The sequence below is a fragment of the Marmota flaviventris genome, chromosome 8 (assembly GCF_047511675.1).
Source record: "Marmota flaviventris isolate mMarFla1 chromosome 8, mMarFla1.hap1, whole genome shotgun sequence".
NCBI lineage: Eukaryota > Metazoa > Chordata > Mammalia > Rodentia > Sciuridae > Marmota > Marmota flaviventris.
This window is the reverse complement of record NC_092505.1, coordinates 121,706,844-121,850,350: the sequence shown is the minus strand read 5'-3', so window position 1 is coordinate 121,850,350 and position 143,507 is coordinate 121,706,844. Positions and strand designations below refer to the sequence as shown.

Genomic DNA, 143,507 nt, shown 5'->3' with positions numbered 1-143,507 from the left:
AGCTGGGGTATGGCTCAGTGGGAGAGTGCTCACCTGATATGCGTGAGGCCCTGAGTTTCATCCCCAGCACTGTAAAAATTAAAAAAAAAAAATTAGTTAAAATATACACATATGGAAATATATATTTTAAAATATTCTTTAAGTGATACTGGGGTTTTTTGTTTAAGATTGATAGGAAGGAAAAGATTGATAGGGAATAAGTCATCATTCTGAGAAAAAGGTAGACCAAAGAATGAAGTAAAGGTATCTTACCAGGGCTGGGGATGTGGCTCAAGCGGTAGCGCACTCGCCTGGCATGCGTGCGGCCCGGGTTCGATCCTCAGCACCACATACAAACAGAGATGTTGTGTCCGCCGGAAACTAAAAAATAAATATTAAAAAATTCTCTCTAAAAAAAAAAAGGTATCTTACCTTTACTGGATGGACTGTATTTCAAAGTATCAATTAGTTGATGGGCAAAAATTTTATCTTTAAAAAAGAATCATTAAAAAAAAAATAAAAGCAAGAAACATAATTGAATTAGAAAACCACCATTTTGCAGCCCCTATTGAAATAATAGATCTGAAAAGCAACAATCAATGCTGCTTCAAATGGTTTTAACCACCTGGTTAAAGACCAGGGCACCTGAGGGGTAATCCGGGAGGATCCACCTGGACCCTGTGGCCAATTTCAACACTGCCCCAAGTGAAGCACCCAGATGCCCTGTGATGGACCCTGTGCGTCCAGCTGCAATGCTGTGGAAAATACCTACCACCACCATCAAGTTCTGTGTAAGTCCCTGAACCTGGCTCTAACTAGGTCCCTACACCTGATGTTAGCCAAAGGCCAAAGAGCGATCTGTCCCAGCCTCTAGCGCATCCACCACTTGACAGGAAATACAAGGGGCAGAGAAAAGACCCTGAGGACACAGTCTGCCAAGTCCAGAAGACTGGAAGTTCTGCAGGATTAGTGGCTCCAGGTCTTCAGCAAACACATGATGTGGGACAAAAAGTGGGAGAGGATATGGTCAGAGATTATAATTAATGTAAAGGACATTAAAGACCCTTAAGCCATATGCAATGGAAGGAACATCATTAGACACCAATTTGTGGAAAGAAAAAAAAACTACAAAAAGACATTTTAAGACAATGGGAGAAACATGAACATGTTTGGGGTATGTAAGAAATTAGCATAATTGGAGGATATGATAATAGTATTTTGCAAATGTTTTTTGAAAGTATCTATTTACTTATTTATTGGTACAGGGGATTGAATCCAGGGATGCTTAACCACTGAGCCACATCTCCAGCCCTTTTTTATTGTTTATTTTGAGACAGGTTCTCACTGAGTTGTTCAGGGATTCACTAAGTTGCTGAGGCTGGCTTTGAACTTGTGACCCTCCTGCCTCTGCCTCCCGAGCCACTGGGATTACACGCCCTGCTGAAAGTCTTTATTTGAGGGTGAAATATTTGTCTAAGATTTACTTTAAAATGCTCCAGGAAAAAAGAAAGAAAAAGAAAAAAGTGGGGATAGAGAGACTGGTTGGGACAGGGAGCTGGGAGCAGTTTGCTGTGGGCTGTCCTCTGCCCCTGAGGCCTGCCTGGAGCAGCCAGGCATCAGGACTGGGGAACGCAAGTAGCCCACCATCTTTATTTGAGGTTTAAAAGAAGAGGAGTCGGGGATGTGAAGGTGAAACAGGGGAAGGAGAACCAGGGGCCTAATCCCAGCTGCCTGTTGTTTGCTCACCTCCCTGAAAAGCTTCAAGCAAGTCGCATCAGAGGCCCCGGGCCTGGGCCTCATTCACCTCCTGGCCCTGCTCCGTGATGGCTCAATGGGATGTCTGGGCCCCTGGAAGTTGGTTGGCCATCATCTCTGCCATTCTGCTCTCAAGGGGCCAGCATAGCCTCTCCTTGGCTGGCTCGGGTCACCTCCACATCCCTGTGACCCAGGGACTGAATATGGTGAGAGTCCGGCTCAGTGGGCTGTCCTTCCCAGAGCCAGGCAGCGCCACCTGAATCCCAGCAGGCCATGAGCCAAGCAGGGAAACCAGGCTGCTGTCACCAACAGAGGAGGGGCTGGATCCTCCAGAGAAGACACAAAGATGTCTCCCTCTCCCTTCGCCCTCGCGGGCCTCCAACCCCACAGGGAGACGGGGCTGCCCATCCAAGGACTCAGTGGGACCCACAGAATTCCTGGCACTCAGCAACACAAGTGTGGCTGTTCCTCCTCCACCCTCGCGGATGGAGACAGTGGGTACCACAGGCTCCCCTGGAGACGGCAGGTGTGTGCCTCCTGACAGCCACCATGTCACCACAGTCCTCCTTGGTGGCATCAGAAAGGCCGAGATTTAGCAAGACACTGAGGTGGGGTTTAGGCCACCTTAAGGAGTTTGCAAAATGTGTTCAGCGGAGCCACCAGTCACTTGGACCAAGTATACGGTCAAAAATTGTTTCTTTTTTTTTTTTTTTTAATGGTCAAAAATTCTTTTTTTTTGTTGTTTTTTTTGAACTAGGGTCTGTGTTTGCCCAAGCTGGCCTTGAACTCCTAGGCTCCAGCCGTCTCCTACCTCAGCCTCCAGATCAGCTACAAGCAAAAGCCACTGAAATCAGTTTAAGCTCTTTTTTAAAGAAAAACTGATTTAAAACATCTGAAAATATTTCTATTGCGATAGGACTCTGTCCCCCAAGCTCTTGGACAGATCCCTTCTCTGGTTTCCAGTGAGAATTCTAATGTTTCCTGGCTGCTGAAACCACAGGTTGAGGAATTTTTAGTGTTTTGTCTTTCTGACCTTGGAGAGAGTCGTGTGCAAGAGGCCAGGAGCTCAGCCTTCATGGTACAGAGAGATCTGGTGGCGTGGATGGAGAACACAGGCTTGGGGTCCTTGGACAAGCGTTTCTGAGACCAGTGTCCTCATTTGCAAAATGGGGGTTAGAAGTTGGCTGAGAAATTTAAAGGAAGAAACTGGTTCTTCCCCGGCTCAGGACTTCCGCAAATGACAGCGCCCTTCCCCTCCCATCCATGCTTGTCTGAGGTCCAGGTCCTTGGTAGGGACCGGGCTGTGGCTGGCCTCCTTTGTGTGTCCCCTTTGTTCGCCATCTGTCAGGCCAAGGCGCCTGCCATCTGAGCCCAGCCTGCTCCGCCCTCCAGCCTAAGCCTGCAGGGCTTCCCTCAGAACAATGCCCAGGCTGCCTCTGGACCTCAGGGACCTCAGGGACCGGTCAGGCCTGGCCTTTGTGTGGCCTGTCAGCTTCAGAGCCAAGCCCAGATGGGCCCTTAAGGAAGGAGAAGGGGGGCAGGAGGATAGCGAGGCCCTGGGGAAACACAGTGATCTGGACACCTGGCTCCCTCGATGTGCACACCAGGCCTTGCCCGGCACTGTCTCCCCGCAGGGATGGGTCAGACTATGTGTGGGACCGACCAGGCCCAGGCACAATAGTGTCTGGATTTATGAGAACTTTACCCACAGCCCATCTGTCTCCTTCGAGCCATTTCCTTCCTCATTTTTGGACGTCAGCTCACACGCTCTCTTTTATTAGGGCAGTTCCATCTCTCGTAGAATTTTCTCCTACTGACTGGGTATTTTCTGAGTGAGGCTCTGTCCAGGAGAACGTGTGGGCAGGGGTGTGTGATTATGTACAGCAGCCCAGGGGAGAGGCAGAGGAAGTAGGAAAAAATGAAGAATCGTTTCAAATAATTAGGGGAAATCATTCCGTTTTTACATGCATGCATAACACGAGACTTGGGACATTTAGGTCTTAATGTTTCAGAACAAAATGAGTAAAGAAAAGTCTTGCAAAATAATGATCATCATCAAAAATAAGCACATTTGCCTTCACAGAGAAAGAAAATCAAATGAGGGCCTCACAAAAGAATTTACATTGTGCATTTGATCATCCTTCATAAGCCTGTGAGGCGGGCAGTGTCATCGCCTGAGCAGAACAGAGGAAAGCCGAGAGAAGGTGAGTTGGCTAAAGTCACACAGCTGGCAAAGGCTGTGCTCGTCTCAGCAGGCACCTGTGAGACACAGAGCACAGCGGCTGTAGGGCGTTGTCACTACTTGCTCATGGGTGGGCTGTATCACACAGTGGGCCTCAGTCGTCTTCTCCGTAAAGTGGGGGTATTACTCACCTGCTGTCCAAGGTGGTCCTGAGCCTTAGGTGAGATAACAGATAGGGAGGAACTTACAGTGTATACAGTAGGATGTCTCTGTGTGAATGCTGCTTTTTATCCTGGGCCCATGAGCCCTTTTAATTGGCTGCGTTCAGAGTTGGGGGTGTGGACCATCATGGCTCCCGTGTCTCCCGGAGGGAGAGGGGGGTGAAAGGAGGCAGTTCTGGCCAGCAGAGTGACCATGGGGGTCTAAAGAGGAAGAAGGCCATGGTGAGGAAGAGGAGGAGAGGAAGATGAGGAGGTGGAGGTGGGCACAACAGGCTAGAGCAGAGGGATGACTCAGAACCTGGGGACAGAGCCACGTGCATAAATGGAAGAGAGCAGACCACAGTGACCTTGGGTGCCCTGCAGCTCACACATATACCCACTGGTTCTCCAGAACTTTCCCCAGCCATCCCCAGAACAGCCAAGGTCTCCAGCAGGGCTTGTCCTCTTCCGGTCACTGTGGAATCTTTCAGAGAACAGCTGCTCACTTGGATGAAGTCCAGTTTTACCTATTTTTCTTTTTGTGTCTTCTCTAAGGAATATTTGCCGAAATCTAAATTCAAGAAGATGTTACATGAACCCTCTGGTCCATTGTGAATCAACGTTCATATTTAAGATTAAATTTCTTTTTTGTGCATGTGGATATCTAAACGTTCTAACATTCTTTGTTAAAAAGATCATGTTTTCTTCATTGGCTGATCTTGACACCTTTGTTGGAAATCAATGGACTATCTATGGGGTCTATTTATGCTTCCTATTTTGTTCCATCAATCTGTGTCTATTCATAGGCCGATACCACACTGGCTTGATTATTATGACTTTATAGTAAGTTATAAAACTAAGTAGTGCGAGTCCTCTGGGTTGTTCTTCCTTTTCAGAATGTTCTTGGTTATTCTGAGTTTTTTTTTAAATTTTTTTCATTTTTTAGAATCAACTTGTCAATTATGAAAAGCCTTTTGGAATAATTGTTGTTTTGGTTTTTTTTCATCTCGGTGACCAGAAGACCTGATAGGAACAACATAGAGGAGGTAAAGATTATTTGGGCTCAGGGTTTCAGAGGTCTCTCAGTCCATAGATAATCAACTCCATTGCTGTGTACCTGAGGGGAGGCAAGACAACATGGCGGAAGACTGGGGTGGAAGGAAGCAGCTCAGGACACGGAAACCAGGAAGCAGAGAGAGAGTGCATCACTCATAGGAACAGACTATAAACCTCAAAGGCACCCCCCACCTACTTCCTCCAGCCACACCCTTCCTGCCTACAGTTATCACCCAGTTAATCCATATCAGTGGATTAATCCATGGATTAGGATACAGCTCTCATAATCGTTTCACTTCTGAACATTCTTGCATTGTCTCACACATGAGCTTTTGGGGAACAACTAATATCTAAACCATGACAATTGTCTTACTCCATTTTCTGTGACTATAACAAAATGCAACAATCTGGATAATTTATAAAGAAAAGTCCTTTTGGAGTTTCTAGTTCTAGAGGCTAGGAAGTCCAAGATTGGGTGGCCATGTCTGGTGAGGGCTTTCTGCTGCTTCAAAACATGGTAAAGAGTAGAGGGCAGAAGAGGACAAGAAGGCCTGGCCTGGCTTTATAACAACACCACAATCACAATCAAATTTCAACATGAGTTTCAGAGGTGATAAACTATAGCAAATATTTATTGATATTGTGCTGAATTCATACATCAATTCTGTGGAATTTGCATTTCAATATTGAATCTTCCGATTTATGAATATGGTATATCTGTCCATTTATTTGCATTTTCATTGTCTTCATATAAATTTTACATATACTTATTAGAACTTAATCTTTTATGTTTTATGTTTTTCATGCTGGTACTAATGGTACTGTTTTATACATTTTAATTTCCAATTATTCACTGGAAGTATATAAAATATGATAAGTTTTGCATATTAATTTTGTATTCTCTGTTGCTTTTTCTATATAAGTACTTTGAGCTTTTTTACCTACATGACCATGTCAAAATTTTATTTTTTCCTTTCCAATCTGAATGCTTTTCATTTTTTTTTTTCCTGATTACAAGTACAGGGATCAAGGATCTCTTGCATGGTATTGAATAGGACTTCTGAGAGTGAAAATTATGTTTTCCATTGTTGGAGGAGGGCTTCAGACTTTCATCAGTAATAGGAGTATAAATGCAGTTTCTCAACTCTTTATTAGGCTGAGAAATTTCTTTTCTTCACTTTTATTTTTAGTTTGCTGAGAGTTTTTTGTTTTTTAAATAACAAACAGGAATTGTATTTTTTGCATTTATTGAGATAATAACAGAGTATTCTCTTTTAGCATTTTGACATTGTGGATTTAATTGGTCGATTTTTTCATGTTGAACAAATCTTGCATTTCTGGTAGAAGCTCTACTAGGTCATGATGAATTATCTTTTAAAATTAAATTTGGTAAATTTTAAAGAGGTATTTACATCCATGTTTATGATCCATAGGTGTCAGTATATTGTGTTTATAATATTATTCAATTTTCTTATCATCTTTAGCTTTAGTATCAAGGTCAGTTGGCCTCACAGACCTGGTTGATGTTTCCTCCTTTTCTGTTTTCTGGGAGAGTTTGTAAAGCTGGTATTGTTTCCTCTTTAAATATTTGTAGAAATCACAAATAACACCATCTGGGATTGGAATTTTCTTTGTGGAGAGTTTCTAACTCTTAACTCAGTTGTTGTTGTTTTTTACATAGAGTTGTTCAAGTTATATGTTTCCTATTGAGTGAGTATTGGTAATTTGAATCTTTCTGGGAATTAGTCTATCTCTTCTAAGTTATCTTTTTTTTTTTTTTTGTACCAGGGATTGAAACCAGGGAGCCTTGACCACGGAGTCACATCCCCAGCCCTCTATTTATTTATTTATTTTTATTCGGAGACAGGGTCTCGCTAAGTTGCTTAGGGGCTTGATAAGTTGCTGAGGCTGGCTTTGAACTTGTGATCCTCCTGCATCAGCCTCCCAAGCTGCTGGGATTACTGGCCTAGGTTATCAGATTTACTGGTACCTGGCCTCCTTTGTGTGTCCCCTTGGTTCACCATCTGTCAGGCCAAACTCTGGACGTAACATTTTTCCAGTAGGAAAAATGATAGGATCTGTAATGATATTTCCTCTTTCATTAACGACAGTGATCATTTGTGCCTTTTCCCCTTTTTCTTTATTAGTTTGGTTAGAGATTTTGTCTTTTCCAAAAAACGGTGTTTTGCTAACTTACAGATTCTCTTTGTTTTCAAATCTCACTGATTTCAGCTACTCTACTTATTATTTCTCCTGCTTACTTTGGATTTACTTTATTATTTTCCTGATATCTTCTCATAGAAGAAGAGATTATTGCTTTGAGTCCCTTTCTGTTTTGTAATATAAACATTCAATGATATAAATTGTTTTATAAACATTATTTTAATTTTAAAAATCCATAGATGTCAGTATATTGTTTTTATGATGTTATTCAATTTTGAAATTTAAAAATTTTTAACTATGAATTGTGACTTTTTCTTTAACCATGAATTATTAAGAAATATGTTGCTTGATTTCCAATTTTTCATGAATGTTACAGATATTCTCTGTTACTGATTTTTGGTTTAATTTTGTCTCATTCAAATGATTTTACTTTGCATGATGTCTAGTCTTTTAAACATTTTGAGGTTTGTTTCACAGCTGGGAATATGGTCTCTGTGCATGTTTGTTCCATGTGCCTTGAAAAGAGAATGTGTTCTCCTCTTTGGGGTAGAATGTGCTATAAATGTCAACGAGATCATGTGGGTTGATCTCTGTGGTTTCAATGTATCCAAGCCTGTTCTATGGCCCCTGGTATGTTCTACCTTGGTGAACATACTGTTGTGATGTAGACAGGAGGGATCCCCCAACAGCTCATGTGTGGCACAATGCAATAAGTTTAGAGGTGAAATGACTGGGTTATGGGAGCCTTAACCTGATCAGTGCATTGATCCACTTGCATTGATTAACTGTGGTGGTAACTATGGGCAGGTAGGGTGTGGCTGGAGGAGGTGGGTCCCTGGGGGTGTGCCTTTGAGAGTTCTATTTCTATGCTTCCTGAGGTCATGTCCTGGGCAGTACCCCCCCCCCCCCGCCCCCCGACACCCTTCTGCCTTGTGTTCTGGTGTTCTGCTCCATCTTAGGCCCAGAGCTAGGGAGTCGACCATCAATGGACTGAGACCTCTGAAAACGTGAGCCCCCAAATAAATTTTTCCTTCTCTAATTGTTCTTGTGAGGTCTTTTGGCCACAGCAGTGAAAAGGCTGACTAAAGTACATACCCTGGAGACTGAATGGTGTATATTCTACAGGCATCAAATACAGTGTTCTATAAATATTAGCCAGGTTAACATAGCTAGCAGTGCTGGTCGGATCATTAACGTCATTCCTCATTCAGGGGGTAGTTATTCTGTCATTTTCTTGGAAAGAGATGTTAAAATCATCATCTGTGACTTTGGAATTGCCTTTTTTCCCCCCTTTAATTCATACTTTTGCTTCATGAATTTTGAAGCTATATTATTAAGCCTGTACATATTTATGACTGATATGTCTACATGATTGATGACCCCTTTATAATTATTAATGGACCTTTTATCTCTGCAATACTCTTTATCTCTGCAATACTCTTTGTCTTTGTTTTTGCTTTGAATAGGCTTGATACTATTAATATGGTCACTGTAGCCTTCTAGTACTTGGTGTTTGCTTGTTACAGTTTTAAAAATCTACTTTCTTTCAGTTTCTCTGGAATTTTATTTTAAAGCCTGTCTTATAGGCAGCATTTATTTGAGTGTATTTTTAAAAATATACTCTGACAATTTTTATCATTTAATTAAAGAGATAGTCAAAACATCTGATAGGACTGTTTATCTAGTTGGTGCGTTGGTCAGCTTTCCATTACTGTGATGAAATGCCTGAGAAAAATAACTTAAAGAAGGAAAGGTTGATTTTGGCTCATGGTTTTAGAGATTTCAGACCATGCTCACTTGGCTCTGTTGATCCTGGGGGCTGTGGTGAAGCAGACCATCATAGAGGGGAGGATGTGAGAGAGCAAAGCAGCTACCTCATGGCAGCTAGGAAGCAGAGGGAGAATGCAGCTGGGCACAAGGACATGCCCCCAGTGACCTACACCTCCAACAAGGCCCCCCACTACAGTTCCCAGTAGCACCACCAGCTGGGGACCAACCCTACAGCACATGAGCTCTTGGGGGCCATTCTAGGTTCAAACCATCATAGTTGGATTTAGGTCAATAACTTTATTATTTCTTTTATGTTTTTTCTATTTTTAAACTTTAAGAGAATTTTTCCATCCCTCTTTTCCTATCTTCTTTCAAATTGAGTCTATTTACCTCCTAAAGAGGGAAGAAGAGGACTTTGGGGTTTTGTTTTCCGTGCTGGGAATAGAACCCAAGGCCCTGGACATGCCAGGCAAGTGCTTTATCACTGAGCTATATTCCCAGCCATTTTAAAAAGAAAAATTATTTTGAAACAAGGTCTAAGTTTCCCAGGCTGGCCTTGAACAAACTTGCAATCCTCCTGCGTTGCCCTCCCGAGTGGCTGGGGTTACATGCATGTACAACTCTGAACTTAAGAGTTCAGAGTTTTTTAACTTTTACTTTTTGAACATTCCATTTTGATTTATCAATTGACTTTTATCTAAGTGTCTTGTTTGTTTGTGTGTTTGTTTGTTTGTGTTTGCAGTGATGGTGGTAGAACCCAGAACCCATGGCCTGGTGCATGTAAGGCAGGTGCTCTACCACTGAGCTACATTTCCAGCTTTGCAGTTCTTTTTGTAGTTTCAGTAGGAACTATAATATTCATTCTTCACTCTTCATAGTCTCCTCTCTCCCTCTCTTTCTTTCCCACTCTCCCTCTCTTTTTCTCTCTCCCTCTCATAGTCTACTTAGGGTTACTCTCATACCTCCTAACTCATCCTTTATGCCTTAGTTGTTACATATATTGCTTCTACACATATCATAAACCTTATAAGGTAATATAGTTTTTGTTTAGACAGTGAATAAGTTTTAAAGCCATAATAATAGCTTTCTGTATTTACCCATATATTTACGGGGATGATACTTTTCATCTCTTTCAGAATGTCCAAATTTCCATGTAGTCTCATTTCCTTTCACCTTGAAGAATTTCCTAGAGTTTTGTCTTTGTTTTTGATTTATCAAGTATGTCTGCCAGTGACCTGTTCTCTTATACCTAAAACAAATCTCTCTTTTCACTTCATTACTTGAAGAATACTTTCACTGGATATAGGGTTCTAACTAGACACTCACTGATACTTGAATCATTTTCCCCTCTCTATATTACTTTTTTTTTTTATTTTTTGGTACTGGAGATTGACCCCAGAGGCTCTCTTTCACTGAGCTCCATTGCCAGCCCTTTTTATTTTCCATTTTGAGACAGGGTCTTGCTAAGTTGCTGAGGCTGGCCTTGAACTTGGGATCCTCCTGCCTCAGCCTCCTGAGTTGATGGGAGTATAGGCATGCACCACCACACCCAGCTAGTATGTCAATTTTTTTCAATCTTCTTTCAGAAAATTTTCCTTTATCTTTGGTTTTATCAAGTTGACTGTGGTATGCCTAGATATCATTTTTTTAAGAGAGAGAGAGAGAATTTTTTTAATATTTATTTTTTAGTTTTCAGTGGAACAACATCTTTATTTTTATGTGGTGCTGAGGATCGAACCCAGCCAGGCGAGCATGCTACCGCTTGAGCCACATCCCCAGCCCTAGATATCATTTTTAAAACTATTTATGCTATTGTTGGTTCGCTGAGCTACTTGAATCTTCAAATATATATATTTCACCAAATTGGAGTCATTTCCAGCAACCAATTATTTGCTAGAAATAAATATATTTATTTATAGTATATTTTCTGCCCTATTTTCTCTCTTCCCCTCCTCTGCAACTACTAGGACACCTTTTGTATAGTCTCCTAGGGCCATGCATCTTTGTTCACTTCTTTTTTTTCCCCTCTTCCTCTTATACAGATTTGTATTAGTCTATTTTCTGCTGCTATAACAAAATACCACACATCAGATAAATAAATCATAGAATTTCACTTGTCTCGTGGTTCTGGAGGCTGAGAAGCCCAAGACTGCATCTGGTGAGGACTTCTGGCTGCATGACAACATGGTGGAAGAAGAAAGGAGCAATCCGTGTGGCCTAAATTCATTCTATGATAAGGAGCCCACTCCTGTAATAGCTAACCCATCCCCATGACAGTAACCTAAGCCATTCATCAGGACAACTAAATCTCCAGGACAAACCATAGCAAGACTGAGTGCTTTCTCTTGAGCTATTGTCAAGGTCATGGATTCTTCTTTCATTTGAATTCTTTTTTAAAGCCCAACTGGTCCTTTTTTTCTAACTTCACATATTATACCTCTCCTTTCTAGATTTTCCACTTGGTCCATGTTTACAAATGCTTCTTGACTTATGAGAGGGTTCTATCTTGATAAATACATCATAAATTTAAAATATTCTGATTTGCAAATACCTTCAATACCCCGATAAACACATTCTGCACCATTTCCTTTTTCCTGCTCCTTTGGGACTCTAAAAAATCATAACTTCTAGTGTCCCTCTATTTACAAGTGTTGTGTCCCGACAAGCTCATTGTGAAGTCAGTCCCTTGTAAGTTGAGGACTATCTATGTGTTCCTATATATATCCTGATAGTTCATATATTTTTCATTCATTGTGAGTATATTTTCCTTTACATCCTTGAGTGTAGTTAAATAAAATCTTATATGATTATTTGAACATCTAGGTTATCTGAACGTTGGCCTCTTGGGGGTATTTTGTTTATCCGTTTTCCTTGTTGGTTGATGGGATTTTCCTTATTTTCATATGTCAGTTAATTTCAGTCTGTACTCCCAAGCTTGTTGAGACCGTTAGATTCTGGTTTCTATGTTTGTTTGATTCTCAGTGGGCAAGTATCTTTGTTGGATTCAAATTACAAATTCTATTGCTTGACTGGAAGCTCAAATCCCAGTTCACTTCCATTTTTCTTAAGTAGGCTGCTCACAATCTATCCAGGATGCATGGGTTAGGGATTGTACTGAGATTTGAGTAGAAATTTTGCACAGAATGTGGGACTTTACCTCTCTAGATGTCTTCTTTATGGGGTCCTTCCTCATTTTTCAATGGCTACCATTGCCCTGAACTCTGTCATAGTTTTTTAGGACAGAAAGTCTACAGATTCCTTCACAGAGGTTTTGCTTCCTTGTCTTTTAATTGTGTTGTTGCTCTTGTTAAGTTATTTTAGGAATAAAAATTAGCAAAGTGTTTGTGCGAGTGGGGTCATTCCTGGCAAAGGACCAGCATGTGCCAAGACCCAGGGTAAGAGGGGAGATTGACAATTTGAAGACCTGGGAACAGATTAGAGCATGACAAACACAGAGGGCTCTCAGAGGACAGGGCGCCACTCAGCAAACTGTGTGGTCCAGTTTAGGAATTTGTTTTTCTTTCTTCTCCCCTTCCTCTCACCCATGTCCACGCAGGTGACAGAATTGGGGGTCCTGTTCGTGGAGTGGGCTGGCTGTGAAATAAAGGCTGAGAAAGAGAGGGCAGTGGAGAAAACCACAGGACACAGAAAGTCATTTTTAAACAGCGGGGGAAGGACGGGTAGCCAATCCTAAGGATCCAGCTTCCACACTAGAGAGGGAGATGGAGCCCGCACTTACTTTATTTATATAGGGGAATATAAAAGGTTTCGATGGAATGTTCTTTGCCAAATAAGGCAGGAGGTAGGCTGTCCACTTCCCAACGGGTTTTGCCCAATCCCAGAGCTCAGAGAGCTGTCCCACTATAGAGCAAAGACAGAGATCTCGGGCCTTGGGCAATCTGATGCACACAGGAGAGCCGGGGTAGTTCCTAAGGAAAATACCTAAGTCTCCATGGCTCAGTACGGAGTGAAGACCCCTCAAGTAGCTCATGGGAGACTCCCCACACCTTCCTCATCTTCCTTCTCCTCTTAGCCCCTTACTAAATTATTATGGAACTTCCTCATGGGTATAACTCCTTGGCCCCTCCTCCCCACACCAGGCTTGTTCCACTGCACAGACATGCCACCATAAAGGTCTCTCACATACCCTTCCAGAACTGTTCCACAAACACAAACTCACGGGTACAAATAGAGTTTCTTCTTAAGAAACAAAACTGGTGTGTGTGTGTGGCAAATGGGGTTGGGATCTTATGCACAGTGTCTTCCTTCATCTAGTTCATTATAAAAAAACAGCTACACCAGCACAGTCAGATGTACAAGTCTCTCTTAGGATGCCCAGTACTCTAATGCATGGATGCACTATGATGATTCACGCAATCTCTGATTGATGGAATTAAAAAAATGTTTCTTTCATTTTTTGTTATCAAAAAAAATAATGTGGCAATGAATCCTTATAAAGACATTTGGGTACACATGTAAACATACATGTAGGATAAATTCATTTCAGTGGAATTTCCTGGTGAAAATGTATGCCCATTTATAATTTTGATAGCTATTCCTTAATTGTCTTTCAGAGATATAATCCAGGGTTGTTTTTTTTTTTTTTTTTTTTTTTTAACCATTAAAATGTTCTCCAGGCATAGCTTGTCAGCAGAGATCTAGGAAAATGTTGGGGCAACACAAGTAGAAATGGCAAACTTCAGATCAATAAATATTTAATTAACATCTCTATAACATATTACATGTAATATCATTATTCATAAGAAGTTCATTTAATTGAAAATAACTTGTAGGTTGCATTTTGTTCACTTTGTAAGCATTTATAGATATGTATGATGACTGCTTGGAAATAGCCTCTCATAAATTAAGAAGCACATCATAAATCAAACAGCCTACCATAAATTAAATAGCCTGTCATAGAATTACTTATAGACAAGTCATTTCAAAAGTGAAATTATAAAAACTCTTTCAATATTTCAATATCAGTAAGAATCATACTCATTTTGGATATGTGTATTTTTTTAAAAAATTTATTTTTTAGTTGGACACAATATTTTTATTTATTTATTTTTATGTGGTGCTGAGGATGGAACCCAGGGCCTCACATGTGCTAGGTAAGTGCTCTACCGCTGAGCCACAACCCCAGCCCCAGATGTGTATATTTTAATGTATTTTGTATGATGCAGGGCACGGCTTCCAAAAGTAAGAGTGCCTGAGACCTAAGGTCTTTAAGGCTTTGATTGTACCAACCACTTTGGAAATAGCCAGCATCCTCATACCTTTATCAACATTGTATGTTTTCCAACTTTTTAATCTTTGCCAATATGATAGGCAATTCTTATGCTTCTTTTCTTACTTTCATATTTAATTATGAGGACAGTTGAGCATCTTTTTGTGTATTTATACGCAATTTTTCTCTTTTATTCTGCACTAAAGTTTTGTAGTCTAGGTCCATTTTGCTACTGGATATTGTTAATTTTCTTGTTGATTTGTGAGGTTTTCATGTAATGAAGAGCATGGATCTCAGTCCTGTGATGTTACAAACATTTGATGAGGATTGCATTGAATCTATAGATCACTTTTGGTAGAATGGCCATTTAATTTTTTTTTTTTTTTGGTACTAGGGATTGAACCCAGGGGTTCTTTACCCCTGAGCTACATTCCTGGCCATTTTTCTTTCTTTCTTTTCTTTTCTTTTTTGAGGCAGGGTCTCATTAAGTTGCTTAGGACCTCACAAAGTGATCGTCCTGCTTCAGCCTGGGCCACCATGCCCAGCTCAGAATGTCCATTGTAACAGTATTAATTCTGTGTATCTATGAACATACAGGGTCTTTCCATCTTCTGGTGTCATTTTCAAGTTTTTAATTTAGTGTTCTGTAATTTTTTATGTAGAGGTCTTTTTCCTCTGGTTAGATTTATTCATTAGTATTTTTAAAATATCTATTGTAAATGGAATTATTTTCCTAATTCCTTTCCCACTGGATCCATTCTTTTTGCATAGAAAAGCTGTTGATTTTTGTATATTGATTTTGTATCATACTACTTTGCTGATTTTTTTTTTTTTTTTTTTTTTTGTCATCTCTAGAATTCTACTAGTGGAGCTTTTAGGGACTTCTAAGTATAGAAGACAGGAACAGTTTACTACACACAACTGCACACAGGAACAGTTGACTTCTTCCTTTCCTATAAGTATGCTTTTTATTTCCTTTTCTTGTCTAATTGCTCTGGCAAAACTCTCAAGGACTATATTGAATAGGAATGATTAAAGTAGACCTCCTTGTCTTGTTTCTGATTTTAGAGAAAATACTTTCAGCTCTCCCATTCAGTATAATATTGGCTTTGAGTTTGTCATATATAACCTTTATGATGTTTAGGTAAGTTACTTCTATACCTAATTTCTTCAGGGAATTCATCATTATTGGTTGTTGGATTTTGAAAGAATTTTTTTTCTGCATCTAATGAGATTATCATGTGATTTTTGTTCTTCATTCTGTTTATAGGGTAGATTATATTAATTGGTTTGAGTAAGTTGAAATTTGCATCCTTTGAATTAAACCAATTTGATCATGATGTACAATCTTCTTAATATGTTGTTGAATTCAATTTGCTGATACTTCATTAAAGATTTTCACATCTATATTCATCAAAGATATTGATCTGTAATTTTCTTTCCTTTAGGTGCCTGGTCTGGTTTTGGTTTTAGTGTTATTCTGGCTTTGTAGAGTGAGTTTGGAAGTATTCCTTTCCTTTCTATTTCATGGAATAATTTGAGTTCTTCCTTAAATGTTTAGTAGAATTCAACTATGATTCTATCGTGTGCTGTTTTTTTTTTCTTTGTTGGAAGGCTCTTTATTACTGTTTCAATCACATTACTTATTATTGATTTTATTATTAGGTTTTCTATATCTTCTTGGTTCAATTTTGTGAGTCATAAGTCTTTAGATATTCATCTATTTCTTCTGAATTTTCCAATTTATTACAGTATAAGTTTTCTAAATTAGCTCTAAAGATCTTTTGGATTTCAGTAGTTTCTCTTGTTAAATCTCTATTTTTTTCTCTTATTTCATTTGTTCGATTCTTCTCATTCTTTTGGTTAGTTTGGCTAAGTGTTTATTAATCTTACTTATCTTCTCAAAAAAAAAAACAACTCTTGTTTCATTGTTCTTTTTTATTGATCTTTTATTCTCTATTTCCTGATTTCAGGTCTGATCTTAATTCTTTCTTTCTATTGGTTTGGGGAATGGGTTATTCTTATTTTTCTAAGAACTTGAGATGCATCATTAGGTTATTTATTTGTTATCTTTCTGGTTTTTTTTTATGTAGGCACTCATAGCTATATATTTTCCTCTTTGAAGTGCCTTCACTATATCCCAATGATTTTGAAATGTTGTATTTCTATACTTGTTTGAGCCTAAAAATATTTGAATTTCTTCTCTGATTCCTACTGATTATTTAAAAGTGTATCATTCAATTCCCATGTGTTTCTATAGCTTCTGTAGTTTTTCTTGCTATTGATTTCTAATTTTATTTCATTATACATGATGATATGCATGGAAATATTTCAATTTTTTTTTATTTTCTGAGACTTGCTTTGTGGATTAAAGTATGTTCTATTTTGGAGATATTTCCATAAGCAACTGAAAAGAAAATGTATTCATCTATTGCAGATTATCTATTAAGTTCATTTGATTTATAGTATGATTTCTCTCCTCTGTACTATTTTTATTGATTCTTGTCTGAATGAATTCTCTATCAGTGAGAGAGATATATTGAATCAGGACATATGTGAGCCTTAATGTTAAGTAGTGTTTGTTTTATGTAATTTGATGCACGGACATTTGGGATGTAAATATTTACTATAGTCTTATTATCTTGTTGGATTTACCTTTACCAATATATCATGTCTTCTTTATCTTTTTAAAGTAATTTTGGTTTGAAGCCTGCTTTGTTGAATATGAAAATGGCTTCCCCTGTTTGCTTTGGGGTTCCATTTGCATGAAATATCATTTGTCATCCTTTTAATTTCAGCTTATGGATATCTTTGCCTGTGAGGTATGTTTCTTGCAGGCAATGTATAGTTGGGTCTTATTTATTTTTTAAATATAATCTTTCAGTTTATGTATTTTAATTGGATAATTAAGATCATTTACATACAGTATTCCTCCCTGTAATTTGATTGATTTCTAATGTTTGCTTTGATCCTAATTTTCATCTGTTTATCTATTTTTCTAATGACCTTTATTTTTATTTGAGTTCTCTTGGTTGTTTTTAATCTTCTCTGTGTAGGATTCCTTTAAATATCTTCTGCAATGCTGGCTTACTTGTTATGAATTCCATGAGTTTATGCTTATCATGGGAAGTTTTTATTTCTCTTTGATTCTGAAAGATATCTTAGCTGAATGTAACAATTTTCATTGACAATTTTTTTTTCAGTGCTTAAAATGCATTGTTTGAAACCCTCCTGGACTTTAAGACTTCTTCTAAGAAATCTTATGTTATTCTGATAGGTTTTTCTCTCAATGTGACTTGGCATTTCTTTTTGTTGCTTTCTAAATTTTCTTTGATCTGCATTTTGGTATTTTAATTATGTCATGAAGAAAATCTTTTCTGTTCTTATCTATTTGCAGTTTTATTTTTCTATTTGGGGTTTTAAATGCCTCCAGTATCTGCATATTCATCTTGGTCCCAATGTTTGGAAATTTTTCTGATATTGTTTCAATGCATAGGTTATCAATGCTATTAGTCTGTTATCTTTGTCTATGAGCCTCTATGAGTTTGGTCTCTTTATATTGTCCCAGAATTCTTGTTTTGTTTTTTTCTTCATTACTTTTTGAATATTGAAGGCTGTCCAACTTATTGTCTTCAAGCTCTAAGATTCTGCATTTTACATAATCTAATATATTGGAGAGACTTTCAACTGGATTTTTCATTTGATTTGTTGTGCCTTTCATTTCTGAGGTTTCTATTTGTTTTTTAAATATCTCTATCTTTTTATTGAATTTCTCATCATATTCTGTACTGACTTCTTTAATTAGTTGTTTTTCTGTGTTGTCTTGGAATTCATTAATCTTTTTTATAACAATTCTTTTGAATGCTTTATCTGGTATTTCCATCCACTTTGATGTCTTTGGCATTACTGGATGGCAATTTATTAACCTTGGAGTTATGATGTCAACCTTGTTTTTTTCTTATTACTCATATTCCATGGTTGAAATATGCACATCTGTTGAGATGGATTTATCTTTCACATATATGTGAGGGTCTTTAAAAGGCACAACTTTCTTTTGGTGAAATGTCCTAGACTATCAGATTGTTTTAAATTGTTGAATATATTCCCAAATTGATTCCATATAGTTTCACTGTTAGTCCTTCGGTGATGATTAGTGTACTTTGACACTGTGTGTCTCATGTCAAACCTTGAGGATCCCTTTTTCTGTGTAGGTCTTACAAAAATGGAGTTTTTTTAGTAGGTCAGACAGTTGTCTGTATATAGCACAGTAAATGGAGTACACCCTCTGTGATTGCTCTTACGGACTTTATGACTCTGCATGTTCTAAAAGGATTTGGGAGCAATCTATATTGAGGTCTCTCATACATGTGGTGCTCACAGTCTTTGTACTATTTCTCTGTACTGTTGCTATAAGTACACAAGTGGTTCCTGATCCTGTCTCCAGTCATTCCTACTTGGGTTTGGCTGTTGGTTTGGGATTTTTCTTTTCCCTATTCTTTGTCTTGAGGTATTGTTGAAGTTTGAATGAGGTTAGGTTATGTGTAGTGTATGGTACACTCTCTCTTAGCTGTGTTGGGATGTATCTCAGAGCAGAGTATCCGCCTTATGAACTTGAAGTGTCTCTCTAGATCCTTAGTACCTCACAGAAGTTGGGGAGATGAACATCAGCAACAATAGCAGTGAACAATATACAGCAGTAAAGTAAATACTAGGTACTGACTATGACATCTACAACGCTAATAACCAGAAAAACAGGATAGATGGGTTCAGAAACGAACAAGAACAACAACAATAAATCTGAAGTAGATACAGCATTGAAGTAAACACCAGGTGTCAACTATGATGTCCACAAAACTAATAACTGTGACAACATGGATGGTGGGGGCAAAATGACACAAACTTGTTAGTTTTAAAATATGGTGAAAATAGAGTTCATTAAGAGAAAAGAAATTTGGAAAGAAAATAAAGGTTAAAATATGCAAAGTGTCAAAGGAGAAGAGGCAAAAGAGAGGTAGAACGTGAAGGTCATAAAGAAGGAGAAAAAATAATAATGATGAATGAAACAAAATATAGAAAGAAAGAGAACAAGAGACTACTGGAGAAGAAAGGAGAAAAAGAATAACAATAATGAGGGTAACAACAAAACAGGATAATGTAAGGATAATAAAGAGATAAAGATGACAATAAAGAAAAAAGTATTTTTTTCTTTATTTTTATTTTATTTTATTTTTTTTGTATTTTTTTCTTTAAAAAATAAAAAATAAATAATTTTTCTTTAAAAAAATTAAAAGTACAGTATGTCTATATATATGTATATACATGAGCCAATCAGTAAATACAAGAACAACAAGATAATTCTTAATGAAAAATGAAAGAATTGTCTCCAACTGTGGACAAGGATAGACACTCACTGCCTATGCCTGACTTTTGTTTCTTCTTGGGCTATTCACCCCTCAGAGAAAGCAAGGGATGGAAGTTATTAAACCCCTCCTCCCCTCTTTTGTGTTCCTTGCCAGGCTGCCAGCTGGAGTGGCCTGGGACCCAGGCGGGTTGAAATGGTTCTGAGCTACGCTGCTCACCAGTACAAGGTAGGATGGAATGGGAAGTACCATTATTGGGATTTTGTCTGAACCGTCTAGATCGCTGCTCTCCTAGGCTGGGGCTGATGAAGAGTGCTAAATGGAAGCTCCAATGGCTGGGTTCTAGGTCTGATCAGAACCTTTTCAGGTACAGTCTCCTCCTGAATGATTAGATAAACATACCCCTAGATCCAGGAAAGATGCCAGTCTCTGCTGGGTGTCTGGAACTCGACTCCTGAAAATTCCTCTTGTAAGATGGAGTAACCAACCACCCTGGGTGGAGGGAGCACCGCAGCTCTTGTATACTCTACAGCCCATGCATGTGACCTTCTAAGCCTCAGTTCCCACGTGTAATTGCACCTGCCTGTTCATTTTCCAAACTCTCTTCCAGACCCAAAGGAAAATAAGATGCACTCCCCTCCACATCTGTGACCGGAATCTCCTAGACACAACCTTCTCTGTGCCTATTTCAATAACATTCTGCAGGGTGCACCCTAGACCACACAGTAAGTGCTTGCTGGGACAGTGTGGCAATATTCACTAAGATCTCCCAGGTTCCTGCAGCAGCAAACTCCAGGGTGACCTCCCCAAGATGGCTCCCACCTGGGCTCTCCATTGACAAATTGAGAAACATCAAGCCCTTTGACAACACCAGTTCTCTGCACCGCTCCAGTATCAGCTGAGTTCACACTGTCTTCCTGTTCCTGGGATAAATTTGTCCATGGTATTTCTCTTTCCCTTTGTGCTACATCACCCCTCTGCAGTGACCCAGCACCACCCTCCACTGGCTTGGCACCCATATATTCTTTCTTGACATCTGTTTGAAACACCAGAATTTTTAGGTCTTTCCGAGTTTCTGTCCAACATTGAATTTCAGTGAATTCCATCAGCTACCTACCTCTCTGAGACCTGGATCTCCCACTGCTTCAACTGCAAGTCACAGAGCAGCTAGAAAGTCCACTTTCCTCTGTTTTACCATATTTGTCCCCCCAATAGAGAATTCCTTTATATATCTACAGTCTAGCTGGAATTTCAATATTGATAACTACCATTAGCTAATCGGAAGTCCATATTGCAAGTTTACCAATCATCCAAATAATATCATTTACAGCAATTTTTTTTCTTTTCTGTTCCAGAATTCCATCTAGGGTCATTGATTGCACTTAATGGTCATGCCCCTTTGGTCTCTTTTAATCCAGAACAATTCCTCATCCTTTCTTTTATAACCTTGAAAGTTTTGAAGAGTATAGTCACGCTGAATGATTTGTAGACTCTTTGGCTGCAATTTGTGCTTGTCTGATGTTTTCTCATTATTAGACTTAGGTTGCATTCTTTTTGCCAAAACGCCATAGAAGTGAGGGAAACATGGTATCCCTGATTCCAAGCCAACTCTGTAAGGTTTTTGCTCACCTCTCCTGGTTCATAGTTTTGTCTTCTTTCTTCCACAGTGAGAACCTGGTTCCCAAGAACATGCATGTATCTATTTATTTGTTCAGACCTAAAATCAGAGCAAATGGTTTCAGAATTGTTATACTATTACAGAAACCCAAATCCAACTCAAAGACAAGGCCGATTGCTTTTTACAGTTCTGTTTTGTTGGTAAACTGAAGGTTTACAATCAAATACTATGTTTAAATATTATTTAAACTAGTTCTTTTTTAACCTTCACTATGTTGTTCTTTGGAAATACAGCTGAATTCATTTATTTGTATTTCATTTTTTGTGTTCCATTTTAATATATATATTATATAATGTATATTAAACTCTCTCTCTCTCTCTCTCTCTCTCTCTCTATATATATATATATATATATATATATATATTCATCAAAAAATGCAAAAGTCTACCAAAGATTGCACTCAGTAAAGTACTTTGCCGCCTTCTTCTCCATCTCTCCTCACTTGTGTAAGTAACCAACTTCAATGGCTTCTGGTTATTATTCCTCTATTGATTAAAAAAAAACAACAGCAGCAAGCAGGTACATATATCTTTGCTTGTTTACCCTTCTTTATATGAAAAGTAGCATATTCTTTTGTAATTTCCTTGCCTGCTGGACAATATATCTGGAATTCACACTTCACGAGTTCATAAATATCTGCATACTTTTTTTTTTAACAGTGGCATAATGTTCAATTGTGTGGATATGTGTGGATACATCACCATTTATTCAACCGATTTCCTAGCATTTTGGTGATATCTCAGAATTTGCAATAAAAAAATACTGCAATAAGTAGCCTTGTGCAGATGTATTTTCATACCGTTTGAGGTGTCTTCGGGGTAAATTCTTAAAGGTAGTATTATCTGGGTCAAATGTTAGACACTTCTGACATTTTATTAGGTGCTGCCAATTTCTCTCTACAGAGTGATTCTGTTTGTATTCCTACCAGCAATGTGTGAGAGTAACAACTAACTTATCACTTCTTGTTATTACTTGAAATAAGTGTGACAAGTTTTCTTTGTAGCCAAATTCTCTTGGTATTTAGGCAGGAGATCTTCTTCGGTTGGGATTCAAGAGAAATGAGAAAAGGAGTAAAGTCAAGGACTGGGAAATTCATTACTTCATGTAGAACCATTATGTCAAGTCAAGAAGTTAATATTGTATTTAAGGAAAAGCCAATGAGGAGGGGTTTTGTTTTGTTTGTTTGTTTTAACAAGGTAGCAACATGGCTAGACAATGTATTAGAAGGATCGAGGTAACACTGCAAATCATTTTGACTGACAACAATAGATTTCTCCAATGTCAATGACTCAGCTAGGAAAAATGTGCAATTATTTCCTTTATTGCAAGAACTCACAGTAACAAAAATACTACTACTGCAATTGCCTCCTAATTTTTATTCCACTCTTACCTCCCTTATTCAAGAGAGAGTATATTCCCAGTGGAGGGACCAGACATGTTGGTCTTTTCTGAACTTGAACCACAATTAGCAGGTTCCTAAGTTTTGACCTCTGCACTTCTATCCTCCTGGAAATTTCTTTCCTCAGTTTCCTGTGTGGCTCACTCACCTCATTAAAAACACTGATGTTTCTTGATAAACCCTTAATGTCAGGAGCCGTGCTTGGCACCTGTTATTGCTCAGTAAGAACTTGTGGAATACATGAACGGAGTCTTGGTTGGCTCAATGGCCAACATTAGGGCACCAAAGTGGCATCTCCGATTCTCCTCACCTTGGTGGAGAGATGCCTGCATCCTATTTTTTTTTTTTTTTTTTTTTTGGTACCAAGATTGAACTCAGTTGTTCCAGTGAGCCACATCCCAGTCCTTTTTATATTTCATGTAGAGACAGGGTCTCACTGAGTTGCTTAGGGCTTTGCTAAGTTGCTGAGGTTGGCTTTAAACTTGCAAACCTCCTGCCTCAGCTTCCTTTGCCTCTGGAAGTACAGGCGTCTGCCACTGCACCCAGAAAGCATTATATTCTTTCATGTTAAAATCTCATACTGGAAGAAAGGGAAAAATAATGTAGATTTCTCTTCCTAAGACTTTCTATAAAGGGAGAAAAATCATCCTCAGAAAGCCCCAGTAGACTTCCCCTTCGGTTTCATTAACCAGAATTGGGTCATTGGCCTACTCCTAAATCAATCACTGGTAAAGGGGAATGTGGTCACCAGCGATGGCTGAGGCCTATCAGGATGTACCTCCCGAGGCTGGATGTATTGCTACAGGACAACATCTAAAACTATCCTTCTATTAATGTAAAAGGGATGAGGAGGCTTTCCAGTGTAACCAGAGGCAATCTCCACATCACTCTGGGTGTGCTTTAGAGAGCACTGGGGGGAGGGAGTAAGAAAAGGGAGAGGAACAGGTATTGCAGAGGTGCAAGGGAAAGATGCTGAGAGCCTGAACCAGGGAAGCCTGATAGAGACATGTTGCTGGTAAAACCACCCGAGTCCTGCTAGATTCTTGCACATTCTAGTTGGTACCATACAACGACTAGATAACATACACTTCAAATGTGCATCTTCCAGTATCAGGGCAATATTTGCTGTGTGACCTTGGACAAGTCATTCACCTCTCTGAGGCTCACATAGCTCATTTTGACCCTAGGAGAAAGGGCATGGGTCCATGATGTTGCACAGAGAATTTTTCCACATTTACTTCTAATCAGTGGTTTTTAGCCAATAGCATGCTTTTCTTTCTTCCAATATATTAGTTACTTTATTTATTTATTTATTTATTTATATAGTTTGAGTATCTATATATATTTTCACATATATATTCCTATACATTCATATATATAGAATACACCCTAATGGCAACCAAATTTCTGCTCATACTTTTCATATATATTCAGTTATATAATCATAAACTATAATTATAAAAATCCATCTCAAAAGAAAAATAACTGTATACAAATTTATATTTATTTAAATATTTTCATGTATATTTTTACATATATATTCATATTTGTATTCCTATGTAGGATAAAAATGTTCAATCCCTAAACTAACCCTGTTTTTCTACATTAGTCCTATACTTACCAATACACCACAGAGAAACCTCTATACATACACACCATAACATTTTACATGAATGTACCTATATATTTGGGGATATAAATTCATAAATTTACATAAAAACCCATAGATATTTTACATATATGTATATATATACTCGTTTCCATAGGCATAACTCAGATTTCACACATAACAATATTGCTTACCTTACCCTTAAAAAATCCATAGATAAAAGTGTATATATATATATATATATATATGAATTTTGATATATAACATTACCTCTATATTCATATTCATATATCCTGATATATATATGTTTCACAGGTAACCCATCCCCTAAACCAAAGCTGTAACTCAGAAGTAAACCTAACCCTACCCATAATCAGGAGCCTTTTAAACAAAAATTATAAATATTACTGAATATCTATATGTATTTTTACATGTGTATTCTGTATGAATATATATTCATATATAAATTTATCTACCCTAATAGTAACCCAAATCCTACCCATAAATTTTCATATATATTCAGTTACATAATCATATCTATAACTTACCAAAACTGTAAACATCCATCTCAAAAGAAAAATAACTATATACAAATCCATATCCATTCAAATATTTTCATGTATATTTTTACATATATATTCACATATATATATATACATATATATATAAACAGTATTAATTATCCTTCTTTGTCCCTTCTGAGTAACTTTGGCTTGAAGTCCACTTTATCTGATATGAGAATAGAAACCCCTGCTTGTTTACGCAGTCCATGTGAGTGATATGTTTTTTCCCATCCTTTCACCTGCAGTCTGTGGGTGTCTTTGCTTATGAGGTGAGTCACTTGGAGACAGTATATTATTTGGTCTTGTTTTTTAATCCAATCTGCCAGTGTGTGTCTTTTGATTGATGAATTTAGGCCATTAATGTTCAAGGTTATTATTGAGATATGATTTGTGTTCCTGGTCATTTTGGTTTATTTCTAGTTTTTAATTTGAATTAGTTTCTCTTTGATTGACTATTCTTTTAATGTAGTTCCTCTCTTTGCTGATTTTCACTTTTTTTCCATTTCATCTTCATGGAATATTTTGTTGAGATTCTGAAGTGCAAGTTTTCTGGTTGCGAATTTTTTTAATTTTTTGTTTATCATGGAAGATTTATTATTTCATCTTCAAATCTGAAGCTTAATTTTGCTGGATATAGAATCCTTGGTTGGCATACATTTTCTTTCAGAGCTTGGTATATGTTAATTCCAGGACCTCCTAGCTGGTTGAGAAATCAGCTGAGATCCATATTGGTTTCCCCCTATATGTTATCTGATGTTTTTCTATTGCAGCCTTTAAAATTCTATCCTTATTCTGTATGCTAGTAAATGTGCCTTGATGTGGGTCTGTTGTAATTTTGCACATTGGGTGTCCTATAAGCCTCTTGTATTTGATTTTTCCATTTCATTATTTAGATTTGGGAAATTTTCTGATATTATTTCATTGAAAAGATTGTGCATTCCTTTGGTTCATATCTTCGTGCTTTCATCTATCCCGATAAATCTTAAGTTTAATCTTTTCATTATATCCCATAATTCTTGAAAGTTCTATTCATGACTTCTTAACATCTTCTCTCCATAGTCAACTCTATTTTCAAGATTATATATTTGTCTTCACTGCCTGAAACTCTGTCTTCCAAGTGGTCTAGTCTGCTTTCTATTGAATTTTTAATTTGGCTTATTGTTTCCTTAATATCAAAGATTTTGGGTTTTTTTTTTCAGAATCTCTATCTCATTATTGAAGTGATATTTTGCTACCTGTTTTTGCTCTCTTACATCATCCTTTACTTTGCAGATCAGTTTAACCCCATACACTCTAAGCTCCTTCTCTGACATTTCTTTGACTGAAGTGTCAATGGATTCTGTTATTGCAGTATCTTGGTTTGTTTGGGGCGATTTGTTCCCTTGATTTTTCATGTTGTTTGTGTGTCTAACCCCCTAATAGTATGGATCTGAGGCAGTAGAGTTTCTACCCTGTAGACTTATAGTGTCCCTGAAGGTTTCCAGTACCTCACTCTCTAAGGGAAAACAAATAACAATGACCAATGCAAACAATTTACAGCATTAAACCAAATAGGTCCTACCATGATATGTACAATGTTAATTATCACAATAAAAAATGATGTGGTCAGTTATTGCCTTTAATAAAAACAGCAAGTTTGCAAAAGGATTCACATTTTCAAATGGTGGACAGGGAGAGAACAGAAGTGATATAGGATGTGATGGTTATGAGGGAGGAGAGATGACAGAGTAAAAGATTAAAGGAAGAGAAAAAAGAGAGAACAACAGAGATTGGCTGTTAGCAGAAGAAAAGAGAGAATCGAGGGAAACATAGGTAGGAGAAAATATATAAAGCAAAATTTTTTTAAAAAAATAAAAAATGAAAGTAAAATAATACAAAACAAAATTTAAATATACTAATCAAACATCCTACTTAAGAAAAAAACCTAATCCATGTACAATTATGGCTTCAAAAATGCTAAAGATAAGAAGAAAAAAATAGGAAACTGTATAAATGTATGTACTATTAAGATCACAATTAAACAGTGAAAAAGAATTTAAAAATATATTGATGAAAAGTTAAAGAATTCTTTCCATTGGAGTTCAAAATATTCTCAGCTTCTCTTCTCAACAGTTTTGGTGGGGTCTTCTGGAGTGTGATGCTCCACCCTCTGGATTGCTGGGGTGAGAGAGGCAATCCAGTAGGTGGAGTTCCTAGAGGCAGAGTTAAGGCTTACGCAGGCTCCAGGCTCTTTGCTGAGTGCCAATTGGTCTGGGGATTTTAAATCAGCGCACCTCCAGCACCCAGTACTTGCTGGTCCACGCTAGAAGACTTTACCCCAGGAATCTCCCCTGGGTTCCACTCGTGTAGTGGGGGAGGCAATTCTTAGTCCTGTATGTTACATGCAGATTCCACCGTTTCCTGGTCTTGAGTTCAGTCTCCAAACAATTTCTCCCACCCCCGCCCTTCTGAGTGTCCAGCAGATTCATCTCTCCCAGCTGGTCCTGCAAGCAGTTGGATTGGAGGAGGAGGGCAGAGCCAGTTGGGTTTCCTCCCAGTTGTCCCCTGTGTAAACCTCTCTCCACATTCGATTTTCTCCTGGTCATTAAGCACACTCTATGTCAGGCAGTGTGTGTTCACTGGGCCTGTATTTCAGGCCAAACTTGGGTTTGCCAAGAATCAGTTCCCTCAGTTGCCAGCCCCTGTGCCCACAGATGCAAAATAGTTCCTTCCTTTGTCCTCTGTGCACCACCTGGAGAGATGGCAGCTTCTTTTCCCCCGCACTTGGATATTGTGTGGTGAGTCCTCCAGGTTTGCTGGGCAATATCCCTGTTCTCTAAATGCTCCATACCCAGACACACCTTGGGCCTCCCCAAAAGGTGGGTTCCTTTAATCCCCTTACTCCTCTACTGTGCTCACAGAGGGATATCTTTGGCTGGAGCTTCTGGCTTGGCTGTGGCAGTGACTCTGCCACTGGGGATGTCTTCTTATTTTATTATATCCAACCTCCTGTGTCCCCGACCTGTTTGAATGTCCAGTTTTAGGCTCCAGTCAAGCCGGACCCCCTGTTTTTGTTCACCCACTTTGCGGAGAAGCTGCCTGTCTCCTTTCTTGGTTCATGCCAGGGAGCGGCCAGGACGGCACCCTCCTCTATCCCGCCATCTTGGATCCCCCGAGTGCTTTTCTTTAATTGGCAATTGCATATTCCTTTTAATGTTACAGGAATCTCAGATCCTTTTAACAGGTGACATCATAATTGCAGTTTTCATCTTAAACCACTTTGTTTTTAGAGAGATGAGCGACTATGTCAAGGACATTTAAGATAATTTCATTAAGATAATGAAAAAGATGAACTGTTTGACAACCACGCAGGTAATAGCTGATAAAAACTGGCTCAGGTGGCAATAGACCAGGTAGAATGGAGTGGGTACCTTTCGGTGTGTGGGTGGAATACATTTCCAGTTACCAAGTGCCTGTGTTCCCTAGGCCAGCTGTCCCCACTGAGGACTTGACCTCTTCCTCTCAACAGGGAGGTCCTAACCACAGTTGTATTGGGATGTCATGGCAGCGGTCTGGGCTTCAGAGTCGGCTGGACCTGAGTTTAAATCCAAGCTCTGATATTTATTGCTGTGTGACACTGGGTAATTAAATGGGGACATGAAATTCTGTTCCCAAAAGATGTTATGTGCCTTTGCCGAGATATTGGATGAGGAAAGCAAAGCTCAGAGGTAGCAATGTGAGCAAACTTCTCCCTCTTCAATGGCCATGGATTTACTTCTGTGTCCTGATGAAGTTTATTAATCTGAGTATCTTCTCAGCCCATAGTGATGGCAGCCTAATGTGTCAAGAGCCAGCTGAGGATTGGGCCACCAGAGAAACAGGAGCCAAGAGGAATAATGTTTCTATACAACCCTCCACCCAGCATGATTTTTTAGGACTTGAGGAACTCTGAGCCGCCTGCTTCTCGCTTTATAAAGAAAAAAACAATACATGTTTTAAAACATCTACCAGTGCCCAATTTCCGTGTTGGATTTTGCGGGTGATATAAAAAGTAGAAGATATGGTCTCCGCTTTCCAGGAACTTAAAATACTCTCGAGGACCCAAAATAAACACAATGCGAAGCCGACAGAACTGGATTTAAATTCCAGCTCTGCCACCTACTATCTCCGTGGTCTGAAATAGTCATTTAACCTCTCTGCACTTCTGGTTCCAAGTCTGTAAAACAGAGACACCTGGACCTGTATCAGCAGGTCGTCGTGAGGTTTAAAATTGCCACTACATGTAAGAGACCTGGCACAGAGTAGGCAATTGGAAAATCCGAGTTCCTGCATCCTCAAGACACATGGTAGTTAAATAACACAGCAGAAGATCTATTACTAGCAGGCTATAATTCACTTACCAAGTGACTCCCCTGCCCCCGCAAAACCAAACAAGACTTAGAGTTTAGGGAAGGGTGAAGCCAGTCAGACTGAAGTGGGTGTGGATTCCCGGATGAAAATGGGAAGTGACCCACCTCCTCCAGGGATGGGCTGATTTTCTCAGATGGACCAGGGAGCCTTGGCCCCAAGCCATGGTTCTGCACCAAGGTAAGGAACAAGGATTCAGGTGTCCAAGATAGAAGAGGCACAATGGGAAGACTGAAGAAAGCAGTCCTGTTATCTCCCATTGCTCAGACCTGATACTAGTTGCAGTCAAACTATATTCTCACCATTCACCTGCATCAGTGGCTTCCAGACTGTTATGAATGGAGTCATAGTTCCCCCTTCAGGGTGAGAAACCAAAGTCCCCTGGACAATAACAGCCTAAGTTGAGGATAGATCCATGCCTGGGATAAAGGAAAGATTAATGGACAGAGATATGTTCATGCCAATATTCTTGACAAAGGATTGCTTTTAACAAGAGCATAGAGGGAAATTTACTTGTGGAAGAAGCTGTTAATTGCTCTGACCAGCTGCGGTAAGTTATATTATAGGTCTCGATGATCAGCTTCCAGTCCTGTAAAAGAATCACATTTCCCTTCCCTTTCAGGACTCTCTGTGGGTGGAGTACAACAGCATCCCATGCATATTCATAACCATGCGACTGGCCTTGACCAATGGCATATGAGAGGATGCAGTAGGCTCCACATCAGAGCAGAAACATTAAATGCATTTTCATGGTTGATTTGACCTCATGCTGTCTTCCACCAGGAGGATAGCATGTCTCAGATGATGCTACTATCAGCTCAGATCCCAGAAAGAGAAAGGCTGGTGCTATGGATGAGCTAAAGCAGAGAGGCATGGCAGACAGAGTCATGGCAGATGGAGTTAAGCAGATCCACTGATTGCCAGATCCAGGAACTAGACATGTTTGTTTTTATAAGTCACTGTGATATGGAAGTTGTTTGTTGCCACAGCAAACGCTGACTTAAATACAACAGCATTAATTGAACATTTGCTCTGTGTGGGGACTGAGCTAGGCCCTTTACATATGTTCTCTCATTCAAACTCCACACTAATCACATAAGCAGTATTTCAGCCAGGATTCTCCTTTGAAAACATCAGAAAATTACTCTGTGTGCAGAAGGAAATACAAAAGGAAGACTTGTCCTTGCAACCAAGATGGAATAACAGAATCTGGATGTGCCTTCCCATCTCATAGAACTGGAAAGCCAGAAAAAAATATATGAAACAATATACTAGACAACAAGCAATGTAGGGCAGTGACTTCTGAGAGCTGGGATCAAGCATGATTTATAAACCCTACCCAGCTAACTACCTAGAGAAAGTTTCTGAGCTGCTGGGCAAACAAGAGGAAGCCAGACCATGCTTGGAAATCTCTTTGACTTGAGAGTATGGAGCTGTGATTAGGGGGCCAAGGTAACTAAGTTTGCAGGGCAGAATACTGAAAAGGAAAGGGCTACACTAAGAGAGGACCATGGATATTTACAAAGGATCTTCACCTGGAGGACTCAGGTGAGTACAGATCATCAGTACCCGAGTACCCTGGAAAATATGACCCAAAAGATTAGAAAGAACAACCTTCATAGGACTCACATAGGACAAGAATGGTGCAATTCTCACCAGCCAGAGCAGACTTTGGGTGGAATACTCAAAGGATCTTCCTTCCTAATGGGAAGAAATTTCCAGGCATGCAAAGAAGCTGGCATGTACAACCCCAAATGAGGAAGAAAACCCACCAATTGAAAGTGATCGAGAAATGACACAGATAGAATTAGTGGACAAGGACATTAAGAAGAGTACTGTTATTGCCTTCCATATGTTCAAGAAGCTAGAGGGAAAATTGGACACGTTAAATAAAGACATAGTAGATGTAATAAAAGCCCAAGGGAATTTTTAGACACAAGACCACAACATATGAGATGGAAAATACATTGGATGTGATTAATATCAGATTACATGTTGCAGAAGGAAGAGGTGAAGATACAAAAATAGGAACTGTTGAGAATGAAGGGCACAGTCAAATATAACATACACAATAACAGCTGTGGGACAGCTTTAGAAAGCCTATGCATGTGGAATTGAAGTGTTTAGGGGAAATAAAGGGGGACAGAAAAGTATCTGAAAAATAATGGCAAAAAAACCCTTAAAGTCATGAAAACTGTAAGCTCACAGATCCAAAAAAGCTCAATGAAGCCTGAGTACAAGAAACATAATAAACTATACCAAAGCACATCATAATTACATTGATTAAAACCAAGTAAGGGTAGGAAATCCCTTGAAAATAAAGGCTAATAGTAGCCACGTCAAAGGGGGAACTTGTTACAGATGGAAGAAAAGTATGACAACAGATTGTTTGTCAGAAACAATGGAAGCTACAAGACAATGAAGCAATGGTTGTAAGGAGATCGTCTTAGTTGATGTTGTGCTGCTACAACAAAATCTCCAAGAGTAGTTGATTTATAAAGAACAGAAATTTATTTTCTCACAGTTCTAGAGGCTGAGCAGCCCAAAATCAAGGCCCTGACAAGTTCAGTTGTCTGGTGACAGGTATGTCCTCCAAAGGGAAGAAAACTATGTCCTCACACAGCAGGAAGCAGAATGCAAGAGAACTGTTTCCCAAAGCTCTTTTATAAGGATCTAATCCCATTCAAGAGGGGAGGAGCCCTTGTGGCCTAATCACTTCTTGTCACATGAGCAACACTGGAATTTTGGAGGGGACATATTCAAACCATAGCAGTGCTAAAAGAAAAAAAAAAGGCCATCAACCTGGAAGTCTTTACCCAGTGAAAATATCATTCAAAAATCAAGGTAGAATTAAAAGACTTTTTTTTTTTTTTAGATATACAAAAGGTGAAAGAAGACATGTTAAAAGGAGATCATTCCAGCAGAAGAGAAATTAATCCAGATGGAAATGTGGATGTGTACAAGGGAAGAAGGCATTTGATATGATAACTATGTGAGTAAATATAAAGGATTTAAGATTATTATTTAAATCTCTTCAAACAATAATTGACAGCTTAGAGCAAAAGATACAATATGTTAAGGGGTTTATGACATATGTAGGAATAAAATTTTGTATGAAAACTATGCATGAAAGTCAAAAAGGAGAAACAAATATACTGTTCAAAAGTTGTTAGACTATACTTGAAATTGTCTAATATTATTTGAAAATAGACTGTGATGAATTAAAGATGTATACTGTAAATTCTAAAGTGACTTTTAAAATAACACAACAATGACTTGTAAGCAAAAAAGCAACAAATGAAATAAAATTTTAAAATCGATTATTATAAGAATAATCAAAAAGTAGCAAGGAAAGAGGAGAAATGTAACAAAGAAAAAATGTAACAAATAAAAAACAAATAGCAAGATGGAACATGTAATCCCAATAATCAATATTCACATTAAGCATAATAGTCTAAATACCCTAATCAAAAGGCAGAAATTAAGGGCTGGGGCTGGGATTCAGTGGTAGCACACTTGGCTGGCATGTGACTCACTGGGTTCAATCCTCAGCACCACATATAAATGAAGGAGAAAAATATTCATTAAAAAAAAACCAAAAAGGCAGACATTAGCCAGGCACAGTGGTGCACGCCTGTAATCTCAGTGGTTTGGGAGGCAAAGGATTGCCAGTTCAAAGCCAGCCTCAGCAACTTAGTGAGGCCCTCAGCAATTCAGTGAAACCCTGTCTCCAAATAAAATATAAAAAAGGGTTGGGGATGTGGCTCAGTGGTTAAGTGCCCCTGAATTCAATCACGGGTACCAAAAAAAAAAAAAAAAAGGTAGAAATTACCTAATAAGACAACATATGCTAGTCACAATCATAAGCTGTCGTCCAATGACCTGTTTTAGATCGTTGTTAAAAAAAATGAGAGGGGCTGGGGATGTGGCTCAAGTGGTAACACACTCATACTCACCTGGCATGCGCGGGGCGCTGGGTTCAATCCTCAGCACCACATAAAATAAAGATGTTGGGTCCACCGAAAACTGAAAAATAAATTTTAAAAAAATGAGAAAAGGTAAACCATGTTAATTCTAATTTTAAAAAGAAATTAGAATAGTTATATAAATGTCCAACAGGGTTTCACAGGCATAAAAAGGGTCCCTTAATAGAGAGCCATAACAAACCAAAAGTGTACACACCTAACACAAAGCTTCAACATACACATTATGAAAAACTGATTGCAAGAGTAGCTGAAACCTTAAGTTTAGTCATAGACCTGAACATCTTTCTCTCAATTGTGTTCAGAACAGTGTACAGAAAATTATTACAGATAAGGGAAACTTAAATAGCACCTCATTGCATTCCCAGAACAAACAGCCGAATAGTCATTCTTTTCCATGGAACTTGAAACATTTACAAAGGTCAAACATATTCTGAGCCAAAAGTAAATTTCAATACATTCAAATTACCCCAGTGATAAAAAAGAATATTTTTGGACTACAATGGAATTAAGTTAGAAACCCCTACCAGGATGAGATATGGAAAAATCTCCAAATATTTGGAAACAAAACTACATAACTCTAAGTAACCTGTGAGTCACAGAAAATTTTTTTTTAAATTACAAAACATTTTGAACTGAAAAAAAAAAAGAAACAGCATAGCTAACTGTGTGTGCTGAAGCTAAAACAGTATTTACAAGGAAACTGTAGCATTAAATGTCCATGATAAGCAAGAAAAAAAAAAAACATGTTCTTAAATCAAGGGTCTCAGCTTCCACTTTAAGAAACTAGGAAGAGTGGATGGACCCTGAAGGAGCAAAATAAAAGAAGTAATAAAGAAAAAAATCAATTAAGTAGAAATCAGGAAAACAGAAATAAATGATACCAGAATGGATTCATTGGAAAGGTCAATAAAATGGGGGAACTGCTAATGAGACTGAAAAGGAAAATAAGGAAAGAAAGAAAGGAAGAAAGAAAGAAAGGAAGGAAGGAAGGAAGGAAGGAGAGAAAAGACGCCCAAATTACCAATATCAGGAATGAGGTGACATTATTACAGATTCCACATGCATTAAAAGGATTTTTTTTTTTGGTACTAATCCAGGGGTGCTTTACCACTAAGCAACATTCCCAACCTCCTTTTAATGTTTTATTTTGAGACAGGCCTCGCTAAGTTGCTTAGGGCCTCACTAAGTTGCTGAGGTTGGCCTCAGACTTGTAATCCTCCTGCCTCAGCCTCCAGAGTCACTGGGTTTATAGGCATGCATCATCACACCCAAATGCATTAAAAGAATATTGAGGGCTGGAGTTGTGGCTCAATGGTAGAGCGCTTGACTAGCATGGGTGACGCACTGGGTTCAATTCTCAGCACTGCATATAAATAAATGAATAAAATAAAAGTTCATCAGCATCTAAATTTTTTTTTTTTAAAAAAAAGGATGTTGAGGACATCATAAGAGTGACTTAATGCTAATATGCTCTACAAAAAGAGGAAATGAACAAATTTCTTAAAAGGCATTAAAAAAAAAAAAAACACGGTTCACTCCAAAACAGCTAAGCAGAACAGCTGTGTATCTATGAAAAATAATAGATTTCTTAAAAATAAAAAATAAGCCTCCCCATGAAGAAAATTCCGGAGCCAGATTACCTCACTATTAAGTTTTAAGAAACATTAAAGGAAGAAATAACATCAATTCTCCACAAACTTATAGAAACTAGAAGAAAAAGGAGCTATTCTTAATTCATTCTTTAAAGTCAGCATTAGCTTTGTGTTAAAAACCAAAGTGTTATAAGAAGAGCCCGGATCACTATCCTTCACTGACATATGTGCAAGTTGAACCCAGCAGTATAGTAAAAAGATACATACATCATGACTAAGTGAGATTTAGACCAAGAATATGAAACTACTTCCATATTCAAAACTCAATCAATGTCATTCACTGTATGAAAAGACTCAAAAATAAAGGAAATTGGGGAATACAGAGTGGATGGGAAGGCTGGAAATCAGATACGGGGGAAAAAATTACACACAACCAGGCGGGAACAACAACACATTAAGGGCAGCAGAACCACATCCGTTGAGGACACGTGCCACTCTCCGCCCTGGTCCCTGGACATGGTGGTGTCACCACTGTGAATGCTGTCCTGAGGACTGCATGTCAGGGCTGCCAACTCCATTCCATTAGAACCATCTCTCCTCCACCTTACTTTTTGGAATGAAGCTTCCAGCTTCAAAGACCTATGAGACTCGTTTTGGTTGGAAAAGCTGTCAGGGAGGTGGGCACAGTGTGGTGACAGTAGTTGCTCTCCACGGCTGACAACAGAATCCCTCCAGGTACTTCATGCAGGTCAGGACTTAGCCAGAAAGATCAAAGAGTTCACAAGATCAGTGAGAGGTGACAACTGGGCTCTGGACCGAGTTTTCAGGAATACACCTGCAGTTGGCTTACTCTGTAGAACTGCCTGGTAAGGGAGCTCCTGCTACCACTGAGACCAGGAAGCTCCTGCCATTGAGCCTCTGCTTCCCCACACCAGCCAGAGTGGATTCCGAGGCCTGGAAGGTTTCCTTAGGCAGTGTATCCGAGTCTGACCACTGAGCCTGTTCAGTAGAATCCAGAGTCCACCTGCAGCCGGGGGCAAGGGAGCCTGGGAAATGAGGGGGATTCCATACAATTTCCCTTCTCTCTCCCTCTCCCTCCCACCACTCGTCTCTGTTTAATGCTAATCTTTTCCTCATGCTCTTCCTCCCTGCTCTGTTCTTAGTTGCTCTCCTTATATCAAAGAAGACATTTGGCATTTGTTTTTTAAGGATTGGCTAGCTTAGGGAAATTGTATGGAAATGGAAGGAGACCCTCATTGTTAAACAAAATTACATATAAGAGGTTGTGAGGGGAAAGGGGGGGAAAACAAGGGAGAGAATTGAACAACAGTAGAAGGGGTAGAGAGGGAAGAGGGGAGGGGAGGGGAGGGGGGGATAGTAGGGGATAGGAAAGGTAGCAGAATACAACTGTCACTAGTATGGCATTATGTAAAAATGTGGATGTGTAACCGATGTGATTCTGCAATTTGTATTTGGGGTAAAAATGGGAGTTCATAACCCACTTGAATCAAATGTATGAAAGATGATATGTCATGAGCTTTGTAATGTTTTGAACAACCAATAAAAAAAAAAAAGAAATGAGGGGGATTCCTTTGTCCGCTTTCACCAAAAACAAATTGTGAAGAGGGTTTTCAAGAGATTTGGGGGAGGCGTGGCTGAGTGCTGGGCTTTAGGTGCATTCACAGGAAGTGACTCTGCTTCCTGCCAGGTTCATGAGTCGTTCAGCTGCTCCACATCCCAAAGTGACAAATGACACAGAGGAAGGTTCCATTCGTTCCATGTTAGGGACTGGAATCTGAACCTCCTAGATGTCTGGCAACTTATGCAAGATCACGGCTTGAAGAAACGTTGGCTAAACCATTGGATACGTCGTCTCCTTTCATCTTTACAACTTTATGCAGTCGTTATATCATCTGGATTTATACAAGAGAAAAATGAAGATGATAGAAATTAAAGAGCTAAAAGTCCTGTGACATGTGCCGCCCTACCATGATCTGCCACACACACCCCACCACCTTGTCCCAGTGTGCCAAGGCATTTTGTAACACAACCTCCAGGCCTTTGTCTATGTGCATGTGAGTGTGTGAGTGTGTGTGTGTGTGTGTGTCCCTAATATCCTGTCCTACACCAAGTGCAATGCTTACTGATGAATTTGGGTGCCTCTGTCACTGAACTCACCTATCTTTTTCTTTCTTTTTAAATTTTTTTTTAATTCGTTATACATGACAATAGAATGCATTTATGCACTTTGATATATCATACATAGATGGGGTGTGACATCATTTTTCTGATGGCACAGGTTGTAGAATCACATTGGTCATGCGGTCGTATATACGCATAAGGTAAAATGTCTGTTTCATTGCAGGCTCTCGGGTGTTTTCCAGATTCTTCCTATGGTGTTGAGACCACCAGGCCTCACTAATTATCTAAAAGGAAAAGGACAATGGAACAGGGGATGAAATGGTTGGGTAATCTGCAGCCCTGACAATATTCCAGTCTCCTTTTTGTATACAAGTGATTCTGAGGGAATACATTGAGTCAGGGATCCCTGGGTTCCCCAGTGAATGATGTGATTACTTTGTATGTAATGATGCAATTACATACAGCTCTTCTTTAGCTGGATTGGAACACTTCATTTTGATGAGTTGACCCAGACTAACTGCGATGAGGAGGACACCCAGACTCACAACTATTCCACTCCAAGCATTAGCATTGATGTACCTGGGTGGGCCAGTGGAGGCGCTGTTTCTCATTACATTTCTAGGTCCTAAGTCCTAGAAGCCCCAAAAGAGAGCTAATTCACAAGGCTATGGAAGAAACTGGGAAAATAAGTTGTGTATCTTCATCCACTGAACTGTTATAGAGCCATGAAGATGAATGAGCTACAGTTACCATCCTTAAAGCATAAGTCCTATTGAGTCCAAATAGTCCTATTGGGTCCCTAGAAACAATATCCAGTTAATGTTTTATTTGTAAATTTCAAAAAACAACTAAAACTAAATAAAATAAATTTTTAGGAGACAAACACACACACATATAGAAAAAAATAACACAAGGAAATAATAAGCCATAACAATTTGAATAGTGATTTGTTTCTTTTTTCTTCTTCTTCTGTTTTTTTACTAATTGAGGCCAGAAAAGGAGCACATGGTGTTGGGAATGTTCCAGTTCTTGGGTTGGATGCACAGGTGTTAATCATGTCATAAATAAGCAAATTAAGGGCCACACATGGGTAATATTGACAGTGTGTCAAGAACTAATGATTTATGTTTGACCCGATTCTGACTACTCAATGTCTTCAATGAAAGAAGGAAGGAAAAAGAGGCCGTGGAGTCTCCATGCTTGCCTACCTGCCTAACCTGTCTTTCCTTTCTTCTACTTTGTCTTTAGTCATTCACCCCACAAACCTGTATTGGCATTGGGATGAATCAGACATGATCTTGTCCTACAGAGGCACCTTTATTGAATTATCATACTGTGCCCCATAAATACATGCAATTAAACTGTTTAAAAAGAGTTACCGTCTAACACAGGAATCTGGTGATTCCCTAAGTATTTGCTCTGACAGAGGTCAGGTGACATGGTGCTCTACAGCTTAGAGAAAGAGCCTCCACACCAGCTCCGGCTAGGGAAGAATGCATATTTTTGTGCTTTGAGCTCTTAGCAAGAGGAAATATATACGTGGTTTACAAAGTCTCTAAAGCTGGAAAAGACAGCTTTGCCCTTGTCTTGGAATGGGGGCAAGAAAAGAGACAACAGCGACCATGAGGTTGGGACCATGAGAAAAAAAGGGCTGAGGATGCACTCTGGAGGGCACCATGTCAAACCTGGCGTGACAGGAAGACTTCCTGGAGGGGGTGACATGTGCACAAGTGGGGAGCTGAAAGGTGCATTGGGGTTTCCTGGGAGTCTATACGGGGGGCAAGGTCAGCAGGTGCAAAGGCTCATGTCGGAGAGAGGCAGTGTGGTCACAGAGGGGCTCTGGGGTCCCAGTGTGGCCTGTCCCAGAGCCCAGATGCAGGGAGTTGAAATGCCAAGAGTGAAGGGAGTGGCAGGGGTGGTTTTTCTTTTATGAAGACAGCCCTGACAATAGGGATGGTGGTGCCCGAGCTGGGGAGAGGAACAGAATCTAAGTACTAAGCACCCTCTGGTCCCTGAATAGCAGGCCGGGCTCCTTGCTATTCAGGGGATGGAAGACTTGGGGGCCTTCAGGAGACTTGAGGGTGCTGTGGAGCCACTCTTTTATGCCCTAGGCATAGTCTCATTTGAAAAGGCCAGCATACTGAACCCATCTGGAGGCCCCAGGGGAGGTAATTTCTCAAATCGTGGCCACTGCCCTTTCCCTGCGTTGTTCTAGAAGCTGCTGTGATGTTCCCCAGCAAGGAGGGGAAATAAAGACCATCCCCCTCCCCATCTGCCAGATTGCAGTAAGATCCAGGCAGAGAAACCATCAGCTCAAAAGTCTTGTTGCTTCTGATCTTTCCTTAAATTTTCTTTTCTTTCTGCCCAGCCATGACCATACCCGACAGTGGCCAGGAGAACAGGTGCCTCAGGAGCTTCCAGGTAGGAGACCCAGGGAAGATATCAATGTGCACTGCTACCTGGATCCTTTCAAATCATTCCCTTAGCAGCTCTTCTGTGAGGGCACAGAGCATCCAGAGACATATCGGATACAGATGCTTGCCCAGCAGGGGGACCACAGTTTCAGGAGGGAGACAGTCATGCAAACCGACAATGATGAAGCAGAATAAGTACGATAACTACTTTATCAACACACCCTGTTTGCCACTCTGCCAGGCTGACTCGGTTCAGGAAGCACCATCCATTCCTCACATTCCTGCAGTAGCTTCCAAGCTGATTTCTGCCATCCACCCATCTCCTCTACTGCTGAGAGATTTTTTTCTGGAAGGCAAGGTCAAAAGTCTTGCCTAACTGATCTTGGGGAAAGAACACACCCTTTGCAAAACCCTAAGCATCCTTCCAGTTCATCTTACCACCTACTCAAGCATCGTCATCTATAGGCTCTGGGCTGTGCTAAGTATCTGTCCAGGCGACTATGCTGTCCCCTTACTTCCAGTGGCTAATTCGTGTAGCCGTCTCCAATAGGAAGCATTCACAGATTGCCCTTCCCAGTTTAGGAAAGGAACACTAGAGCTCCCATGAAAACATTGCCTTCACGGGGTAGGACTGTCTATACTCCTCTTCCAGGTCGCTGATAAAATCAGCCCTCTCCAATCTAGGCCCTCTGCCAGGTGTTTGGCACGGAGAGGGTTGGGGTCAGCAAATGACTGTGGAATGGACCTGACGTCAATTCTGGGATCACAGGCAGGGCTCCAAGGCCAGGAGCTTTCAATTTGCCCAAGGAAGCAAAGATACCAGAATCAGTGTGGGTCCTTTGCTCTGGCCACGCCCTCTGCCTTATCTTTGAGCTCAAGCTCGAAATGAAGCCGCCCACCATCTGCGCTGGTAGCCAGCTGAGCAGAGATCCATCTCCCAGCGCCTCGGATGGGCTCGGAAGGCGCCGTGAAGCAGGTGCGGGATGAAATTGGACTTTAAAAGATGAGTTGGAGCCTGGTCTCGGAAATAAAGTGTGGACATGTGTGTGTCTACGGAAGGGGCTTATTAAATAATTCTCTTTCCCCGGCAGCTGTTTCCCACGTGCATTGAGTAAAGGCACAGAAGCTGTCTAGTGACTGGGTATCTCCTCCCTCTCAGGGCACCCACCCCGGCGCTCCAGGCGCGCTTGAATGAATGGGGGAGGACCGCGCGCATGAATGAGTGCGTGAGTGAGGGAGTGCGCGGGCAAGCGGGCGGATGAGTGAATGGCGACCGCGCCGCTTCGGCACAGGGGAGCGGGCGCGGGTTCCACTTCCTTCTCCCGCCAGCTGGTGGCCTCGAGAAGGTGGCGGCGCCGGCAGCGGCTCTAGCTGGGACGGCCGGGGCGCGGGATGGTGGGGGAAGGGGCGTTCCCGGCGGCCGCGCCTTCCGCGGCTATTGGATTAGTGGCCTTCAGGGATGAGCTCAGCCGGATCGGCTTTCAGCTGCAGCCTCCGGGCCGGCCGGGAAGGCGGGGAGCGGGCGGCGGCGGAGGAGGAGGGGGAGGCGGCGGCGGCGGCTGCAGCATCCAGGGCTGGCCGCGGCGGCCGGCGCGCCCCGCGCACAAAGGCGCCCAGCCCCTGGGGAAGGCGATGAGCGCACCACAGCCCGGGCCCGAGCCACCGCTGCAACCAGCGCTGCGTGCGCCCACGAATCTGGGGAAGACGCTGGGCGCGCCGGTGGCCGGCTGCCGAGGTGCGGCCCGTGCGCCCTGAGCGCGGGACTCGCCGCCCTCCAGGTCAGGCGCCAAGCTTCGGAGCGGCTAGAGCGCGGGCCTCCGCGCGCACCTAGGGTCGGCGCAGTAAAGGCGCCTCCCCACTCTGGGCCGGACCTCCGGTGCCCTCTCGCCGCGTCTGAGCGCCAACTTCGCCAAGAACGCTCCCAACTCCAGGCCACCCTGCCGGGCAGAGAGGGCGCTGCTGCCGGGCACCAGTCGCGAGGACGCGCCGCTGGCTCTGGGGAGGAAGCCACCATCTGCGGGGTCACTCGGGCGCCCCTGAGTGGGCGGCAGCGGCAGCAGCAGACTTCTCTCCCGGGATTCCGGGACCTGCCAGCGCTGGGGATTCCTCCGGGGCAGGCGCTCGCCCTCTCTTTTATGGTGAGTATTTTCCATCCCCTGGTGAGGGGCGCGCGGGGGTCGGGAGCTGAAATCCAGCAGCTCTTCATGTGGGCCGGCACTCATCACAGTCAGCGATCTAGATGTCGGTCTTGCTCCTGTCCCCGGGAATTTCTTTCTGCGGATTGTGGCAGTCCAAGGCGGTTGGTATGCGCGCAGCCCTGGAACGTTGGGGGCCCTCCTAGAGCGGTGGGTTCCAAGTCCGCTGCTTCTCGGTGTACTGGAGACAGCACACACACACACACACACACACACACACACACACACACACACCTCCAGAATTACCCTACATGGGTATGGGTCCGATGTCCGTCATTCACTGGCTGGGTGACCTTGGGCAAGGCGTCAGACCTCGCTTTTCTCATCCATAAGATGGGGATGAGAATTGTGCCAGTTTTCGAAGGGTACTGGAGGATCTGAGGGATGGTTTGGAAACCGGTTCCAACACAGGGGAAGCTCTCAATCATACGTTAGCTTGCATTAGTATTAGTTGTGCGAGTCCATGCATGTCATCCAACTTTCCAGAGCTGCTCTCTAGTCTGTGTAATGGGGACAACACTTCCTGGGCGGGCTGAGAGGAGAAATATGTTAGTCCGGAGGATTCGGAGCAGTGAAAGTAAAGCGCCTGGCACCGAGTAGGCACTGGTGAAGTGGTGGCTGTTGTCACGGTTTATTCCTGACGCTGGGACATGGAGGCTGATCGCCTAGCCGGAGAGCTACTTGGGGCCAGTTCCCGGCCTTGCTTGGATACAAACTTGGCTTTGCTTAGGAAGGGAGGGGATGGGGGCTCCGGGAAGGGGAGAGGAGGCCAGAGCCTCGAGAGCGCGGCAAATGTGTCCGCCCTGGTCGCGCTGGACGTGCCAGGAGAGGACACCCAGCCCCAGACCTCTGACTGGCTGGAGAAGCTGGAGGAGTGGCTGTGTCCGCTGCCCCATGGCCAAGCGCGGGCTACTGCCGACAGGAAGGGAGAAGAGGACACTTTGGTACCTCTGTCTTGAGGAGATGGGAAACTCAGGGTTCTGGAGCTGGGCTTGCGTTCAAATTCTGCCTCCACCACCAGCCTGCAGTGTGACCTTGAACAAGTTATCTAACCTCTCCCAGCTCTTTGGCACTCTGCCCTCTTCTGGGATTTGGGGGTGAAGATAGGCATTCCCCTCTCCTTAGGAATCTGAGCCCCCTATCCACCTACTCACTTTCTGTCCCCCCCCCCCCCCCAATTTGATGAGCCTAAATCTGGAAAATGTGAAATGACTCAGGGGAAGGCTATTAAAATGATTCAGAATTTGCCCACCCCAGCCCCGTGGGAAGAGATCATAGCATTAGAGATAGTTCATCTTCTCTGTTCCACCTTGGCACCTCTATCCTCCAGCTAAACTCTGCAGCTTCCATCCCTCCGGCTGATGGGAGCTCCCCCAAATCCTTCTCTCAAATCTCTCTCCCCCAAACCTTTATTATTTATTTATTTTTTAGATTAAAGACTGAATTCTTTTTTTTTCCTTCATTGTTTTTTGAAAGCTGCAGATAAAATGAGTTTGCAGAAAAACAAAGTGTCAAAAGCATGTCAGGAACATGGTTTACAGAAGGCCACATTCCTCTGAGACAATTACCTTCTGATTCCCTCCTTAAAACTTCCTTAAAATGGTAATAAAATGAATTTAAGCAATCTTGGGGAGGCGGGGGCGGGGGCGAATGGCAAACAAAATCCAACTTACCAGCCATTTCACTCAAATATCTCTCCAGTTTGTACTTCTCTTTTATTTTAAGGATGGATTAAATTCAAAGATGTAGAAATAAAATCTGAAAGGAAAAGAAATCACTATAAAGAGTCCAAAGAATTGCCACTCCTATTGCAACAGGCTCATCTCTTCGAATGTGGAGAAGTCTTCAAGTCAACAAGCACATGACCAAAGGCTTGAAGACCACAGACAATTCACACACAGAGAGAGCGAAACAGAAACCAACTGTAACCTATGACAGGGTGTCCTACCTCACTGAAGAAGAAAAGTGCAGGCTAAAGCTTCATAGCTTTAATGCTTTTATAGTTTTTCCACGTATCAGTTTATCAAATAGTAATAACCATTTTTCAGAAGCATTCTTTTAAATATGTAAACATATCCAATTTCTTCCTCACTTTTTGAACCTCCTCAAAGACTTCTTGAGTAAACTCTAGACATTCCCAGGGTCTTCCAGGTTCCCTTGTGTTCCTTTGTCCCCATTGGCCACCCTCTAACCTCCTGGCCTTCTTAGTTTTACTCCAGCACTTCATGGGCTTATTCACTGCTGGTCTCCCTGATAGCATACTTGTCTCCCTAGCTTTTCATGGGACTGGAACCTTCTTATCATTCATGCAAATTTGTCCTTGTGGGGCTTCATTTCTAGCCCAGGCAGTGGCCAGGTCCCAGGCCAGAGCTCTGAGTTTCTAGCTCTTTTGGGAAAGAACCCAGTACAACTCACCATGTCACAGTTAATTTTTTTTAAGCTCTCTGGCCTGTTGTCACAAATCGAGGCTCTTGGAATGTCCGTCCCTTCTCTGTTAGTACAGGAACAGGGAGTCTCAGGCAGCAGCACCCCAGCTAGAATGAACCATTCGATGTGGGAATTCTTGAGGGCGGAGAGGCCTAGATCAAGGTCATCAGAAGTCTTCCCAGGTAGTCATTTTTTAAAAAAATGCATAATGTGTGCACTTAACTTATGTGAACATGACTAAACATACTTGGCAAAAAAGATCAATAATAAAAAATTAAAAATTCAGCAACACAGTTTAAATAAAACATGTTTTTTAAATAAGCTAACTGGGTTTTCCTGCTGCTGCTCAGAAATATGGATGTGTTCAGAGGCTGCAGGAAACAGCTATCTGGCTCTGACTTGGGGAAAGAGACTGACACATCCCAAATCATTTATCTTGAACTTTCTGGACCTTCAAAAGACCTTCCTAGGGCAGTGTTGATTGCATGTGATTTTTTTGCTTCACACATTGAGTTTAGAACTTAATCCCCACTTAAAATGCATACTTTAATAGTGAAAAAACTTCTTGGTAAAAATGCAAGCCATACAAGAGGTGTGGAGCAGATATTCCTTCTTCAGACTGGCAAGGATTTAACACAGCCAGATGTAGCAGGTGCAGGGTGTGTGCTAGTCTGGGAGACAAATAGACTGGCTGGGCACTGCCCTGGCATCAAGACTTGCAGCACGTGGTCCAGGAGACATCAGCTAGAATGAGGGCACAGTGAGGTGGAGGAGTGGGACCAAGGGCTGCACACAGGGACAGGGAGAGTGAGGCATGGGAGGGTGGGAAGGCCCAGGGTGCCCAGTGTATGAAAAGAATGTGCCCTGAATGCTCTGAGGCGGGCCCTGAAGAGAGACTGAGCATGGGAGAAATAAGCAAGTGCAGGTCTCAGGGACCCTTGAGTGCCAACCTAAGGGGTACAGTTTTAGTTTGGAGAAGCTGCTTGGAGGGCAGAAGAGGCAGGTGGTAGGGTTTACCCTCTCAGCAGCATGGTGGGTTGGGAGGCAAAGACCTTCCTAGGGCAGTGCTGATTGGTTTGGATTAAGGGACAGTTGAAGTCATTGAGTGAGGGAGGCCCAGAAAAGAAGATCCACAGCAAAAGCAGGGGTGTGCAGAGGGGAACTTGGGACATGGGAAAGAGAAAGGGCATGGATCAGCCTAGGACTTGTGATTCTGAGGTTCCAGTGGGTCCCCAGATGTCCCCCAGCATTAAGACAGTGAGCGTATCCATGGTGGGGGTGGGGGGCTTCAGATGGAAAGAGGCCAGATGACTTTAAAAGGTGGCCCGAGGAGCATGCTATCTAGGGTGACCAGAAGCTTCTAGTAGGTGAGCCTGGTGCTGAGGGAAGCCACGGCAGGAGCCCCAGCTTGGGAGTCTCTGCAGAGGCCTAGAGATGTAAGTCCTAGGTGAACCTGCACAGAGAGAAGGGGGGCTGTGTCTGAAGATGTGACCTTGGGGGTGCACCCTTTATGGGCAGGCAGGACAGCTGCTGCTCCAAGCTGTGCACCTCTACGTGTTGGTGTGTATAGAGGGAGAGGCCAGAGCAGGGCCAGCGTCACCAACCAGGCTTGAAATGCTGTGAAATTAGGATAAACCAGAGCTCTGTCTTCTCCAGCTCGGCCCAGCTAGCTCTGCAGACACAACCACCTGTTAGCCACATTCTGGGAGAAATGCAAGTCCCAGAGGCCTGGGGCTGCAGCAGCTGCCTCCCAAATGCAGCTTCCCCACCGTGGGTCTCCCTTTCTCCCTCTTTTTATAGCTGGCATCCCAGTGTCCCCCAGAGACATGCAGGCTTAATGAGGGACCTTCAGAAACACTAGCAGATCTCTATTATGATCCCCTACATAAACCCTGAGGCTGGAAGAGTTGTGCTTTTCTTTCAAGCATTCTGATTTCAGACAGTTGAGTTGAAGGGCAGAGTTCATCTTGGGAGATAAATAAGAGGTTAGAGGTGAGGATGGTCCTGTTCTCCTAATAGAAAATCTCCCCAGAGGGTCCCATGAAGGAGCATCTTCCTCCTGCCCCTCTTTTCATGCTTTGCCCCAGCCTGAGCCATGCTGGGCCTCACCGAGGCCAGCTGTCCTGGGGCAGCCCTCTGGGTACTGGGGTAGCTGCATGGTGACCAGGCTTGCACGTGGGCTTCACTAGCTCAGAGCTATGTCTCTTTCAAATGACCTTGCAGAGCAGGCTGGCCTGGTCCCCGCCCAGCAAGCCTCCCTCATCCATCCCCTTCTCCTCCCAGGCTGACAGCTGAGCTTCCACCTTGGGGGCCCCTGGCTCAGTCACGCGTGGGAGGATTCCCATGGAAACCCCAGGAGGAGGGGAGGCCCCGGGAAGCCTCATTGATTCCGCTCCAGGAAGACGTGGCGTGAGTCAGGTCCACCTGGAACTGGACAGATGGCTGTCTTTGTGGGTGCTGGGGATGAAAGGGCTGCCCAGCCGGTCAGAGTGTGAACTCCCTGTGTGTGTGTGTGTGTGACGGGGAGAGGGAATGGACATCTGTGAATAAAACCTTGGAGGTTCCTAAGTGTGTTCACTGATGGTGGGTTCATTCTGAGTGAGCATCTTTTAATAAAACAAACCCTCTATTTAATATCTGTATCAAGAAAATCTTAAAAACTTTCAGGCGGAACCAGGCCCAGGAAGACATTCTTGGCACCACTGTAAACAGGTGCAAATTGAGGAAGAAAGGCATGACATGAATGGCGTGAGCTCTTGTAGCTCTGCTTTCCAAGTTCTTTGCAGGTGATTTTTCAAGGCAGTGTGTCGCTTTTATTCCTCTGTTCACACCGTGCGTCCCTAGACCGTTTTCTCTAAATCATGTGGATGGTGTCCTGGGGACTCTGATAAGGGAAATCCAGCCTCTGTCTTGAAGTTGTCCCCAGCCTGGCCCCTTGCCATAACTGTTGTGGTGGGAACAATCCCAGCAGCTCAGAGAGCAGGGGGGTGGGGCTCCCCTGAGGTGGCCGTGCCCAGGCCCAATGGAATTGCACAGATGTGTGCCTGGGGGAGGGGAAGGGCCGGTGGCAGTAGCAAGTTAGGGAACCGCAGGGAGCTTAAAGGGATAGAGGACAGAGATTCACTGAGGGAGATGGTTTGGGGAAGCATCATGGGACATTCTGGGAGGGTTAGGGCTAGGAGTCGACCACGGCAAGCCCTCCGAGGGCTGGAGGCAGGGAGCAGGATTAGATGGCCTGTCGCCTTTACAAGTGTGGTGACATGTATTTGAAAGGAATGTGCATCTGCTGAGGGGATTCTGGGCGCTCAGGGCCTCCTTTCTCTTTGCCATTATTCACACCTGTCACCAGGCCTCTCCCCTTTGTGGGCTGTCCCTAGAGGAAAATGATTGGTTCTCCTACTCTCCTGCAGTGGCGGATCCCCAGGGGGGCTATCATGACTGTGGTTAAAGGAAGCTAGGAAGCCTGCCCTTGCCCCTGCCCCATCAAATCCAAAGCCTGAGGCCACACTGAGAGAGGCCATGTCACCCAGCCATCGCCAATGCCTGCAGCAGACATGTCTCCCTGCAGACCCCCTGCCCGATGAGCCCACACAGACACTCCTGGGCCTCTAAAGACAGAGAGTCACGATTTTCAAAGCACCAAGGCTTCTTAAACAGCATGCCATAGTTGCGCCCTGACACCTCACTTCCCTGTGACAGTAACACCGCCAGGGCCCTGGGGAGGGCACTGAGCAATCTGAGTTTTGTTTTCTTGCTCAGCCATGATTACAGCCCCAGAGTGGACCCTTCAGGATAATGTCATTAAGCGTCCCCATCCGAGCATGGCAGAAGACATTAAGTTTGGTCTGGGGGAGTGTGGGGGAGGCCCCCCTCTGGCAATTTGGAGATGGTGTTTTTCCCATAAGGAAGTTACATTCTGTTGTAGGTCCTATGTGCCTGGCCCTGTGCCACGTGCTGTGTCCCCAGCTCTCAGGTGCACAGTTCCTGGTACATAGCAGGTACCCACTAAGTGTTTGTTGAGTGAAAAAATGAAGGTTACAAGCAGGGAAGGTGCACAGAAGTGTCTAGCAATGGGACGGACTGGATCCAGCCCAGAGGCAGCTGCTCAGAGAGGGTGACTATGTGCAGAGCCAGGCTCTGTGTTCCCCACTCCAACTCCAGCCCTGGACCTTTCACTGCTCTGTCTTTGGAAAAGAGCCAAGAGTGAGCCCTTCCTGCGCCTGGCACCTTCTCTCCACCACCCTTATGTGTGTGCTCTGCCTGGTTTTGCACACTTCCTGGGCACAGATGTGCAGGTAAAACCTTCCTCTCCTCAGAAATACCCTCCAGGGAGGTAAAAAGCAAGGCCAGAAAGACATGTCTCCCGACTGGCCTGGGGCACACAGAGGTCTGAGCAGGCTGCTGGATGCCCAGTGGATCAGGGCAGGCTTCTTGGAGGGAGGGGGAACTCACCCTCATGAACTGACCACCTCCCAGGGGCTCTGTCTCCACAAACCCCCTCACACGGAGAGTTCTGGACACTCATTAAGGAAATCAGTCGAAATCAGTCTGCGGCAGATTGCCTGCCGGTGGCGAAATGTCGACAGGGCTCTCACCTTTTGCTGGGTCTCCTGGCTGCCCCGCCCTCTACCAGGTAATGCTGGTGACAGCCTCCATCCTTGCAAAAGCAGGCAAAGCAGCACTTTCCTGATGCGTCTCAGGGGTGAAGTCTTTGCCCAGGACCCCATAAACAGGCAGGGAGCCCAGCCCTGGGAGGTCTCCTGTGCTTCATTATATGGTCTGCTTCTGGTCCTCCTGAATGAATGACTCGCCATCAGAGGACATGCACACTGCTCTGGGCCCTGCATTGGGGGAGCATCAAGGGGACAGTCTTTTATATGCCTCCAAAGCTGTCATGGTGTGCTCATCAACAAAGTGTGTGGTAGGGGGAGCTGGTGACCACTCGGAGCTGGGGACAGTGGGCACCACGCAGGGGGCACTGTTCTAAACAGTGTGGAGGAAGATGTGAGAGTGACAGTATTGTCCATCAAGTCATCCTCCATCCTGCTACTGAGTGGCTGTGTGACCCCAGACAGATCACGCAACCTCTCTGAGGCTGCTTCCTCTTTTGAATGAAGAAGCTGTGATCCCTGGATGCCTGCCTCACAGGACATGTGAACTTGGCAGGCCCCCCCCCCCCGCCCCCCAGAGGAAGAGCTGACATTTGAGGTTGGTGATGGAGAGAGTGGAAAGGAGTGGAAGCAGAGGGGATTGAGTTTGGCTGCCCAGGATGGGATCAGCTCTCCTTTCAGCCACATGACGTTGGTCAGGCTGCTTCTCTTCAGAACCTCAGGTTCTGGGTCTGTTATTATGGGAGTAGAAGGCGTCTTTCAGTGAATTATCAAACAGGGCTCGCAGACGGCAGCCCCCTCACCTCCCTGCTGACATCCTGAACAAACTTACGGTGTTTCTGGGTGCATGCTGGTCCAGCAGGGGCTCCCCACTATGCAGCCTGCACTTCAGGCACGGGATCCTGCTTTGTCCCCAAAACCTGGCTGAGGCTCGAGGGCTGGGCAAAGTCAGGTTGAGGTTCTGTGGGGAGCAGAGGAAAGCCAGTTGTCTTTTTAGACTGTTCTGGGGCTTCCAGTTTTCCTACAGACACACCTGGTCCCCAGTTCCACGTGGCCCTTTGAGTTAAATACCCTGTCCTTTGTCCTGTTCCTTCTGCCACCTCCTTCTCCTTTCTCCTCCAGTAATGGCAGCAGGGGACACACTGTTCTGCATCTTGTTTGTTCAACTTAATCTCTTGAACCTTCTGTATCAGTACATTATTTTCTTCAGCATAACATCTATTATGTGGATTCATCATTTTCTTTTAGTTTATCTCCTGTTTCCCATCCCCCCCAATATTTTGCTATTATAAACAATGTTGTATATGCATGCCGTATGTGAAATGTAATTTTGCACCTTTGAGAACATATACGAGTAAATGAGGGAAGTAGAATTGTAAGTTCGAAAGGTACATGCATATGTGCATTTGCAATTTTAAAGATGGTGCTTATTTGACAGCCACTGAGATGCACCAGTTAACATTCACTTTTTTTTTTTTGGTACTGGTGATTGAACCCAGAGGCACTTAGCCACTGAGCCATAACTCTATAGCCTCTTTTATTTTGAGACAGGGTCTCACTAAGTTGTTTGAGGCCTCGCTAAATTGCTGAGGCTGGCTTTGAACTTGTGATCCTCCTGCCTCAGCCTCCAGAGTTGCTGGGATTATAGGCGTGCACCACCATGTGTGGCAGTATTCACTTTTGCAACATATGAACCTGCCTTCTTTTCCACAGCTCCTCCACTGTGTGATGATACAAAAATGACATTTCATTGTAGTTCAACTTGTTTCTTGCCTATGATGCTTTTCATAGAGCCTCTTTCAAGGGAGCGTTGATCTCTCCTTTTGGGTGCACTGTTTGTTGACATCTTCTCATATTTCATAGTTGGGATGGTCTGTTCCTACTCATTTGTAGGAATTTGTTACATATTTGTTGATAACTTGTCTAACAAATATTCCTCTTGCTAATCGCAAAGCCTAATTTCTTTTGTGAGTGCTTTTTGCTCTGTGAGTTTGTTATTCCCTATTTTTCTTATTTTGCATATTCATGCCTTCTCGGGGCCCCCCTTTTAAAATTATTAGATTAGCTGGGTGCAGTGGCTCACGCCTGTAATCCCAGCTGCTCTGGAGACTGAGGCAGGAGCATGGCAAGTTCAAAGCCAGCCTCAGCAGCTCAGCAAGACCCTGTTTCTAAATAAAAATATAAAAAAGGGCTGGGGATGTGACTCAATGGTTAAGCACCCCTGGTACAAAATAATAATAATAATAAGATTAAGTGGTTTGTAAGCTTTTATTTTTAAATTTAGTCATTGCACTCATGCATTTAAAGTACATTTAGTAATATTTGAACATGTTAATCTTTTGAGATGAATTAATCTGAATAAAGGCCCACAATAACAATTTTTAAAAGAAAATTCACAAATATTTTATAGACAGAAAAATGAAATAAAATTCAACCAAATACTAAATGTGTACATTAGATTAATGACTAATGAGGCAAGAGGTGGGTGAATTTTAGTTTTCAACATCTTTTTGATATGTCTTAAAATTGAGAAATTGATTATTTTTTTAATTAATAGTTTTGGGTTTTTTTTTTTTAGAATAATTTTAGATTTTGGGAAAAGTAAAACAAAGCACTTCACCTAGCATGCACGAGGCCCTGGGTTCAATCCCCAGCACTGCAAAAAGTGAAACCAATAAACAAACCAAAACCAATAGTGCAGACATGTTTTATATACTCTCTGCTTATACCCACAATGTTTTCCCTATAATGAACCTTTTACATTAGTGGTGCACATTATCAGAACTAATGAACCAATACTGCACATTGTTACTAACTAAAGTCCATACTGTATTCAGATTTCCTTCATTTTTTACCCAGAGTTCTGTTGCTGTTCCAGGATCCCATCCAGGATATCACGTTATGTGTGGTTCTTATTGGTCATCTTGGGCTTCTCTGGCTGTAACATTTTCTCAGGCCTTCCATGTTCTTAATGACCTTGATGGTTTGGAGGGGCACTGGTCAGGTACCTTGTTGGACTCCCTCCAGCTGGAATTTGTTCAATGTTATTCTCATGATTGGACTGCAGGGAAGGAAGTGCACACAGGTGAAGTGACGTTTCATTATCTCACACTCAGGGGACGTGTTATTAAACATGACAGATTAACAGTAATAATATAATGGTTAATAAGAGCAGATAATATGGCAGGTTAGGCTGGATGAGATGGTTTGTATGTTTTATTGGTTTGTTTTTGTTATTGTGTGGCATTTCCCCCATTCCCCCCCCCCAAAAAAAAAAAAAAAGAAAACAGCTCTTGGGTTTTTGATTAGTTCCATTACTTCTCCATTTCATTATGTTTAATTCATATATTTTCATTGTTAAAAATTTATTAACATTGGGTATTCCAGCAATGATTTCCTCTGGGTGCTGCTTACAAGCATCCCCTGGGTTCTAAGGGGTGGAATGTTTCCTTATTGCTCTTTTCCAGCTATTCTGCAATTTTACATGGATTTTTTTCCCTGAGTTGTTCAAAGAGATTTTTAAAAAATGTGCAAGTGATAGGGTTTTGTGATTCATAATTTTGTGATTTGTTTCTACATTTTCTGTTATCAGACAGTATTACTTTTGCTTTTGGATAGGGTTTTATTTGTGGCCTAACATGTGGGAAATGTTTTCTATGGTTCCAGGAACACCTGAAAGAACATGCCTCCTTTGTTTTCAAGGTATAGCATTGGATATGCACATCAATTAGATCTGTCTTATTAATTATGCAAGTTTGGCTTTTTTATGTCTTTACTTAATTTGATCTATTGATCTGTCATGAGTAGAAGAGGGGAATTAAAATTACCTACCTCTAATGTGTTTCTGAGTTCCCTCCCCTATGTTTCCTCTAGTTTTTGCTCTGAATTTTGGTGCTATTATTTGGTGTGTTATATCTTCATCAACAAATCATATTCTTCATCTAAAATACAATAAAAGTTGGGTGCAGTGGCCCACACCTGTAATTCCAGCAGCTCAGGAGGCTGAGGCAGGAGGGTTCACAAGTTCAAGTCCAGACACAGCAACTTAGCAAGGCCCTAAGCAACTTAGTGAGACCCTGTCTCAAAATAAAAAATACAAAGGACTGAGTATATGGCTCAGTGGTTAAGTGTCCCTGGATTCAATCCCTGGTACAAAACAAACAAAAGGAAAAATACATTAAAGTATAATATAAAAAAGAATATTAAATATGATACAATAAAATCTAATAAAGAATACTAACGTATTCTTCTTTGTCTCATTTTAAATCTTTTTCCCTGAAATCAGCTTTTCCTGCATAATATAGTTATGTACAGTTCCTTCTTATTTTGAGTTTACACTTTCCTTTTATATATTTCTCTTCCTTTATTTTCACAGTTGTTGAATCTCTTTGCTTTGGGGATGTCTCTTGCATGTAGCATGTGGTTGGGTTTTTTGTCTTATTTCCCAATTTTAGGATCTTTTCTTCTAGTAGTTTCTATGCGCATACACTGACATAATTATTACCTTGGTCTTAGTTTTATTACCACATTTTATGTCTCTATGTCTTTTTGCTTCAGTTGCTTCATAAAACAAAATCTTTGAGTATATGGTCTATTTGGTTTTGTGTTGTGTTCCTTCTGACAGTTTGGAAGGTTTGTATTTTATTTTTACTTCTGGAGGTTATTCTTATAATAACTATATAAAATGGATTTAATGTTTTGTTTAGACTGTTCCAGTTGTCTCCCCCCTAAAATAAGCAACTACAAAATTAGCTTGCAAATTTGGTTACAATTTATATCTGCTTTGTGACAGCATTTTTTATGATGAGTGGTATTGACTGGCCATTTTTTTCCCCTGTTCTTTTTACTCCTTTATTTCTCTAATAGCTTCTTTAACTTTATCCTGTACTGGTTCTTCCTTGAAAGAGGAACAAGCATTTTACAAACAATCTAGGAATTAGCTTAGGAAGGCAGGATTACTCTCTGATTCACAGAAACTTTGTTCCCAGGATTGTTACAGTGACTTCTTTAAGTCTTTGCAGAGGTCTGTGGCTGTGGTTTCTTCCAGTTCAGAACCCTCCTCCAACCACCTCACCAACACACGGATTCCTGCAAAGATGGCAGGTTGGTGGTTTCCTCCACCAGTCCTGCCCCTCATCATCCCCTAAAACGTCAGAGGCAGGGGCCACTGCCAGACTGTTCCTGCTGCTCCTGGAACCCTTGGTTTTCTCCTTCAGGAATATCAGCTGCTGGGTAGCTCTGCCAACTCTCCAGCCACAGGTGTCTTCTCAAGGTGTTGCCTCCCCCCATTTTGGATCTTCACTGCTTTGGACAGCCCTTGACCGCTTTTGACAGCTCTTCCCTTTAAACTGTGGTTGGGATTACAAATGTGTTTTAGTTTTGCTGAAGAGGGAGTTTGCATTTCTGTTTTTCTTTCTTCTTCATTTTGGGTGCTTTCAGATATGAAAATGAGTAACTTTCTTCCGCCGTCTTAAAACTGTCTAGTGCTCCACATTTCCACATGCTCTGCTATTCTTCAGGTCAAACATTAGCCAAAACTCTCTGAATAGGGTCAACATCAGCTGAAGCTGAGGTCTAACAACAGAATGGAAAGAAAATGGGAGTCGAGAATAAAATGAGGGTTAAAAAAAAAAAAAGCCCAGGGGATCCCTGTCCGTGCTGTGTGGTTTCAGGTTTCTTCCCTTCCCCACCTGGACTTTGGCTGAGGTGTGCCACTGTTAGGGTGGGAGGGCATGAAAAACATCCCTATCTCCTTATCTTTCTTAGGGAAATTGTTCCAAGCCCATCAGCTCTCAGATCAGGGAGGGGAGGGCACATGCCTCTGGTCTGCAAGGCTCAGCTCTCCTCTCCCAACACCCAGGGCCTGTCCAAGCAGCCCAAGCAGCCTGGGTTCTAGCTGGTCTTCTAGTGGTCGATTTCTCCTCCTTGTAAACCAGAATCTTGCATCGGGGAATGCAAATAGGGGGTAAAGGCTGTTAACAGGGTTTATAAACGAAAGAAAGTACTGGCACATCCAAGGGAAAAGGGTCCACGCAGGATGCCCAGAGAACAGAGCCAGAGGAGAAACACCACAGAGGTCCAGGGTGGCCCTTTATAATATTGTCTCTCAGATTCCTAGACCACCTGGAGGGAGGTATTTTATCCCCATTTTACAGATGAGGAACCTAGAGTCTGAGAGAGGCTTAGAAACACAAAACTAACATGGAGAGGAAAGATTTGGGTGCAGTCTGTCTGGCTCTAGAGCTCGGACACCAGCTCTTGTACACTACCCACTTTGTCCCCACTGGTCTTCCCATGGAGATGGCACCTGATCCTCAGAGGGGTGCCTCCTGCTCTTGTCCCTGAGTGATCCTGTGGATTCTGGTTCTGTTGTTTTGCTTCTCTCACCTGGCTATATTTTAGGATGCTTTTTTGCGTGTGTTGGGGAGGGTACCCACCAATTGTTCTATCACCAAAGCATGTTCCCAGCCTTTTTTACTTATGAGACAGGGTCTTGCTAAATTACCAAGGGTGACCTCAAACTTGTGATCCTGCCTCAGCCTCTCGAGTAACTTCGATCACCACCGGGGCTTTTAGGATGGTTTTTAAGCTCCCTAGGGCAGCCAGGGCTGGGAACTCATGGACCACACCCTAAATATCTATGGCCCCAGCTTCTCTGGGTTCAGCCCTTATTTCTAAAATGATTACTTATGATTGCTCTAATGCAGAACACAGATTCTGAAATCAGGTGACCTTGGCTTGAATATTGGCTCTTTCACTTATTAGTAGTGGACTTTGGCTAATTATTTATCCTATGTCTGGAATAATAACCCACGTATTATTAATAATAACCTATGTGTCTTACAGTGACGTCTTAAGGATTAAATGAGCTAATATCTAAATCATTTACAACAGTGTCTGGCATATGGCAGGTGCTCGATAAATGCCAGATATGAATATATTAATTATCATTATTACTATGCATGCACAAGGGCTCAGCCAAGGCCATGGGCATAAATGAAATAGTAACTGGCTGTTGATGCTGCTGTTATAACCCGTGCCCTTTGCTTCTTTCTAGGAGCTTGGGCCCCTGCCGCAGCCCAGTGGAGGCTGTGGAGGTCTGCGGTCCGGAAACCGGGTTCCCAGCCCCGTGGTCTGTCCCTGGCTACGGGGAGTGGAGGCTCCCACGAGGTAGCAGTGGCCTGCAGTGGCCCCCCTCCCCACAGTGAGCCATGGGCCAGAAGCTCTCCGGGAGCCTCAAGTCGGTGGAGGTGCGGGAGCCTGCGCTGCGACCCGCCAAGCGCGAGCTGCGAGGTGCAGAGCCTGGGCGACCCGCCCGGCTGGACCAGCTGTTGGACATGCCCGCGGCCGCGCTGGCGGTGCAGCTGCGGCACGCGTGGAACCCCGAGGACCGCTCCCTCAACGTCTTCGTCAAGGAGGACGATAGGCTCACCTTCCACCGGCACCCGGTGGCGCAGAGCACGGACGGCATCCGCGGCAAGGTGGGCCACGCGCGCGGCCTGCACGCCTGGCAGATCCACTGGCCCGCGCGACAGCGGGGCACCCACGCGGTGGTGGGCGTGGCCACGGCGCGAGCCCCGCTGCACTCGGTGGGCTACACGGCGCTGGTGGGCAGTGACGCCGAGTCGTGGGGCTGGGACCTGGGCCGCAGCCGCCTCTACCACGACGGCAAGAACCGGCCGGGTGTCGCCTACCCGGCCTTCCTAGGACCCGACGAGGCCTTCGCGCTGCCCGACTCGCTGCTGGTGGTGCTGGACATGGATGAAGGCACGCTCAGCTTCATCGTGGACGGCCAGTACCTGGGAGTGGCCTTCCGAGGCCTCAAGGGCAAGAAGTTGTACCCGGTGGTGAGTGCCGTATGGGGCCACTGCGAAGTCACCATGCGCTATATCAATGGCCTTGACCGTAAGTGTGCTCGGTGAGGTGCACGGGGTTCAGAGATTGCCTGTCGGTGGTCGGGGAGTTGGGGAAGGAGGCCGGAGGCAGAGCCAGTGCAGCAGCCGCTGGGATGATCCTGCCATGCAGGGGCGGTGGTTAGCCATGGGTTTGAATTCTGACCTTTTTGCAGGCTTGGTGGCTTGGGCTGTGCCTCATTTTCCCATTTGCGGAATGGTGGTGGGAGCAATCTAGCTCAGGGTTGTCGTGAGGATCAAACACGATGCTGTGTGTGCTTATTAGCACAGTGACTTTGCGTGGAGATGTTCATTACCCATCCTTCTGGCTGTACAAGGGGTGCCCAGAACAATCCATGCTAGTTATAGCAGGAGGAAGGTAACAGGAAGACCTTCCCTGGGCTGAAATGCCATGCACCCCAGTTACTGATAAGCCACGGTAGCATCAGTCATGTAGTGACCACTTGCTGTATGCAGGGGCTGAACCCCCAAATTCAGCTCTTGCTGGTGAACTGTTAAAGGAGTAACTGTCTCTCATCCCCCAGTTGACGATTTCCCCAGAGGAATGGAAACTCAATGTTGTCACATCTTTGGATTTTTCCAAAAGAACCCAGAAATCTAGATTGTGTGAACTGTCCCGATTTTTAAAGTTTAGCAGCTACTGGAAACTTTACCAGCTAGCTTGGGGAGGCAGGGTGGCCTCTGGACAGAGGCCCCAGGAGGGCATATGTCCCCAGTTGAATCTAGGCTGAGCTGGGCCAGGAATCAGGCACTGATGGCTGCTTATTCCACACACCAGTCTACCAGCTGGTACTCTCAGCTGTGTGGTATGATTGGTGGTGTTCTTGCTCATATTTTATTTTTGTGGTTGTTGCACTAAGAGTGTCATGGAATGGCAAAGCGTTACTCCATTTTGTTTTACTGGATAAACCTTGGAGTAGAAGAGTACATCTTGAGAAGGGCAGAATTAGTCTTAACGGAAAGTGTCTGGGGTCCTCTTAAGACAGGGTGACCAGGCAAACCCCAGAGGTGAGCAAACCAACAGCAACAACAAACACTGTTTAGTGGAATGGGAAATTTTACTTGCTGGAATTAGTCACTGGACCAGAAGGGTGGCCGGAGTATACCAATGTTCTGGAGTCTGATGTTCTTTATTTCCACCTGTATGTCTCCCCAACACTTAGTGGTTTTGTCTTTGGTGACTCCACCTAACTCCATAAACTTCACTGTACTCATCTGTAAAAATGGGACAGTACCGGGCCACTCCCTTAGCTGTGGTGACATCATATATGTCGGCACCAATAATATGGTAGTCAGGATTAAAGGCCTGATAGGCAGTGGGAGCTACCAAAGCCAAAGGTGAGACCCCTAGATGGGCTTCCTCTGTTAATTCACACCATTCAGACCATGGCTTGGCCTTCAGATATGAAGCTGAGATGTGAGGAGGGCGGCCACCAGTGGCTCCCTCCTGGATGTTAGGGTCAGAGGCAGTCTCCTCCTAGACACACAATCAGGGAGGCCAGGTACGGAGGGACAGTTGTGTTTGGGCATTTTTAAGCTCACGTCCTTGCAATAGTTGGAGAAGCTCAGTGGGACTAAAACTTGGAGCTTTTCAACTTCCTCTCCCCTGGCCTTGATTTTTCAGTTTGGCAGAATCTGGAGGACCCATCCAGGAGGCCAGGGAGGCCAGGGTGTCATCTGTAACAAACCTGGCATTTCCCATTTAGTGAGGAGGGTTGGCATGTCTGGTGTGGCGCTAGCCTGTTCTGCAGGCAGGATACTGTTTTCAACCTTGGGCGAGACATGATGCAGAAAGGGTCAGCTCAGCATGGGCCCAGCCCTGACCACAGAGTGGCCAGAGGACAGGCTGCAATGGAGTCCCAGGAGTGGGGTAGTGATTGGGAAGGTGCTGTGAGTCCCTGTAGTGAATGACTGGGGCCGAAGTCCACCATGGATCTCTAGGGACTGGGAATAGTTTGGCTCTGGGCAGGGAAGGAGACCCAAAGTGGGGACCTGTGGATAGGGAGAATTCTGAGCCAGTGTTAGTTGGGGACATGGTGGCTGGTCCCCAGATAGCCCTGACTAGGAAGTGGGGGATCAGGGTCAGAGACATGCTCTGGAGAAAGAAGACAGGGATGTTCCCTGGGGTTCCTTCCCCCCAGGTTTATAGTGGAAGAGAGAGCTCTGCTGGGGGGGAAGAGGAGCAGCCCCCCGAAGGCCTGGGCTAGACTGCAGCAGCACTCAGCAGGAGGCTCTCAGCAATCCTGACCTCCTCTCTCAAACTTCAATGTTCTCCTTTGCAAAATGGGGATGATAAAAATTCACTAGCAGGGAGACGGAGGCAGGAGGACCACCGAGTTGATGCCAGAGTAACTTAAGAAGACCCTATCTCGAAATAAAATACGAAGAGCTGGGGATGTGGTGTCCAGAGGTAGAGCACTTGTCTAGCATGTGCAAGGCCCTGAGTTCTATCACTAGTACCTCAAAACTGGACCAGAAGGGTGGCCGGAGTATACCAATGTTCTGGAGTCTGATGTTCTTTATTTCCACCTGTATGTCTCCCCAACACTTAGTGGTTTTGTCTTTGGTGACTCCAGAACCTCACCAGCACAGAGCAGACTCTCAGCAATTGGGGCCCACTGCTTCAGTTAACTAGGTGAGCTGGGTAGGTTCTGGGGTTCATCTATGGAATCAAATGGAAGTGGTTTTCAGAGAGGCTTCTCCTCTGATGAGACGGAAGTAAGTTAATGGATATCACTTTTAATTTCTGAATTTTTTTGTGACTGTAAAAGCAAGGCTTAGAAAGGCCTTAACCGCAGTGAACTCGGAAGCACGTGTTTGCTGGGACGGGAGCTCCTGGCGATGCTATTTCCTCTTGCAAACAAGATGCGATTTCATATTGCAAACACATAATGTCTGTTGTCAATTTTGCAAGTGAAATTGTTCTTTTGCTGCAGCGTGGAGTGAAATGGGGCCCCGCATCTGGGAGTTTATTGCAAAGAGCTGCAGGATGCCCAGGGGCTCTGGCATCCCAGTGAGCTGAGAAGCATGGTACCTAGACCAGGCAAATGGGAAGCTGTCCCAGATTGTCAAGGACCCAAATAATAATAATAATAATAATAATAATGGCAATAAGAACACCAGCTAACACTTATGCAGTGCTCAGCCTGTACTGGGCTCTATTCTGAGCACTTCACACATTTTAACTCATTGGATCATTGTGTGTGTGTGTGTTGGGGCGGGGGGTTGTTTTGTTTTTCCAGCACTGGGGATTGAACCCAGGGCCTCCTGCAGGCTAGGCAAGCACTCTACCACTGAGCCACATCCCTGTAACAACTTTCTGAGCCAATGCCTGTCATATCATCTTTACTTCGCCATGAAGAAATTAAGGCACAGAGAGCTTGAGCTGCTCAAGGTTGCCCAGCTAGCACCTGCCGGAGCCTGGATGGCAGTCGTCTGCCAAGGCAGGGAGAGAAGGCTCAGCAGGGTCTGCTCACCTGGCTGGGTGGCCATGCAGCCAGGGCTGACCCCAGTCTTCTGCAGTGAGTTTGGATGAGGCACCGACACATCTTCTCTGCTATTGTTCCTCCTCCTACCCCTTCATCTCCACCTCTCAAAGCCCTGGCTTAGTACAGCACTCTGCAGGGTGTTCTGAAAAGCTAAGTCATATAGAGACAGGCCCAGCGGTGGTTGGAATCAGGCGTGCTTGATCGCTAATGGGGGAATGTCACTGAAAATGTCCCAACCGCTGTGAGGTTGCCCCCCCCTGCCCCCCGGGGGTAGGCCAGTCCTTTGGAATCTGCTCTGAGTTGGTTTTCAGGCTCCTCTTTCTACACGTTGGTGGTTTTCTCAGGTTGTGGAGTTCTTGGTGGCCGGTGATGAGTGACACAGGAAGAGGGGAGGCACCCCAGACAGACACATAGCCCTGGGGCCCCAGAGCAGTTTTATTTTTTGGGTGGGGGAGTACCAGGGGTTGAACTCAGGGGCGCTCGACCACTGAGCCACATCCCAGGCCTATTTTGTATTTTATTTAGAGACACAGTCTCACTGAGTTGCTTAGCACCTTGCTATTGCTGAGGCTGGCTTTGAACTCTCCATCTTCCTACCTCAGCCTCCTACGCTGCTGGGATTATAGGTGTGTGCCACCATGCTCAGTCCCGGAGCAGTTTTGATATCGAGGTATTAATAGTTACACTTTTTGTTGGATTCTACCCATGTTCTGTGTCCTAGGCTGACTATTTATTCATTTTATTTAAAATAATTTAGTCATAATAAGTGAGGCAGTGTCACTCTATTATCCCCATTTCATAAGGGAGGAAACTGAGTCTTGGGTTTCCAAGGCTACAGACCTACAAGGGAGAGCTGTGACCACTCCTCTGCTGGCCTCCTGCTGCCTGGGCCAGCCCTGCCTCCAATATGTCCCCGTTCAGGGCTGCCCTGGGAGGACCGTGGAAACGAGGCATCTTGGGGCTAGCTGGTCTCGGCGCTTGTCCGTCTGCTCCAGGCAGAGGAAGCCGTATTTCCAGACGTCATTCCTAGATGGTTTAATCGATCTGCCAACAAGTATTTATCGGCGCAACAGCGCAGCAGAGGAGGCTGGCGGCCAGCCAAGGCTTCTAGTGTCGATGAAGGCCAGAGAGAGTTTTCTACCAAGATGCCTGCAAGGACACCGCCCCCTTGCCAGAGCTGTCCTCCTGGTCTGCACTGGACACTGTGTGTCTTCCCTGGGGTGGCGGGTCCCCCAGCCTCTTTTATCCGTCCTTGGCTCCTCCGCCACGGTCCTCACCTGCCCTCCCCTTTGGCCCCTCCTCTGTCAATGGATCCTGTCCCCAGCTCACTCCCTGGTCTCGGTCCAGGGCTGTCTCTACACCGTCAGCTCAGCGTTGGGTGCCCCCTGTCGCCATTCAGTATCTTCCCACGATGGGTACCCTCTCAGCCCTCAAGTGCAGGGGAGCCCAGCAGGATGACGCCCAGGGGACATGCCACGCGTGGACAACAGGAAGGGGGGCTTTGTGTGTGCACATGAACCCTTGAAAGGCAAGCTGTGTGTTTGGTAGCAAATGGACACCCTCCAAACCATGGTGTAATGAAGAACCCCACCCATACTCCCCGTCTCCAGCCCTGCTCTCTGCCGGCAGCCACCACGTCCTTCTGGAAGTATTGATGACAGGGAATCTTAGACCGCGCTGTAAACCTTGCTCTGTATCTCACCCCTCCCCCCACAGATATTTAATGGCTTAAATATCAGTTAATGGAGAGCCGCCTCATTGTACTAATAGCTGCGTGCGTTTTTATGGTGTGGTTTTTATCATCATTTAATTATTCAGATCCCTATTTGGGACAATTAGGCAGTTTCCTTTAAGAATAGACCTTTGATCTTAATTTGAATCCCCTTTCTTCCCCCCATCTGTCTATTTAACCTTCCCAAGCCTCAGTTTTCCCATCTGTGCAGTGGGAATAATTATCCGTATCTTGCCAAGTTCTGCACTGGAAATGAAGCGTGGCCCAGCATGTGGTCCCCTGTAGGTGCCAAGTGGAGGGGGTTGTCAATATCGTGCCTGCCCTGTTTCTCCAATCATACCTCTGAACTCATCTTGGGTACCTGTAATGCTTGTGACTGACTTGGTTTCTAGGTTAAAAAAAACAGTGGAATCACTTGAATTTGATACCAAGAAGGGTGGAGACACTGAGGCACTAAAATTATTGGAGGCGCAGAGCCCAGTCAGCCCTCACGTAGGATGTACGTCTGCATGATAAATACCCAGGAGACTTACCTGCACACAGTAGGGCCGCAATGGATGTGATGTGATTTGAGGTTCTGCTGGTGCTGTGCTGGAGGTACTCTTTGAGGTGGACTGCATCTTAGTCTTCTTGGTCTCCCCTCTCATGGCGCTCCACGGAACAGGATGCAGAGTAGGTGGTTAGTAAATTCATCTTCACGTCTTGGCCTCTCACCGCCTGCCATGGCAGGATCTGAGTCACAGTTGGCTGCAACAGAGGGTGCTGCCCGCCACGTCTGACCCCTGTGTGACCCTTCCCACCTCTCATTGTGCGCTCCTCATGGCACATCTGTCCCCACACACACAGGCCCAGGGAGGCTGTGTGATGGGCCAGGCATTTCAATTCACACACTGGCCCTCACCCTTTGTTACCCACAAAAGCAACAGACTTCGGCTGAATAGAAAAGACTTTGAGGAGGATTTTCACACTTAGCACCCTCATTAGTAGGCTCTCGCAAGCCCAGCCTGCAGGAAAGGGATTTCGAAATGCAGGCAACAGCATTTGAAATCAGGCGTGGTCACCCCAGGCCACAGCGTGGTCTCCTGGCAGACCCAGGGCTCAGGGAGCCCAGCACCAATTCTAATTTGCTTCTAATTAGCTGTAATCCAGAGTGAGTTATTTTACCCCTGAGCCTTAGTTTGATTATCTGAAAAATGGACAATTTATTTTGCCAAACGGTGTTGGGATCATGGATTATAGCCAGAAAAGTGACTGGTCTAGTATATAGCACATAGTAGGTGCTGATAAAACGGTAGGTAGAATTCTGTCTGACTATTTTCTGAGTAATTCTGTCTAATTTCTGACTATTTCTGCTTCCACAGACTGGTAAATTACAGTGTTGTTAAATGTGGAAATAATTGTGGTTATTAAACCTCAATCCCAATCAGAGGGATGTCACACAAGGGCATACGCTGGTTCTGGGAGGTTTTTGACTCATCTCTTTAAAATACCTGAGTTCAGAGTCTGTCGCAAATGAGCCAGGAGTATTTAGCTTTCTCCACTAGCAATCTAGAAGTTTCCTTCTAAGTGTCTTGTTTGGGTGTTTCTCTGAAAGCCTGTAGCTCCAGGGGCACTTGCCTGGTGGACTTTACCAGCAAGGACACTCAGCAGCTGTGCACATGTGTACTCCTCAGGGACAAGCTCCCATAGTGGCAGGCCTGAGGTGCAGCATCTGCCTCTGAGCAAACGGGTGCTAGGCCTGGCCGAGGGCTGGCCACTACAAGACCACTGGAGAGAAGGAAAGGGAGGAGAAGGAGGGTCTGCATTCTCAGGAGTGGTGGAGGGGCAAAGGCGGGGCCAAAGGACCAGAGTTAGAAGACACGCTGTCCAGCAGACAATGCAAGACCTGCACTTTACAGGTGGGAGCTGAATGGACCAGAGAGCCATAAGGACTCGTTCAAGGTCACCTGCCAATCAGCAGCAGAACCAGAATGCAAACCCAGGCCTCCAGTCCCCACTGAAAATGCTCCTTCCCAAAACCAAGAGAGAGAGGCAGCCGTGCGGTTCATGCCTCTGTATCAGAAACCAGTGGACATGATGGAGGATGTGGTGCTGGGGGTCGGGGACAATGATGGGCGGGGACCCGTGGGACCAGGAAGGAGGAGGTCTTTGGAACCTGCCCTAATCCCCTCCTAGACACCAGAACCAGGGGATTAGCACAGTCACAGGGACTCTGCCATCTTCTCCCTGGGTGACGTGGGCATCAGCCTCCTGTGGGTTTGGGGATGGCGCTGATCCCACAGAATCGTCAGCAGTGCCTCCCGAACCCCAGTGTGCCTTCAGGCCCCGGGGTCTTGGTCAAGTGCCCACTGACTTGGCAGGGCTGGCCGGGCCCAAGAACCTGTGTTCTGACCAGCTCCCAGGTGATGCCGAGGATACTGCATGTGGCAGGCGTGGCGTAGGGCTGGTGCCTCCATCAGGGCTTGTCCCCGCCGTCCCCCTCCCCCACACTGGGTGATCCTGCAGCCGGGCCCATCTGCTCTTCCTCGCCTGGCCCTGCGCTGACCTCTTTGTTAGAAATGGCCCACTTCCACCACGCCAGTAAAACCCGATGTCAGGGGCCCGGCTCTGCCCAGAGGCCTGGTTCTGTCCACCATCCCCCTGGGGCCTCACTCCCTGTCCCAGCAGTCCAGCTGTGCCTCTGAGTCTCCTCCCTTCCCTATCCAGCCCGTTCTCTCTGGTCCTCACCACCCCCAATCAGCAGGTGACTCAGTTTACTGTCCCAGTTGCCCACGCGGCGAACACAGTAAATCCACGGGATTATCCGGGAGCTTTCCTGCGGGGGTGACTTTGTTTGGGAAGGGATTACTACAAATGGAAACAGCTCTTTGTTAAACTCGCCCGGGGCCCAGCGCTGCTCAGCGCCTCTCCTGCGTCATCTCATGAAAACCTCCCACCCTCGCAGGCCGCAGGCCGCAGCCCTGTGGCTCCACGAATCCCCAGGGAGAAGGAGGAGATGCTCTCAGCCCATTTCTCCCATGAGGCTGAAGGAGGTGAAGGGCCAGCAGATGGCACCTGCTGGGGAGGTGGCTGTCCCAGGGCTGGAATCCCGTCCTTGCTCACGCCCTGCGCCTCTCCACCTGGGCTCCGCTGGGCACTCGTGTGGTCACATTGAATGTCTCCCGTGGCTGCTAGCGGTGCCAGGCCTGGGGCTCAGGGTGCTTATCAAAGGAGTTTACCAAGCTGGCACTGGTGGCCCCCCCCTTCCCCGGCTCTTAGTACCCCTGAACAAAGCACCCCTGATCAGCATCAGTGATGATTCTGGGTGGGAGGTGCTGGGACAGTGGTGGATGGAGCAAGAGAAATTCAGGGGGATGTTTAAATGAGGGGGAGAGAGGAGCCGGCCGGCCTGCCAGGCGGGCAGCAACGCTGACTTGCCCACGGTCAGGGAGCAGCCGATTCGCCCAGGCTTGTCCCCTGGTTAAGGCTGGGGGCAGTTAGCGTGAGTTACAGGCTGGCCCAGACACTAATAAGGCTGCTGTCGGAGGCCTTCCATAATTCAAGGGGAGGCTGTGCCGTTTAATGGCCTTTCTTCGTCAGATCTTCCAGGACTCGGTGCCTCCTTAATGATTTATTTGCTTGGGATGAAATTAAGCCGAGACAGCCGTGGGCTTGGAAAATACGGCCGCAAGGTCTCCAGGTTCCTCTCCTTCTCAGTGGCTGCTTCCTATAAATAGCGCAGCGAGAGCCCCCATTTGTGACTTGCCTGCTGGGAGTTCTGATAGGCAGGGCTGCCCCACCAGGGGCCCCAGGGCCACACCTGAGCCCTTCCCTGCTGCCTCCTAGCCCATGACCCCCAGAGAGAGGCGCAGGGGCCAGAACTGCCAGCAAAGACCTTCCTTCTGCCTTGTCCCAGCCTCTGAGTCATTGAAGGAGTCTCCTTTGAGTGGCTCTATCTGCAGCCACAGCTGAGTTCCAGATCTTGCCCCCTCTGTGACGGTTCATGACACAGACACGAGCAGGTTTGTCCCTGCTGTTTGGTGAGGTGGGTGACAGCCCTCCACTGGATGTGTGAGCCCTGCTAGGAGGGGCATGTGGGATTCTGTTCATCTTCCTAGAGGTGGCAGTTCTGGAGTGAGGGCCTAGGATCACAAGCTTCACCAAGGCCAGTCAGGCTCCAGGAATTGCGGGTGCTGGCAGAGGCTCCTGCTGCCCTCTGATTGGCTGCCTCTGGGCTGGGCCTCTGAGCTCTGGGAGTGCTGTGGCATCCTGGAGTCTGTCCCTTCATGTTCCTGCCAGAACCTCAGCATCCCCTGGAGCCTGGGAAACAGCAGCTCTGTCATCCTCCTGTTGAATCAGAAGTCTTGCAGCGGCTCTAGTTATAAGCTTCCCAGTTGGCCGGTGCCATTAGCCCAGCGCTGGCCATGGTCAGCAACTGGGACACCTGCCCAGAGGAGGCCACTGGGTGGGTGGGGGCCCAGGGCACAGGCAGCTGTGCCCTGGATTTCCAGGAACTGGGTGGGAGACGCAGCCCAAGGCAGAAGGAGGGGTCTGCCTGCAGTCTGGGCTGGAGCAAGCTTGGGGGTCCTGACACTAAGGAAACACGCGTTTAGCAGGGTTCAGCTGCTTCCCTTTCCAAAGGAAAAAATGCGTGCACCCAGCCTGAGCCCGTCGGTACTGGGCATCCTGGGTGTCTTATTCTACCTGTTGCATCCCAGGATGTCCTGAGAGGCCTCCAGCTTGACCCTCAGCACAGAGAGGAACCGCAGTGGCAGTTCAGAAGGTGTGGGTGCAGCCTCGAGCCCTCTCGGGTCCCTGAGTGTCTCTACTCACAGTTGAGGGCTGGCCATCCCTCTGCCCTGTGTCCTCAGCACCTGACACCTGGTGGGTTCTCAGTAAGCCTTGTTGAATGAGTGGCCACAGCTGAGAATCCACCCAGTTACCTGTCAGGTCATCAGCAGGGAAAGAGCTCCTGCTTCCTGCAGCATCCACACAAAACAGAAAGACTACAAGCTGCAAGCATCTTGAGAAGACATCGTGGAAATCGGTCCCGAGGAGTTTCCAGTTAGCTAGGAATTGTAGATGAACATCAGTGGCACCTGCCCATGGCCGCCCCTTTGACGTGGATCTCGGCACCACTGCTGGCTCCTCAGCCACACTCAGCCCTGCCTGAGAGGTGCAGTGGTACCTGCTCGCCTGTCCTTCTGTTCCTGCTGACCCTGAGCCAGAGCAGCTGTGGGGGTGAGCGAGGCAGGCCCTGGAGCCCTCGGTCTGGTGGGAGCCGTGGTCAGGGTCAGAGGATTAGCCAAACCGTCACTCAGTGAATGTTTTTTGAATATCTCTTATATGTGGGGCCCTGGGGAAGTTATGATGACAATTTGAGGGAGAGACAGATGGGAACAGGAAAAAAAAATGCCTTGGATCAATCCAGATATAGAGAAATGTGATTAAGAGAACAGAATTGGAGAAGGTGGTGGGCATCCACTGGCCGTGGTCCTCTCTGGGGTGGGGAATTGAGGCCCCACTGATGGGGTTGAGGTGGTCCTGAGCAAGTCAGTGGGGACGAGCCTATGACCAAGAGGGCGGCCAGCAAGGCCGGGTCTGTGTTGGAGAGTGTGTGCCGCGAGGCCCAGGGTCTGGGTTGTGGCCCACCGTGCCCTATAGATTCCAGCCGATCACTGTCTCAGGAAATGCTGTCCACAGTCTGTTTTCCATGGGCACAGGCCTCCCGAAGACCAGGCCTCCCGTGTCTTCGGGTGGCCTGCTTGGAGGGCGGGTGGGGTGGCCTTTGGTTCTGGTGGGCGTACCTTTCTGTTTTAGACAGTGAGTTGAGGTCCAGGAAGGGGGAAGACTCACCAGGGGTCACCCTGTGAGTAGCAGAGCTGATTGGAAACGTTTGCTTGTCCACTATGATGATTCTGGGGCTTTTTTTAAAAAGTGTAGGTTTCCTTGGATCTACTCAGCCCGACTCTGGCAGCCCAGCCAGGAGCAGGGCCTCTGTAAGAGCATTGGGGGCCTCCGCCACCCCCAGCCCAGCGCTGTCCTTTGGCAGGGCACTTGCATTTCAGTCTCTCCCACCTAGGTGGTGGGTGGGGGACCCAGGGCTTGGAGCCTCCCACACCAATAGCCAAAGCCAAAGCACAGGCCACCCCGTCTCCATGCTTTGGCTCGTCCATGTTCTTGGCTGGACCCCAGGAAGGCATCACTGGGACAGGTGAGCTCTGCCTGCTCTTGGTGTCCCCTGGGATGGCAGGGCCCGGAGGCTGGCCTGGGCTCTAGTCACTCCCAGGCTGGGCAAGCTACCCAGGAGGTGCATGGTGGACTGAGTGCTTTTATGTCCTTTTTGGCCGTCATGGGCCACCCTGCTAGGCTGCTCAAGGTGTTTTGCCAAAATGGATTGCTCAGGGGTGTGGAGTCTGCACACGCATCCTTGACCCGGACTAACTGGACTTTCTCAAGAGTCTAGTGTTGGGTGTACGAGAGGCCGGGGTAGGGAAGGTCGGGAAAGGGCACCAGACTGGGAACCTAGCAGATTCCAGCTTGGCCCCTGGCTGTGTGACATTGGATAAGTCACCATCTCCCTCTGCACCTTGGCTTTTCCCCCAAAGGAAGAAAGTGATTGGACAAGAAGGCCTCAAAGAGTCTTTGCATTTCTATGATCTCTAATATGGAGGGACACACGTTGGGTTCATTGGTGACACCCTTTGCACTGGGGTGCTATCTAGTGTGGTGACACACTTTGCACTGGGGGGCTATCTAGCGTGGTAGCTACTAGCCACGTGTGTTTCATTAAGCAACTGTTTAATTAAAATTAAGTAACATTAAATAAAACGAAAAATCCAGTTCCTCAGTTGCTCTGGCTGTGTTCACATGCTCCTTAGCCACATGCAGCTGGTGGCCGCCGTTGGACAACATAGGAAGTGGACCGTTTCCACCACGGCACAAATTCTGGGCTGCGCTGCTTTAGGGCTCCGGGGGGGGGGGGGTAACTGGGGAGCCTGATGGAGAGAGCAGGGGCACTGTTGCCCTCTGGGGATGACTCTGGGGCCAGTGTGGCGAGGAGGGGAAGCGCTCACCCCAGCTCCTCCAGGGCCCCGGGGCCAGTTCAGAAACCTGGAGCAGGCGGTAGGGTCAGTCAGGCCTGGGAACCTTCAGAGAATGTCAGAGGTCCTGGGTGGGAAGCAGGGGGATGGACGGACAGGAGGGATGCCAGGGATTCCAGGGTGGGGAGTGGAGGGGAGGCAGGTCCTGCTCCCTCCTAGCTCTGAAGCTCCTGAGCCGGCCGAGCCTGAGGCCCTGTTTCCTCCGGGGTGAAATGGGGAGAGGTGACCCACCCGCGGAAGCCCCTGGTAAATGGCAAGGCCCGAGAAGTGCTGGCGACCGGCTCACAGGGCTCTGGTGCTCTAGGAGACTCGCTGGGAAGGGGACCCAGTCGCCCATCCTGTGTCCCCACACTCCTGCACACAGCAGCTCTCCTCCCTGCTCTCTGGCTGGAGTCAAGCGGAGCAGCGCTGGTGGCCGCTGGGTGGGGAGCCCGTGCTGGCTCCTTGCCTTTCCCTCCTGACCTGGTGGCCTCTGGTCACACATGTTTATGCCTGGGAGATGTTGGACACTTGTCTTGTCGGCACATGGCTGGGTCTGGTTGTCATTTTCTGGACCAGGGCCCGTCTTGGGTTCTGCCCCCACCCTGCCAGGGGTGAACAGATCAAGGGCCGGGGTCAAAGGCCAGGGCTGCCAGCATCTCCCCTGGGTGGCTGGGCAGGAAGTGCCCCTGGGTCAGGTTTCATCACCCCCCCCTCCCAAAAGCTCTCTCATCTGCATTCCTTGCCGGGAGGTGACGTTTCTGGCGGGCTCCCTGGTGATGGATGGTCCCCACCTCAGCCTAGATGGGCTCCCAGCTTCAGCTCTGGCTTTGGGGTTTCATGAACCCCCCCACCACAGACGGAGGGAGCTTTGAGAGGAGGACTTGCATGCCGAATTAAGTCACAGTGACCAGCGGGGGCCTGTCTCCGGGCCCCAGTTCAGCTGCTTGCTCTCATGAAGTTCCTCTTGTCCCCTTAGTCCTGTAGTGGCACCTTAATATTCCCATTTCACAGATGAGAAAGCCAAGCCTGTGAGCGGCCAGCAGGCCTCAGACCAGAACTGGCACTTGGAGTCCCAGGTTCGGTGCCTCCTGCTCAGTGTGTCCTGAAGGGCCCCTTCTGCCTCTTGTGCTCCTGAGACGCTGCAGGTGATGTGACACCCTGCTTTCCTCGCTTGGTCTCAGCATGGTGACCTGGACACCTCTAGATGTGGCTTTCAGGTGTGTGTTCTGACCTGTGTGACCGGAGCCAGCCCAGGGACCGCCTGAGCCCTGGCTGCCCTGGCGAGAGGCAGGGACACCTGACTGGCGCTTCATGTCTCTAGGGAGGCGGGGGTCTCTGGGTACAGTGCCAGGTGTGTGGCCCCCCAGCTGGTTAGAAGGGGCCCTGGGGACTGTGCACCATGGTGTCTCAGAGGGGACAGTCACTGTTATTCCCATGTTGCCCCCATGCCCTCCTCCAGCTCCTGGTGGGGCCCCTGGCGGTCCTGGGACATGTCCTGCAGAGGACATGGGTACGGCCTCGGTCCCACTTCAACTGATGTTCTCAGGCTTCTGCCAGTGGGGAGGCTGCAGCTGGAGGCCGAGGGGTCAGACCCAGGGAGATGCCCCATGTGCGGGATCCCTCACCAGAGCCCACTTCTCCGGCTCCCCCATCACCAGAGTGCAGGCTCCCAGCCCTCTCCAGCACCCAGCACCCCAGGCCCATCGCTGCGTCTGTACTTCTGCCTGCCTCGAGGTCGGTGCCACGTCTGCTTGTGGCCTAAGTGGTCCTCTTGCCAGGCTCTGCGAGGCCAGCTGCTGTTTAAAGCCCCTTGGAAACCTCAGCCCACCCTGACTGTGGGGCTTCTGCTGCCCGAGCCCACCTGCAGCGGGGGCGGGGGTCTGAGGGCCCCCTGTGCTGCCTCCCCTGTGACCTCCCTGTCCCCCAGATTCCAGATGTGCCCACTGTGGGGAAGGACGCTTCAGAGGGCAGAGGCCGGGTGCGACTCCTAGGTCCAGTGTCACAGGACTCTGCGCTTTGAAGCCATTGCCTATGAGATGCGGCTCAGTGGTCCCTGAGCGCGTCCATGTGAAATGCCAGGTGTTGCTGGACAGGGCTCGCGGGGACTTGTTCCCTTTCCAGAATGCAGCGCACCCGCAGACCGCGTGGACCGCGCTGGGCATGCAGTAAATGCTTCCTGGCTTTCTCGGTGGTGGAGTTTCCTCTGCTGGATTTCTCTATTAGAAAGCAACCTGAGGCTGGGAGCAGAAGCAGGGTGCTTGCCCTGTGTCTGGGCCCCTGGCTGGCCTCCCTCCTACCCCAGCCCTGGCCGCCCTGTGCCCTCCATGCCGCCTGGGCGGCTGCACCGGCCTATAAATCAAACCAGTCCCTGGAGACCTTTGACCCAAACCAGATGGCCGCCCTGCGCCAGGAAGGGTAAGCTCAGCTTCCAACAATGCTGACCCTCCCCCCTGCCCGGGCTTGGAGCCCCCGCGCAGGCAGCTGCCCTGTCAATCACCACCACTTGGCGCTGAAGCAGCTGGGGGTGACCGCTCCACGATGTTCAGGGGCACCTTGGAGAGATTCCTTTGAGTCGTGAAAAGATCCCCTGAGGGTCTGCGGGACATTCGCCCTGGCTGGTGCGTGGCCACTGCCTCCCCCCTCCTCCAGGAAGCCTTCCCGGGACACAGATGCTGGGGCTTCAGAGCTCAGCGTGCCTGGCCCCCCGGAGACTCCTTCACACATTGTTTATTCTTCCTACAAATGTTTATTATCCCTCCTCTGCCTGGACCCTGGGGAAGGCTGACCAGTGCCCCCACAGATAGCTGTGGGCACAGATGATGTAGGGGACGCCCACAGGCAGGCAGGAGGCCCAGGTGCTGTGGGAACCCAGGAGACGGAGGCCCTACAACCTCGGGGTCTGGGTCAGCTTTCCAGCCGGGAGCACCCGAGCTAAGTCTGGAAGGATGGGTCTGTGTTGGCTGACCAGCTGGAAGGGACAGTGGACGGCACAGGCCCAGACGGCAGCCAACTCCATGGATCCGGGGACCTGTGGGAGGGAGAGCCTGCTGGAGGTGCCCCTGGGACAGGTAGAGGGGATGGAAATCGATCAGTAAGAAACAGTCTGGCTGTTTGCACCCACACCTACCTAATAGGGTAGGCTTAGACGAGAACACATGTCCATTTCCCTCTCACGGAAGAGAGGCCTGGAGACGGGCAGTCCACGGGTGTTGTGGGACCCCTTCTGACTGCTGCTCCTTCTACCCTCCTAGCTTTTAGCTTCTCTGCCTCATGGTCCAGAATGACTGCTAGAATTCCAACCCCTGCATCCACAGCCCAGGCAGGATGGAAGAGTAGCTAAAGGACCGCACACTCCCTCTCTTTAAAAAGATGGCTCAGAAACATCATATACCCTTTCTTCCCATAGCTCAAAGGCCACAGTGCTATCTCATGGCCACTCTTAGCTGCAAGGAAGCTAGAAAATATGATTCTGATCAATAGGTACTTCCTAGCAGACGGTTCTGCAAAGGATCCAGAGACCTCAGCTCGTCTCTGAGGGAAAGAGTACTATGACCAATTAGTGTCCTCTCCCTCCCACATGGGTGTGGGGCTGGCAGCACGCACCCCAGGGTCTGTCTGGCTGCTTTGCTGCTGCTGGTCTCTCCCCAGGGCTCCCAAGGTGTATGGTGCGCTCCTGCAAACAGCTGGGTGGGGCCAGCCTCCCTCCGGCCAGCCGCAGAGCCCAGCAGAATGCGGGCGGCGGCTGCTTGGTGTTCTGCAGGCTGATTTTATTTCTGATCTACGGCCTCCTGAAGGCGCCCGTGACCTTCAGCAAGGCCAGAGTCTGCTCTGCAGAAGAGGCTGGCGCAGACCAGGAGGACAGGACAGAAGGACAGTGTCCCCGAGGCAGCTGGGCCTCGTCCCCCTGGTGAGAGGTGTTGCGGAACATGATCCTCCAGAGAGCAGTTGAGGAAAGTTCCATCATTCCTCTGCACACCTCACCCCGCCCTGCGGGCAGCAAGCTCCATTTCCTGGGCTGTGAAATGGGGCTGAGGCTGCCTACCTTGAAGGGTTGTTGGGAGCATCTCATGGAATAAGAGGGGGCAGAGCAGGGGAGACACACAGGGGGCAGCAGTTAGGGGCCCAGTATCTGCCCTCTGAATGCGGGGACTCCCATCCTAGGTCCGCTGCTTCCTTACTGTGTGACCTTACACATGTTACCTGACTTCTCTGTGCCCTACCTTTATCTGTGCAGTGGGGATGATAGCAACAATGCCTACCACAGGGGGCTGTCTTGAGGTCATACATGTGACAGTACCTGTGACATGTGACACCTACATGTGTCAGTGGATGTACAGGGCACACGGAGAGTGCTTTCAGGTGGGAACAACTCTTAAGAGCACAGTCCTTCGGCTCAGGCAGGCCTGGGCTGTGGCCCTGGGTGGCTCCTCCTCCTCTCCCACGCAGAGTGAGCATAGGGACAGGACAGCTGTGACGGCAGCTGGACCAGTGAAAACGGCACACACCAAGGTGCTGCGTGCCAGGCTTGGTGGACGACACTTTCCACGGGTCACCTTGGTCATCTCATAACAATGCCACCGGTCAGTTGCTCTTGGCTTTCCTCCCCGGGGAACGGAGACATGGAGACCTGCTGGGTCCCATGCTGGTGGGGCCACCTCTGACTGCAGAGGAGCAAGGTGGAGAGGACCATGCTCAGGGCCTGCTGCCCAGGGTGACTCGCGGCGCAGGGCCAGGGTCTGAGCCTTCCTGGTTGGTGCTCCTGCGGCGCCTGCCCTAGCCTGGAGGGTGCTCTCTCGCCTGTCCAGGAGGAGGCTGCCCCGCTGGGCCGGGTGGCCGGCAGTGTGGACGTAGCTGGGTGGGTTGATGGGGCCGGAGGAGGCAGATGCACCGAACCCCAGGCTGGGGTGAGGAAGCCCCTCTGCACTGGGCAGCTGTCCCCAGGGGCCAGCTCACTGGTCTCAGCGGTTCCCGTGCATGGCACCCATTTTCAGACATAAGCATCCATGTGGCTTGTGCAAGGTCACACGGCCAGGACCAGCCCCACACTGCAGAGCCCTCTTGCCACAGAGGACCAGGTGGGACAGCAGGTGTCCCCAGCCACCTACTTGGGGTTGCTTGTCTGTGGCAGGTGGGGCTGACGCAGTTCTGTGCCTACAACCTCCAAGGACAGACTTTTGTCCTTCTGTCTTTCGGGGTGCGGCTGTGCTCAGCGAGCAGGAAAATGGAAGTGACCCCAGCACAGACCGAAAGCCCATTAGTCAGCAGGGCGGCTCTGTGTTTCCTCGCTGGGGACCAGTGCCAGGTGACCAGACTTGTGCCGTTGGGTGGTGGGCGGCCACCAAGGGCTCCCTGAACTCCAGCTTCCACGTGGACCTGGAACTGTCTTGGAAATGGGCCTGCAGCTGCCCCCGCCCCCCAAGGACAGCAGGTGCAGTCAGCCCCGACTTCAGGGGAGGGTGCCAGGGACACTCAGAAGAAGCACAGACTGAGTGGTTGCGTTAGTCAGGTCTTCGTCACTGTGACCAAAGGGCCTAATGAGAAGGATTTCGAGGAGGAAACGTTTATTTTGGCTCATGGCTTTCAGAGGTTCCGTCCACGGTTGGCCCGGGCCATTGCTCTGGGCCCAGGTGAGGCACATCATGGCCTCGGGACAGGAAGGCCGCTCAGGACCTGAGTGCCAGAGGCAGGGAGCGGGAGAGAGCTCAGTTAACCAGGGGCTAAACGTAACCCCCAGGGGCAACCCCCAGTTACCCACCTCCCCCAGCCACAGCCAGCTGCCCACAGTGACCACTCAGTCCACTCAAGTGGATGAATACACAGAGCAGGTCACAGCTCTCAGAACCCCCCCCCCTTCAACTCTAGGCATTCTTGTCTCACGCATGAGCTTTTGGGGGACACCTCACATCTAACCCACAAAGGAGGTCCGCGGAGGCCCATTCGTGTCCCAGTGCAGACCTGCCCGTCGTGACATTGACTGACAAACTCGTCACAGCAGGAGGTTCCAGCAACAACCGGGTCTTCGTGACGGGGCAGGCGTGGTGTGCTGCCGGAGAAGTGATTCCGAGCTTAGGAACACCGGGTTTCTGGAATTTTCCACTTAATATCTCACACTGGGCTTGACCACAGGGAACTGAGGGAAGGAAACGGGGTGTGGGCTCAGTGTGCTCCACGAAGGTCCCCAAGACGACTTCCAGGCGGCGGGGTGACGGTCATTTTCCTGCCTCTTGTGCTTGGTGCACTTTCCAGATCAGTGTGTAGACAAGGATGCGAAGACGCAGGGTCTGGAGCGCCCCCGCCCGCCTGTGGGACGCCACCGTGCACCCTGGGCAGGTCACAGCTGTGGTGTCCGTCCCTGGGCTTCCCCCTAAAATCGAGTGACACTCAGCCGGCAAGGTGCCACCCGGGCACTAGGGAGAGAGCACTGGGGCCCCCCATGCTCAGGAGCAGGCCCAGGTGCGTGGCCAGCTCCAGCCAGCCCTGGCGCACTCCTAGGTGCACCTAGCGGCCGCTCAGAGGGGCCCACGGAGGGGCTGAGGTCACCCCCGCAGTCCGACCGGTCCACGTGTCGTTTCTTGCCTTCTCGCTCCCCTGTCTCACTCTCCTCTCTCCCCGTTTTTGCTTCCTGAGGTCCTGTCCCCAAAGCTGCGTGTACCCCATTGTTTGTCTCTGGGGAGATTCTTGTCCCCAAAATAGGACAGGCCCCTCCGTGCAGTCTCCCATGGATCAGAGAGGTTGCTGTGGGCTCTGGGCTGTGCAGGCACATCTGGGTCCCTGTCTAATCTTGGCAAAGCACCCGTGGGGACGGCAGGTGGGGAGGGGACCAGTGCCACTTCGAGGAGGACTTCAGGGCTGGTCCTCGGCCAGGGAGCTCTTCCTGCAGCCTTAGCCTCCTCCAGAGTCACCCACGTGCCCCACGGTTGGGACCAGCCCAGCCAGGGTGTCGGGTCCTCGGGAAGGGATGTCCTCTTCTGTGGGTCCCTTGCTGCCAGGCCCCGGCCCCCCAAGACTCCCACCAGCACCACGGACAGACCAGCGCTGGGGTGAGACGCGGCTGGATGACATGGGTCAGGCCCACACTCAGCAGAGGACGGTCCAGTGGGACCCCAGGTGCCACACGCCTCAGAGAGGGGACACAGGAGCACAGAAGGCAGGAGGGGACAGCATGAGTCCAGGTGCGGCGTGAAGCAGGTGCAGGAGGAGCCGGCCTGGACGGACCTGGACCTGCAGTGGGTCTTTCCTCGTGGACGTCCATCTGCACTTGGCTGAGCCACCAGCAGCTCCGGGGCAGGAACCGGATGAGGGACAGGCACACTGGACAGGAGCCTGTAACTTATTCTTGGGAACCAGTTTTTAGGGATTTCAGAGACATCGTGGGCGTTGACGTGCCCTCGATCATCAGGGTGACCCTGGGGAGCCACTCTGGCCTGCTCTGGTGCTGCTCTTCTTGCTTTGGAGAATGTGCACTGCAGGGGGCCAGAGCCACGGGGGGTGGAAGGGGTGGGTGGGGAGCTGGCCGCGCATTCTTGGTTCTGCTCCTGCCCTCTTCCAGGCTGCTTATAAATGAGGGAAATGCCGACGGCTCTTCCCTCATCTTCCCCCCACCCCAGCCTCCCACCCTGGGGTCAGCCCAGACTTCAAGCCCCCGCCTGTACCCCCACCACATGACCCAGGCAGGTCACCTTTCATCCGTTTGTCCTGCACACACGAGTCGAGCACCCACAGTGTACCAAGCAGCAATCCAGGCACTGGACAGAACAGATGGAATCCTGTCCCCGTGAAGCTTACGCTCCAGCAGGTGGAGGCAGCCCAACATGGGGTCTCCAAACCCAGAGGGGAACGTTGGCTAGCGGTAAGAGTTTCAGAGAAAAATTGGGAAAAGGGGAAGCGTATTAGGAGCTGTTGGGGTTTACAATTTTGAGTAAGGTGGTTGAGGAAGGCCTCATTACCAAGGGTGACTTGGAGCAAAGAGACTGACAGGGCGAGGGATTTGGTTGTGTGGATATCCCTGGGAATGGCTCTCTAGGCACAAGGAAGAGTAGGTGCCAAGGCCCTGAGGCATGGAGAGGGGAAGAGGAGTGGGGATGAGGCCAGAGAATAAGTGGGTGAGGGGCTGGCAGGTCAGTGTGGAGTCTGGTCTTGTCTCTGAGTGGGATGGGGAGTCACCCTGGCTTTTGGAAGAGGTGTGCCATGATTTTGTGGGAATCACTTTAACTGTGGTCTTGAAAAACAGTTGGTGGCAGGGCCAGGGTGGCGGGGAGGCCAGGTCAGAGGCTCTCTCCGCACAGGTGAGAGCTGCTGCAGCTCTGGGCAGGTGGCAGCAGTGATGAAATGGGGGAGGGTAGTCTTCAGTGCTGGGTATCATTTCCAAGTGGAGGCTAGAGAGGAGTCAAGGCCGAGCCCAAGATCCGGGGCCCAAGCAGCCGCAAGGATGGAGTCCTGCTAAACGAGGTGGGGAAGACTGCGGGGCCGGGTGGCGGTTGCAGCTCCGTTTGGACCCGCGAGGGTGGAGAGGTGCCCTCAGACCATCAGGGTCCGAGAGAAGGCACTATGGGGACAGAGGTGGAGCCGCCTGACCTTGGTTCTCTTGTCGTCGTCGTTGGCTGAACCCAGGGGCGCGTGACCACTGAGCCGCACCCCCAGCCCTTTTTATTTTTTTATTTTGAGACAGGGTCTCACTAAGTTGCTGAGGCCGGCTTTGAACTCATGACCCTCCTGCCTCAGCCTCCTGAGCTGCAGGGACTACAGGCGTGTGCCACTGTGCCCAGCCAGGTCTTCCGATCCTAAAATCATAATTTTTTTTTTTTTTCTTAGCTGGGACCACTGGCTTACTGATGTTTTTTGTAGCCACCAAATAGCGTGACATCCCCTCAGGGGAAGAGCAGAGCTGCTGGAGAGAAGAGCCTGGAACCCGCCCTCAGCTTCTCCTTCTGTAAAGTGGGAGCAGACCCACTGTGTGCAATAGAAATGACGCTCTCCATGGGCACTTTGCAGCTTCGCCGTCGCTGTGAATAGACCATCACAGCCGTCCTGAGCAGTAAGCAGGACATAGTCGCCCTTCTGACCCGTGAGAGACTGGGCTCAGAGGGGCCAGGGGCGCCACGGGGTGGGTGCAGAGCTGGGGCCCCTATTGGCCAGGGCTCCCGCTTCTCTGCTTTCTTGCCGCCACTGGTTGGCGCTGTCAGTGGCTCTGGAGGGAAAGCTGGTGCTGGTACCTCCAAGAATCTGGGTGCAGCTCTGCTGAGAACAAGGCCTATGGCAGTGACCACTGCAGGCGGCATCAAGGCCCAGGTTCATGCTGTGCCCAGGGGACACAGGCTGAAACCCACAGACAGGTGACAGGGCAGAGCGACTTCCATTCTGGACAGTTGGGTTTTTAAAGGGAAGGGATCTGTCCTGCAGGACAGGCCATCGGCACACCAGAGCTACTCAGGCAAACCCACAGCCCCCCGGGCCCGCTCGCCCGCTGCTGCTGCTCCTAGTGGTCAGTGGAGCGGACACACGGGAGAAGCGACAGGCCCAGGGTAGCAGCGCAGGCACAGGGATGGCCTGGTTTTGCAGGATGCAGAATAATGGTTTTGAGTCGGTGGAACCGGATTCAGGTTTCAGCTTCCTCCCTCCGCGGCTGGAAGACCCGGGGCCAAGTCATATGATCTCCACGCTTCAGCCCTCTCTTCTGCGAGACGCAAGGGTCACCCTTGGCTCTCTGCATGGAGTGAGGACAAGAAATAACCTCCGCAGAGCGCAGAGCGAGTGGCCCCGGCGGGCCTGGTCAAGAGCCATGTGACAGTTGGCGGCATTAGCGACGGGAAGGGACGCTTTCAGGAGGAAACCAGGCCCGACCCCACCAAAGCCCTTCGCCTCACTGACCACTTCTGCCGTCTTACAGGCCATCGGTCGGGAGGCCTGATGGAAGCTGTCACATCTCAAGCCTTCCTCATGGCTGCACCCTGGGGCAGCAGGAGAGCCCCTGAGCTGGGCTGCAGCCATCTCCGCCACGGCCACTCAGGCCAGCAGGGCCCCCTCAGGCAGCCGCTGCCACTGCAGTGCCCCCTTCCCTGGACATCCCACCAGCCGGCCCTCCGGAGGAATGACCAGCCCGGGGTCAGACTCATGCTGTGGGACTGGCAGCATCTCCAAGGGCCTCCCAAGCCTGATGACCATTAGGGTGGCCTCTGGCCCTCAGCATCTTGGAGCAGGGAGAGTAGGCAGGGAACCGAGGCAGGGTGAGCCAGCTGGGTGCTGTCCCAAGGCAGTGAGAGGGAAGGGACCTCTCCTGTGTGCCAGCACACTCTCTATCTTAGCCACCCCTGACCCCTGACCCCTGCAGCAAGGGGCTGCTCCCCTTATATGATGGTGCCCAGAGAGGTAAAGTGAGATGCCCAAGGCCACACAGCTGTCTCCAGGCCACTGCTCCTTCTCTCTCTGCTCGCCTCCCTCTGTCCCCAGGCGCTGCCCAGCAGAGGCTCTGGTTGCGCCATGGCTGGGCCCCGGGCGCAGGCCTCAGGGATGGACCGTGGGCAGGGCTGAGGACTGGGCCTGACCTGCCTCAGGGGGAAAGGCATCAGGAGCCCCACTCGGGGAGGGAAGAGGAGACTGAAGGTGGGGCGACCTTGATGGCAAGGGACATTCACAGAGGTCACACAAGAATATGCCGCCTTTACCTTTCCTAGGAGTCTGAGGGGAGAATCAGGGCTTCTCAGAACTTAACCTAAAATGTCAACCGGACACCAAAAACGGCAGCAATTTGTAGTGTTTGCAGCAACACCTCAGGTTGGGGAGAGCACTTTTCCTATTGTCAGTCTTCCCAGCAGATGCTCAGGGTAGGCGTTGCTTTCTTTTGCAGTTTATAGATGAGGTAATCCGGGCTCAGAGAGGGCACTTCACCTGCCCAAGGTCACCCAGCTACTTAGGGGCAGAGCCAGCATTCAAACCCAGGTCTGTCTCCCTCCAAAAACATGCTCATTCTGCTGCTCCTCCCCAGGAGGGTGATTTAACTTTGATCTTAAGCAACAAAGGTGACATTAGATCTTAGGTGACAAAGAGGGGGCCCAGAGAGGTTTCGGGGGCTCCAGGTCGACAGTGGGTTAGTCAACGGCCAAAGAAGAAGCTTCCAGGCCTCCAGAGCCACTGGGCCACCGGCACTGCTGGGGAAGGTCAGCCTGTCAGCTTCAAGGCCTGTGCTGTCCCCCCTACCCCCCGCCTGCCACGTATGTTAGTGTGCAACGGCTCAGACCAGGAAGTGAGGGCCTCCCCCTCGGCCAGCGTGAAGAGCCCAGTGCCCAGACCCCTGGCTGAGCCCTGGCCAAACGACCCCTCCGCTCCTAGGTCCTTCCTGGTCACTGCCACATCCAGAGTCTCAGTTCCCCTTGTGGGAAGGGAAGCTGGCATTGCCGGTTCAGTGACGTGACATCCAGGGCCACTGGGCCCATCCTGCTCCCTGGGTTGGTGGCTGGGCATGCTGCTGAGTGTCTGTAGGGGACTTGCCATAGGCTGGTCGTGGTGGTTGGCTGCAGGGCCCTCTGGGGTCCACTTGCCCTTCTTCCTCCGGGTCCCACGGGCCCTGTCTGCCAGGACCTCCCAGGGGACCGTGAGCTTGCGGATCTCAGCACCTGTAGCCTGGGGGCCGCGCGGAGCAGGCGCTTGGGAAGGGGTGAATGGATCGTTGAATTTGTGCTCAGGGGTCTCAGAGCTATGCTGGCCACCAGCGGATGTCCCCAGGAGTCTCTCCCCATCCTTGCCAAGTCAGGAATTTCTGTGGCCTGAGCGCAGAGGGTGGCTGGTAGAGCCAGGCAGGCCTCTGGGCGGAACGAGTTCTGAGTCAGGCTCTTGAAGAGACCAAACTGGACCTTGTTTTTGTTTCTAGACCTTTGTTATTTTTTTTTTTCCTTTTGTACAGGGGTCCTCTCCACCATTGAGCCACACCCCAGCCCTTTCTATTTTTTATTTGAAGACAGGGTCTCACTAAGTTGCCAAGGCCGGCCTTGAACTTACGATCTTCCTGCCTCAGCCTCCCAAGTAGCTGGGATCACCAGTGGGTGCCACCAGGCCTGGCTTTTCTTAATCCACCCCAAAGTCCAGTGACAGAAGACTTTAGGTGGAAACCACTCATTGCCTCTCAGGAGGAAGCTGGCCCTTCGTTGGGACGAGACAGTGGCTGGTCAAGGACCCTCCACCCCCAGGGGCCTGAGGCAGACTCACCCTGTCCCTTAGTGCCAGGGCCCTGATGGCACCTCAGTTCTTGGTCTGGAGTTTGCTCTTGCACATCCGGCCCCGCGGGACCAGCCCTCTGTCCCCGCGGGAGTCACCTGGCCCGGGGGTTTGCACTCCTATAGCCGCCTTGAGATGACGTTCCTAGGTCCCCTCCTGCTCTCCTGCCTGAGCTGTCCTGTGTCCCAGTCCTCAGCCATTGTCCCTGTGGCTGGGCTGTCCCGCAGAGAAGGTGGGGACGCAGAGAAACCTCCGCTGGCCGCTGGCCGGGAAGCCTGGCCCCACGCAGCACAGCCCCAAGAGGGTCTCCAGGCCCAGGCGGTGGAGGGCATGTTCTGGAAGGATTGCCGGGTTGCTCCGAGGCGGAAAATTGGAGACCATAAGCTGCTGAGCAGCTGTGTCCTCTGTGCTGTTTGGGCGGCTGCCGGGAGCGGCCAGCACCATTCTACGCCAAACAGAGCTGCTGCAGGCGGGGGCTGCGGGGGGGTGGGCCGGCTCAGTCCTCCAGCCACCTGTCCCACCCACTCCCACCGTCACCCACTAGTGTCCCAGCTGGGGAGGAAGGATGGACGCGGGGTCTGTGTCCTCCCACCTTCCTGGGAAGCAGCTAGGACCTTGGGCACAGGGATGGCTGGGACCTCCCAGCAGCACCCTGGGGAGCCCACCTGGGACCCCTGCTCCGGAGGCTGGGCCTGCAGATGGCCGGGGGAGCCTGCCCTGAGGGCTGCCGCCCCTCCAGGGTGAGGGAGGACCAGGGAGCTGATGTGGCATCAGTGAAGACCTTGGATCCAAACCAGGGGGGCAGCCGGGGGACTCCCCTGAGCACGTCTGGGGTGGGGCCAGGCCCGGGATTGGGGCAAGGGTACAGGGGCACCTTGGCCTCTGGGCTGCCTCTGGAGGAGGAGCTGCTCTGAGCATCTGGTGCCCAGCCAGGGCCCCGGTGGGAAGCAGCCAGCAGTGGTACTAAGAGGGTCAGTGAGTTCCATGACCCAGGAGAGCTGGTGTGGTGGACAGTGGCCCTGACAAGGCCCAGGTTGGGGGAACCCTCGCCTCCCTTCACCCTCGTACTTCTGATGCAGCCTCCGTGGGTCTTACCTAACCGAGTGGTCAGCCCTCCTTGCCCTGCCGGCTGGACGGACCTCCTAGTCCTAAAAGCAGGACCTGAGGGGGTCCCTAATGGGTTCCGTCTCACTGCACGGTGCCGACGTTCCTAGAGTTGGAGGGCATTGGGATTCTGATGCCATGTTCTTTGTATTTTCTCTTTTTCAGCCCACGTATTTGCTGAGCTCTTGATAACATGTTAAAACACATAACCTCCCTGGAGCACCGTGGCCATGTAACTGGCCGGTGGCTGTGTTGGGCTGTGTTTGACCTCTTGACGAGCCCTTTGGTGGGGTAGATAATTCATTAAACGTGTATTAATTTTAATTTCACTTTTTTTTTCCCAGTAGTTTTGAACCAATAAATTCAGCCCAGGTCTCAGAAATTTTTTTCAGATCCTTGAAAAACTTGCAATCCAGAGCCCAGTGCCTGGAACGAGTGTCCCTGGTTGGAACTGGCCCTTGCAGGTCAGCTGAAGAAGCATCCTGTGACCTTCCTGGATCTGCCTTCCTGTCCCTGTCCTCCACCTGTAGTCCTTTGTACGTGGCTTCCAGAGCTACACTTCCCCCCGCCCTGCCGAAACACTATTTGTCTTTGTACCCTCCTTCCCTGATGGCCTGTGACGGTGCCGAGGGCCAGGCCTCCCCTGCATGGGGGCTTTTAACACCAGCTCTGGCCTCCCGTGAACCAGTGTCCTGTGGTCCTCCGAAGTCATCGCTGCAGTGCAGCCAGGGTCCTGTGGCCCTGGGGCCCATAATCAGCTCTCACCAGTCTGGGCACGGGAAGAGCTTGAAGAGCACCCCTGGACCCGCGTTAAAAGCCTTCAAGGGACAGGGACAATGTGCTTCCCTCTAGAGACCCATGCCTCCCTGTCCCCGGACCTTTCTGAGGCTGTCTGCTGAGGTGCTGTGCCGGCCTCCCCCAGGGAGAGACTGGCCTTCCTTCCACCTCTAAACGAGGAGGGACGGGCCCTGGGATTGGCAGGGTCTGTATTTGGGAGGGACCAGAGGGAGAGCTGGCACGTGGCTGACCCACAGAGCAGGCCAGCGAGCAAAGCGACGATATGCAGTAATAAGAATAATTTTATAAGAAAAAATAACCAACAGAGTGGCATGTTGACTCCTCAGCTTAAGTTACCTGCAGTTGACCACAGTCCAGGAGGGCGACAGGCACAGTTAGAGCAGCAGACCCACCAAAGTCCCCAGTGCTCACCGCGTCAGGCAGCACGCTGGGATCCCGTCCAGCTCCGGCCAGCCCAGGTCGTCAGTCATTCCTTTGTCCAGCAGGTCCACGCGGGGTACCTGCCTGGTAGTCACTTAGCGGCCATCTCATTTATCAGGTCACCGTCACAGTAGCGCTACCTGAATTCATGTCACTCATGATACTTAATAATGGCCCTGAAGCGCAGGAATAACAATCCTGGCAATTCAGAGAAGGCCAGGTCATCAGTGCCTCATTTAAGTGAAAAGATCCAAGTTTTCAGCTTAATAAGGAGAGAAATAAACACAAACACACACTGAAGTTGCTGAGCCCCACTAGTGCATCTTTTATCTGCAAAGTTGAGGACAAGAAAGAAATTTATGCTAGTTTTGCTGTCTTGCCTCAAACTGCAAAACTTGCGGTCCCAGTGATGACCAGCATTGAGCTAAGATGAATGAGGTGCTCAGTTGCTGGGCTCCGTGCTCTCTGTGGAGCCAGGCATCCTCTGGGGTCTTGGAACATATTTCCCGCGAAGAACGGCAGATTCCCATAATAAACTCAGTGATAGTGACAGTGTCCTTGCTGTGTTGGAGACCCTCCTCTGAGCACCTCATGTGTGTTACCTTGTTTAATTCGCAGGATACATTAAAAACAGGCTCAAAGCAGATCTCAGAGATGCCCCAGGTCACAGGCTGGGAGGACAGCTCAGTCCTGCCTGGTTCTAAGACCCATGCCCTTTCTGTCTCACGAGACCATTTTCTTACCAATCAGCCAGTGTCTCCTGATTCTTAGGGAAAGGAACGTTCCCTTGACCACTGACCAGTCCTTCATCAGTACCCAAGGGTTTTAATTACTGAAGCACTGTGTTTAAAAAATGTTTAATAACCAGGATGATCACTCCTCCTCATTACTCTTTGAATATTTTTTCTACTTTTTTTCCTTTACTTTTAATCAATTTGGTAAGGTCTCCAAAGATCTCACAGGTATTTTATTTATTTATTTATTTTAGTTATAATGACAGTAGAGTGTATTGACATATTTATATATACACTGAGTATAATTTCCCATTCTGTAGTTGTACATGACGTGGGCTTACACTGCTTACATGGAATTAAGTCCCATCCATTCTACTGTCTTTCCTATTCCCATCTCCCCTCCCTTCTCTCCCCTTTATCTAATCCAATGAACTTCTATCCCCCTCCCCTTATTGTGAATTAGCATCCACATATAAGACATAACATTTGGCCTTTGATTTTGGGGGATTGGCTTATTTCACTTAGCATGATAGTTTCCAGTTCCATCCACTTACCAGCAAATGCCATAATTTCATTATTCTTTATGGCTGAGTGATACTCCATTGTGTATATATACCACATTTTCTTTCTCCATTCCTCTATCGAAGGGCACCTAGGTTGGTTCCATAGCTTAGCTATTTCAAATTGAGCTTCTATGAACATTGATATGGCTCTGTCACTATAGAATGCTGATTTTTAAGTCCTTTGAGTATATACTGAAGAGTGGGATAACTGGGTCAAATGGTGGTTCCATTGCAAGTTTTCTGGGGAATCTCCAAACTGCTTTCCAGAGTGGTTGCACCAATTTGCAGTCCCACCAGCAATGTATGAGGGAACCTTTTCCCCACATCCTCGCCAACATTTATTGTTGCTTGTATTCTTGATAATTGCTATTCTGCCTGGAGTGAGATGGAATCTCAGTGTAGTTTTAATTCTTCAGGTATTTTAATTGAGATCATACTGCACTTGTAGACTATTTGAGGGAAACAGTGACATATTGAATCATTGACTGTGCCAATCCAAGCACAAAAAAGCCTTTTGGTTTATTCAAGTTTTTTTGTTATATCCTTTGGTGTATTTAAACTTTAACTGTTATGAGTTTTTTTTCATATTTATCCCTAGGTATTTCCTTGTTCTTATTTTCATTTTGAAAGGAATCCTATCTTCCATACTTCCTAACTGGGTATTTGTCTGGAGGGACCGACTGTTGATGACCGGTGTCGTGATTACCTGCTTACTGCATTCTTATTTCTTCAGTGGGCCCTCTCCGGGTTCTCTGGGGCACTCTAGACAAACCCCTGTATCATTTGTGGATAATGACAGTTTCCCATCCAGTTGATTGGCCAATACTTCCAAAACAGCAGTAAGTGAGTGGTGTTGATGGGAGAATGTCATTTTGAATGACTCGATAGTAGGCCACCATTTCATTATACCACTGTCCAATGAACTGTCTCTGTTTTGTATATTTAGGTTGTTTCTTTTCCCTTTTATGATAACATTGCAGAGAATGCTTTTCTTAAACCTCTTCTGTGCTTGGCATTCACAGCAGCATGGGGGGTGGTTGGAAATGAAGTCGGGGGTCGAGGGCGGGGAGCTGTTTCAGGTCTTTGCTGCTGAGGGCGGCAGAGCTTTCCGGCTGGTTATGCCCTGGCGAGGCTCGGGGCTCGCAGGGACTTCATGTTGCGTGAGCTTGGTTGTGACTTTCGCAGGGAAGCGGTGTCACTGTGAGCTCAGGTTTAGTGAAGACCTCAGAATGGGCTGGTGCTGCTCCAGGGCAGGCCTCTCGAGGCCCCCGAGCCGAGGTCACAAGGTGCACTTCTGTTACCGCCTTCTGAGAATCCCCTTCTGTTAGGGACTGTCATCAACCACACAGCCCTCAGCCCTGTGTCTTGACTGGTCCTGTCCAGGCCCAAGAAGCCACCAGTCGATGGCAGTGGTGGCCACCAGCCACTGTCACAAGCCCTGTGTGTCCCCCCAAATTCCTGTGATCCAGTCCTAACCCCCAGGTTGTACCTCCGCTAGGGACCTTATTTGGAAATCAAGTCTTTGCGGTTGTAGTCAGGCTGGCCCCTGATCCGCCTTCTCCTTATGACAAGGGGAAATCTGGACACCAGAGAGAGGGCATGTGACCTGAAGGCAGAGGCGGGGCCACGTGCCTGCAATCCCAGGAACACCCCAGATGGCTGGGGGAGAGGCGTGGGACAGGTTCTCACTGCCCTCCGGAGAAATAGCTCTGCCGGGGACATTTGGCCCTGCATTTCCAGCCTCCAGAGCTGGGAGGGAACGCGTGGCACTTGGTCACAGCAGCACCAGGAAAGCCCGCCTGTGGCGAGGGCACTGCCCCAGCAGCCCAACACACAGGCCCTCCGCGTGCCGCGGTGGGTGGTCAGGAGGCCGGGCCAGGGGAGGCCAAGGTGGGAGGGCCATGCGGGGAGAAGTGGGCAGCCTGAGGCCTGGTCTTGGTGGCCAGGAGACCGTCCTTGGCTCCCTGGGGACCAGAGGGCTCTCCATGCGACAGGTGCTGGTGAATGCTCGCTGGGTGAACCCAACGAGGGGTCCTGGGGGTGGTCGGAGGCCCTGGTCAGGTCCCAGGCAGCAGCTGCTCCTCTGCAGGGGAGACCATGGTGTCCGAGCCGGGGCGGAAAACTGCAGGAGGCAGAGGGCCAGGCTCCCCGAGGCCTGCGGCTCCACAAGTGCAGAGGGACACGTGGGCTGTCATTAGCCAATGTCACTGACCCTGACGAATGCCACCCAGGCCTCTCCTAGCTGGCAGTGCAGGAGCCCCCGCGGAGAAGGGCAGGTGGAACTTAGAGCCCAACCTGTGTCCCCTTGGAGGTGGCCACAGCCCCCGCAGCTTAACCCTGCCGCGCTGCAGTTGCCTGGCCCAAGTGGCCCCGGGCCACCCTGCCCTGGGTGCTACAGACCCTGGGCTGGGGCCGGGAGGCCTGGCCAAAGTCTCGAGCCCCAGGCCTGCGGGACCAGAAGCTGGTGCGTGTTTCCATGGCAGCTTTCTGGCCTTTGGCCTGGGGACATCTGCCCAGCACCTCCCCCTGGGCCTCACGCTGCTCCTGCGGGCCGTGCCCGGCTGGCAACGGGGCAGTGATTCTCACATCCGTATCCGAACGTCAAATCGTTCTTGCTTTGATTTGAGTAATTCGTTCCTTCATCAAACACCAGAAATGACTCAGGTTTATCCAGGCAGATAGACAAAGAGATGCCAGTGTGTCAGGGCTTGGGGACAGGCAGCAGCTGGGCGGGGCTAGGGCCCAGTGAAGGTGCACTCCCGACTGGCTGAGGAAGGTTTACTGAGCACGTACTAGGTGCCAATATGCAAGGGAGGCTGATCTGTCTTGGGGTCAGTGAAGGTCAACTGAGGGAACCTCTGAGCAGAGAGAGGAAACTAACTAGTGAGGTATCTGTTGAGGGGCAGGAGGGGGAGGTATCCCAGACAGAAGAAACAGCATGTGCAAAGGTCCGGGGGTAATAAGAAGCCTGACACAATTTAGGAACAGAAGTGGCATGCAGGGAGCGTGGCAGAAAAGGGGGCTGGGGAGGCAGGCATTGTCTCCCAATTGCCAAAGCAAGCAAAGAGAAGTCAAATGTGGACCGCATAAGAATTTTGAGTGAGGATGATTTAGGATGTGGGCAAGGTCACAAACTCACTAACAGGGTTCAAGGTCAGGCAGGTGGCATCTTTGAGATGCCTTGTGGTCAAAGTGGTTGCCAAGGAAAGCTTCCCCCAGGAAGGAGAACTCTGCCCGGCAGAACTCACGGGGCCTCAGGGCAGCCCCTCCCTGCCCTGCCCCTGGGGGAGGTGGCCACATCTCTGTCCCCTGACACCTGGACTCCAGGGGCCCTCCTGCCTGCCTCCCTGGATCCTGACTGGCTGCACCCAACCCTGCTCTTTAGCCAGCCCCTCTGTTCCACAGGATTCCCTGCAGCCCCGACCAGACGCATGCCAAGCGGCAGCATCTGCCCCTGCGCCGCTGGGCATAGCCATTTGACATCTCTGTTGTTCCAAGAGAGAACAGAGATCAGACGGGACAAGTATTCACTACAAGGCTTTAGAAATCCCCTCTCGTCCCCAAAGGCATCCTCAGAAGACAGTGGCTGCCACCTGCCTGGAGCTGCCATGGGCTGCCCGCAGCCGGCTCCGCTGGCCGAGCAACACGCCCTCCCAAGATGCACATTTATTTTGGTTCCTTCTGTGATACTGGGGCTTGAGCCCAGGGCCTTGCATGCTCTAAGGAAGTTCTACCACTGAGCACCCCACCCTGCCCCCTGTCCCCAGTTCATCCCAAGGCAAGGGGCCATCCCAGGGAGCTTGAGGTAGGCCACAGCCCAAAGTAAGTCCGATGGGGCAGATTCCTGACGGGCACCACGTTGGCAGAGTGTGGGCACAGTGGGGCGTGGCCCCGAGGGAACACCCGCGTGGGAACAGCTCTTGTCTGGCGCCCTTAGCTCCACACAAGCTGATCCTGAGAGTGGATGGAGGAACCCTCCTGCTCTGCAGCTTATCAACGGGCTGAGATGCCGTCTGCAGTTCATTTACACCGACTCAGATTCACCCCACCTGGCCCTCGGCCTCCCTCCTCAGACAGAGCAGAAACTGCAAACGAGGCCGGGTAGGGGAGGCCACCGGCAAGCACCTCAACCAAGTCCCAGGGTCTGCCTGACCTCGGAGGGACGGAGGGACCCAAGGGCAACACCAAGAACTCCCCAAGCCCAGCCACTCAGCAAAGAGGCGTGCTGCCCACCCCAGGTCACAGTGCCAGAGGTGACTTTGTCTTCTAATCCCAAGTCTTCCAGAAGGGATGCGTCTGTATTTAGGGCGGATGGGCCTCAGACCAGGGCGTAATGCGCTTTAGAGGTTCCCACTGAAGGATCCAACTCAAAGTCGAGGGGTCACTTAAAAGGAGACTAGATCAGAAAAAATCACTGATGTTGGAAAAGCTCTCTCCCTGACAGCTTCAAATAACAAGGTGTCATTGAAATAAATAGTCACAGCTTTAAATAATAATGCCCCCAGTCAAGAAGGGACTGATTAATGATCTAATGAGGGGTGCCGGCAGCGAGTGGCCTGTCTGTGGGCGGGAAGGGTCCCTGGGGATCAGAATCACACGGAGAGGTCCTTGTGCGGGGACAGGGCAGGAATGGTCTGGGGACAGCAGGGGGACAGCAGGGGTGATGCTGGGGGGACACTTCTTGGGTGAGGGGCAGAAAGTGCAGTTTGGCAGGAGAAGTTTGTGGGTGGCTTCCTTGAGGAGCCTGCTGGGACCAGACTGTGACCAGGACATGCTGCAGACCCCTCCTGGGTGGCTGTCACTGACGAGGGCACAGAAGCTTCTTTGAGGCCTCCCAGGCAGCCCCCAGGACCCCCCGGCCTGGCCCGGCCCTGGCCTGGTGTGTTTGGGCAGCTCGCGTTCTGGAAGTCTGTGGGGGACAGCCTGGCCGGGTGGGGAGGCTGCCAGGCCCGTGGCCTGCACGCAGGTGGCCGGTGTTGGGCGGGCAGTGGTGTCTTGCGGGTCCCGCTGCCCAGACCTGGGAGCCGGCGCAGGCTGCACGGCCTCCTGTCACAAGTGAGCCTTTGTGGCCCCGGTTTACGAAACCAGCCAAATATTTTCCCTGTGGCTTTACGAGGTGTGAGCTCTGCCCGCTCAGGCTGGGAAATAGAGCCTTGCGGAACATGCGAAGCAGTCGAGGGCTCTGAGGGGAAGCAAGGCTCCTTTTTGAGAGGACCTCTGTGCCCCTGACCAGGCCTGGGGGAAGGGAGGCGTGGGACCCCAGCTCTGGAAGGGGCGTGGCACTGACCAAGCCATCTGCAGGGTTCACCAACCCAGGGAAGGGGTCCCTGAGCCTGGGCAGCCAGCCCAGGAGGCACACACAAGTCAGACTCAGGCAATGTCCCTTGAGGTGTCACCTCTGGGCTGCTGGGGCCCAGTCACCACAACAGAGCCTGCACGGGAGTGTGCCGGTGAACTCTGCCGCAAGGCAGGGCAGGTCTAGAGGGGCTTCCAAACCGAGATGTGCGGTGGGGAGGGGGTGTCGCACAGTGAATCAGCAGCAGCCACCTGGGCGCTGTGACTTCTGGCCTCCCAGTGAGTTCCCACATCCCCTACAAAGCCTCCTTTCTCCCTGCCCGTGGCCTGTAGTTTCATTGGTAGATGGGCTTCCTTTTTACCTGTGGTCATATGGCCATTTGCTGGGCACTTGCTGTATTAAGCCAAGCATTTCTGTCGGCACCTCATTCATTCAGTCAGACGAGATTTATTGAACACCTACTACATGCTAGCCCTGCAGACACAATGAACTTCTCCTTCACGAGAACCCTATTCAGAGAAGTACTGAGCCTGTTGTTACAGATGGGCAGTTGGAGGACAAAGAGGGATGACTTGCCAAAAACATGCAGCAAATAACTGGCAGAGTGGCATTTCAATGCCGGGCCAGTCTGACTTCAAAGTCTTGTAAACTCATTGGCAAGGTTAAAAAGAAGCAGGAAGAGACCTTGTATGTAACCCCGATTATAATTCTCTGGTTTTTCAATGATCATCCAATTGGTCATAGTTCTATATGCTAATTACCTTTTGAGATAAAATAAAGATACATTCTCATTAAGGCGAATCTATGAAGGTTAGGTGACTTCGGGAGGTGACTCTATATCGCCACCTGGTGGCTTCACTTGTACATAACAGGAAATGTGACTCCCAAGAGCTAAGATGACTAGACATCAGCGACCGGCCAGTGGAAGGGACTCCGATTTGGAAGTGAGACTAGACCAGGGTCCTAGTCTGCCCTGCTCAAGACTGGCCGCGGCAGCTCTGAGTCAGCACTTGAGCCCCCTGGGCCACAGATGCTTGACTGTGCAGCTCCTGTTTGGACTCTTCCAGAAACTCCCTTCTAACCTGGACATTCCTTGACTGTTTCCTCCCTGGAATGCATTGAACTTGAGGAAAAAGCCCCCCCCCCCCCCCCGTGGGTTTTGAGGCACCAATAGGGGAAGTGATGTTGGGTAAGGTCACGCCCACCCCCCTCACTACTACTGAAGGAGCATTTCTGGTGAGTGAAGGGACACTGCCCAGGCAGCCTTGAGTTTCACTCTGGCTTCAGTGGAAGGTAAATCATTGATGACCCTCCTCCTGCTGCCCCTTCCTGACCCTCCTCCTGCTGACCCTTCCGTTAGTTACTGATGGGTTTCTGACGGCTGGCCTCCTGCACCCTCTTCATCCCTCTTTCAGTAATATGTCTGCAGGTCCTCTCAGGGAGTGACGTTGGGTAAGGAGGGTTAGCCAGAGCTCTCAGCTCTTCCATAAAAGCTGCACTTTTCTTCCCAGTGTGTTCCTCAGCCTGGCCTCAGGTGGCCCAGTGCAGCCCACTCTGGGTTCTTGCCCTCTTGGGGACCATCTCTGACTCCCGTCTCCTTAGGTCACTTCTCACCCCATGCCTTTCTTCACAGAGCAGAAATCCTCCACCACACAGCATGTGTCTCCATTAGGCAGAGTGGCATTTCAATGCCAGGCCAGTCTGACTTTGAAGTCTGACTCATAGTCCAGGAAATCAGTTCAAGGTCTTGAATGGGCCTAGCACAGTGGGGCGGTGTAGTGGTGGTATTCTCTTATTACAAGGAACAGAAAACCTGGCCCAAACTGCCCCACGTCAGAAAAGGGAATGAAGGTGTTTTTATTACTGAATAGTTTAGGCAAATCTTGCTCCAACCTCGGCTTCCTGGGTCAGCACCATTGCCAGGTTCCGGTCTTTAGTTCCCATCTCTTCTCCTTTCTGTTGGGGAGATGTCTTATGGGCCTTAGGCCTCACGCCCAACCTACATGAAATAGCACACGGATCCCTAGATGCCCGTCCCAGAGTGCCACCCTGAGCCTGTCCCCTTCATGCACCTCTTACAGGCGCCCTGTTGGGTATCAAAGATCCCAAATGACTTTTAAAGGAGCTCCTGAGGCCACCACCTGCTCCCTCCTCATCCAGCAGGATCCAGAACTTTTGGACCCGCCTTGCCCGGGGCAAGGCCTGGGATGCATTTTGATTGGCTCTGCTTGGTTCACATGCCCACCCATGAACCAATGGCTGTGGCCACTGGGTTGGCGTGCACTGATTGGCTCAGCCCCTGGAGGGGCGGGGCACGGCCTCAGACAGCCTCCCCGAGGGGCTCTACGGACACGTTACTGAAAGAGGGACCAAGAGGGCGCAGGGGGCGAGCCGTCAGAAACCCATCAATAACTAACGGAAGGGTCAGCAGGAGGACGGTCATCAATGATTAACCTTCCACAGAAGCCGGATTGAAACTCAAGGCTGCCCGGGCGGTCGGTGTCCCTTCACTCACTGGAAATGCTCCTTCAGTAGTAGAGAGGGGGCTGGGCGTGACCCCGCACCCCTCCTCCCCCGCACTGCCGTCCATCAGTCGGGACACGCACGTGCACGTCATCGCTGACCTCCGCTCAGGCCTGGAAGAAGAGATGGAGTTCACTGGGGTTCCCCTGGGAGTGTGTCTTACATGTGGATGTCACCTGGGCCCAGTGGGACATCCCTACTGCCCCTCCTCTGGTCTCTGAAGTTCCCTGGAGATTTCCCTTTGTCTGTCTTCATGGCTCCTCTCTGTGTTCTTCCCTTCTTGGGCTAGAACTCCGGATAGAGTGTCCAAGGGGGCAAGGCCCTAGGGATTCTGGTCTAAGCCCCCCCCCCCCCCCCCCCCGTGCTGTGGGTGGGGACTAGCAAGGGTCAGAGTCTTGCTGAGGCCACACAGCAGAGCTTAGGGCCCTCTGCCTGGCAGCTCCTGCTCCTGGGTTCCTGGTTCCCAAGGATTCCAAACACCCAGATGACACCTTTCCACCATCCAAGCAGGCACAGAGTCTGGGCGCATCTCCTGAGATGCCTCTGGCTCCCTCCCTCCCTGAGTGCACTCTGCTCGAGCTAAGGTCAAAAAGTAGCTTGCCCAGCAGAGGAAGCAGAGGCTTCAGAACCAGCAAGGGAACACCGAGATAGAAGCCTAGAGTGTGTGAGATCCCTCAGGCAGAGGTGCCTCTAACAGCCCTAGCTGATGGGGGCAGCCACCAATCGCTGATGGCCCGGGGGAGCTGAGCATTAGGAGAGGGCTCCGGGGGAGTGCAGCGGGGAGAAGATGGCAGGCGAGTGGCCCAGCTGTGGTATGGGGGAGGCAGGCACAGAAGGGGATGTTGGAGCTGAGATGTAAAGTGGCTATTACACGGAGGCCACAGGGCTTTTCAGGGGAGGGGACAGCTCTAGTGGAGGCTCCGTCCCTCCACCTCCCCTTCCTCCTCTCCCTCCTCCCTCAGTTGGTCCTCCCACCTCTGCCTCAGACTCCAAAACACACAGCAGAGCTCAGGACCTGACAAGAAGTCCAAGGTGCACAGGGAGAGATGGTGGTCATCATCAAAGAGACCAGATCATGAAGGGCAACCCTGTGGGTCCAACTGATCATTTATGTAGTCCTTAGAACCAGGGTCTTTTGAAGTCCAGAATATTTTTTAAATTTAGATTTTATCTATTGAAATACGTGCATATGGTTTAATTAAAATCTGACAGTGATGAGTCTCCTGCCACCCCTGTTCCCAGCCACCCTCCCCAGAGGCCACCAAGGCTGTCATATTCTTGTACATTCTTCTAAGATATTCCCCACAAACACACAAACAGCAGCACCCCACCCCCGCCCCCGATGTGCACCCCTCCTGTTCTCCCTGCATCTTGGAGGTGACTCAGCACAAGAGAGCTTCCGCCTTCTCCCTGCCAATGCCGGGAGCTCGGCTGTGGAGCTCAGAGACCTTGTCACTCAGTTCCACGTTTGCCGTGGAAAAGACTGGATGGTTTTACTGTAGAAGGTCCAGAGAAGGTGGCAGCAGACCCTGGTCACCCAGCTGATCTGTTCAGGGACTGAGCCAGGGTTCAAACTTGAATCTCTGCCTCTCATAGCCAGGTCCTCCTCCTCGCCTCAGTGGTCCTCGTGCAACAGGTGATGGACAAGCTGCCATTTCTTTGCAGCCATCAGGGGATGTAGGCCACGTGCCCAGCAGCCCCTCCAAGTGAGATGCAAAGCATCCATCATGACCTTATCCATGTTTGTCCCCTCCCACCCCACCTGCCTTCCTCCTACTCCCTCCTCTGCCTCAGCAGCCCTAGGTCAGGCCTCTGCCCCATCCTGGGCCCAGTGATGGTCACCATGGCAACGGAGGCCTTCCATCAGAACGCAGCCTTCCAGGTATTTTATTTTGAGTCCCAATTAAGCAAGGCAGGCTGAAGGCTGGGAGCAGGGCAGGCAAGTGTGTTTTATGGCCTGGGAGAGAGCCCAGGTGCTATTTATAGCTCCTTAATCCGTGTTGCTAAATGGGGTCTAATGCAAGTCCCCTGGCAACCGCACAGCCCCACAGAGCGCCTCCCTCCCAGCCTCACTCCCTCCCTCTGCTGGCCTGAGGAGGAATCCCTGCCGCCTGTGTGCTCTTCAGCTGGCCACAGGGTAGCTGGCCCTTCTGACTTCCTCCAGACACTGGCAGACCCTTTGCAGCCCCGCCTTGGGAAATATTTATTGTTCCACAACTTTCACTTCCATTAGGAATCTGGAGTCCTCAGGAGGCTGACTGTTCCCAAACAGGGACTGGATTCTGTCCCCAAACTCCCACCACCTCTCCCCAAACTCCCCATTAGAGTAGAAGGAGGGATGCATATGACAATATATAAGTCAACATCCAATATTTTTGTCGACATTCAGAAAATCCTTTCCACTAATACCTCATGGTTAACACACAGTCTCACTAGTTAAAACAGAGCAAGTTAGCCATTACTCCTGTTTCTGACAGCTCGGGAAATTGGTGCTGAGAATGGGAGAATCAAAGACATCCATTGCCAGACACTGTCATGGAGCTTTCTGGGTTCCATCTCGCTCAATCTCTGCACAATGTGTCTTATAGAGAAGGAACCTGTATCAGTCAGGATAGGCCAGGTCTTGCTGCAGTAACAGACACCCCCAAATCTCACTGACTTGGAAGCCTGGTTTTCATCCCCTCTGTGTGCCTTTTGCTGGTCAGCTGGAGGATCTACTTCTCAAGCTTCGTACCCTCACTTCATGTCCAGGGCTGGAGGAGCAGCCCCTAAAGGTCACTGATGGAGAAAGAGGGAAGGAAGCAAAACTTCCTTGCTGGCTCTGAAAGCTTCCAGCCAGCAGTGACACACATGCCTCTCATTGACATTTCATGGCCACATCTAACTTGGTAGAGAAGCATAAACTGATCACATCCCTGGAGGGTGAAAGCTAGAATATTTGAGAACAACCTTAATGACTTCCATAGAAAATGGGAGGCCTATTTTCTATGGAAGTGCTTTGCCGGATCCCTTAGCTCCTAAGAGCAGAGCAGGGATTTGAATTCTCGGCTCTTCTCTGCCCACCCCCTCTCCCAAACCTGCTGTCTCCCATGCAGAAAGTGGCTGAAGACTCGGGCCCTAAAGTCCGGTCTTCAACTTGGATCCCATCTCCAGTGTTCGCCAGCCGTGGTCCCGGTTAGTCAAGTCACTGAACCTCTCAGAACCACATCTGCTAGTGAAATGAAGATACAAGTTCTGGACTCTGTTCTGAAAACCAGAATTTTATTCATAATTTGGGGCGAACTCATTTGACAGCAAGACTCAACGTGAACTGGTGTCGGCTATTTATAGGAATTCCTTGGTTCACTCGCTGTGAATATTCATAGGTTTCACTGGAGAAATATTAATGTGTTTGCAGGCGCTGCCCCAACCTTGGGGGATGCTATGCAGTGCACGACATGAGCAGCCTCATTTCTCCATTCTGGAACTTGATTTGTTGGGACAAGGGACCCCTAGCGCCTCTCTCAGAGACGAGGGGATCGGATCGAGGAGATGGTGTGTCAAAAATTCTGAGCACAAAGCCAGGCGTGCAGTGAGTGCTTGGTACTTGGTTGTTTTGGCCCCCAGGTTGGACCGATGAGGCAGGCGGGCACTGTGACAGTCTGCCACGTATTGCTGAAACCCAACCAAGGAAAGCGTGGGAACGCTCCGGTGTGCACAGAGCTGAAATCAGCAGCTCTCCCAGTTTCCTGGGTATTCTGTTGTAGGACTCACGGTTCTATAGGGCGTCATTAATCCTTGAGTGTGTTTTTGGAACGATTCACTCAGACAGCAAATGGGGTGTTTGTGAAGGTCCTTGGAAAAGACAAAGTGCTTTGTAAGTGTAAGCGCTGTATTCTCACATTTATTATATTTAAACCAAAAGAGTGAGCCCTTTCTGTCGGCGAGTCTGCGGTTTCGGCACATCATTCACTCCAACAGGCTTTTCCTTGGAAGACCTCAGAGCCATGCCCCACTGTGGGAGCCCGAGGTGCCCCTCCACCGGAGCAACTTCTCTTTTGTCTGCCAAGCAAACCCCGGTTCTCTTGCAGTGTCACTGGGCAAAAGGGTTCCACGCCTCGGAAGAGAAACCAACTTTCACTCCACATCTGGAACACGAAGCCCAGAGTGGCATAGGGAGGTGGGTGGTACTGCCCGTGACCTTGACCACTACCCAGCTCCCAGGCTCCCTGGGCAGTAGGGACCTCCCTAGGACTCACATGCCTCATCCCCTCTTCTGTAAAGGAAGAGATGAGGGCCTGTTGTCAGGATGAGCTAATTTGTGGAAAGTTCTTTAACCAGCGCCTGGGGCAGGGACCCTCCCGAGAAGCTGGCTGCTGTGCATATTTTCTTACCATGACCATCCATCAGTGACCCCACACGGGTTTCAGGGGTACCAAACCCTGCTCCCTAAGCCCCCAGAGTGACTGAGGAGGGCTTTCCTCACTGCATACACCATGGGAGGGTGGTGCTCCTCGTATTGGCTGTGCAGGCCCAGGGAGAAGGTGCATCTGAAGGTCAGAGAGGACCCCTGCTCCTGGGGCTGGATGATGACTGCTGTTACCCAGGGCCAAGGAGACCCTCAGTCTGTGTTCCTCTGGGAAATTGGTTCTGCCACTACCTGAACTAGGATATTGTTCTGCCTTTTTGCAATTCACACACACACACACACACAAACAGAAAAAGTTGATTTTATCTGTCATTTTTTCTCTGCTGGTACATTTTTGTCCATAAACCTCTAATGTCTGCTTTTCCTTGTCTGGGGTAAAATAAGAGATAAGATGTTTGGGTTTATGGAAAAAAAATAGATGTAGGCATGTCAGGTGTTCTGGGTGCTGAATAATGTCCTGTGAGGCGAGGAACCTACAGCCCAAGGGCTCCGCCCAGACTCTCTGGGTGACCCTGGAAATCTCATCCCGCTCTGCTCCTGAGTCCCCTCACCTCTGCAGTGGGGGTAACAAAGGTCCCCACCTCACAGGGTGCTGCGGGGACTGAACAAGTCACTGTGGGTGAAGTGCTAGGCACAGACACCCAACCCCCTCTGCGCAAAGTGAAGTGGGTTGGCTGCGTGTCTGTGGTGACAGTGTTGCCGCTAGTCTCTGGTGTCTCTGCAGTGCCCCCTAATGCCCAGGTAGTCACAGCAGCCCATGCAAGGAAACTGGGGGTCTTGGGCTACTAGTCGGGTGGGGACTCCCATCATCCCACTCAGAGCCACATCTAGACACCACAGAGAGAGAAGAGGGGTTTTAGTGCTGTCCTGACTTTGTCCCATAGTTAGAGAGCTAGTTAGACTCGTTCCCAACAAAGACCAGTGATGGCATTCTCAGCTCCTGTAGAGCTTGTGCTTCTGTGGTTGATACTCTAGACACCCCGGAAGGGCTGACCCCCAGGGAACAGCGGGGGGCCAACTTCCAATAAAGGTGGCCGATGGGCTTCACCCTGCAACAGGAGCCACAGTGTCAGCTGAGGGTGCCTAGGCCTAGAAATATTCTGTGGGTCACACCAAACCTAAGTGTCGCATAAAAAAGTCAGCGTTTCTAACCTTTTTGGAAGAGCAGGAAATCTGGTAACACCAGGAGGATGTTCCTGCCAGGAGCTAAGTTCTTTGGGTCTGCCCAGGCCCCGCTCCCCCTGCCCCCCAGGATTCACTGAGGTCCCTGCCTGGCCCCACCTACACTGGGGTTTACGACCTCTGGTCTCAGATGCAAACATGTTTGTGCCACCTGAGCTGATTCTCCTCCGTGCATTGGCCATGAACTGTTTTAGAAGTTACCTAACACAAGAAACCATCCGCTTGAAACAAGAAGTGGGAATAGAGTCAGAGCTGCCCACCTGCCGGCCCCTGTTCTGCACCATGGCTACCGGCACACTGAAAATACTTACCCGCAGGCCTCGTGGCTCACCGTGTTTTAGTGGACGCCGTTCTCCTCTTCTGGAGCTATCCCATAAATACTGGTGCCTCTGTGAGTCCAACTGCATCCTTGGACTGAAGTAGGGAGGGAGCTGGGGAGAAAACCAGGCGGACTCTGTCCAAGAATTCAGTTTACTCATCAGTTTTGCTTAACTTAAGAAAAACAAGCTCCCACCATCTCCTCTGGGCCTGTTTCTGAGCTCACACTTGGAAAGGTCAAGTAAACACGATAAATCCGTGAGAAGGCCTTCATGTGACCCCCTGGGGCTTACGCCATTCAGCAGAGGCTAGCACTGCCACATTCCCTGGGGAGGAAGCGGGCCTGACCTTGGCTGTCCGCTGGACAGCCCAAGCCAGCGGGGCCAGCTCGCCTCAGTGCCTGAGGGGGAGCAGAGCCCAGGTTCCTTCGGGAAGGGGCTTCAGGGTGGTGGTTCAGATGGTCGGCCACAGGGGTTGGGAGGAAGACCCCCTCGCAGAGTCGGAATCCCAGGAGAAGCCGGGCAGATGGGACCCATTAGTAAGTGTCCTCCGTCAGCAAGGTCCTGTACTGTCTGGGCCACTCAAGCTCACCTGTGGCTTGTGTCCCCTCCAGTCCCTTTAGGGATCTCCCCTGCCCAGGAAACTGGGAGCACCACCACGTGGAACAGGGCAGGGGGACCACTGAGACTGGCTAGCAGAACCCATGGGGCTGCTGGAAGGGTGCCCTTTACAGTGACTGGCACCTCACCTCCGCCCCACCCCCTCCAGAAGAGCCACAGCGGAGAGTGCGTCCCAAACCACACTGTCCGAGTCCCGAGCCCCAAGTCCATTTTCATCACTCCACTGTGGACTTAAGCCGGTTAATTGACCTCTCTGTGCCTCCATTGGCTCCAGTAATTGGACATCCATGATGGTAACCACCTCCTGGGTTGCTGTGAGGATCAAGTGCTTGCGACAGACGTGGGACGTCCTGCGTCCCGCTATAGCTCTTCACGTTCTTCTTATTATTATTGCCAAAAATTCAGCTGAAGAATCCAGTAAGAGCCCCCAAATGGACACTTGAGACATGCTGACACTCCAGGTTTCCCCAGTGGTGTCTCAAAGGAAGATCCTCGGCAGTAGAAGGGGCTGGTGAGTGGGGCTGATGGGTGGGGCTGGAGCCCCGGGTCCCCTGGGTGCAGCTGCTCTGACCTGCCCAGACCCCTGCTGGCCATGACCTGGTTCTCAGCACAGAGACGTCCTCGCGGGGTGTCTGGTCCTCAGTTTCTATGCCAGCTGCCTCTTTTTTCACTTTGTCCCCAGGGACACTAATGCCCTGTCATTGGCTGATTGTCCGCCAAGGTCAGGGCCTTGCTTGGCACCTTGACCCTGCCCCTCGCCCCTCTTCCCACGCTCCCCACTCCCAGAGGAAGCAGCTGCCCTGGAAAGCTGCTTCACTCCAGGTCTGGGCTGTCCCTCCTCCAGCATCCTTCGCCCAGCAGTGCCAGCTGAGTCCAGGCAGGCCAGGGTGACTCCATGATGACACCAACGTCAGTCAGCTGTGGTCCCCCATCTGGCCAGGCTCTGGTTTGATTTTGATGGGGCAGACTCGTGACTGTCCTCGTTCACTCTTGCTCCCTCCCTCTCTGGGCTTGACTGACCTTCGGATGCACAGCGTCAGGTTAAACAGGACCCTCGGTTACAGAGCACTGCTGCTGCCGTCCCACCCACGGCCCCCTCTCACTCTAACATTTTTTATCTGCTCCTGTATAGCTGAAGGGGCATTTCTGAATCCACCATGCAGCCCAAAGGCTAGACCTTGACGCTGAACTGCCCCCCTGCACCCCCGTGTCGAGGTCACCACTCCCTGAGTTTTGAACTTGGAGTTTCTTTTCCTTTGCTCTGTTTCTTACGGGGTTTTCACGTGCATGCATCTCCGCAATGCCTCGATTTTTCAGTTGACCCTAATTCCTAAACTCTTACTCCAGTTCCTCCCCGGGTCATGCTGTCCACTCAAGTAACAGGCCAGCTAGTGGCACACTCGGCTGCCCCATGCTTCAAGTTCTTCTTTGGGAGGGGTGCACCCTGGAGATGGGGCCCCTTCCTTGAAGACCCTGGCCCTGTCCTGGGTAGGTGGAGCACAGCTGTTCTGCCCTGTGCCTGGCCGCTCAGGGTGGGGTGCTTCTTCCACTGTCTGAGGGGCGGCCAGAGGTTCCAGGGCTGCAGTGGCAGAGGAAACTGGGGAGATGCATGTGCAGGGTGCATGCCAGCAGAGACATTCCCGCTCCAACCCCCGGGCGACGGGGCTCCTTCTCTAAGGCCAGGGTCACCAGCCACCATGCGGCTCCCTGGGGCAGGCTTCGAGTTGCATTCAGTTGGATTTGGGGTACTTTTTCAGCTGGGGCAGGAGCACCCCTCTGCCCGACCGTGGAGCTGGTGCAGCCCGTTACTAATCCATCTGCTAAGGGAACCCTGCTGAAGGGACCCAGCTAATTTAAGGTAGAATGAAAGGGCTACTTAAAAACAAAAAAATTCACTGCCTGCCTCAGAGGAGCCGGGCTGTCCTCTGCAGAGATGAAGGCTCACTTCAGCTGCCCCATCCCCAGACCTTCGGCTTTGATTGCTGTTGCAGCCACAATACCCACTGCGGAGTGGCCAGGGCTGGGAACCGGTTGCCCACAGCACCCCAAACCACCACGAACGGGAGATGATCCCACAGCAGTCCAGGGTGGTCCAGGGTGGTCCAGGACTGGCGGGAGGCTGGGGAGGAAGACCGTGTTTCCCAAACACCAAGGCAGGACAATGAGATCTGGGGTTGTCCCAAAGAATCCTGGGGCTCAGTCCACCATGATGATGAAAGCCCATACCAGGGAGGTCTGCTGTGGGGTAAGTGGTGTGTTTTGGGGGGATGGGGACCCAAGGCTGCTCTGCATAGTGGAGTCAGGGGGTGACCAGGGGGCTGGACATGAAGACAAGAGCTCAGACCCAACACAGTTGTGTAGAGTCGAAAGGGCTCAGGGGGTCGGACTTAGGGGGCCGAGGAAAGGCCGGGAGTGTGTCTTGGCATGGCCCACAGGCAGGAAGGGGAACTTGGTTCCACTCACAGCATATCGGGGTGTCTGTAAGGCACCCCATGGCCCAGGCCTGTCGAGCACCATGTCAGAATCACTGGGGATCCTGTCACAGTGCTGACTCCTGTGCAGTGGGGCTGGGTGGGGCTCAGGGTCCTGCGTCTCAGGGTCCCTGATGAAGCCAGTGCTGCTGGCCACTGACCGCTGGGCAGGGTTGAGGAGAATCCCAAAGCAGAGCCAGCCCCGGCAGAAGTCCATGTGACAAGGGCCCTCATTTGTATAAGAGCAGGAGCTAAGTACATGTGGAATTGGGGACGTCAAGCTGAGCAGCAGTCAGAGACTCTCCACAGGGGGTGACGTCCATCTGGGAACAGCAGAGCCTTGCCAGGGGAGCACACAGGCCGTCGTACACGGTGGGCATCCTTAAGGAGCTTAACGCAGGGGCGGTGTCTCCGTGTGAACTGAGGACACTTAGGACACTTGGAGGCGATAATATTGGCTCCGAGGATTAGCCACGAGGGCTGCCAGTTGCTGGGCAGACTCCTTGCATCTCTTTGGGTCAGGCCGTGTGGCCTTTGCGGGAGGTGGCGGTGTGGCAGTCTCTGTGAGCAGTTCTGTCAGAAGACACAGGTGCACAAGGTCCCCTCCTTGGTGACCTCCCAGCTGTATTCTTTTATTTTTGTTGAGGATTTGAAAAAAATGATTCCATCTCGATTCTGACAACATTCACGGGCGTGTCCTGTCACTTCATTCGGATCAGAATTTAGGGACATGAAACTAGCCGAGGAGAGATCTACCACGGTGCCTTTGCAGAGTGCTGCCATTTCGAGAGCTGATTGTTCCGACTTCCACAGGGATGTCTTGGGTGGCAAGCGGATGAGCAGAACTGCGCTCTTCTTTCTATTTCTCCTCAAGTGACTTCTCAGGACAGGCTACGTCCTTCTCTGCTCTCCCCTCATGCACCCACCGTCCCTCCCATGCATACAGGGATGGCTGGTCAGCCTCAGGTGGGGGCTTCCTTATGGCCGCCGGGCAGAGTGAAACCCGAAACCACAGGGTGCCTGGCTCCTCGCCTCTCCCAGGCCCACCTCACTCTGGGAACCTGGTGACGGCCTGGCAGGTGGGGGGCACTGCCTCTGTGCTGGGGTGGCTACCCCCCCAGGAGAGGGTCTCAGTAGAGCGAAGCACGTGTCCCAGCCTGTCCTGGGGGACGTCTATTCACACCTGTCAGGTGGCACCACAAGGTCGTCGGTTGCTGTTGTTGTTTTTAATAAATTATTATTGAGGGACACGAGTCTTTAGGATTTGCCCCTCCAGGACAGAAATCAAAAGGTGCATTCTGAGAGGAAAAAAGGTCTCAAAGCCTGGTCTGGGGTGGGGGCGTCACAGTGGTGGCCCCCTGGTCTGTGCTCCATTGCAAGACCCCCTGGCTGGGGAGTGGACAGGGCCCCAAAGCCAGACACACCTGACTCTGAACTAGGCTCAGCCCCTCGCTGGCTGTGACATGGCTGGTGGGGGCCCCTGGCCATGGGTGGCCTGGGTCCAGAGCACCCAGCCGGACGTGGCATGCTGACACAGGCCTCCCATCCTGTGGGGGTGACCAAGGTCAGCCAGCCCACCCTCCCACCACCCGTGAAGGGGCAGCGCGGCCCTGGCTTCCTGAGAACCGTCCTGTGTTCCTCAGGAGGCTCTCATCTGTGGGGTGTCCCTCCTGCCAGGGCCTCACGCGCCACGTGTCACCCCTTCCCACACAGAGCTCCTCTCCATGTCCTCCCACACAGACTGGCCCGTCCCCGGGGACTCACCCTCTGTGGAGGAGATAGAAGTATCGATGGCCAGGGACAGCCCAGGACAGAATGAGCCCGGGCTTGGAGAGCCCAGGGAGAGGTGGGGGGCAGAGTGACTGGGGGACCCTAGAAGGCCTCTTCAACCTGGATGGGCCCCGATCCATGTGGCCGCCAGCTCCTCTGGTGGCCCAGGGGCTATGGTTTGGTCAGCTTTCCACTGCTGTGACAAAAAAAAAAAAAAACCTGACAAGAAAATCAGAGGAGGAAAGTTTACTAGGGGGCTCACGGTTTCAGAGGCCTCAGTCCACAGAAGGCCGCTCCCTTCCCCGAGCGGAGGTGAGGAGGACATCATGGAGGGCGAGTGTGGCGGAGGGAAGCCGTCCACGTGGTGATCAGAAAACAGAGAGCAAGGACGAAACATAAACCTAAAAGCACTCCCCCAGGGACCCAGCCACACCCCACCTGCCTGCAGTGACCACCCAGTTAATCTCTATCCGGGGATTAATCCACTGATTGGGTCGCAGGGTCACAACCCAATCACTTCACCTCTGAACCTTCTTGCGCTGTCTCACAGGAGCTTTTGGGGGACGCCTCGTGGCTAAGCCACACCAGGCGGTCCGGCTGGCCCTGGGAGGAGTCATTCGGCTCTCAGTGAAGTCCAGGCCCTCCGTGGGCCCATCACAGCCCTGCCGAGCACCATGACCCTCCCTGTCCACCTTGGCCTTCCCAGGGTCTCAGGTGATGCACACAGCATCACAACGTGTGGACGGGTCTGCCGAACACTCCCAGCACCCGCAGACACCTGGCTAAGGTACCTCAGGTACAGCCCCTGCTCCCAGTAAGGTGGGGAAACTCACATTTTTTTTTTTAAACAAACCAGATTTTCTCCACCAATTTGTTATTGTTTCCTCAAAATATCATCTGGGAAAACTCTGAATTTTCTCCGATGTTAAACACAAAAGAGAATTTTAAAATACCCCTTAGAGGGGTGACTTTGAAACCAATAAACAGCCTTCTCACCCTGTGGTGCAGCCAGTGCATCCTCTAAAGCTTCATCCTCCTCCTCGTGGCCATCCTAGACACCCGAGGCTGGGCTAGGTGCCTTCTCCTGGCTCTGCCAGCTCCCCTCAAAATTTCTTCTCCTAATCACAGTCCCCTCTAAAGTATCCCCAGCTATTTAGGTCTCCCCAGGCTGCCTGAGCCCCAGGAGGCTCCATATGCCCAGGTCCTGCAAATGTATGAGACAGCTTTCCGTCACTGTGATAAAATACCTAAGACCATCAACTTGTAAGATAGGAAGGTTGGCTTTGGTCCATGGTTTCAGAGGTTCAAGTCCATGGTTGCCTGGTCACATTGCTCTGGGGCCTGTAGTGAGTCAGAACATCATGGCAGGGAGCGTGTGATAGAGGAGGTCTGCTCCCCTCGTGGCAGCCAGGAACACAGGAGAGAAAAGGGGCTGAGGCCCCTGAGTCCCCTGCAAGGGCACACCCTGATGACCTAATTTCCTCCTACTCGGTCCCACCTGCTAGTTTCACCACCTCCCACAGTAGCCTCAGCTGGGGACCAAGACTTTATTTAGCACATGGCCTTTGGGGGCATTTAAAAGTCCCGCCATAGCAGCAGTTTTAAGTAGAGCTTGATGAACGCGCGCATTGCTGTGGTCTGAACGTGCCTGCTCCCTCCCGAATTCATACTGAAACAAAAACCCAGTGCAACAATACCAAGAAAGAAGTGGGGCCTCGAGGAAGTGGGATGGGGGCCCTCATAGAAGGACTGGAGGGAAGTAGCCAGCCACCGTTTGCTCCTCCACCTTCTGCCATGTGAGGATGCAGCAACAAGGGGCCACCTTGGGGCCAGAGACCAGGCCTCCACCAGATGTGAACCTGCTGGCACCTTGATCTTGAACTTCCCCAGCCCCCAGAACTACTTGTTTATAAATCACCCAGTCTCGAGTGTTGTGTGATAGCATCACAGACAGGCTAGGATGGGCAGCTGGACGTGATTTCATCCCCAGTGTCTACAAAAGGCACTGGACCTCGGGTATCCCTCCCAACCCTCCTGAGAGGCCCTTAACTGAAGCAGGGATGTTCTCCATGCCTCGATTCCCCCATCTGCAAAACGGGTCATTAAAGATGTCTGGTATTGGTGAGAGAGACGTCAAGTTTGCTGCTGAAAGAGTCTGGCTTTGGCCTGGTACTGGGGTGAGCTAAGCTAAGCTTCTCGTCCACTCCAGCTCCCCACGCCCCAGCCCAGGCTCTCCCAGAAGAGGCGAGGGATGGGCTTTGACCCTTTCCTCCCTGCTCCCCAGCTCTCACACAGAGGTTTCTGCAGCTGTGCCCACTTGGGGACTGAGAAGGCCCAGCAGGAGAACTCGAGTCCCAGAGCCAGCGGGAGGAGTCGGGGAGCTCCAGCAAGGCCGGGCTGTGGCCCAGAGCGAGGGGAGGGCAGGCTGCCCCTGCCTTGCTGAGGTCCTGGCCAGAAGGGCAGAGGGCGCCTGGGGACCCAAGGCCCCTGGTGAAGCGTGGGCAGCAGATCCCTGTGCCTTTGATAACGCGGCCGTGAGCCGTGAGGTGGGTCTCGCGTGTTGGAGCTGAGTGAGGCTCTGAGCAGCCGGCCTTGCCTTGGTCATAATGCAGGTGAGGGCCGGCCTGGGCCTGGGCCACCGCGCCGTGCCCCGCCAAAGCCGCCTGGTCCACTGGAAGCTTGGGTCTCCAAGGCCTGTCCCACATTTACCTCCCCGGCACCACCTGCCTTCCCAGGAGCATTTCCTGTGGTTTGTCCTGTCAACCCGATGTGACTTGGTGCGTCAAAGCCAGGACTGGACAGGGCTCTGTTCTGCCCAGTGTCAGCTGTGCAAAGGCCCCTGAGCTGGAGGCCCAGCTGTTTGCCACTCTGATGGAGACACGGGCTGAGAAGGCCGGCTGGGCCACTCTGCCAGCGGGGCCTGAGGCCAGCCTGCGGCCCCGGGCTCCTCTGCTCTGCCCAGCTGCCCGACAGTCTCAGGGAGCAGAGGCCAAGTGCACTCTTGAGTTCAGAGTGGGGAGGGTCCCTGAGGATGGTGGTCGGGACCTGAGTGACAACAGGGTTGTCCTGCGGAGGATCCGCCCCTGGGGGAGGCAGGTGTGGGTGGAAAGGTCCAGGAGGCCAGAAGTTAGAAGATGTCATCAGTCAGGAGTAGGGAGGGGACCGAGCCAAGTGGCGGGTGCCAGAGGCAGTGGGACTGTCACAAGCAGACGGTGGCACAGCTGGGTGAGGCAGTGCAAGGAGGTCGCGTCCCGGGGAAGGCAGAGGGCAGTGGTCTCCTGGGAGGGGACGCAGGTCCAGCTAAGGCCGAGGGGAGGGCTCACTCAGGAGGCCGGGCAGGAGGACAATTTTCTGGTGTGAGCAGCTGTTCCAGAGGCTCAGGGGAAGGAAGGTCTGAGTGGGGGGAAGACGGGGACAGGGTAGGAGGCAGGGAAGCACAGCACCATGGGGCACGGCTGGTGACGGCTCGTACAGAAGTGACAGCTTTGGGAAGGAGGTTCTCCCAAGCTTTGAGATGTCAGGGATCGTCCTGTGGATCCACGACTCCCCCTCACTTCAGCAGTCCGTTCTCTCTTCTTTTCCGGAAGTGGTCCCGTCCTGTGGCTCGGTTTCCTTTTTCATGTGGCTGGAGCACCTCCTTGAGTAGCTCTCAGACCAGGTGGGTAGAGGCTCTTTCAGAGCCACGGGGCCCATCTGAACAGGTGGCCTCGGTGTGCTCTGCAGCAGGGTGGCTCTTCTTTGCCTGGGAGGACTACGAGTCTTTGGTTGAGAATATTGCTGGACACACTTACTAGATATGGAGACAGGGAGCTTGTGGGCCGGCCGGACCCTCAGGTTCTTCCTCTAAATAGAAGTGTCCTTCCTTTCCCATCAGGAGCCCCCACCTCTGCTGTTTGCACCTCCGCTGGATCTCCAGGCTGAGCATGTCCTCCACAAAGGCTGCCCCCCAAACAGAGCTGCTTCAGCCTTCTGCAGGGGCAGAGACGGCAACACGGGTGCCCCCGGTGTTGGGATTACAGTTCCTTGGCTGTCACCCCAGTGTTTGCTCCATGGAGCTTGGAGTTTCTCTGGGCTCCTGGAAGGGGGCACCGTGCTCACCCTGGTGGACGTGCTCCACCTTCCTATCCCACCTGCTTCCTGCCCCCCTGGAATTGAAGCAGTTACTGGCCTGCCAAGCGCCTCCATTAGGCATGCGCACACCTTCCCTTCATTCCAGGGAGATGCCGGGTGTCAGGGGTACAGGTGCAGGTCCTGGCTGCTCCCTTGAGCCCACTGCCACTGTCTGTCAAACAGGCCACACGGTTGGGTGGAGAACTCTGGGGACATGTTCAAGCGCTCGCTGTTCTGGGCCCTCCCTTGGGGTTTCCCACGCCCCTCTCTGCAGCGGCGCTGGGAGGCTGTGCGTTATTTAGGGCTCTTTTCCCCTGGACACTCCTCCGTGCACACAGAGGAGCTCAGAGCCCTCTTTCCAGGCAGGAGTGACAGCCCCTCCTGGGCCGGGCACCATCTGTGCCCATGACGCTCGCTGGCTCGCAGGTCATGCGAAGATGCTGCGGCCTCGGAGGACTCCTAGACCATTTTGCTGGGGAACAGAGAAGCTTGTCCCGGGAAGACGCTCACATTCCAAGTGCTCTCTAGACGCCAGTGGGGGTCTCTGCTGGCCGCGCCAGGGCCGCCGGACCAGGGATGCGGTATTTGAGAAGTAGCCTTATTGCAGCTAATGATGCACCTGCCCGTTTGCATGATTAAACAGCTGGGTTGACACGGGATGGGTAGACCCAGAGGACAGAGGAGCCAAGTCACCCGGGGAGGAAGTGGCACTTGATTCGAGACAAGGTGTGCCCCTGGCAGGAAGTGCAGGGAGGGCGTTCTAGGCAAAAGGAACAGCAGATGGGCCGGGGCTGGGGAGCAGCCCTCTGAGTCCTCAGTCGTGGACACCAGGTCTGTGGATAAGAGAGCAGCGCTTCTGACGCGCAGTGTGTGTGTGAGGACCGCGTGTGTCTTCTCACTTATGTTCCTCAAAACACGCAGTGCCCAGGTCAGCTGAGTCCCTGTTCCAAAGCTGTCACTCAACTCCCTTCCCATCTGCTGGCGCTTGTCCAAAATCCCCACCGGGGAATTTCACATTTGGACCTTAAGAAGGTGGATCTGTTTTTAAAATGTGAATATGGGGGTGAGGGGAGTGGGGTGCCTCATATCTTGGCTCACCCCATGGCAGGCAGGAAGCCCTCAGAGGGCCTGGGGACACGGGAGGCCATCACAGCTGCAGACATTCTAGCCACATGAGCTGACCCCCCATTTCATGGATGGCAAAGCAGAGGCCTTGGAAGTCCTGGGTGGTTCGCCCGGGGTTGTGCGAGGGGTTAGTGGAGTAAGACTAAGGAGAATTCAGGTCACCCAAGAACTTGGGACATGATGGCCTTGTGACATTCTCAGCACAGGACCAGACATCCGGCCCTGGCTCCAAGAAATCTTCATCAAGAGCAGAACCTTGTTTTCAATTAGGGTGACACATCGGAGGCGTTTTAGAAACACAGTAAGGAACCATGACCATTTTTTAAGGGCACCTCTTGGGCTGGTGGCCTGAGATGAAGCCTGGTGCCTGCTGGGTCACACTGCGGTCACCACGGCCCACGGATGGAGGTGTTGCTGTCCCATTTTATGGATGAGAAGCACGAGGCTCTGAGAGGCGCTGGCCGTCTCTGGCCACCCAGATGGAAGTGGAGGGGATTCCAGGTCGAGGCACTCAGTGGACGAGGCTGTTGACTGAGTTTGTTTTGAAGTCTGGCGTGAACAGCGCACAGATCTTAAGGCTGCTGCTTTGTGGTGTCCACAAACCAGACCCAGGGGTGTTCCCAGATTGGAGTCAAGGGGCAGGTCCAGGCCCTCCCCACACTGTTCCCCAGGGGCTCCTGCCCTAAGTCTGTGACCCCACTTTTGAACTCTACGCAAGAGTTGCACAAAATGCCCTTTACGTTCCCCCGGCATTGTGTGGGCTCCCCATGTCCCCACCTGCCGGGGGTTCCCTCCCCTCATGGCTGGCTGGGGTCCTGTCAGATGGAGACATGCACTTCATGTCCACCTGGAGGGACAGCAGACCGCTACCCTGACTGGGCTCTGTGCAGTAATTCAGGACAGGGGGACGTGGTGGTCCGGAAAGTGGCCAGAGCTGGACAGTGAGGCTGGGAGTTGTGTCACTCCTGCCAGGAGCCCAGGACACAGGTGACCGACCCTCCTTCATCGAGGCCTCCTTCTATAATTGCCTGGTGTGCGCCTCCAAATGTAGGCTGTGCAGCTCTGGACAAGCCTCCCTACCTCTCTGAGCCTCAGTTTCCTCTCTGTAAAGCAGGAATGAACCGGTCACATTAACCTTACAGGATTGTTTTGAGACCTCAACGAGACAAACCTAGCATAGCAATGGGGACAGAACAGGCACTCAATAAATGCAGTTAAGAAATAACACAAGTTCCACTTTCCATTTGTCTGGATTCAACTCCTGGCTGTGCATCCTTAAGCAGGTGGCTCACTCTCTCTCTGTTTCTGCATCATCCCCCTTAAAATGGGGTAATTGTTCCAACCCCAAGGGGTTATTGTGATGAGTCTGGTATGTACATGTGTGTGAGTTGGTATAAATAAAGAGCTTTGTAAAGTGCCTGGTCACTTGATAAGCCTTCAGTAAAGACAGCTACAAGTATCTTTCCTCCTTCATGCTGCCTAGTAAGTAGTAGCTGCTCATTAAATAAGCACTGGCTGGTTTTCTTATTTCCCCAACACCCAGCAGCACACAGCAGACACTGGGGCTGCAGGAACCAAAAGGAGATGGTGGGACTTGCGGCAGGGAGGATCAGCTCCTGGCAAGATGTTGAACACAGGACTCAGTCAGGGGAAGGGAGGGGCCCACAGGGGCTTGATTGGCAGGGGCACTGCAAAATTTGTTCTGGAGCCATGGTGGGGGCAGGGAACAGTGATATTGCTGGAGGAGAGATGGGGATGCTCTGAGTGAGGGGTGAAGGGGCCTGGGCACTGACCCTGTGGCTGGGGTGAGCAGTGGGCCTCTGGGTCTGGAAAGAGAGCATGCCCAGATCCCCTGACTAATCTCTTGTTGTATGAGGAGCAAAAGAAGTTAGGCTGGCACAGTGATGCACACCTGTAATCCCAGCCTCTCGGGAGGCTGAGGCAGGAGGATCGCAAGTTTGAGGCCAGCCTCAGCAAATAAGCGAGGCCCTCAGCAACCGAGATCCCGTCTCAAAAAATAAAAAGGACTGGGGTCGTGGCTCAATGGTAGAGTGTCACTGGATTTAATTCCCAGTACTGCAAAAAGAGAAAAAGAGAGAGAAATGATAGTGTTTGAAGCCTCTAGGACTTGGGGTCTTTGCTCCAGTTGAGGGGAGCTGAATGTAGGGTGTGTGGCTTCTGTCGCAGCACCAAGTCCCACCTCAATCCTGACAGCTCCCCTCTAACCTCTGTGGCTCTAGTCAATGAAAGTCCCTGTGAACCATGCTCTTGACCACATTCCTGTCCCCTGTGGTATCATTTATTCCTGTGATAACTCCTGAGTTGGTGCTCACTGCTTACGGTTTGAATGCTTTTAAAATATCACTTGGAATATTTTTAAAATATCACTTATTCTGTTACCAAACAATTGTTAAGATGCAGGTTCAAGCCTCGGGCATGTTCTTGGGGTGCAGGAAAATGAGGCCTGTGCAAGCCACAGGGGACAGCAGGAGACCATCTTCACTCCCCATCCAGCCAGTGCCTGCTGGCCAGCACTGTCCCTATCCCCACAGCCTCTCCCATTCTCTGCCCCTGGGCCTTTGCCTGTTCTGTCTGCTGACCACCTTCCTACCTCCATGTGCTCGCAACTCCTATCCACCCTTCAAAACCCCGCTCAGATGTCTTATCTTGGAAGTTTCCAGTAGAGCTGCCTCCACCCAGGAAGTGCCCACCCACCCCCCGTTTCTGCCCTGTGCATTTAGGAATATTGCCCTCTGTCAAAACCCTTCCCCTGTTTAAATCCCAGATGGGCGCCCTCCCTTACCTCCAGGGCTGCCTGAGCCCTGTCTTGGTCATCTCCATATCCCCAGGGCCAGTTAGAGGGCCTGGAAGAGAGGGAGTGCCCAATCCAGGTGCGGCAGTAAGCCTCAACTTGGTGTCATTGGTCCTCTGTCCAAAGGTTCTGTCACTTATGGATTTGCGTGTATTAATTTTTCCAGAACCAGTTGTTAAGAGGAAAATGAGACGACGCGCCCCTCCCCTGTCCGGCACAGCCAGCGATAGGGGAAATTGATCTTTTTTTTTTTTTTTAAATATTTATTTTTTACTTATTTTTTTTTAGATGGACACAACATCTTTATTTTTTATTTTTATGTGGTGCTGAGGATCGAACCCAGCGCCCCGCGCGGCATATGCCAGGCGAGCGCGCTACTGCTTGAGCCACATCCCCAGCCCGGAAATTGATCTTTTTAATTTAACTTTATTTATTTATTTGGAGATGGGGTCTGAAGGGACACTCTGAGCATCAGGGACTGCTGTGCCCACGGCCTGACCGACTTCTGGAGGAAGCCGGGCTGCAGACCCAGCCAAGGCCGTTCTCTGTCCCCCTCTGCAGTCAGGGGCGTCTTTACGCAGAGTCAGGACACCCTCAGCGCCTGCTCCAAAGCGCGCTCATGGAACTCCAGTCACCCCTGCCATGGGCACTGGGTCTTTCCTTTCTTCCTCCTTGTTTTCTTTTCTCCCTCTCTCCTCCCACTCTCCCCCCACCCTCTCTCCTCTTTTTCTTTCTTTTTGTTTTTTAAATAGCATGAGTCACCCCTGTTGAGGTGGTTCCATGCTCCTTTGTTCGTGGGCTTCGTTCAAGTTGGATCCACACCGTCGCGGTCTCCAGCTCGCTGGACCCCGACGGCCAGCGCAGGGGCGGGGCTGGGCAGCGCGGGGAGCTGCGCTGGGCTCTAACCTCTGACTCTCACCTCTGCCCTCTCGTTGCAGCGGAGCCCCTGCCACTCATGGACCTGTGCCGGAGATCCATCCGCGCCGCCCTGGGCCGCCGGCGCCTGCAGGACATCGGGTCCCTGCCGCTGCCGCAGTCTCTCAAAAACTACCTGCAGTACCAGTGACCCAGCGCGGTGGCCGGCCTGCCCGCCGGCCACGGTCACGCAGCCCGCGCAGGAGGGGTCCGAAAGGCCAGGACGTGGGACAAGTTCGGACAAGAATCGTCTGTCGCCGCAGGTTCGGCTGCGCCTGGAGCGGCCCTGCCAGTCGACTCCTCCCTAAGGCGCTGCCACTCACCCACCCGCTGGGACGCCGTGGCCCCCGGTACTGATCGGTACTGATGGCCGCTTCCTATTCAAGAGAGTGAGACTTCTGCTCCGTGTCCCCTGCAGGCAGGGTCAGGGGAACCGGGCCAGGGCTGAGAAGAATGAGGGAAGTCGCTGCCCACACCCCTCCTGGCCCCACCTCTGGCCAAGGTTAGCAGGATTGTCACACCAGTTTAGGACTTGAGGCCACTTTGAGAGACTGTTCCCCAGGGATGCCCAACAGCAGAATGGACGAGTGGACAAAGCAACTTTAGACGCCTCCTGCTTACCTCTTGACGTTGTTTACTCGCCCCCCCCCCCACGCCCTCATCCCATTGAGGTGCAGCTCGGCTGTCCCCTCTGTTCAGGGAGGATGCTTCTGACAGATTCTCCCAGGACAGTTTAGCCTCGGTGATGATGATTATCTTAAGTTGTGTTTGCATTTCAAAAGAGGAGTGTGTGGAGGACAGCCCTTAGTCTACAGGTGCTAAAGGGGACAGAGGCATTGTGACACCCAAGTCTGATGAGGTCCTGGGGCTGAGCTGCCCTCCCAGGGCCTCTAGGCTGCCCACCCTTCCCGGTGCAGCCTGGCTGTCGCTGTAGCAAAGCCATCCATGAGCGAGTTATTTTTTCACTTCTTGAGAAGAGTCCCACAGGTTTGTTTCCTGTTTCAACCGTGTGTGTGGCGCGCTGTTTATTTATCAGTCTGGGACCTAGCGGGTACCTGGAGGGTGGATGTGGGGGGGCCCTGCTCAGCCACCCATGGGAGTCTGTCCCCCTGCAAAGCCGTGCTGCTGCTGCTGCCCCCACTGTCCGGCATCTCTGGTGTGTTTCAGACGCTCTGCACCCAGACTCCTTGGTAACTGGAAATTGTCACAGCAGTGGGACACCAGAACCCCAGTTGGCACTGCCTCCCCACCACCCACGTCAATGTGAACTTGACCATGAATGAGGAGCGTTTCTAATAAAGTTTGCAGTTCAGTCCTTCAGCTGTGAAGTGTTCTCTGGGGAGGGGCAGGAGAGCGCCTTCCATCTCTGGCTGGTCTGTCCTCAGTCCCACAGAAGCCAGGCGTGACAAGCTTCTCCCGGAGCCCCTCATCTCCTCTGGGTATGGTCCCTGCTGCTCCCAGACCCCAGTGATCCCAGGCTTCCCCTGGATGACCATAGAAAACCAACTCAGCTCCCGATGCCAGGGCTGTGATGCCCAAGGGGTCCAGGGGCAGGCAGGGCAAACCCTATGGGCCACCTGTAGACCTGGAGGTGGGACTGGATGTGGCCCAGACAAGTGTACATCCTCACCAAGAACCATACAAATCGCTGAAGGGCAAGTGTGAGGCAGCACCAGGCTCTGGCAGGTTACGAATCAAGGTCAGGCTGGGGTCAGGGTCAGGCGAGGGTCAGGGTCAAGACTGGCTCTGCATTCATTCATTAACACCAGCCAGCAACGTGCACTGTGCCAGCCTCCAGGAGCCATACTCCAGCCGATGGATCCCTTCCGGGGGAGACCTCTTAGTGCAGCCTCAGAAGGCGAGACAGCTCAACCCTGGGTGGGGGAGGTGTGTGAAGGAAGGCTTCCTGGAGGAAGAGGCCCTTTCCAGACTGCTATTTTAAGGGATGACACCCCTCCTGGGGACAAGGGAAAAGAACCAGACTTGTGGCACCTGACCCCAGGGGCAGTATTCTTTCCCATCTACCCTCAGTCTGGGCTTGGTCTCCGTCTTGGGGTAGCTCTTTGTAGGAGTTGCAGGCAGAGGCAGGGCCTCAGTCTTTGAGGTCAGGAAGCCTGTATTGGAGTCCAAGTGACCTTGGTAGGTTGTTTTCTCCTCTGCATAGGGAGCTGGACCAGGTAGCCAGTGACTGAGGACCCATCCTGTTCCAACTAACGGGATCCCATCTCAACACCACTTTCCAGCTTACATGTATGGGTCTTGGTTTCGTTTCCTAGCCTCACTGATGCCATTTCCCTCACCCCAACAATGTCCCCATCTCCTTCACCCACTCCAGGATCTGACTTGGATCGGCCCTCTTTCAGGAAGTCCTCCTTGATTACCCACCAACTCTTGCCTGCTCTGAGCAGTGAGCTCCTGCTTCCAGCCCAAGGATGCCTTTCCAAGTACCCAGGACTGTGCTGAGCACTTGGGCTGGAGCCCCTCTCTGCCCTGTGGCCTCCTCTACCCAGCAAGCCCAGTGCCTCAGGAGAGCAGGGGTCCTGCCTGTACCTCCCACATGGCCCTGGACCAGACACTCAGGCTCAGGAAGGCCCGTGGACCAGGAGTGTGTGGAAATGCCCTTGGGGCTGGGGTGCCCGAGTCCCAGGAAGTCCCCAGGGGGAGGAGCCCAAAGCCCAGGGCCTAGCCTTGAGATCCCTCAGGGTCTCCTGCCCTTTCATCGCCTCAGGTACTCATTGGGCATTTGCAAGCCCCCAGCACTGTCCTGGGAACATGAAGAGGGACATCAGGCCCTGCCCTGTCAGATCACAGCTGGGGAGACCCAAGACGCACAGCAAAGGCTATGATGTTGGGAGGAGATGGGGCAGCCAGGGCCAGGCTGCAGAAGGGCTCCTGCTCCTGACCGTGATCAGGGAGGGCTTGGGAGCTCTGAGTCCTGTCTCACACACGTGCACCAGGCTCCCAGGGTGTGGAAGGCATCCAGGAGCTTCATGACCACCTTCCATCCTAACCCGGCCGCCTCCCATCCAGGGCATGTTCTCGGATTGGCCCCCCTCTTTGTGACCCATTTCTGGCAGGGGTTAATTGTGTTCCAGAATGCATTTGGCGGGCACCAGGGGGCACAGTCTCCGCCTCGCCCTGTCCCTGGTGAGTTCCTGGTTCACTCTTTACCCATCTAATGCTTCCTCTTTCTGGGTAAAAGCCATCCCTCTTCTTGCTTTTCCCATGGGTCATCTGCATTCAGGACTGGCCCCTTTGTGGGCCATCTTTCACTAAGAAATAAGGACTTCAACCCCTCACAATGACACACACACACACACACACACACACACACAGCAGCAGCAGCAGGTAACAGGAAGCCCGGTTCTATGGCGATTGATTTGTGTCAGGGCAGCTGATTCTGCTCCCCAGGCCTCACCCCCAGCCACAGCCCCTGAACTGACAGGGGACCGTGTTGACTCCTCTTCTGGTGCCCGACAGGGTGGAAATGCCCAGTTTTAGCTGCAAACACAAGGGGCTGGTCTCGGGTTCCTTCCAACCTGGGGCCCCAGGCTCCTTCCAGTCTGCGGTGTGTTCTGCTGTCCTGCTTTGTGTGTGTGCACGTTTTAATAAAATTGATCCCGACAAAGAAAATTCAAGTCATTTAAAAGAAGACCAGATGTCCGACTTCTCTTGGAAAACAGGGAGAGGTGGCAAAGCCAGGCCGCATTCCTTCATGGTGATGTTGGCCACCGCTGAGCAGTGACGGCCCCTCCCGGAGCAGAGGAGCCTCTGTTCTGTGGCTCACCCACCCAGCACTGCTTTAGGGTGTTAACTCCCCTAAGAGCTTCTAAAGCTCATCAGCGATAGTAAATACACACTCACCCACGTGTTCACACACAGGCCCACGCCCTGAGGGAGGGAGGGCTCTGCACTTGACCTTGAAGTGTCTCACAGGCCCTGAAGTTCAAGGAGCTCACAGAGGCTTCAGTCTTGACTCAGCCACCAGAGACAATGGGCCTGTCCCTGTTAGACTGTGAACTCCTGGAGGACAAGGACCAGAATTCTCAAGCCCCTTTTTAATGGACTGCACAGTATGATTAGACATCAGAGTCACATGACATACTTTGCACGAAGTCCCCAGTGCACGGGCCCTTCCAATTAAATCAGGATTTCCAGCAGGGGAGGGGGCAGGGCTGTTTTTCAACCTCCTCTGGGGATTCCAACCTGCAGGGAGAGCCAAGAACCGCTGCACCGGTCGCCTGGTTAAGGGGTCTCCGTGGAGAGGTGGTCGATAATGGTGAGAATGCACAACCTAGACCAGGGACCCGTGCCCAGCCCAACCCAGCATTTCCAGAGAAGGGAGGACCCAGCGTGGTCCGATCACCAGCATGCTCAAGTCCAAAGCCAAGGAGTCCTGCCAGCCCCTCTTTTCTTATTTCCAGTGATGCCAAGCCTGTTGCTTTCAGGGAGGGGGGAGGACACCAGCCACTTCTGTCCCCATGCTACGAAGATCTCGATGCACTGAGCATGGCCCACCTGCTCCCTGACCTTGAGACCACAGTTCTTGACCTTGAGATCATAGTTTTCTGTGGAGAGCTTCCCAGAGGCCACTGTGATGAGCAACTGGAATAACGTCAGAATAGTAAGTAAAGAGGAGACTGGGAATGGCTTGGTCTTGAATAGGCTGTTTCAAATAAAAGAATTTGAGCTGGCAAGAGCTTGATTGCTAGCATTTCCAAACCTCCCTTCCTTAAGCAGGAGAACGCACACGGCCAATCAGGACCACATCAGCCTCCACTTCCCTGATGCGAATAAGGTAAGCCAGTGACAAGCCAGCCAACCGTGATGTGACAGCAGTGTCCCCACCGGCTCTGTCTGCCCAACCAGCAGGGCTCTTTCCCTCTGAGGAGCCCAGGGCAGTCTGCCCAGGTAGGAGGGTCACAGTAGGTTATTTCTCTCCATTTCAAGCAGCGCAGGGGCTTTGGGAGCACTGTCCCTGGACCTGGGGACCTTTCCATCCAAGGGAGATAAAACGTTGTGACCAATGCACAAGGATCTTATTGGAAGAGAAGAGCTACTTCTTAGCATCACTTGGATTCAGTAAACGGTTCCATCAAGCTCTGTCCCTGACCCCAGGGCCCCCACACACCTCAGTGGGAGACTGACGTGCACACGGGGCAGTGTGGTGCCCTTTGACTGCTGATGACCTGAGGGACGAGGCCAGAGCAGAAAAGGCAGAGCAGAAGCAAAGGCTGGAGGTGGGGGTGAAGGGCTTAGCACATAGAGGGAATGTTGGTGGGGGGGTCTCTGGGGACCAGCTACATGGAGCAAGGACACAGTGATAAATGATGGGGGCTTAGGAGTCACAGCTGGGTGTGGTGGCGCACACCTGTAATCCTAGCAGCTTGGGAGGCTGAGGCAGGAGGATCACAAGTTCGAAGCCAGCCTCAACAGTTTAGTGAGGCTCCAAGCAACTTAGTGAGATCCTGCCTTAAAATAAAAAATAAAAAGGACGGGGGTGTGTGGCTTAGTGATAAAGTACCTCTGGATTCAATCTCCAGTGCCCACCCCGCAAAAAAGCTCTCCTAAACTTGAACACATTTCACTGGGCCTAACATGAAAGTGGCCTCTTTTCTATAGTGCCCCTGACAAGAGATAAAGAGAAGCTGGATTAGAACAGAGGGGAGTGAGGGAAACCAGTCCTCAGTGAACGGTGACCTACGCAGAGCTGGACCCATGTACAATCAGAAGTCTATCCATCTGACCACTCCTGAGCGCCCACAGCACACACCACATTGCCAGACACTACTCAAAAACAGATGCTAAAAAAATATTAAGATGCTAGCAAATCAAATTCAGGTGAATGTAAAAAGGTTTATCACAACCCATGTAGATTTATTTTATGAGTTCAAGTTTGGCTTAATAACCAAGAAGTGACAGAATTTCATCAAAAGGTTTAAAACAGCATCCCATTTATCTTATTCACTTTCTGGTGCTGGAAGAGAATATCACAGGCTGGATAATTTATAAACAAGAAAGGTTTCTTTAGGCTCACAGTTCTAGAGTCTGTGAAGACCAAGATTGGGTGTCTGAATCTCGTGAAGACCTTCTGCTGCTTCAACTCCCACAGAGAAAGGGCAGACCTGCGTGTGATGAAGAAGCAAGATATGAGGGGCAGCCTCATTTTAAAACAACCCGCTCTTGTGGTAACTAATCTAATCCTGTGAAAGCAAGAACTCACTCATGAGGAAGGCATTAATCCACTCAGGAGGACTCCACCCTGGGGCCCAGACACACCAGCTGTCTCCACCAGGCCCCAGCTCCCCACATCATTGAACCAAGCCTCAATGTGAGTTTTGGTGGGGACAAACCATACCGGAGCCATAGTATCCGTAGATGTAGAAAAAGCACTGGCCACAAGTCAACACTGGTGGACGATTATTAAAACACTTTGATGAACTAGGAAGAGGTAACCTTTGTTAATCTAGTAAAAGACATCTATAAGATAAGTACAGCTAACATCGTCTTTAATGATGAAGTGTCCAACGTCTTCCTTTTCAGATGAGGAAGGAGAAAGTCTGTCTACCGTGACCTCTTCCACCCAACCTCATGCCGGAGGTCCTAGGCAGTGTCATAAGACACACAGGAGCACTGAAAAGTCATGAAAACAGGAATAGAAGAAATAACCCCATCATTACTTGTAGATGACACCATCGGACACAGAGAGAAGAATCTAGAAAAGTGTGTGCACTAATAAGGAATTTAGAAAGCTCACTGACACCAAGGTCGACATTTAAAAAGCGGTACGTGCACATATGAGCGACAGTTTAAAAATCAAATTTAAAATAATGCCCTTCATAGTCACAAAAAACAGGACCATCTGATGAAGACTATGCAAGATCCTACACTGAAGAAAACCCTAGTAATTGGGCATATACCACGTCGTTGGGAAAACCCACAGAGTTAAGATGTCACTTCTCTCCAAAAATAGCTATAAAGCTGATGCAATAATAAGATTTTTTGTTTTCCTTTGCAAACTGGTAAGTGGAGTCTAAATTCATTTGAGAATACAAAGCACCTAAAATATCTACAACTATCTGAGAAAATAAAAACAAAATAGGGAGCTGTTGGGTTTCTGTTCTCGCGACTAAAAGGCTCAGGGGTCACTCCAGTTGAACTGGGCTGACTGGGCTGCACAAAATAACCACACAAGAGATACAAATACCTTTTTCTTTGGGGTCGCTGTGACAGCTTCTCTGACCTTAAGGGTCCTCAGGAAGAGAGAGAGAGCGAGAGCACGCGCTGACCCCTTTTTATTGAGGAGAAGCTATTCAAATGAGGCAAGGGGTCAGGTTTCAGGGGGCTGAGTTTATCTTCATGATGTCCACTGTCAGCAGGTTGACTGACACCCCAGGGCACAGTAAGAGAAGGGGACACACACAAGTCACTTCCATGGAAGATTCTGTCCTAAACAGGGCAAGGGGTTATATTACAAAAGAACAGGTGAGCGTAGCTTCACCCATGGGGCTGTAGCAAGACACACCCATGCAGGAGACACCGACCCTCGCACCCAAGAAGGGTGGGGAAAGCTCTGCCACATTTCTGTGACTGAGCGCCTCAGCACCCAGCCAGGGAGTGTGACTCAGTCATGTGCAAGGTTGGTCTCCCACAGGGAGCCTTCATGATTGGAGATCTACTAAGGACATAATGATTAAGAAAGTGTAGCATTGGCTTAAGCATAAACAAACAGACCAGGAATGGAATAGGGCCTAGAAACAGAACTATGTTTTTGTGGTCAACGAATTGCGCTCCTGCAGTTCAGTAGGGGAAACATGGTCTTTTCGATATATGGTGCTCTATCACTGAATATCCGTGTCGAGAAAACAAGGATCTTGACCTTGACCTCACAGCACAGACAAAACTCCAGTCTGCAGTGGCTTTGAACATAAGCCTGAAAGACAAAACAGCAATAATGATCCATCCCCAGAACACACAAGCAAAGCCTTCAGGGCCTCAGATTAGCAACCCTTTCTTAAAGAGAACTCAAACCACAGAGCAAAGATGAACATATTGAACGTCATCAAAACGGATACCTCCTGTCCATCAAAGAACTCACTAAGAGGGGAGAGTCAGGACACCATGTGGGAGCAGAGTTGAAGTACACGTAACTGGACCAGGGTAGCACTACTATTTATTTTTTTTAGAGAGAGAGAATTTTTTAATATTTATTTTTTAGTTTTCAGTGGACACAACATCTTTATTTTATTTTTATGTAGTGCTGAGGATGGAACCCAGCGCCCCCACGCCTGCCAGGCGAGCCCGCTTGAGCCACATCCCCAGCCCTTCATTACCATTTTTAATAGCCCCAATTGAAACAACCCAAATAAGATCAAGAGCACGGGAGAAGAAATAAATGGTGGCATATTTGTGCAACAGGACAAAAATAGAATAATACTTTAACAAAAGAAACGAACCGCTGCTGTGCACAGCGTGGACGGATCTCGTGGCAAGGCTGGGAATGAGAGGAACTGGACGTGACAGAATGCGGGATTCCACTGGGGGGCGGGATTCAGGAACAGGCAAAAGTCATCGGTCGATGCCAGAGGAGTGTCACCTCAGAGGAGAGAAGGCTGTCTTGATTTGGGGAATGAGCATGAAAGAGTTTGCTGAAAAGTTACACTTTTTAAAAAAATCTTGGTGTTATGGTTTGGATAAGTATCCCCAAAAGTCCATATGTCACAGGCTTGATCCCCGGGGAAGGTCCATAGGAGGTGGTGGAGACTTGAGAAGGGGGCATCTAGAGAGAGGTCCGTAAGTCATCAGGACTCTGCCCTCAAAGGGATTGCATGACCCAGCACCTTTCCCTTTTCTGTTTCTGCTCTCTGGACCATGACGCGGTGAGGAGTTTTTCTCCACCATGTCCTCCCGCCATGATGCGCTGCTTTGCCACAGGCCCAAGAACAATGGGGCCAGTTGATCATGGGCTGGAACTACCAAAACTGTGAGCCAAACCCTTTCTCTTTATAAGTTAATTTTCTCCAGGATTGTGTTATAGTGTCAGAAAGTTGTCTAACATTTGGTGATTTTTTTTTCATGAATAAATACATATGGAAAAATTCATCCAACTGTATGTTTAGAATTCATGTGGGGGTTTTGTATGTGTGTTTACATACTCAAATTATTATTGTGTGTGTGTGGAAGGAGGGTGCTGGAAATCAAACCCAGGGCCTCATACATGCTAGGCAAGCACTTTACCGTGGAGCTACATCCCCAGCCCAGTATATCCACATTAAAAAAAGAAGCAGGAGGAGGAAGGAGAGAGTAGGATCTCCAAACTTCTGTTTTTCCCAAGTTATTTCCTTCTCACTAGAAATGCTTTGGATTCAGTGCAGTGTCTCCCTCCACAGGTCATGGAGCAAGGAATTGGTTCTACAGCACAAAAAAGATGTGAGGGCTTTCAAGAACAAAGCATCCCGTTGTCTGCTGGAGACGCCTCCCCAGGGCTCTGTCCTGGAACCACTCACAGAGCAACATCTGCTCGGTGCCACCGGATCAAGTGGCCTCCCGCAAAGCCCGCCGTGCTGGGCTGGCTGTGGGTTCTAGAATTGCACATTTCCATCCAAAATGTACATTCCTTCCAAGGATGACGGTCACGTTACACAACAGCCTCTGGGGCTTCCACAGAGAGTCAAAAGGACACCGCTGCCCCTCGCTACAGAAACCTCAGCCTCTTTCTTTGGAAACAGAGGAGATAAGCTCTCCCTTTTTCCTTCTCCTCAGAAAATCTCTTGGCAGATCAATGGCTTTTTCTTTCTCCGGGTGGAAGCTGTCCCACCACGTCCCTCGCCAGCTCCTCCAAGATTTTCAGATGAACTTGCCAGGACCGGCTTCAAATTATTAGAAATTTAAAACAGAGCTGAAAAGAATCCTTTTTCTTGTAGAAAAGCAAACCAATATTTTCAGATGGATGACGTGATATTGGGGTTGGGGGCAAGGGAACAGGGATGGTGATGAATCGATAGAACAGGATGGGCAAGGGCTGAAAGTAGTCGAAGCTGGGTGACAGGATGCTCCCTTTATTATGCTCTTCCTCCTTTTAGTTTGAAGTTGTCTGTCATAAAACGGGAACAGATCATCTGCAGATGTATTTCTTTGGAAGGAGGAATATTTACATCTGATCACATGAGTGACCATGTGATAATTAGGGAGATTTTGTCTGTTGAAATCAACTTGCCACTTCTCATCAAGCTTTGAGAATGAAGATCAAACCCCCTGATTTGATCTCCGAGTCAATTTTCTCTGCCATCAATGTGTTCTTGACTGACAGGTATCCAGGCTTAAAGTTAAATCGTGTTTTATTTCTGTTTTTGATTCCTAAAGAACATATTTGGTTTTTATGTATTTTTAATCTGGATTCTTCCAGATAAATAATTCAGTGTCAGTGTTTTAAGATTCTTTCATGTTTTTAATGTGTAGCAGTAGTCGATTCCTTTTTCATTGCTGAGTACTAGTTCATTGGACGGATAAGCCAAGGATATGTTTATCCATTCACCAATGATGGAAATTTGGCTTAATTCTAGTTTGGTGCTATTACAAAAAAAAAAAAAATTGCTAGGATCTTTTTTGTTGAGACACAGGCTTACTTTCCTCTTGTGTAAATACCTAAGAGTAGAATACTGAATAACATGGTAGGTGTATTTTGAACGTTTTAAGAAACTGCTAAATTGTTGTGCCAAATTGTCATTTTACACCCTGCCCCGCCCCCTCCCAATAGCACATGAGAGTTCTAGTTTGTTCATACCTGGCAACGTGATTAGCCTTTGTCATTTTAGGTGTGAGGTAGTGTTCATTGAGGTTTGATGATGAATGATGTTGGGTATCTTTTCGTATGCTTATTTACATCTATATAGCTTCTTTGCTGAAATATCTATTCGAATCCTTGGTCTATTTTTAATGGGGTTGTTTGTTGTTTATTAAGTTTTGAGGGCTCTTTACATATTTTGGATACACTTTCTTTAGCTTTGATAAAGTCCAGGTCATTAATTTGTTTATTTTTGTTTTTTGTTGTTGTTGTTGTTTTGGTACCAGGGATTGAACCCGGGGGTGTTTCAGTCCTGAGCCACATCCTCTTGTATATTTTTTATTTAGAGACAGGGTCTCACAAAGTTGCTGAGGCTGGCTTTGAACTTGTGATCCTCCTGCTTTGGCTTCCCAAGTTACTGGGATTACAGGTGTGCACCACCATCCCCAGCTAATTTGTTTTTTTATGAACTATATACTTTGGGTGTCATATGAAAGAAATCTTTACCTTACCCATGATCCTAAAGATTTCCATCTGTTTTCTTCTAGAAATTTCTAGTTTGGGGTTTTACACTTAGGTTCTTAATCCACTTGAAGTTAATTTTTGTATTTTGCCTTATAGGCATTGGTCAAGGCTATTTTATTGCATGCGGATATTTTACGTTTGGGTATCTGGAATACTTCCAGCAGCATTTGCTGAAAAGACTTTGCCTTTCTCTACCCAGTTGCCTTTGCATCTTGGTGAAATCTTCATGGACCGCGGAGCCTCCTTCTGGACTCTTGGTTGCCTGTTCCTCTGCTCTATCTGTCTAGCCTGAAGCCAGGACTTTGCTGTCTTCTCTACTGTGAATCTGTGGAAACCCTTGAAGTCAGTAGTACCAGCACTCCAACTTTGTTCTTCTTTATAAAAATCATCCGGACTATTCTAGGTCACCTGTTTTCTGTGTAAACTTTAGAATCAGTTTGTCAATTTCTCCCCCGCCCCCAACCCCTGCAAAAAGAAAAAAAAAACTCACTTAGATTTCAGTAGGGACTGCCTTGAATTGATAGATCAATTTAGCAAGAGTCAAAGTCTTAAGAATATTGAGTCTTTTGACTTGTGGGAAAAAGAGGTTTAGGTCTGCGTTCACTCTGTTCTTCTCTAATTTTTCTTTCAGAAGGGTTTAGTCGTTTTAGTGGACAAGTCTTTCATATCTTTTGTAAGATTCAGCTCTAAGCATTTCATATTTGTTGGTGCTCTTGTAAAATTTTTAAACAATTTGCTCCTCTGGGTCACTGGTTACTAGTATGCAGAAGCACAGTTGATTTTTATGTAAGATTTTATGTCTTTTAACATGGTCACACTCACTTCCAGTGTCTTTTTGTAGATTTCATTGGTTTTTCCACATGAATAATCATGCTCTCTGCCAATAAAAATAACCCTCCTCTCCATCACCCATCTGATGCCTTCTCTCCCCCTTGCTTTATTGCACTGGTGAGACCCTGCAGTGCACTGTTGAATAGAAGCAGGGAGAGACCCTGTTCTTGCTTTTCTCCTGATCTAAGATGTTTGCTTTAGACTTTTAATAGAGGTCTTTTATTGTTATTTAGTCTTTTTGGTACTGAGGATTGAACCCAGGTGCTTAACCACTGAGCCACACCTTCAGCCCTTTTTTTTTTATTTTATTTACAAACGGGGTCTCTCTGAGTTGCTCAGGGCCTCGCTAAGTCGCCAAGGCTGGCTTTGAACTTGTGATCCTCCTGCTTCAGCCTCCTGAGCCGCTGGGCTTACAGGTGCTTGCCATCATCCCCTGCCTCACAGACATCTTTTAACAGATTGAGAAAATTCCCTTTAGAAGAACTGCTGCCGTTTGGGGCTGGGATTGTGGCTCAGCAGTAGAGCACTTGCCTAGCACGGGCGGGACCTGGGTTTGATCCTCAGGGCCACATAAAAATAAAGGCATTGTGTTGTGTCCATCTACACCTAAAAATTAAATATTAAAAAGAAGAAGAACTGCTGTTTGCTGTGACTTTTTCTCAGGAGTGGATGTTGGATTTTATCATGTTTTTCTGAATGTGTTGAGGTGGTTGTTTTGTTTATTAATGTGATGGATTGCACTGATCAATTGTGACATGTTAAACCAACCAGTGTTATCCCATTCCCGGGAAAAACTCCACCTAGCAATGATGGATTACCCCTATCACACATTTTTTATTGAATATACTAACATTTTGTTTTGAATTTTTGCAGTTATGTTTGGAGGAAATATTATCCTGGAAGTTTCCTTTCTTTGAATTTTTTTTGGGGGGGGTCCAGTTTTAACATTATTATGGTTTGAATCTGACATGTCCCCAAAGGTTATGTGCAAAGACTTAGTCACCCACCCTTGGCACCGCCAAGAGGTGGGGGTGTAGGGGGAGGAAGTGGGTCACGGGGATGTGTCCTTGAAGCACATTTACTCTCTCATTATTTGGGAATTTTCCAGATATCTTTCCGTGGGTTGATTTCTGATTTAATTCCACTGTGGTCAGAGAACATGATTGTGATATCATAGAATATTTTGGGTTTCCTCCACAGTCCCGGGCTCCTAACTCCCTCCCCAAAGCAGACTGTAGGACCCAGAATTTCTCAGGGTGGGCCATACACACCCCGGTCTCCCCCACCTTTCTGTTTTGGAGCTGGCCATAAAGACTTCTTCTGATCCACCCTCTAGAGTAGGTCATAAGACCGTCCTCAATCCAGAGGGGTCTTGCCCCATCCCCTGGAGGGAGGAAACTGTGCAGAGCACCACCAACAACCTAAAGAGACAGCACCTGTGGGCTTCCCCACCCGTCCATTAGCAAGCACACCCAGGCAATGGTCTCCATAAGCACCCAGGAGGATGGGGCTCAGAGAACTCTGGGGCAGCTAAACCCATGGAGTTCCCTGGAGGGTGTCATGCCCGGGGGGGGGGGGAACATGAGAGCTCTGGGCCTCGTCCCCCACCCTCGCCCTATGCATCTCTTCATCTGCAGCCTTCGTAATATCCTTTATAATTAGCTGGTTTTCCCTGACTTCTATGAGCTGCTCAAGCAAACTAATCAAACCCAAAGAGAGAAAGGTGGGACCCCTGATTTATAGCCTGTCTGTCAGGAGCATGGATGAAAGAGCCCAGGGCTCGGGACTGGCATCTACAGTGGTGGGGGAGGAGGACTGTCTTGGGGACGGAAACTTGGACCTGTAGGATCTGATACGGTCTCCAAATAGATGGAGTCTGAACAGAACTGACTTACGGGGTGCAGCTGGTGTCTGCCACAGAACTGCTCGCTGGCTGGTGGGGAGAATCCCCACACACCTGGGGTCAGAAAACGTCTGGGTTGATCGTGCCACCAGCAGAGGAGAAACGGACGTTTTAAAACTTGAATCTCTTTAAATAAATTGAGAAATATTCTGCACTTAAAATATAATGGACTGTAATAAATATTCCATGGGTACATCAGAAGGGTGGTTATTATGTTGGTTTTTATGGAATGAGCTTTAAATGTCAATGAGGCCAAGTTAGTTGATCGCGTACGTCTTCTCCACCCTTACCCACTCTCTGCTTATTCTATCAATTGTTATGGACTTGTCAAATTTATGGATCAGTTTATGTTGAAATTCTTTTATGAGATGCATAAGTATTTAGGATTGTTATGTTTCTTTATAAAAGACCCTCTTTAACCACGGTAATGGTCATGGCTCTTTAATCTGCTTTATGTGATATTAATATAGTTATTCCTGACTTTTGTTATTGTTATTCTAGATTTTATTTTTAGAGAATTTTCAGCTTCTTTTTGGTCAGCATTTGCATAGTTAACTTTTTCCATATTTAAAAAAATATCTTTCTATCTCTCTCTATGCCTTAGTATTCAAAGTGCGTTTCTTTTGGCAGTATATGGCTGGGACTTGCTTTTTTGTTCACTCTGACAATCTCTCGACCTTTCAGTTGGGGTTTCATACCATTTACATTTAGTGTGACTATTGAACTGGTTAGGTTTCAGTCTACTATCCAAAGGACTTCCCTTAGCACTTCTTGCAGTTTGGGTCCAGTGATATTAATTCTTTCAGATTTTGTGTATCTGAAAATGCTCTTGGTTTTCCTTCTATTTTTAGGCGGTATGTTCATTCATAGTAAAGGATTCTAGATCTGTGGTGTCTTCTTACAGTATTTTGAAGATGTTCTCCCGCTCTTGTATGGCTTGCATTGTTTCAAACAAGAAATCTATTGCGTTTATCTTTGTGCTTCTTTTTTTTTAATACTTATTTTTTAGTTGTAGTTGGACACAATACCTTTATTTAACTTATTTAACTTTTATATGGTGCTGAGGATCCAACCCAGGGTCCCACACATGCGAGGCGAGCGCTCTACCGCAGAGCCACAACCCCAGCCCTCTTTGTTCTTCATCACGTGACATGCCTTTTCCCCCTGGTTACTGTTAAAATTTTCTCTTTATTCCTAATTCCGAGCAATATGGCTGTTATGTGCCTTAGCATTGTTTCCTTCATGTTTCTTTTGCTTATTTTTTGGTCATTTATTTTTATTTATTTTTTTCCTGGCTCCCTCTCCCTTCAAGAGCTATAATTACACATACGTTTAGGCTGATTGAAATCACTACACAGTTCACTAATGTTCATTTTATTTTTATAAATTATCTTTCTCTGTGATTTTCATTTTGAATAGCTCATATTGCCCTGTGTTCAAGTTCACTAATCCTTTTTTCTTCAGTGTCTAATACAGTTAACTCTTAATCCCAGAAATATTGTTTGCTCCTTCAAATTACCTATGCATATCTAAATATACATCCATATTAGATTTTACATCTGTTATTTGTGCTTTATCCTATATATGTCACACATCTCTTAATGACGGGGATATACTCTGAGAAATGTGTCATTTAGTAATTTTGTTATCATGTGAACATTATAAAGTATACTTACAAACTAAGATGGCTCCATTACAAGGTGACATCATCTTATGGAACCACCATTATATACATTGACTGAAACAATGAATGAATGTGTTATTGTGTGTGCGTATATAAGGACACATAAAATCTTCCTACTTAGCTTTTTGAATACGTGTAATGTAGTTAGTAAAGCTTCTTTTTATGTCTAAATTTTGTCTGCTAATTCTAACATCGGTGTCAATTGTGGTCAATTTTGGTTGATTGAATTTTTAAAATTTTTCTCCTCATGGTGGCTGTGATTTCCTGCTACTTTGCATGCCTGGTCATCTTTGATTGCGAGCTATGCATGTAATTTGTACATTCAAGAATACAGAAGGGGCCTGACCTAACATTTGTTCAACTCAATGGTTTTCCAACTCTCTGGTGGTGTGAAATTGTACCCATATGACTATTCATTTTTCCATTCTCAGGGCAGTAGTCAATAAATTACATGCTATATACAACACTTTGTTATAAAAAAAGACTTTGAGTTATATGATTTTTCCCAAGTTATATGATTTTAGGCCAATGTAAGCGCTGTGAGCCATTTCAGGTAGGCTAGCCTGAGCTGCGATATTGGGTGGGTTGGGTGTATGGACACATTTTCCACTTGCCATGTTTTTGACTTACAATGGGTTTGTGAGGATATGACCATTGAGGAGCATTTGTATTTTTGTATTCCTATAAATATTTGGGGGATTTGTTCTGGGTGTGCAATTAAGTGGGAAAAGTTCAATCCTTTTGGTTTTTCCTTAAGATTTGGTAAGTGGTACCACAGCAGCATTTATTCTGAGGTTAATTATTTCCCATGCCTGAGGCAAGACCTTTCTGAGATCTACTCAGTGATTCATGAATTATGAGGGTTTTTTCCCCCAGTTTTGCTGTGGGAGCAGGCTCCTGCCTGTCCTGTGGGAGTTCGGTGCTGGTCTCTCTTAGGCTGTAGGTGGCTCTTTCCCAGGCCTTGGGTGGTCCTTCAAATGCACGTGCTCATCCAGACACTCTGCTGCATACTTGAGGTGCACCCTCTGGAGGTCACCAGGTTTTCCCTCTGTGTTGCTCTCCTTCAGGCTCCTTAGGGTCTCTGGACTCCCCTTGATCCTTCTCTCTGCACCATGGCCTGCAGACTCTCCTAAGGCAGTGAGCTGCAGCCATTGTTTGCCTCCTGCTATTCAGATGTCACTGTCCTTTGTTGCCAGATATATGATGTCTTCTTTCATATATTTTGTTGTTGTTTTGTCCTCTCTCTCTCTTTTTTTTTTTTTTGCTTTACATAGGAAGGCGAATCTAGTCCCAGCCTTCCACTGTTCCCAAAAGAGCAATTCTTCATCAACCCATTTACAATATTGCCATGGCAATTCAATAGAGTAAGGGAAGATTTTTTTTTCAGCAAACAAGGTGAAAAAAACCCAATGCTTACCTTGCACCATACACAAAAATTTACTTCTGTTAGAAAACTCATGAGAAAATTTGCTATCTTGAGATAAGCAAAGATTACTTAGGGCAAGAAAAGCATGAACCATGAAGCAAAATGTTGACGAATTGGACTTGATCAAAACCAAAATCTTTTCTCTCCAAAAGGCATGGTTTAAAAAATATATAAAGAAGAAGAAGAAGAAGCAGGTTGAATTTACTATCCGTGTACCTGAAATTTATATCCAGAATATACAATGAACTTATACAACTTAGTATAAAGTTAAGCAAACCAATATCAAAATGAATAAGGTATTTTAAAAGAAGCTTCCACAACAATTTACAAATAAGCAGTAAACACACAAAAAGATGCTTAATACCATTAGCTTCCGGGGAATGTAAATTAAAAGTACAAGGAGAACAGCTAAAGTTTAACAAGCAAGTTAAAAATGCTAACAAGACCCAGTGTTAGTAAGGATGTGGATCATTTGAAATTTAAACTCCACTGGTGAGATGTCCCCTGGCCAAATTACCTTACAAAGTCTGTATGAATGTTTAATAACTGAGTGTCCCCTTACCATACAATTGAGTCATTCAATTCCCAGATATTTTCCCAAGAGAAATGAAAGCATGTCCACAGAAAGACATGTTACACATATTTATAGCAGCTTTATTAAAAACATCCATCAATAAGCGAATGAATGCATAAGCAAAATATGGTGTTTCTATTCAGCAAGATTTACTCAGCAGTAAAAATGAATAAACTACTGGTAACACGAAAATACAGATGAGCCTCAAAATGTGAAGTGAAAAGTCATGCTTAGAGAGTCTATTCTGTATCATTCCATTTACATGAAATTCTAGAAAACATCAACTAACCTATAATTACAGTTCAGTCCTCACCTGGGGCTGGTGGATGGATTGCAATAGAGCATGAAGAAATTGGAGGTGGGGGTGGTAGGAAGCTCTGCGTCTTGAATGAGGTGCTGGCGCCACTGGTGTGCACACTTTAAACGGATGCACTTCGTTGTACACGGTCTGCTCTCATTCAGGATATGGAAAGTTGCAAGACAAGATTCCTCGAACTATAAAAATGAGATGTTGGACTACCAAGAAGACAAAAGTACACCCACAAGAATGCACCAGAGAAGGAATGGAACCGAAGCAATGTCTACAAATTTATATAAAAGATGAAAACTAACCAAGATTAAAAGGATCTGCCAGAAAGAAATGTGAAAACAAAGAAAATGCACATAAAAGAAGGCAAAGTGTATATATATATGTATATATATATATATATATAAACAAACATAAGAAGGGGTCTGCCAATCATTGAACCAAATTCACACATTTAAAGCAACCGTGTGAAAGTAAAATGATAACAGAAGACAAACCATGGACGCGGGAGGTTCAGGGGAGAAACTATGTGTGTGTCAATATCCTACAAAATAAATTCCTAACCCAAGAGTGTAACCAGAGATAAATGTAAACACTTCATAGGATGAAACGCCCAGTTCCTCAGACAGGCGTGGTGCACGAGATGTGCACCTAACTAACCCGGAGCTCTGAAACACAGGAAGGAAAACTGGTGAATTGAGAAGAGGCGAGTTCACAATCCAAAGGGGTTTAACCATGGAGCCACATCTCCAGCTCTTATTTATTTATTTGTTTGTTTGTTTGTTTTTAATTTTGAGACAGGTTCTAAGTTGCTGAGGGTCTCGCTAAGTTCCTGAGGCTGGCTTCGAATTTGCAATTCCCCTGCCTCAGCCTCCTGAGTGGCCAGGATCAGAGACATAGACCACACAGGCTTGGCTTCTGCCACTGTGCTCTTCACCTAAATCCCAGCTTGTTCCTCTGCATTGCATACAGGCCCCAGCACAAGCAGATCGCGCATGCGCTGCGGATAGTGCTACCCCGCCCTGATCTGCCCGCCCAGAGGGGTCCATTGCCCTTATTCCCACTTGCTCTCAGAGTGTCTCAGTCCGATCCAGGGAAAAGCAAAGGATTCTTGGACTTGACATTTAACAATGATCCTTCAAAGGAAAAATTAATAAATTGGACTTCTGCAGAATTTAAAATATTTACTCCAATTAAAAACCCTGTTAAGAGGATAAAAAGACAAGCTATGGAATGAGAGAAATATCTGCAGACCACGCATTTGACAAAGGACTGGTATTTGGAAAATATAAAGAGCTCTCAAAACTCCATAAAAATAATCGATTAGAAATGGACAAAAGGGGGCTGGGGTTGTGGCTCAGTGGAGGAGCACTTGCCTAGCACATGTGAGGGACTGGGTTCAATCCTCAGCACCACATAAAAACAAATACACAAAATAAAGGCATTGTGTCCATTTACAACTAAAAATAAATAAATAAAAAGAAGATGGACAAAAGACATGGATGTTTCACTGAAGAGGATAAATGAGGGGTAAGTGCAAAAGAAAACCAAAGGGGGAATCACTACACAGGTGTCAGAATGGGAGCGTTTGCAACAGGGACAATATCAAACGTGGTGAGGGCATAGAGAACTGGATCGCTCACATGTTGCTGGTTGCAATGTAAAATGATCGGGCTTCTTTGAGATTTGGCAATCTCTAAAAAAGTTAAGCATAAAGCCAGGTGCAGCAGCACACACCTGTAATCCCAGCTGCTCAGGAGACTAAGGCAGGATTGCAAGTTCAAGGCCAGCCTTAGCAATTTAGCAAGGCCCTAAGCAACTTAGAACCTGTTTCTAAATAAAATATATAGAAAGGGGATGTGGCTTAGTGTTTGAGTGTCCCTGGGTTCAATCCCTGGTACCAAGAAAAAAAGCTAAGCATGAAACTACCACATAGAGTGATTGCACTCTTGAGCATCAATGAGCATCAATTCCAGAAAAATGAAGACATGTTCACACAAAAACCCACACATGAATATTTATAGTAAGCGTTAGTCATTATAGCCCAAACCTGGAAAGAACCCAGAGTTTCTTCAGTAGTAAGTGATTGAATAAACTGTGATGCATCCATAGCATAGAATATCACCCAGCACTACAAAGGAATGGACTGTTGATACATGCAACAACCTGGATGAATCTCCAACACATTAAGCCACATGGGAAAAGCCGTCTCTGGGGTTGCATAACATATGACTTTGGTGATATAACATAGTTTATATATATAACATTGTTTCATTTTGTGGAGCTGGGGATTGAACCCAGATCCTCGTGCATGCTATGCAAGTGCTCTACCATTGAGCCACATCCGCAGCCTTTTTTATTTTATTTTGATACAGGGTCTTGCTAAGTTGCCCAAGCTGAACATGCCATTCTCCTACCTCAGACTCCAGAGCTGTGATTATAGATGTGTGCCACCATGCCCAGCTACATGACATTTTTTAAATGACAAAATTATAGAAATAGAGAAGAGATTAATGGTTGCCAGGGATTAAGCAGAGGCTGGGTGAGAGGGAAGAGGGTGGGCTGTGAAAAGGGAGCATCCTGACCTTGACCTGTTGGAGTCAATGTCTGGGTTATGATGCTGTCCTAAGGCTCTGTCAGATGGGAAAATGGAATGAAGAGCACATAGGTTCTCTCTATATATGATTTCTTACACATAAATCTACAACTCAAAATTAACTACAACTCAAAATTTAACTCAAAATTAAAAGTTTAAATTGGCCAGGTAAGGTGGCACCCGCTTGTAATCCTAGCAGCTTGGGAGGCTGAAGCAGGAGGATCATGAGTTCAAAGCCAGCCTCAGCAACTTAGGAGACCCTGTCTCCTCAATAGCTACAGAAAAACTGCTGTGGAGTTGGGCTCAGGTGATCCTCACTGGCAAGGCCAGTTGTTATTGTACTGTCTTTGGATGCCACCACCACTGGGTCCAATTGCCCTGCCTAACCCTGTCTATTGGGGCTGGGGTTGTGGCTCAGTGGTAGAGCGCTTGCCTCGCATGTATGAGGCACTGGGTTCAATCCTCAGCACCACATAAAATAAATAAATAAAATATTGTGTCTATTTACAATTTTTTAAAAAGTCTTTGCAGAGGGCTGGAGATAGAACTCAGGGGTAGAGTGTTTGCCCACCATGCAAGAATGCCCTGGGTGCAGCCCCCAGCACCAAGAAAAATAAAAAATGTATGCAGGAATATCCAGTTGGCTGAATCCCAGTGACAGGCTCAAGCCTCAGCTTGCAGGGGCTGCAAGAGGGTCCTCCAGTCCTCCACACGCAGGCAGAGCCCTCTCTCCCACCAGTTATGTACTGGAGGATTCCCTACAGACAGAAAGCGGGTTCCGATATTGGGTAACCAAAAAAAAAAAAAAAAAAGGAGAACATTTACTGAAATACCGAAAAGCACACAGAACACAGAATGCCCCCATCTCCGTCATTCAGGGACAAGAGGTGTGGGAGGTGGGTTCGTTGTCCCTAGCATTAGACCCCAAGTGCTTCCTCCAGTGCATGTGTGAACCCTCAGCCTTCTCTGAAGTCGCTCTCAGCTCAATTTCCAGTTTCCACCGAGTCAAGTCAGCCATCAGCCCGAGATCCAGAGGAGGATGTGACCTCGGTGACGATGATGATATTCAATATTTGATGAGCACTTACTTTTCCCCAAATATGATTCTAAATGCTCCATGGTGTTTTAATCTAATCTTCACCAAAACCCCATGAAGTAGATACTATTTTATACTCATTTTAAAGGTGCAGCAACTTGCCCAAGGTCACACAGGGAGTAAGTGACAGAGCTGAGATCCTGTCTCAACCACCAAGACATGCTGTCTTTTGGGGGCAGCTGTGATACCAAGGGCCTGAGGTGGATCCAGCCCCTCTGCAGGATGAAGAAGTGCTTTTCAAGTTTGCATTTGCTGGAAAATTCTGCTCCTGTGAGGACAGGCCCCGCTGCCTCCCTCAGCCCCAGCCCCAGCCCCCGGGGGGTGAATAATCAGCATCTGTACAGGGAATTGGCTCTTGGACTTGTTGAACATTCTCTTGGCTTCTCTTTTTACCAAAGGTTGGAAGCACGTTTCCTTGAGCTTAGGTGAATGAATGGACGGAAGTTAAATGAGAGTTAATGGCTCTTTAAACCCTCCCAACCAGTTGTTTTATTTTTCAATAAATTCACGCTGATCTAGACCAGGCCTGTGGACACTCTGGCAGCATTTGAGCAAATCCTGGGGCTGGGAGCCTAGGGGCACCTTGCGGAGAGTAATGAACCAAGAACCACTGCACCCTGAGCTCCCGAGACAGCTACACTGCCTGCAGGACACTGGGGAGGCCGCGTCCCTAGACCCCCCAGGGCCAGGGGGCTCCATGGTGCATATCTGTGGGTTCTTGGGTGTGGGAACTGGTGTGCAGAAGGCTGTGTGTGTGTGTGTGTGTGTGTAATGTGGTTTAGATGTGAAGTATCCCCCCAGGAGCTCAGGTGCAAGACAACGTAAGAATGTTCAGAGGTGAAATGATTAGATTATGAGAGGTGTAACCTGATCAGTGGATTAATCCCCTGATAGAGATTAACTGAGCAGTAACTGTGGGCAGGTGGGGTGTGGCTGAAGGAAGTAGGTCACTGGGGATGTGACTTTGGGGTCTATATTTTGTCCCTGGGGCGTGTCTCTCTCTGCCTCCTGGTGTCCGTGTCCTGAGTTGTTCCTTCCACCACGCCCTTCTGCCACGATGCTCTACCTCACCTGGGGCCCAGAGCTATGGAGTCGGCTGACCAGGGACTGAACCTCGGAAACTGTGAGCCAAAATTAACTTTCCTCCTCTCCCTTGTTCTTGTCAGGTCCTTTGGTCACAGCAACACAAAAGCTGACCCAAACAGGAGGAAATGCATAGAAATGGAACCTGTACCCAGGCAAATGGCCCCATAGATTGCATTTCAAGGCAGCAGGGTTCGGGGCCTCCTCCTCCTCCCAGGGTCTCCCTGCCTCTCTTCCCTGCAGCAGATCAGGCAGGAGAAGACACAACACACCTGGGTCACTGCTTCAATACTGCCTCTGCCGGTCCAGTGCTAAGAACGCTCTTGGCTGATCATCTGACAGGGACTGGGCACTATATACACAGTCACCTCCCTTATTCTTCCCAATATCCCCCCACAGAGGCTTGGAGCCTGTCCTGAAACAAAATGGAGGCTTAGAAATGTGGCCAAGGAGGAGCTGAGCATGTGGCCCAGGCCTCTGTTGGAAACTGCTCGTGTTTTCTCTGTACACACAGCACCCTGGCAGGGCATGTCCTCTCCCAGCATCGTGACATCCAAGACCCCTCCATGCTCACCTCCACCACACTCAGGGTGGAGTCAGTCAGGCTGGTAAGAGTGGGCGAGAGGAAGAAAAGTCTCAGTAATGGTGATGAAAGGATCCCGGGGATTGAGTTTTTACTTGTTGTTTTATGCAAATAAGGAAGAGGCCATGAGACTGTGCGCTCAGAGCCCCGCATCAGCACACGGGGGCTCAACTTGAAGACATTCTCATAATGCACTTAAAAAATGAAAAACTGAGCTCCCACCAATCACAGCCAGCCCATGAGCTTGTTGGGCACATAATGAGGGACCTCCCATGGAACCCAAATCAGGCGAAGGCCTAGCCGCGGTCGGCTTCATTTCCACATTCAGCCTGTAGAAACTTGCTGGTCTCCCTGCTGGGGTGGAGCTCTTCTCACGTGCGTGTGCCGGACCCTCAGGATCTCCACACAACTGCTCAGCCTTGGCGTTGTCAAGTTTTAAGTTTTCCGTGCGTCTGATTTCAAAACTCCTCACCCCAAACACAGGAGCAGGTTTGTGTTTTCTCCATGACAAGAAGCGTGACGTTACTTTCTTTCTTCCTCATTTGCATTCGATCTGATTTGTCAGGGCAATGAAATGCCCAACATAACTCATTGCTGGGGACACTCTCCTTGGGGTCACCCAGGAGACAGTGGGACTTGCACAGTTCTGAAAACTTGGGGAAGCATCTCTGGTCTTCAGTGCATCTTGAGATTCCCATGGTCGAAGCTGTCCATTTGAAATGCGTAGTATCATCTCCTCCTGCTCCCTAATATCACATCCCAGAGAGTCCAGCCACCAATATCTGTGTACCAGCCTCAGAGGTCCTGATGTGAGGCTGAGATGCCGCTCTGATCATGCATGGGCCTCATCACCACCACCCCCAGGAGTCACCCAAGATGTCAAGCTCTACTCCTCCCAATCATGAAGAAGTAAGTCCCAATGGAGAGGGGCTCCTGGGTGCTAGGTTGTGTTAGTCAACTTTCCAATACTATAACAAAACACTTGAGATAAACAACTGAGAAAAAGGAAAGGTTTATTTTTTTGGCTTACGGCTTCAGAGGCTTCAGTCCATGGTCAGTTGACTCCATGGCTTTCAGGCCAGTAATGAAGCAGAACATCATGGCGGCAAGTGTGTGGGAGTGAAGCAAATCTGCTCACCTCATGGTGACTGGAAGCAAAAAGAGCAGGGACAGAACTAGGATCCCAATGTCCCCTTCAAGGGCACTTCCCCAAAGACCTAACTTCCTCCCATTAGGCCCCACCTTTTAAAGGCACAAGCACCTCCCAAAAGTTCCATTGGCTAGTGACCAATCCTTTAACACATGGGCCATTGGGGGTCACCCTCCATCTGCAGCTCACTATAGCAGTCAGTATAAATAAACGCCCCTGACCCCAGAACTCACCTTTCTGGGGAAGCCCAGGACGGCTTCCTGCAGGCCCTTGGACTTCCATGCTGTGTGGGGTGTGGGAGGTCGATGTCACAGACGAGAAGTGCCTAGAAATTCATCTCCTGGGGGTGCCCTCTTACTCAGCATCACTTTCATTGGCATCCATTCACCAAGTAGTCATGGTTCACTTGCAGCCATGAGCAGGGCAAAGGCAGGATCTTTTATTCCATTTCAATCTTAATTACTAATATCTTTAACAGGTAATTTACTAATAGTTATAACATTATGCCATCGACAGTATCTATAGTATCTGGAATTCTCAAGTCACATGTAGTGACACATAGGTTCCAGAAGGGCTAAGAAAGGGTCGACAGTGCCCACAGGATTCACAGAGACAGAAGTGAAAGCAAAGGCAGAAAAGTGAGACCATTCAGTTCACACAGGTGGTCAGATCAGATGACAAAGGAGCCAAAGAACTTGTTCGGGGCCCAGAACATGTCCTAGGCGAGGGTCCAGGTGGCAGGCAGTTTTGAAATGGGTCACCTCAAGCAGGGAGATGAAGCTGAGCAGAAGCTCTGGGACAGTCAGGAGTTTGGTGCCCGTGACCCCGAGGTATGTGCACCAGGTGGTCTGACAAGATGCCGGGCATGTGCCGCTGTACCGAGGTCTCAGGTGTCTCTTCTTCAGTGTGTTTCAGGTTGCAGGGGCTGTGTCACTCGGTGGCCTGGTGTGTTTGATGAGCTCACAGGCCTGGTCTCTCCGATTTGGGTCTGACACCCCCTCTGCATCGATGTGCTTTATGTGATTTAATATGACAAGTTCCCAGGTGGTCACCTTGGATTAGCATGATTGACTTATTCATCGCCTGGGCTATGCAGCTGAGGGTTATTCTTTTCAGTGAGTTCAGTGCTTATCAATTTGCCCAGATAAGTTACCAATGGAGGAGCTCAGGACACAGTCCTGCTTTATAAAATAGAGTTCCTCCGGCCCTGCTGAGAGCAGACCCCAGCCCACCCTCCACAGAGCCTCCTCCCATGGAGAAGGAGAGAAACCAACAGCACAGGACGTCTTCCTGCATAGAGCCACGACTTCCCAACACCTCCTGCAGACCCAGCCTAATGCACCGCCATCTAGGGACAGAGAAGAACGAGACGGTGCTGACGGTCCAATCCCAGGCGAGGGAAATCAATATTCCTGGAGCGATGTTCCTGGCACACCTTGTCTGGCACCTGTCATTCCCAGCCTCGGGTACTCGTTGGGGAAACAGGAGTGCAATAGCCTGCTCAAGCTTCAGGTCACCCAGGCCAAACTTGGTGTGACCTAATGGTGACCAGCAAGGCCTGTGCCCACTATAGCGGCTCTGGGCAGCTAGGAGGAGGGGACCTTGGCAGAACTGGAGTGAGCCTTCCTCACCTGCAGCCCCACCAGGTCCTCCTAGGGAAGGTGTGACTCAGAGAAGAGAAGGGGACACTCAAGAAATGGATCAACAACACTGTGGCCAACACCTGGCATTGCCCACTAGAGTATGTAAGGGTCCTAGACAGAAGAGAGAAGGGAGAGACACCACCTCCGCCCGCCGCCGCGGCCATGTTCAAGTCAGCAAGAGTCACAGTCACTGGGGCTGGGGACCCAAAGGACTCCCAGACTCTTCGTGTCATTCTGGCCTTCTTGGCTGGGACTTGTTGTGGACAGAGGTCATAAATGAGGCACTGAGGGCTGTGTCTGGCCGTGCCCAGGCCCCTTCTCAAAGCCACTGTCTGTTTGCAGCTCTGCGTCTCTGGCTCCCTCTGCTCAAGGCCAAGAGCTTACAAACACTGCGAAGTGAACCGTGCATTAAAATTTTATACACTAATATATATTTTACTGAACTTTTTAATAACCCAGGGAGAAATGGCTTTAAATAATTCAATATGGTGTTGGCCCCGAGCTGAACTATGCTATAAGTAACCATGTATAAAATATGACAGTCCTATTGCGTACCTTAATATCATAAATGCTTATCTCGATAATAAGCTATTTGAATTCTAGGAACGCGTGAGTTACGGTTGCCACGGCGCAGCCTTGTTAAGGTCTTAAATGAGACATCAACAGGAATGGACCCATAAATATGCACGTTCATCTGCTCGCTGTTTATATGGCACCAACTGGACAGTGAATGGCTTATTCATCAATAAAAGTTTTAAATGCTGTTTATGAAGCAATTCGATGACTGGAGGAAGTGTGTTCCCCAGTAGTGTAGGTTTTTTTTTTTTTTTCCTTGGAACCAGGATTTTACAGAAAGTCTAGCATGAGGACAGAGGTCAGTCTCACCACCCTACAAGGAGGCCATTGTCAGAGGAGGGTTCCACCGACACATAGTAGGTGCTCAATAAATCCTTGTTGGTGGAGTCCACATGGCTCCCTTGGGAAGAAGAACTGAAGAATCGGAGTGGTTCATGGACCTGGCCGTGCATCAAATTCACCTGGACGTTGTGCTAAAAACATAGACTTCCAAGCTTCACTCAAACTCTGCAGATTTGTGGCTCAGGAATCTCACCCCAAGTTCCACAAGAAATTTACCTTTCCTTAAATTTCTGCAAGATTCTACAGCATAGAATCTTAATGGGAAGAAACCCTAGAGATGACCTAATCCAACCCTCTAAAATCACATAGCAAAATTGAAGGACACACTAAGACTCAAATTCAGTTGGCTAACTCCCATGCCCAAGCCCCCAAGCTCTTTGCCCTAAGGGCGTATTTCCAAACTGAACCCATCAGGACTCTGTTACAAGTGCCAACAACTAAATGTAAGTCTGTTGAAGCAAAAACGGCAGGGCTTCAGGAATAGCTGGATCCAGGCAGGGACTAAGATGATGTCATTGGGATTCTATCTCTTTCCATCATCTTCCAGCTCTATAATCCTTTGGGTTAGGTCATGTCTACCCAGACTTTCTCTACCAGATAGCCTCAAAGTTTCTAGGCTACATCCCAGCTGAAAACAACCTTCTGGGTCCCAGCAGTAACTGCAGAAATTTCAAGACTCCCTGGTTCTGCTTGAATCTCACGTTCATTCCTGAAGAGACCACTGTGCTCAGAGAGATGCAACCTGGGGTAGGTGTGGGTGCACCCAGGACAGGGTAGGGCTTAACTGAGGATCTGCAGAGTGGAGAGGGCTGGTTCCCCCAAAGAGAAATGGAGCCACTGGTCCCAGAAAGGGACAGGGGAAGAGCAGAACAGCATCTCCTGACCCCACAGGGCCAGCAGTGTGCAAAGTTACGGGTAAACCCAGGCCTTAGCCAGCAGTCTCCATTCCACTCATGGGAAGTCATGTTAAGACATCGATGTGACATGGAAACGAGCCCAGAAGTGGGGTGCAAAATCATCAGGAGTTGGTTTTTTTTTTTTTTAATATTTATTTTTTAGGTGTAGATGGACACAACACAATGCCTTTATTTTGATGTGGTGCTGAGGATCGAACCCGGGTCCCGCCCGTGCTAGGCGAGCGCTCCACGGCTGAGCCACAATCGCAGCCCCATCAGGAGTTTTTAACGGGCTGGGCTCGTGGCTCAGCGGTAGAGAGCTCACCTGGAACGTGCGAGGCCCTGGGTTCGGTCCTCAGCACCACATCAAAATAAAGAAAACTACTGTGTCCAACTTAAAAAAATAAATAAATATTTTTTTAAAACATCATCATGAATTTTTAAGATGAAGCAGGTAATTCAAAGAGCCCCCCAGCTTGCCACAGCTGTAGGACCCTCAGAGGGAGCCCAATGCCGTCGCCGGTAGATCTGGGAAGCCCGTGTCCCGCAGTCTGAAATGATCTGCCTGTTTAAATTGTTCATTCCTTGCCCTTTTTATAAACCTGATCCTGGTTATAATTGCCTCGGGCAGGAACCGGCCCCTCCAGCCTCCTCGGCCTTTCTTTGTGCGGAAGGATCTAAAGACCCCACTCACCCCTCAAGCCTCAGACACGCTGCCCAGATTGGGTCCCACTGGAGTCCAGATAGGGGGTTCATCTGTGGGCTTTGAGCCCAAGCTGGGGACAACCATTTTAGTCCTGGCACCACCCAGCCGCCAAGCACCGCAGCCCCTGGATTCCTTTTCTCTCACTCCCTGGATTCCTTTTCTCTCACTTTGTCAACTGGGCGAGAGGCCATGGATGTGAGGCCTCCCATCTCAATGAGTGCCAGATCCTATTAGAGATGAGCAAGGCAATATGCTGAGCAGAGAGTGGAGCTGGGTCTTAAGCATCAGGGACCACCATGGATGGTTGTACCGATTGAGCACTGCACAAAGGCCCTGACTAAAGGGGCCCAGCCAGTCAGCACTCATATGCTTTGCTGTGAACTTTGGTGCACAGTGCTGAGAGCCACGGCTGAGTCTGTATGGCCCCTGGCATTTTGCCAACAGTATTGATTGACAGGCGCCTCTGCCTGTCCGCCTCTGCCGCAACTTTTGAGTTCTCGCACTATTTTGGAGTTCTCGTGGGGATTTCCGGGGATTCCCCGAGAGTTCCCATTGGTTGGGGAAGTGCAGGAGGAGGGATTTCCGGGAGATATAGTTCCGGCTGGGGGTTCCTGGACAAGCCTCGTGGCGTGTTCCGGAGGATTTCCCCGGGAGCTGTGTGAAGTGTTTTTCTGCGTTTTAAAAATAAAGTTTGTTCCTGCTTCAGTGGCTCGTGATTTGTGCCCAGCCAGACTGCGGCAGCACAGTTATCAGCCTGGAAGGAGAAGCACAAGAGCATCTTAGCACACACCCTGGGGCAGAGGGATTGAACGTGGGCAGTGGGGATAGGAGAAAGTAATGAGCCAGGTCAGTTTTGGGGTTCAATGGTGAAGCTCTGGGGATCCCACATTCCCAAAAAGCAGGAAACCTGTCCATCTGCTCTCTGATCCACCACTGGCCCTTCCCTGCCTGCCTCGTGTTGCAGGAACTGTCTTCCCCAGTCCCTCAGGTAGCACAAAGTCCCTCGCCGCTGGTCCAGCCTTGGCTACATGCTGTTCCTGTCAAATTGAATATCTTGCTCCACCAGCCCCACGTCACTGCTGCCCTTAGGCAGCACCTGCTCTTGGGAGGAGTGTCCACCCCCACAGGCTGAGCTATGACCCTCCTCTGCCCTCCCCGCAGCCTCCCGTGCCTCCCTGTCCTAACGACCACACTGTGCTATCTGATGATGGATCGGTCCCCATCCCAGCCCCAGCTCTGAGACTGCCTCATCTCCAATCTCTGCATCCCCAGAGTCTGGCACGGGGCGGGATGCAGCAGCTACAGGCCGGGTGCTCTCTGTTTCCTCAGGGATTTGCACCTGTGTTCTCACTGGATAATCAAATGACTGGTGTCGATCCACAGAGGACATGCAGTGACTTGGCCAAAAGTCACTCTGCTAAAAGTGGCTCTTGGTCCCCAGCCCTCTTCCCCTGGTCGGTCCCCAGCTCTTCCCAGTTGCTGAATGGCATCTTCAACTGTTTTCCTAGGACTCTGGAATGAGCCCAAACCCTCCCAGGGTGGATGACGTCACCGCCAACCTCACTAGGGAGACCTCTGAGTTTTCAGAAGACTCTCTGGGTTCAAAGCCCCGTTCTGCCAAAGCAGCTTGATCTCTTCCGTTTTGGCTTCTTCATCTGTAAAATGGGCTCGGCGGAGTCCCCACCTTGTAAAGTCTTGTGAAGGTCAAGTAGGACAAGATGTGCAAAGTCTCAGCGCACATCCTGGGGCAGAGGGACTAAAGTAGGCAGTGGGAATAGGAGAAAGTAATGAGCCAGGTCAGTTTTTGTAACTCACTGCTTTTCAAACGTTAGCATGCCTGTGGATAATTTGGGTTTCCTAGAATTGGGTGCTGTCTCGGGGAGTCTGCAGGGGGGCCCCAGACTGCATTTCTGATGAGCTCCTGGGTGAGGCCTGTGGGGTGAGCCCCAGAACCTCCTGGAGTAGCAGGACTGATGAGCAGGACCCTGACAGTCGGGGCCTGGCAGAGTCGCGGTGAGTTATTTTGGTATAACTGGGGCCCTTCACCTGATGGGAGAGGAAGCTGGGAATCTGGGGTAGACAGAGGGGGAGTCAGAGGAGGGGTGGGAGGGAGCCCTGAAGACTAGTGTCCTTAGCTCTCCAGACCGGGAAAGAGGGTCAAGAGGGTAGGGAAGGCTGAGGCCGCCCTCCCACCCGCAGATGGGGGTGTAGCTCCCTCCTCTGTCCTCAGGGAGGGGTGCTGGGGCCACAGAATGGCTGGGAACCACAGGCCGCTGTTCCAGCAGGTCTAGAAGAGCCCCTCCTGCTGTCCTCTATCCCAGTTAGGGGTGTGCAGGAGGGGTCAGGCCCTCCAGCCCCTTCGGAGGCCCCAGGGGGCCCTCCTGACCATCTTCGTCAGCCCTCACTTGAGGAGGCCCAAGAGGGACAGGAGCAAGGGATTTGTGTGGGGGTAGGGGTTGGAATTGGCCACAGATCTCTCAGTGAAGCATCTCTACCTTAAATTTCAGATTCCAGGAATCGTCTGTGCATGGAAT

At 48.9% G+C, this 143,507-nt stretch overlaps 1 protein-coding gene across 1 annotated transcript; it reads left to right on the top strand.

Moving 5' to 3' along the window:
- The first annotated feature begins 41,553 nt into the window (after positions 1 to 41,553).
- Positions 41,554 to 113,575, top strand: Spsb4 (splA/ryanodine receptor domain and SOCS box containing 4). The gene is made up of 3 exons (XM_027933938.2): positions 41,554 to 41,602; positions 55,754 to 56,601; positions 112,293 to 113,575. The coding sequence occupies exons 2-3, from the start codon at positions 55,908 to 55,910 to the stop codon at positions 112,418 to 112,420; spliced, it is 822 nt and encodes a 273-aa protein (XP_027789739.1). The 5' UTR covers positions 41,554 to 41,602; positions 55,754 to 55,907; the 3' UTR covers positions 112,421 to 113,575.
- Positions 113,576 to 143,507: the final 29,932 nt, after the last annotated feature.

What these genes read in the sequence shown, in the direction of transcription:
- Spsb4 (XM_027933938.2), top strand. Translation starts at nt 55,908, where the DNA reads ATGGGCCAGAAGCTCTCCGGGAGCCTCAAGTCGGTGGAGGTGCGGGAG. An exon ending in CTATATCAATGGCCTTGACC is followed by an intron (nt 56,602 to 112,292) that starts GTAAGTGTGCTC and finishes CTCTCGTTGCAG; the next exon opens with CGGAGCCCCTGCCACTCATG.